The following is a 141,995-nucleotide window of genomic DNA, read 5'->3' on the forward strand; positions in this document are numbered from 1 at the left end:
AGGGCCTCGTGTCCCAGGCACAGGGAGAAGCCTTCCTGCAACTCAGAACTCTGGTTCCTTCCCCAATGCTGAACAAAACCAGAAAATCCTCCACACATCCAGGACAACAAGCATTCTCCTATTTTAGGCCCTGACAACTGGAGGCACATGGAAGGACTCAGGCCAGGGCATCTCAGTTGGTGAAACCAGCAGAGACACAATTCAGCAACTCTTCACCCTGACCTAGGAGCATGGAAAGAACAACGGCAAGTGCAAGCACTGGCCGTTCATCAACTTTCAAGGCCCTGACAAGCAAAACAGCTCACACTTACAGAGCTCTTCTGCAAACACCCTTCACCCTGCTGCCAGGCTCACAGGTCGCGGCGCAAAGCAAGAGGCAGGGAGCAAAAACAACGGCTAAGGCACGGCATGATTTGCGGGCACAGCCTCTCTCAGAGCCACTCCAAAATGCAGTTTTCACAACAAAAGACACCATTGGGAAGGGCACCTCGCGACCACACCAGCAGCCTGCTCACACTTTGCCCAGCACCTCCCAAATGCACCTCAAAGCAGCACCTGGGGCTGCGCTGGCAGCAGCAGCTCAGGGAAACACTTTAACAGGTATCCCAGAGCCACCACAGGGCCAAAGCTTCCTGCCCCCAAACCCCACCGAGCCGCCCCGGCCCAGCTGCTCGCGGCAGGCCGCCACGTCTGGCTGCAGGGCAGCTCCCCCCTCTGGCCCACGTCGCTCTGGCCCCTGCTCACGGCCCCACCAGCCCCTGCTGCAGCTCCTGCAGCAAAGCAGCCCCGGCAAAGCCAGCACCGCTGCCCTGCCCCGGCGGGAGGGCACCCGCCGCCATTTGAACGCGCCCGCAGCCCCCACCAAACGCTCTCGCCCGCTCGCTTCTCGCCTGCTTTGCTCCCGCTCCTCTTCCACCTCTTTCTTTGACGTCTTTTTTTTCCCCACATGTTGGACTGCAATTGGCTGGCAGAGCCATCAGTGAAATCGATGCCCGCCCTCCTCCTCCAGACAGCCAATAGGAGGGCTGCACTGGGGCGATGCCATGGCAACATTGGGCCCTCCTGCCCTGGCGGCCAGCTCCGCCCCCTCCCCCGCGGTCGGGCGCCATGTTGTGGGCGGTAGCGCGGGGTGCGGCGGGGCTTGGGGGCAGCGCGGTGCTGTGTGGGCGGGCAGTGTGGGGTCCCGGGGTGCGGCTGCTGCCCCGGCGGTGCTGGGCTGTGGGGCAGGGGCCCCGCGGGGCTGCTGGCTGCCCTGCGCCCTGGGGGCCATGCGGGGCGTGGGGGGGCAGCACTGGGGCCTGTGCTGGTGGCATGCGTGGTGCCGCTGTGGGGGCCCTGGGGCTGGCCGTGGCGCCGGAGCCCACAGGCAGCATCCTGCTGCCCCCAGGGCAGGGCAGGGCAGGGCAGGGCAGTGTCCTCTCGCCCCTCCTGCCCCGGGTCCCTGCCCACGGCAGCCCCAGGGCTTGGCTACGGAGCGGTGGTGTGGGGTCGTGAGGGGGCTGGTGGAGATGGCTGTGTTGGGCTCACCCCAGCACTGCCCACCACAGCTCAGAGAAAAAACCTTGGCATCAGCCAGGACCTGTTGAATGAGGATTGCACCTCCACCTGTTTCCACGCTGCTCTCTCCAATGTATGTTCTTTTGGGTGCGGTGATTTGAGCCTAGTTTGCAGGAGGACAGGGGCAGTGGCCATCTAAAGATGGCATCTCTGAGCCCAAAACATGCTGCGCCAAGTTGGAAGGATAAAGGGGGAAGGAAGAGAGATTTTCCCAAACACCCAGAGGACTTGGGGTTATTACAAGGTGATGGTTTCATTATGGTATATGGACATTTCCAGCAGGGTCTTGAGAGCCCCATGGAGCTGCAGGCCACCTCAGCGTCTGGGATGCAGGACCCCTTTCCTCTCAGAGCCAGACCCCAAAGAGGACCCACTCCCCGGAAAACCTGTCATGGATTCCCATGCTCCCCCTCCACCCTAAGAGGCGATGGAGCTGGCTGCACAGAAGCCTTGGGGCTCAGGACAGCCCCAACCCCAGGACCCAGGAGTCCTGGCTGCCACATTGTCCCCCGAGCCAGAGTGGACCCTCAGGCAGGGCTCTCACAGCAGCCCCCAGCCCCATCCAGGCACCCCCACAGCCCGGGATCCACAGCAGTTTTGGCAGTTAACAGTCTCTGTGTGACACCTCGGGAAGGATCTCCCAAAGCCCTTACCCTTGGTGGAGAGCCGCAGGAGTGTTGGGAACAAGGAACTGTGGTCCTGGCTGATGGTGTCCATCCAGCAGTCCTCCATCTCGCTTGCCCTCTTGCTCTCGTTTCACCTCTCCAGCCAGAGAAACAGGACGCTCTTCCCATCTCATTACCCAAAACTCCTTTCCAACATGCCCCTGCTCCTCCGTCTGTTGGTGAGGGCCCCCAACGTGGTCCCACTGCCTCCTGTCCCCTCTCCTTGCCATGGAGCCACTAGGAAGGGCAGCCGTGGGGAGGGTGTGAGCAGTGCCCAGGAGTGCCTGGGCCTCACAGGGAAGTGAGGGTCCCCACCCACGACACCGGGGAGACCTCCCTGTGATGTGGCACGTCCCATTGTGACCTCAGCTCATGTCATCTGGGGGCTCAGTAGGTCACTGCCATGGAGATGGCACAGGCAGGGAGAGAGCAGAGAGATTTCCCCTCATGTGCTGGAAAGCAGCCACCTGCCTTCACTGCAGTTATTTTCCATAATTTTCTGATAAATCCTTCAGGAATGTCTCCAGACAGTGTCAAAGACTGTGAAATATCTCAAACGGGGCACTGAAGATGTCACTTCTGCGCCCCCGCACTGACAGGTCACTACACTGGGCAGACCTGTGCAGGAATCTGGGGTTTGGGGGTTGGCGTTTTTACAGGATCCAAGGCATGTGGGATGAACCAGCACAAAGCATGGCCACAGGCTGAGAAATGCTTTGGTGAGCCTCAAAACTGGTTTCTGCTGTGGGCCCCTCTTTTTGTGGAAGCAGGATGCAGGACAATGTGGGACAGGACGTAGCTTTCCTCCTTTAGGCACCAAGGCAGGATCTCTGCTTTTAAAAGTGCTCGGCAAGGTTTCTCAGTCGGCAGTGCTTGAGCTAGAGATGCTATGCCAGAGAAGAGCAAACATAGCCTTAACACACATCATCCAGAGGCCCTTATCCAGGACCCTGGAGCCTGCCAGGCTCCAAAGCCATGGGCGAGGCCAGGTAGCAAATGTGGGGAAGTTTTCCCATTTCCCATGAAGTTTGCCCATCTTTCCTTCTGACTGAGGCTGAGGAAGCCATTTCTCATCCCTGGGCCTCATTTGGTCCTTGTGCTTTTCAGTGTCACCTTGGGGCTGTGCGAGAATTCTCCCCTGGGTACGCTCCTCAGCCCCCTGCCCTCCTCCTCCCCGCAGGCACCCTTGCTCTCCCGGGTCTGTACAGCCCTGACATCCCGGATCTCCCACATTTTATGACTCTGGGCTTCTCACGACATGCTCACACACTGCAGTGCTGCTGTCCAGGCTCCAGTGCAGAGTCTATGAGGCAGTGCGATGCCTCAGGACGTGCATTTTGACTCGCTCCGAAGTTTGTGAGATGACCAGCTCCCAGCTCTGCAGCTGCTGAAGTTTGAGGACATCCCTACAACCAGCCTTCCTGCTCTTGCTAATCTCTGCACAGTTTTGGGGCAAATCTTGCAGAAGGGAGACTCCATTTGCCTTGAATACTGTGAGAGATGTGGCTTTCCAAGTCACTGCAAAAGGAAGGACTCCTTTACTTCTTTGGGTTGCTTCCTGAGCCTGTGGCACCCCCTCTGTGATGCTGGGAGCCCCAGCTCTGCAGCCTGGTGTCTCTGCCCTTTCTCTCCCGTGTCTCCTGTTTGTCTACCCAAAGTCTTCTCTCCACACCAGGGGCATGGGAAGTGCTGCTTTAGAGAGCTCATTTGAAGCTGTGACATGTTGTGAAGCTGAAGGCCTGAAGGAGGCTAGTCTGGGACATGGCTGTGCCCACAGACCCCCTCCTGTTCCCAGCCTGAGGATCCAGGAAGGTCTCCAGGGAGAGCAGTGGGTTTGGGGGTGGGTGGGATGGGTTTCCCTCAACACCCCTGGGTCCTGCATGGGTTTCTCTGAGTGCTCAGGAAAATCCCTCTTCTCTAGTGCCTTGCATCAAGACTTTTCCAGACTTTTGTACAGAAACACAGCCTGGTCTGGGATCCCCAAGAGCAGCACGGCCCCCAGCAACGCCCGGGACCCCCAGGAGCTGTCTGGCTCTCTCTTCTGTTCCCACATTCCCCGATTAAATGGACACTTTGTAACCTCACCTTTACAACACACCATCTGGACACTGCAACATTGTGACTCCTCCCCTAGCTCATTCCCATAGGCAGCTGCTGATTTGTGACCTGCCTATTGGCTGGCAGGAGGAGGGGGGCGGGTCTGTATTTCACTGACGGCTCTGTCAGCCAATCGGAGTCCACCATGTGGAAGAAAAACAGACGTGAAAGAGAGAGGTGGAAGAGGAGAGGGAGCGAAGCAGGGGAGGCTTTGGGTGGAAAGCAGGACCGGGCTTGGGCAGCTTGTTTCTCACAAGACCGTGAGAAACGCTCTGCCCCCCCTGGCCAGTATAACTGCTCTGCCTGGCACTGAGGCACAGGAGGACTCAGGGTGGAGATCGGGCTCTGCAGATAAGAGCCCCAGGGGCAGAGTTAGGAAACAAGAAAAGACCTCGAATGCGAAAAAACAGCATCTTTAAGTACACCAGAAACCAGCAGGGGCTGGAAAATGCCCCAAGCTGTAGTAAAAGTTTCTGAGCATAAAGAAAAATCAATGAAAAAAAAAAAACCCTGTTCAAATGTGAATAATAGATGGATGTAACCGAGTAACCTTAAAAGAAATAGCTTCAGCAGTTACAGTTAAAACCAAACTATAACAACCTAATGGCCTTGGTAGGCTTTTCTTTTTGTCTGGGTTCTACAGAGTGACCCTCTGAAGAGCAACAACTTGAAAAGAAGCAGCCAGAAAGAGTGGTAGAATTGTGAGGCTAAGTAATGTGTTTTTTAAAAGTATCTAAATAATAGAATGAATCTAGGAGCCAGGAGAGAAGTAACATCAAAGGAAGATGGCAGACCTAAGAATGAGGGGATACACATACCAGGCTGATAACGAAACTCAACAGCTGTATTCTAGTGTTTGTAAAAATTGATGATCCTAAGGAAGGGGCTAACACCTTCCCTTGATGAAAGGAAAGGAAAGAAAGAGAAAAAGATGGTAAAATTAAGCATAAATGTAGCAGCTGTTGATCTGAAGTTAAAGTTGTCTGTTTCCTATAGAGAAGACAGGGAAATACGGAAAAAGAATAATAAAAAAAAGGTGACCAACTCTATTTGAAGCTCCTCTAAAGGGAACTATTCCAGCTTGGGGAACAAACTGATCTTTCGGTGCAGGAAAGAAATGCCTGCAATTAAAGGAAATAAGATTTCTGTGTTAAGATATGGAGCTGGAACAACACTCGGATTCACCGAATTTGGGTCAATAGGCCAGACCAATCATGTTGCTATTAGGATTAAGACTGTTATTTTTAACAGTTGTTTACGTGTTACTGCAAATGGGCATGCTTTGCTTTTGGCGTCTATTAATAGCAGTGCGCATTTCCCCAGTACACTGTGCTTACCCAAAAGCCGCCCACTGCACACCAAGGGGAATTAGCTGACTTCTGAAATAAATGCGTGTGTCTGACAGTGTCAAGGGGTGGAGTGACAGGCGCCACACAGGCAAGCGTGGGACTCTGGATGGTGCCACAGAGCCACAGAAGAGGGGTTTGCTCTGGGGTGCTCCCAGGAGTTAAGGAACCCCGGGTGCATCACGGCTGGAGCCACCACACTGTGGGGTTGCTGCAGCCTGGGGGCAACCGTCTAACGACCCCACGACTGACAATTCCAGACAGAGGAGAAGCGACACCACAGACTCACCCCATAAACATCTAGGTGCTGTGGAACCATTCCCCACAGAACGACCTGTTCATGGCTGCTGTTGCCAACTGAGCAGTGCTGTGGGCTGAGCACTAGGTTACCTGTTGATGTGCATGCTGTTATTGACTGAGGCCATACAGCCTTTGTGTAACCGTGGGCTGGCGTTGTTTTGACTCGCTATAGAAAAGAGTAAGCCACAGAAGTTGGTGTGGACTCTGACCAACCATCAGCTGGCCAGTGGATGTCAATGGCGTGGTGAGGAGAATCCAGGCAAAACCGTGCTGGAAGGGTGGCCAATAAAGGGCGAGTGCGGTCACTGTACCGTGCATCTATGATTTAACTGTAGAGTTCTAATATGTGTATATATTTTTTCAGTTCTGTTATATTTCTAGCTTTTTTTGTTATAACCTCTTATCTCTAATAAATTCTCATACTTGACAAATCATGATCTTTCGGAGTTCAGTGCAAATAAACCCGAATCTGAAAGAATCACAGACGCCCCTCTATTGGCATGTCACAGGTAACACTCACAAGGGGCATCAAATCTCTTGAACGGGATGGTTGGTTACTGTCCAGATGGTGGTGGCAGTCTCCTTTGCCGGGGTCCTTCCAACAGTGGCTTCCACTGGATCAGATGAGACTCCCCGAACTGTTCTTCTGGGGAATTTTTATAGTCCAGCTGGCTTGTGGTCCTGTGTGACCTCTCCAGCATATGCATGAGCCATTGCTACTGATTACCTCAAACTACATACCAAAGCATCTCCTAACTCTCCTAAGAATGCACAGAAGACTGTCCTACATGGCCACTTCTTCATTTGCAGGAGCAGTTTCTACTGTCGATTTTCAAGGGCCTTAAGTATTTACAGTTTAATCAGTTCTGCAGCAGGAGCTGCTGCAGAGATTCTGAAACAGCCAGATACTCCACCTGAGATGGTACTCACCACATTTAAGCACAGGAATTGGTCCAGGCACAGCAGGATCTGCCCCTGGAAATCTCTAGAACTGTCTGAAACACCCACTTGGAGAGGTTCTGCACCAGTCAGTCCAACACTTAATTTGGAAAGTGGTAGGAGTTCAGTCAGTCTCCTAGTTTCAAGTCCATCCCCTGTCTCAAACCTGCCCATCAGCTCACCTGTGTGGATTACTAGATGGGGGAGTTCCTGGGCCACCCAGGGGATTAATGACTTGAGTGCTCTGAGTGTGCACACAGGCACAGGCCTGATAGCCTGGTGCCTACCCACACCACAATTCTAACTGTAAGAGAAACCTGAATTTCATACCTGGAACTTGATTTCCAGAGCTTTTGCCACAAGTACTGGCTCTTAGCTAGCACTCTGGCCTACCTCTGCAAGCAAGTGAGGCAGGAGAGTTGTTTCCTGTGTCTAAAGACAGGTGGGATGAATCAACCTTTATTTCATGCCATTGGATATAAACAAAGAGAAAATGAGAATCCCTTGTGCAGTTCTGGTCTCCCACCTCAAGAAAGAAAAGTAGGACTAGGAAAAGGGAAGGGAAAGTTGATGAAGGCAGCAAGGCGAATTTCACCACACATGACATTAGTTACTCTTGTCCCACCTTCAACTGACTGGCTTCTGAAATGGATCCTCCCAACCATACCGTAGCGGGAAAATTCTTCCTCAAGGCCTTTTCAGTCACTCATGAAATGCAAATCCTCTTCTTCACACTGCCGTGGGTGATTTATCTGCTCATTGCCATGGGGCATATGGTCATGATAGCCATCATTTGACTCAACCACCAGTTCCGCCCCTAGCGTATCTCTTCCCCAGCAGCTTCTCCTTCCTAGATATTTGGTTCCTTTTGCCCCTAAAAGGTTTGTCAGCCTCATCTTGGAGATTAAGACCATCCCACAGCTGCTTGCCAGTTCCAGACCGTGCTTTCCATCTTCCTGGGCACCGCTGAGTTCAGCCTGCTTGTTGTGCTGTCTTTTGATTGCTGTGGGGCCATTTGCAATCCATCGCACTGTACCATCTTTATGAAGCCCTGGTTGGACTCCACACTCATCTTTATCCATTGGCTGATGGCATCTCTATCCTTGCTCAGCCCCACCATCTTATATACCAAGGTACCCTGTGTCCCCAGTAAAGAGACTCTTTCTTCTGTGGCCTCATCCCTTTGATGAGAGCAGCCTGCATGGGCACCAGCTACCTTCAAACATGACCTTTGCTCTCTCCTCTGTTGTGTTGCTGAGCTCCTTCACATTGACCCCTGTGTCTTATGCCTGCACTAGATGCACTATCCTGAGAATACCCTCTGGGAAAGCCATATGAAGCCTTCTTCACCAGCATAGCCGGTGACACTGCCATCGTCACTACTGCATATGGTAGCTCCATTTTTGGCTACGAGGGGCCTGAATACAGCAAATCCTTTGAACCAACCAAAGCCTGATGAAAGGGTTCAAGACGGTTACCTCCATGGTGAGCAGAGAAGCTGCTTTGCTGTAAGCTCTCAGCAGCTTTGCAGGTTCCTCTAAGAAAGTACATTGAGGAGAAGCATGATTTTAGCTGACATCCAGCAGACTAAGAAGACACAACATTTTGAGTGCTGGAACTTACCCAGCAAATGGGAAGCTGGGACTGTCACCTCTGATTCACTGAGGCTACAGTGATATTGCTGTAGGTGACTTGGCTTGAGCTTTTGCTCAAATAATTACAGCCAGTGGTTCAATTTCAGCATATCTTCCAGATGAACCTAGTCCAGAGATTCCCTTATGCCAGACTAGAAGCAGAGAGTAAGACAGAGCATCTGGGATCTAGGACTAACCTGAGCCCCAAGTTAAAATGCCAGTGCGAACATGGGGTATTGCCCACTACTGAGCTTCCCATTTTGCTCTCTGTGTAAGTCACCCATTACACTCTGAGACAGGGTCTGCGGGACAACAGAGTCTGTGCAGAACCTCTGGTTCACTCCTTGAAATCCATCATCTCCTTCTCCCCTCCACCCTTGTATTTTTGAGGCATCCTATTTGTGGAGTCTTCTGCTCCTTTCCTTTATATGTCTAAAACCAAATGCAAAGGTGGAGGGAAAAAAATGTCAGTATTTATTGCCTATGTTTTCCTTTGGCTTCCTTCTGTTAAATGTGTTTTTTGGTTTAAAAAAGAAATTAGCAGCTAAATAAATGAAGAGATTTGAGACTGAAATAGTGAGTTTATCAACTTCACTGGAGGTGCCTGTGAGCAGCTGGTGTCTGCACTTGTTTTCCCTTGGTCCCTATTTTGTTAATGGAGGCAAAGAGAGAGCTCTAGAGAGAGGCTGGGTCCTCCCAGACTATAACTGGCATGTGAAAGAAGTGTTACCAGTCTCTTCCAGACACTCTTCTCCCTCTCTGCACTGACAAGATGGGAGGAAGCTAACTTGCTCAAACTGAAGTGCCTGACTTTTAGACAGCTGAAACATCACCCTGCTTAGTATTTTCTTTGTTCCAGACCCTTCCTATTTCAAATAATCAAAAGGACGGCCTTTAAGTTCTTTAAGATGAGAAGATTCCCCCCCTCCCCTAAAGGGAAAGCAAGGCATTTAGGTCAGGGCATTTAATAACAATGGAATTTGGCAATGCTTTGGCAAGAACTCTATTTCAGTGCACAATGATATCAGATGAGACTGTCTGACACAGACATTTCCAATGACTGAATGGAACCCTCCTGAATTTCACTATTTAGAGTATTAAAGAAGGCAAGCTATACTTGTTCTCTATGTCTCCCCCTTTTCTGGAGAAAGAGAGAGGAAGAAGCTGTGGAAGAAAGCAGGGGATTACAGAAGAGATGCTCAGTACTGGCTTGTTTTGAAACCAGCAGCCTCACAGATGTTCCAAGTCAAAAAAGGCAAGCACCGAAAAGTAGAAGGAATAACTTTCCAAATACTTATCTAAATGGATGGACTGGCATCTGCAGATAATAGTAAGTACTTTTGCTGGGAGATTAGGTTGGCTTTTGAAGCACAGATGTGATGGATGTTTGCAATAGGTCTAAGTGAACAGGGAATTTCCCAGGCATGGCATGAACTAGTTCACAACCTCTTTACAATACTGTGCTTGTGAGAAAGAATCCTCTGTGAGCATTTGGAGAAGGTAGAAAGAAGACAGTAAAATCTCTGAGGACTGTAAATGTGAAGCGGAGAAATCAGGGTGCGATGAATGGCTGAGAGGAAAATTTCTGTCTGTGCTACCTAGGAAGCAAGCAAGGGAGCAAAGAAGGAAGGATCTACCCTCCCGTCGAGACTGTGAAATTCTCACGCTTGCTTCTTCGTGCTCCTGTCTCAGCAGCATGTACTGAAATTAGACATGGGACCAGGAAATGAAACTATAGTTGCTGAGTTCATCCTAGAGGGTTTCTCAGGGCTTGATCAAAGACTACAGCAATTTCTCTCCCTGCTCCTTCTACTCATATAGCTGACAACAGTGACAGGGAACACAATGATCATCTTCCTCATGTGTGTGGATCACCACCTGCAAACTCCCATGTACTTTTTCATCAGCAAGCTGGCATTCCTGGAAATCTGGTTCGCATCCTCCACAACCATCACATTGTTGGCGATTCTGAGCTCTGGAAGGAGACCAATCTCATTAAGCAGCTGCTTTGCCCAATCCTATTTCTATTTTGCCCTGGGTTTTATAGAGTTTGCTCTCCTTGTTGTCATGTCCTTTGATCGCTACGTTGCCATCTGCCAACCTTTGCATTATGCTGCTGTCATGAAGTGGCAGCTGCGCACCCACCTGGTTGCTGCTGCGTGGGTCCTAGGCTTCACACTCTTCAGCTACCGCCTGGTCTTGCTCTCAAAGCTGACTTTCTGTGGCCCCAACAAGATCCACCATTTTTTTTGCGATAACTCCCCCTTATTCACACTGTCCTGCTCTGATGCCAGCCTGCTTTGGAAAGTAGACACCATTTTCATATCGCTTGTAGTGCTGAGTTCCTTATGTCTAATCATAGTGTCCTACATGTGCATCTTCCACTGTATTCTGCACATGCCAGCAGCATCTGGGAGGAAGAAAGCTTTTGCTACATGTTCTTCCCATCTCACCAACTTAGCCATTGTCTATGGATGCTGCATTGTTCTCTATGCACGGCCCTCAGAAGGGGTTTCCTTGGAGAACAACAGAATTGTAGCTTTGCTGAACAATGTCCTGTACCCATTCTTAAACCCCTTCATCTACAGTCTCAGAAACGAGACTGTGAAGGTGGCCCTGAAGGAAGCCATTGGTCGTGCAAAGGCTCGGCTTTTTCCCAGTCATGATGCTTTTCATGACAGCAATTCTAATTATATATCATATATCATGTCACACATATATATATGTAGCTACTAAATACAGGTGCCTCGGGAGATTTATTTTCTCATTGGATTGTAGTGGTGAAAGGAAGCAATGTGAATTGTGTGTCTTGGTTACAGGGGTTTCTTATAAACAAAATCTAAAAAATATTGATAAAATGTTGAACACACACACACACACACACACACACACACACACACTTCTTAGGACTGGGGCATAGACTGCCAGTGCATGCTGACACAAGGAAGTTTTCATAAGTCATCTCAGGAAATTTAGCTGAAAACTCTGGGGACAATGTCCAAGGGTTGTTGAGAAAAGCTCAAAACACCTCTCCCTGAATAACAGAAGATGCTAAGCACGAAAATTAAGCTCAGACATTACAATGGGTTCAGATTCACTGGGTTCAAATCCATAAAACACTTCTCAGTTTCATTAGTGTGATGAAGACAGCCTCACTGATTTGCCAGTGATAGCATGCAGACAACAGCTTTTTTTATTCACTTTGTCTTGGGGGGGGGGGGGCCACTACCAATAAGCATAATTGGTGTGGACTCTCTTTTCTTCTAATATAGCAGTATCCCAGAAACTCTTTGCTCTTAATTAACCATCCAAGTAACCTCCCAATCCAGTGAAATGGGGGGGGAGGGGGGGCAGGGTTCTGAGCTCTCCCTGCCAAAAGGCTCGCTGCCTTGCGGATCTCTGCTGCAACCTGCACACCATGCACTGCCCTGGGCCCTGAAACAAGACATCCAGGGGCTGACTTCCAGGAGGAGGCGGCAGAGAGCAGTTTTGACATGGTGGGACTTTTTTCTCTGGCATAGTGAACAAGGAAATGGTCTTGCCGTGACAGAGCTCTCGGAGGTACTCTTTTGAGCAGCAATGCCACAGTCATTGCCTTTCAGAATGGGCACATAGGGAAAACTTCCAAAGACAAAGTATTTCTTCAGAAAAGAATTGGCCTCTTACAACAAGTTCTCCCAGATGCACATACAACAGTGAGTGATGTTTCAAGGGCTCAGAGCTTATTTTTTGTGCTGAAAACAAAGAAAATCACAACATTGCTTTTGGACCCTGAAAATCATCGCCTGCATGAATACCTGACTGGATAGAAGCCAAAAACATGCTGAGGTGATTTCCATAAGGCAAGGTAAGAGACCAGCAGCAGGCCCATTGGCTTGGTAGGTGATTATGAGGTCAGTTGTGTCTGATAGGCCACCGGGAAGCTGATGGCTGGGGACATTTTTATGAGATTAGTTGTTTCTCAGAAGCTCATAGGAGAGTAGGAGGCCCATGACCATAAAGATGAAAGTGAGGTCACTTCTGCCTCTACAGGTGATGGACGATGAGCAGACACATGAGTGGGAAAGTGGCTGTGAGGTGACTTCTATGGGTGAAGCTGATAGGCCAGCACTTGACTCCTGTCTGGGGTAAGAGGTTGCGAGGTCCTGCCTGCCTGAGTACCTGTTAGGCCACCAACAGGCACAGGGCTAGGATGTGGGTTTAGTGGTCACTCCTGTCTCTGGTGGGTGCGACTTGGTCTGTGCAGAGAGTGAGGAGTGGCATGGACAGCCCTGGGCTGCGAGTGGTTTTGGGCCACTGGGCTCTGTGTGAGACACAGAAATATATTTTTTAATGGTGCAGGCCTGATAATACCAGAGATATTTAGAAAACGTCAATAAAAAATGAAACAAGAAAGAAAGAAAGAAAATGATCTAAAATGAAGAAATGTTTTATTACACTTTCCAGCTTTTAAATTTTTTTTGTGTTCTTGTTGTCTGTCTTTGCTTTGTTGTCTTTTTTTAATATACCTTTTTTTTTTTTTTGAAAAGGAAAGCGATTTCCAGAATTGGGGTGGGATGCAGTCACAGGGTCACTGACGGCTGGTGCCATTGTAGGTGTACTGGTCCACTCTACCCACCCTCTATCTGCAGATTCAAGGGGCTCCGGTCTTCCGCAGGTCCCCTGTGAGAGCTCCCAGGCCTAGGGATATACCTCAGACATACCAGGACCTCTCCACGTGCCACTGGGTGCTTGTGGTTAGAACAGAGCTCTGCCTGAAAAGGTGAAGAACTGTTTTCAACTTGTAAAAAACATGAACACACTTTCATCAGCTAAAATGAATGACTAATTTTAATGTCCATTTTTCCCATGATAAAATAGTGGAAATCTCAGGCAGGGTATGAATCTCAGGAGAAGAAATATTGATCTGCCCCTCAATTTGTTACCACTGCTCTGTCTATTATGCTGTGGATGTAATCTCAGTAATTTCTCACATATTTTCACATGTCCTGATTAAATTGAGGCATCTAAAGGCATCTTTGCATTAGACTATCTGGACATATCTTACTCTTTATCCATCAGGTACCTCTCAACTCTCCAGCTGCTGCTCTGAGCTTCAGGGCATCTGAAGCCTGCCTCGTCGTTCAGGAGTCTAATTATCTCTTTAGCCAGCTCCTTAGTTCTGTTTCTATCTTTCCTTTCCTATCTATCTGTCAAAATCATTTCAAGGAGGGTTATTCCTTGTGGAAAGAGGACCACTTTCAAAAGCCAACCTAATCTCCCAGCAAAAGTACTTACTATTATCTGCAGATGCCAGTCCATCCATTTAGATAAGTATTTGGAAAGTTATTCCTTCTACTTTTCAGTGCTCGCCTTTTTTGAGTTGGAACTTCTGTGAGGCTGTTGCTTTCAAAACAAGCCAGTACTGAGCATCTCTTCTGTAATCCCCTGCTTTCTTCCACAGCTTCTTCCTCTCTCTTTCTCCAGAAAAGGCGGAGACATAGAGAACAAGTATAGCTTGCCTTCTTTAATACTCTAAATAGTGAAATTCAGGAGGGTTCCATTCAGTCATTGGAAATGTCTGTGTCAGACAGTCTCATCTGATATCATTGTGCACTGAAATAGAGTTCTTGCCAAAGCATTGCCAAATTCCATTGTTATTAAATGCCCTGACCTAAATGCCTTGCTTTCCCTTTAGGGGAGGGGGGGAATCTTCTCATCTTAAAGAACTTAAAGGCTGTCCTTTTGATTATTTGACATAGGAAGCATCTGGAACAAAATAATACTAAGCAGGGTGATGTTTCAGCTGTCTAAAAGTCAGGCACTTCAGTTTGAGCAAGTTAGCTTCCTCCCATCTTGTCAGTGCAGAGAGGGAGAAGAGTGTCTGGAAGAGACTGGTAACACTTCTTTCACACGCCAGTTATAGTCTGGGAGGACCCAGCCTCTCTCTAGAGCTCTCTCTTTGCCTCCATTAACAAAATAGGGACCAAGGGAAAACAAGTGCAGACACCAGCTGCGCACAGGCACCTCTAATGAAGCTGATGAAACTCACTACTTCTGCCTCAAACCTCTTAATTTATTTAGTAGCTAATTACTTTTTCAAACCAAAGAACACGTCTAACAGAAGGAAGTCAGGTCACAAATCAGCAGCTGCCTATGGGAATGAGCTAGGGGAGGAGTCACAATGTTGCAGTGTCCAGATGGTGTGTTGTAAAGGTGAGGTTACAAAGTGTCAATTTAATCGGGGAATGGGGGAACAGAAGAGAGAGCCAGACAGCTCCTGGGGGTCCCGGGCAATGCTGGGGGCCGTGCTGCTCTTGGGGATCCCAGACCAGGCTGTGTTTCTGTACAAAAGTCTGGAAGAGTCTTGATGCAAGCCCCTAGAGAAGAGGGATTTTCCTGAGCACTCAGAGAAACCCATGCAGGACCCAGGGGTGTTGAGGGAAACCCATCCCACCCACCCCCAAACCCACTGCTCTCCCTGGAGATCTTCCTGGATCCTCAGGCTGGGAACAGGAGGGGGTGTGGGGGCACAGCCATGTCCCAGACTAGCCTCCTTCAGGTCTTCAGCTTCACAACATGTCACAGCTTCAAATGAGCTCTCTAAAGCAGCACTTCCCATGCCCCTGGTGTGGAGAGAAGACTTTGGGTAGACAAACAGGAGACACGGGAGAGAAAGGGCAAAGACACCAGGCTGCAGAGCTGGGGCTCCCAGCATCACAGAGCGGGTGCCACAGGCTCAAGAAGTAACCCAAAGAAGTAAAGGAGTCCTTCCTTTTGCAGTGACTTGGAAAGCCACATCTCTCACAGTATTCAAGGCAAATGGAGTCTCCCTTCTGCAAGATTTGCCCCAAAACTGTGCAGAGATTAGGAAGAGCAGGAAGGCTGGTTGTAGGGATGTTCTCAAACTTCAGCAGCTGCAGAGCTGGGAGCTGGTCATCTCACAAACTTCGGAGCGAGTCAAAATGCACATCCTGAGGCATCACACTGCCTCATAGGCTCTGCACCGGAGCCTGGACAGCAGCACTGCAGTGTGTGAGCATGTCGTGAGAAGCCCAGAGTCATAAAATGTGGGAGATCCAGGATGTCGGGGCTGTACAGACCCGGGAGAGCAAGGGTGCCTGCGGGGAGGAGGAGGGCAGGGGGCTGAGGAGCGTACCCAGGGGAGAATTCTCGCACAGCCCCAAGGTGACACTGAAAAGCACAAGGACCAAATGAGGCCCAGGGATGAGAAATGGCTTCCTCAGCCTCAGTCAGAAGGAAAGATGGGCAAACTTCATGGGAAATGGGAAAACTTCCCCACATTTGCTACCTGGCCTCGCCCATGGCTTTGGAGCCTGGCAGGCTCCAGGGTCCTGGATAAGGGCCTCTGGATGATGTGTGTTAAGGCTATGTTTGCTCTTCTCTGGCATAGCATCTCTAGCTCAAGCACTGCCGACTGAGAAACCTTGCCGAGCACTTTTAAAAGCAGAGATCCTGCCTTGGTGCCTAAAGGAGGAAAGCTACGTCCTGTCCCACATTGTCCTGCATCCTGCTTCCACAAAAAGAGGGGCCCACAGCAGAAACCAGTTTTGAGGCTCACCAAAGCATTTCTCAGCCTGTGGCCATGCTTTGTGCTGGTTCATCCCACATGCCTTGGATCCTGTAAAAACGCCAGCCCCCAAACCCCAGATTCCTGCACAGGTCTGCCCAGTGTAGTGACCTGTCAGTGCGGGGGCGCAGAAGTGACATCTTCAGTGCCCCGTTTGAGATATTTCACAGTCTTTGACACTGTCTGGAGACATTCCTGAAGGATTTATCAGAAAATTATGGAAAATAACTGCAGTGAAGGCAGGTGGCTGCTTTCCAGCACATGAGGGGAAATCTCTCTGCTCTCTCCCTGCCTGTGCCATCTCCATGGCAGTGACCTACTGAGCCCCCAGATGACATGAGCTGAGGTCACAATGGGACGTGCCACATCACAGGGAGGTCTCCCCGGTGTCGTGGGTGGGGACCCTCACTTCCCTGTGAGGCCCAGGCACTCCTGGGCACTGCTCACACCCTCCCCACGGCTGCCCTTCCTAGTGGCTCCATGGCAAGGAGAGGGGACAGGAGGCAGTGGGACCACGTTGGGGGCCCTCACCAACAGACGGAGGAGCAGGGGCATGTTGGAAAGGAGTTTTGGGTAATGAGATGGGAAGAGCGTCCTGTTTCTCTGGCTGGAGAGGTGAAACGAGAGCAAGAGGGCAAGCGAGATGGAGGACTGCTGGATGGACACCATCAGCCAGGACCACAGTTCCTTGTTCCCAACACTCCTGCGGCTCTCCACCAAGGGTAAGGGCTTTGGGAGATCCTTCCCGAGGTGTCGCACAGAGACTGTTAACTGCCAAAACTGCTGTGGATCCCGGGCTGTGGGGGTGCCTGGATGGGGCTGGGGGCTGCTGTGAGAGCCCTGCCTGAGGGTCCACTCTGGCTCGGGGGACAATGTGGCAGCCAGGACTCCTGGGTCCTGGGGTTGGGGCTGTCCTGAGCCCCAAGGCTTCTGTGCAGCCAGCTCCATCGCCTCTTAGGGTGGAGGGGGAGCATGGGAATCCATGACAGGTTTTCCGGGGAGTGGGTCCTCTTTGGGGTCTGGCTCTGAGAGGAAAGGGGTCCTGCATCCCAGACGCTGAGGTGGCCTGCAGCTCCTTGGGGCTCTCAAGACCCTGCTGGAAATGTCCATATACCATAATGAAACCATCACCTTGTAATAACCCCAAGTCCACTGGGTGTTTGGGAAAATCTCTATTCCTTCCCCCTGGATCCTTCCAACTTGGCGCAGCATGTTTTGTGCTCAGAGATGCCATCTTTAGATGGCCACTGCCCCTGTCCTCCTGCAAACTAGGCTCAAAACACCGCACCCAAAAGAACATACATTGGAGAGAGCAGATTGGAAACAGGCAGAGGTGCAATCCCCATTCAACAGGTCCTGGCTGACGCCAAGGTTTTTTCTCTGAGCTGGGGTGGGCAGTGCTGGGGTGAGACCAACACAGCCATCTCCCCCAGCACCTTCACGACCCCACACCACCGCTCCCTAGCCGAGCCCTGGGGCTGCCGTGGGCAGGGGGCCAGGGCAGGAGGGGAGAGGACACTGCCCTGCCCTGCCCTGCCCTGCCCTGCCCTGGGGGCAGCAGGATGCTGCCTGTGGGCTCCGGCGCCACGGCCAGCCCCAGGGCCCCCACGCCGGCGCCAGGGCTGCCACCAGCACAGGCCCCAACGCTGACCCCCCCACGCCCCGCACGGCCCCCAGGGCGCAGGGCAGCCAGCAGCCCTGCGGGGCCCCTGCCGCACAGCCCAGCACCGCTGGGGCAGCGGCCGCACCCCGGGACCCCGCACTGCCCGACCACACGGCGCCGCGCTGCCCGCAGGCCCCGCCGCGCCCCGCGCTGCCGCCCACAACATGGCGCCCGACCGCGGGGGAGGGGGCGGAGCTGGCCGCCAGGGCAGGAGGGAACAGCGTTGCCATGGCATCGCCCCAGTGCAGCCCTTCTATTGGCTGTCAGGAGGAGAAGGGCGGGCATCGATTTCACTGATGGCTCTGTCAGCCAATTGCAGTCCAACATGTGAGGAAAAAAAAAAGACGTCAAAGAGGTGGAAGAGGAGCGGGAGCAAAGCAGGCGAGAAGCGAGCGGGCGAGAGCGTTTGGTGGGGGCTGCGGGCGCGTTCAAATGGCGGCGGGTGCCCTCCCGCCGGGGCGGGGCAGCGGTGCTGGCTTTGCCGGGGCTGCTTTGCTGCAGGAGCTGCAGCAGGGGCTGGTGGGGCCGTGAGCAGGGGCCAGAGCGACGTGGGCCAGAGGGGGGAGCTGCCCTGCAGCCAGACGTGGCGGCCTGCCGCGAGCAGCTGGGCCGGGGCGGCTCGGTGGGGTTTGGGGGCAGGAAGCTTTGGCCCTGTGGTGGCTCTGGGATCCCTGTTAAAGTGTTTCCCTGAGCTGCTGCTGCCAGCGCAGCCCCAGGTGCTGCTCGGAGCAGCGTTTGGGAGGTGCTGGGCAAAGTGTGAGCAGGCTGCTGGTGTGGTCGCGAGGTGCCCTTCCCAATGGTGTCTTTTGTTGTGAAAACTGCATTTTGGAGTGGCTCTGAGAGAGGCTGTGCCCGCATGTGATGCCGTGCCTTAGCCGTTGTTTTTGCTCCCTGCCTCTTGCTTTGCGCCGCGACCTGTGAGCCTGGCAGCAGGGTGAAGGGTGTTTGCAGAAGAGCTCTGTAAGTGTGAGCTGTTTTGCTTGTGTCATGCTGTCACACTATGAAGGTTCCACAGCAACGACTGAGACAGTAGCATAATAATAGTAAAAAAAAATGTTTATTTCCTCACACAAGTTCTTGGATTAGTAACATCCATTAAAATAATGCGATTACTAATTTAGAAAGGATAACACAAAACCATCAGTTACTAATTTAGAAAGGATAACCTGAAACCGTCGATTACTGCGTTATTAATTGGAAGGACTGCTTATCCCTACTTGAAAGCTTTCTTGTTCACTCTCCTAGTGAGAGGGCTCTCAACCTCGAGGAGTTACCTTAACCCAGCGTCCCGGGAAAAGGGGAGGGGGGGGAATACTCACAGTCCAGGCGGAGAGGATGGTCAGGTCACGTTCCCATCCCTGCTCAAACTCTCCTAGCTCCCAAGTCTCTTTTTATACGGCTGGGGCTCTGGGCAAACAACGCTTTTGCTGACTTTTAGCAAGTTTCACAATCCCAGGACTCTTTGTATGTCTGCTTGGGAGGACCCTGCTAGCGAGGCAAGACCACAATACCTCCGTATTGTTTCTTCGCTCCCCGGGGGTCCGTGCAGATTCCAGGTGTCAGACTTCTTCAGTCTTGTTAATGCTTCCATTCCGCAGCCTTGTGCATATCAGTCCTTGCGCATATCGGTTGGTAGACGACTTTAGTCCTGTTAAGTCCTCTGTTCAACAGCTTTGTGCACCTCAGCTCTTGTGCTATCAGTTCTTCTGCATATCAGTTGACAAACTTCAGTCCTGTTAACTCTTCACTCGCCCGTCAGCTTGTCAAGGGCCTTGAAAGTTGATGAACGGCCAGTGCTTGCACTTGCCGTTGTTCTTTCCATGCTCCTAGGTCAGGGTGAAGAGTTGCTGAATTGTGTCTCTGCTGGTTTCACCAACTGAGATGCCCTGGCCTGAGTCCTTCCACGTGCCTCCAGTTGTCAGGGCCTAAAATAGGAGAATGCTTGTTGTCCTGGATGTGTGGAGGATTTTCTGGTTTTGTTCAGCATTGGGGAAGGAACCAGAGTTCTGAGTTGCAGGAAGGCTTCTCCCTGTGCCTGGGACACGAGGCCCTGCTGTCTTCAGTTTCATGATCGCTGCTCCCATGCAATCCTCCCGTTAGAAAATGTTGCCAAGAATTACTTGCAGGCTGTTCTGCAGTTCTTAAATTTCATAGGCTAGGTGTTGATAATGCATAGCAGAAGCTAATCTTTTGGTGTAGTAACTGGTAGGCAATGGGTGTTTGAGAGCATTGTGAGTATTATGAGGCCATGATGTGAATCTGTGATGTGATGACACCTCTGTGTGAGCAGCTGACAGGTCAGGAGAAGACGCATGGCTTGGATGCTGGTGGTGAGGTCACTTCTGGGTTTGTTGCGTGTGCTCAGAGGAGGGATTGACCCCTGCAGAGCTCTACAGCAATACAGAAATGCAACTCATTAATCAAGCAGAAGTCGATGTTCCACATTATCTGACACAAATTTGATTCCACTCCATCATCATGAGTTAGTACTGCTACATTTAAAATGCAGATGATGTTCTGTGGTGAACATGGCCATGGAGTTGGCCTTTCCGCTTGTTGCTAAGTAGAAGCTTGCAGCGTCCTCCCGGTCAGCTAGGGAGTCCAGCTAGACTTTTGAGGCTGCTAAATGAATGTAGTGCTGGTGTGAGCAGTGGTGTGAGTAATCTCTTATTCCCCGGGGTGTGTGTGCTTTAGAAGTTGCCCCTGTCAAAAGAGCAGGGAGCTTGTGAGATTTTCCTGCAAGGTCTGCATGCTGTCTCTGTCTTTGAGGTGTCCAGCTGCTTTTATGACACATTTGGAACTGTAACACTTTAGGGGTCTCTGATTTTCTGTCCACGTATGCAGTCATTGGAGAATGGGTGCAAAGGCTGTTGGAGGAGACGGAAGGAATGTCACCCCCCAAAAAGTGTATGGGCCACATTTTGAAAGAGATTTCTTGTTCAGAGAAGTTGAGGCACAAGCGAGAGGGAAAAGCTGGCCTGATCAGCCACTGTGAGAGTACTTCTTCCCACCAGGAAGCAGAGAAGGTGGGAAGTGAGCAGGCCCCGGGCTGTGAGTGGCTGTTCAGAGGCAGAGCCTGTTGCAAGGCCTTGGAGGACTAGAAAGGAATGGAAGGTCTGGAGAGTTGGGCTTTGTGTGTTGTGGGGTGCTTGGGGTGCCCTGCGTGCTGCCATGTGTGGTGCTGTGGGCAGTGTGTCGCTGATGCAGAGGCGTGTGTTGGTTGCCAACCCTCTGTGAGGTGTGGAGGTAACGGCGTGTTACAGTGCGAGATGCCCTGTGGTGGAGCCGGGTGGTGGCGCCAGTGTTTTGGTGCTCAGCGTGGGAGGAGGTGTCTGGAGAGAGCAGTGCTCTGCTCCCAAGGCCCAGCGTGCCATCACGGTGTCCTTCTGGGAGACGTGGGTGAGGACTGTTGGTGACCGTGTTGCCTCCTTGGAGCATTGTGGTGCGAGGCAGGGCTGCTCCCAGTTTGGTGGTTTGTGTCAGCTGAGGTTCAGGCTTGCAGTTTCGGAAGGGTTTGATGCTTCCGTGAGTCTTTGGGATTTTACTGACTGCTGGCGAGAGTTCTCTTCTCCCTCCTTAAAGGCTTTCTGCTGAATCTGGACCCTCATTGCATCTTCCCATCTCAGATGCTAATCCATTCCAGTCCCTCAGCGAGATGGGTAGTTAATGAAAGCAGTCAGAGGCATTTCTGCACGTTGTGCCTACGCAGAGCCTTGCAGAGAGGGGAGATGCCCCCTCACAAGAAGTCAGGCCTGTGAGGGCGATGGGTGGCTCTGAGACACCTGTCCTTGTTGAGCGGTGGAGGCGGCATCTGCAAAGCCTCTGGTGCCTTTGGCAAGAGTCTCATAATAGCATATTCCTTGAGGCTGCAATGGGGGAGCCGTGTGGAGGTAGCAGGGCTCCAACGCCCTGCTCCAGGCAGGTGCCAGTAGAGGAGGTATCTTGGGGCCTTTTCCAGTGAAGTTTTGATTACCTCCAAGGATGGAGATCTGGGAACCTCTCTGGATCCCTGTGCCGCAGTTTGGCCACCGTCACGGAGAAAAAGGTTTCTTCTTAATGTCTCGGAAGCATTTCCCATTGTCCGATTTGTCCCTGTTGTCTCCCATGCTACTAGTGTGCACCTCCAAGAAAATCCGGCTCCATCTTCTCTGTGCCCTCCATAAGGTAGCTGTGCACAGCATGAAGATCCCCGTTGGCCTTCTCTTGTCTAGGCTGAACAAAGCCAGCTCTCGCAGCCTCTCCTTTTATGCCCCACGCTGCAGCCCCTGACCGTCTTGGTGTCCCTGTGCTGGACTCCCTGCAGTGTGTTAGCGCCTGTGCAGAACTGGAGAGCCCAAACAGGACCTGGTATACAGACATGGTGTCACCTGTGCCAAAAAGAGGGGTAGAACGTCTTGGTGGCCCTGCTGGCTGTGTTCTCACCAATAGAGCTCAGCACAGAGGGGAGACATTTGCCCCTGCCTGTTGCGACTCTGTAAGGCCAGCAGAACTGCCAGTAACACTCCGATTCTTTCTTTCTTTCTTTCTAGGTTGCTCCACTCATGGAGGTTCCCAGTGCAGTGCTAGAGCCGCTGAGGATGGAGGCAGGATGCCAGGCTGCATCCCTGTACCTGTGAACATCTTGGCCAGCGTCGTGAGCCCTCTGTGAAAGCAGCTGCAAGTGACTGAGAAGAGGCTATGTCTGGATGCAAAGGCTTCCATAAATGCGCCTGTCTTCCCTGGGTGACTTGGGGTGTGGGTTCAGCTCCTGGTACCTCTGCTGTGCTGCAAATTCCGCCTCCCACAAGTGCTGTTATTGCCAGCCCGCTCAACAAATGCTACGGTGCCCCCTCCTTTTCCTAGGAGGTTGTGGTGCCATATAGGACGAGTCCAAGACCCTTATAATAGATGCCAGCATGTCTTGAGTGCCTTTGTGTGAGTGCCCCAAAGCGTCCATAGCTTGACCTGTGGAAGTCTCAGAGCTCTTGGGCTCCCGGCTCTGCGAGGGGTGAAGATGTGCCCAGGGCCAGGTTGCCCGTGGCACGCAGCCCTCCGTGCTCTGTGAAGGCAGCTGTGGAGCGCGGACTGGTGCTGCAGAGGCTGCGCAGCCAGGAGAGCTGTCATTTCAGCAGCCGTCCAGTGTGGGGCTGTCTCATTGCTTGGGCCTCATTTCAAAGGCTCTGCACCCTTTTTCCCTTCCCTGTCCAAGCTCCTTGTCCAAGTAACTAAAGGAAAGGAAGGGAGGTTCCTTTGGGCTCAGGAGGCCTTCCGGACTCTCAAGTGTTTCTGTGTTGTATCTGTATCTTTTGTATTACTACAGAAAATCCCCATGCCCCCATCCATAGCAGGAGGTTCGTGAGGGGATGGGGGTGGAAAGCAGCAGCCTGCTGTGCCCAAAGAAAACAGGATGCTTCCCTCTGAAAAGAGCAGCGTCACCCGAGGAGGCAGCTCAGTCCCTGCCTAATCTTGTGCTGCTCTTTTGCACATGCCTCGTGAGCCTAGAGTGCCTTGGCCACCTTGTGATGTTACCACAAGAGCTTGCCTGTGTGTCTGGGTTGAGGAGCCAAGGGAAGGCAGCGAGCAGAGCAGTGGCTGGGGAGTGTGCAAGTGGCGAGTGTCCTGCATGCATCTGTTCTTGCTGGCACTTGGTTGTATGTAGCAGAAGAGGCAGCTGTGTGGGGCAGAGGCAGTGTGTTTGTAGAGTAGGTGGCAGAGCAGAGGTCTGGCGTCAGGTTGATGCCCGGTGCAGTGCCGAGTTGATCTGAGAGTGTCAGAAAGCCTTTGCAGTGCAGCTGCTCCCTCAGCTGATCTCTGTCCCTAGAAATGCACTAGAAATGGAAGTGGCATGCTGCTGCCATTGTGTAGGTGCTGCAGTGCGAAGGCTCCCAGCTCGGACTTGATGGTACTAAAGGAAAAGCGAGACCAATTGTTCCTTTTGTGATTTGTCGCCAGGGTGCCAGAGTGGAGCTGTCCCATGATCTGGAGAGAGTCTTGCCAGGAGATGAAAGCCATTTGCAGAAGACTGTTCTGTGTGGAGTGATCACAGCGTAATCAAGGGATGTGCGAGTGGCCCAGGTGAGCTTCTCCTCTGTGAAGGTTTGCACTTTTGAGATCCCTTGTGACTCAGTCAAAGAAAGGGCAGCAGCAGGCAGGTCGATGCCATTTGTGCTTGTGAGGTGAGTTGTGCCTCTGAAGCTGGTAGGCCAACAGCATGCATGTAGCGCTGGTGATGATGGTGAGGTCTCTTGTGTCTCAATGCCTCCTAAAGGGTGAGCAGGGCCATTGCTGCTGTTGGTGCTTTTGTGGTGAGTTGTGCATCAGTATGTGACTGGCGATCAGCATGGACATTGCTGCTGTTTGTGCTTGTTGAGGTCAATTGTGCCTCAGTTGGAAAGAGGCCAGGAGCAGCTATTTGGCTTCATGGCTGCCTGTGAGGTCACTTCAGCATGAGCACCTGACAGTCCAGCTTGATGGATATTGCTGTTGCTAGTGTTTGTGGAGTAATTTGGCCTCAGTGTCTGCCAGGCCACCAGCAGCCACATTGCTCCTTTTTTGTATTTGTGAGGTGAATTTTGCTTCACCACCTGATTAGACAGCATCAAGCACATTGCTATTTTTGTGCTTGTGAGGTCACATGTGCCTCAATGTCTGATAGGCCAGTGCTAGTGATGTGGCTGCAGTTTGTGGTTGTGATGTCACTTGTAGCTCAGTGCCTGATAGGCCAGTGCTGGTGATGTGGGTGCAGTTTGTGATTGTTATGTCACTTGTGGCTCAGTGCATGATAGGCCATGCTGGTCCTGTGGGTGGAGTTTGTGTTTGTGTTGTCACTTGTGGCTCAGTGCCTGATAGGCCAGTGCTGGTTTACGTGGCTGCAGTTTGTGGTTGTGATGTCACTTGTGGCTCAGTGCCTGATAGGCCAGTGCTGGTGATGTGGGTGCAGTTTGTGGTTGTGATGTGACTTGTGGCTCAGTTCCTGATAGGCCAGTGCTGGTGGTGTGGCTGCAGTTTGTGTTTGTGATGTCACTTGTGGCTCAGTGCCTGATAGGCCAGTGCTGGTGATGTGGATGCAGTTTGTGGTTGTGATGTCACTTGTGGCTCAGTGCTTGATAGGCCAGTGCTGGTTTACGTGGGTGCAGTTTGTGGCTGTGATGTCACTTGTGGCTGAGTGCCTGGTAGGCCAGTGCTGGTTTACGTGGCTGCAGTTTGTGTTTGTGATGTCACTTGTGGCTCAGTGCCTGATAGGCCAGTGCTGGTGATGTGGCTGCAGTTTGTGGTTGTGATGTCACTTATGGCTCAGTGCCTGATAGGCCAGTGCTGGTTTATGTGGCTGCAGTTTGTGTTTGTGATGTCACTTGTGGCTCAGTGCCTGATAGGCCAGTGCTCGTCACGTGGGTGCAGTTTATGGTTGTGATGTCCCTTGTGGCTCAGTGCCTGATAGGCCAGTGCTGGTGATGCGGGTAGAGTTTTTGTTTGTTATGTCACTTGTGGCTCAGTGCCTGATAGGCCAGTGCTGGTGATGTGTGTGCAGTTTGTGGTTGTGATGTCACTTGTGGCTCAGTGACTGATAGGGCAGTGCTGGTGATGTGAGTGCTGGTTGTGTTTGTGAGGTCAGATTTGGCTGAGTGCCTGATAGGCCAGTGCTGGTGATGTGGGTGCAGTTTGTGGTTGTGATGTCACTTGTGGCTCAGTGCCTGAAAGGCCAGTGCTGGTTTACGTGGGTGCAGTTTGTGGTTGTGAGGTCACTTGTGGCTCAGTGCCTGATAGGCCAGTGCTGGTGATGTGTGTTCAGTTTTTGTTTGTGATGTCACTTGTGGCTCAGGGCCTGATAGGCCAGTGCTGGTCACGTCGGTGCAGTTTGTGGTTGTGATGTCACTTGTGGCTCAGTGCCTGATAGGCCAGTGCTGGTGATGTGGGTGCAGTTTGTGGTTGTGATTTCAACTCTGGCTCAGTGCCTGATAGGGCATTGCTGGTGATGTGGGTGGAGTTTTTGTTTGTTATGTCACTTGTGGCTCAGTGCCTGATAGGCCATGCTGATGATGTGGGTGCAGTTTGTGGTTGTGATGTCACTTGTGGCTCAGTTCCTGATAGGTCAGTGCTGGTCACATGGCTGCAGTTTGTGTTTGTGAGGTCACTTGTGGCTCAGTGCCTGATAGGCCATGCTGCTCCTGTGGTGCAGTTTGTGTTTGTGATGTCACTTGTGGCTCATTTCCTGATAGGCCAGTGCTGGTCATGTGTGTGCAGTTTTTGTTTGTCATGTCACTTGTGGCTCAGTGCCTGATAGGCCATGCTGGTGATGTGGGTGCAGTTTGTGGTTGTGATGTCACTTGTGGCTCAGTGTCTGATAGGCCAGTGCTGGTCACAAGACTGCAGTTTGTGTTTTTGATGTCACTTGTGGCTCAGTGCCTGATAGGCCAGTGCTGGAGATGTGGCTGCAGTTTGTGTTTTTGATGTCACTTGTGGCTCAGTGCCTGATACGCCAGTGCTGGTGATGTGTGTTCAGTTTGTGTTTGTGATGTCACTTGTGGCTCAGTGCCTGATAGGCCAGTGCTGGTGGTGTAGGTGCAGTTTGTGGTTGTGATGTCACTTGTGGCTCAGTGCCTGATAGGCCAGTGCTGGTGATGTGTGTTCAGTTTTTGTTTGTGATGTCACTTGTGGCTCAGTGCCTGCTAGGCCAGTGCTGGTGGTGTGGCTGCAGTTTGTGTTTGTGATGTCACTTGTGGCTGAGTGCCTGATAGGCCAGTGCTGGTGATGTGGGTGCAGTTTGTGGTTGTGAGGTCACTTGTGGCTCAGTGCCTGATAGGCCCGTGCTGGTGATGTGTGTGCAGTTTGTGGTTGTGATGTCACTTGTGGTTCAGTGCCTGATGGGCCAGTGCTGGTCACATGGCTGCAGTTTGTTTGTGATGTGACTTGTGGCTCAGTGCCTGATAGGCCAGTGCTGGTGGTGTGGGTGCAGTTTGTGTTTGTGAGGTCACTTGTGTCTGAGTGCCTGATAGGGCAGTGCTGTTCATGTGGGTGCAGCTTGTCTTTGTCATGTCACTTGTGGGTCACTGCCTGATAGGGCAGTGCTGGTGATGTTGGTTCAATTTGTGGTTGTGATGTCAGTTGTGGCTCAGTGCCTGATAGGCCAGTGCTGGTCCTGTGGGTGCAGTTTGTGTTTGTGATGTCACTTGTGTCTGAGTGCCTGATAGGGCAGTGCTGGTGATGTGGATTCAGTTTGTGTTTTTGATGTCACTTGTGGCTCAGTGCCTTATAGGTCAGTGCTGGTGATGTGGGTGGAGTTTTTTTGTGATATCCCTTGTGGCTCAGTGCCTGATAGGCCAGTGCTGGTGATGTGTGTGCAGTTTTTGTTTGTGATGTCACTTGTGGCTGAGTGCCTGATAGGCCAGTGCTCTTGATGTGGGTGGAGTTTGTGTTTGTGATGTCCCTTGTGGGTCAGTGCCTGCTAGGCCAGTGCTGGTGGTGTAGGTGCAGTTTGTGGTTGTGATGTCACTTGTGGCTCAGTGCCTTATAGGCCAGTGCTGGTGATGTGGCTGCAGTTTGTGTTTGTGATGTCACTTGTGGCTCAGTGCCTGATAGGCCAGTGCTGGTGATGTGGGTGCAGTTTGTGTTTGTGATGTCACTTGTGGCTCAGTGCCTGATAGGCCAGTGCTGGTGATGTGGGTGCAGTTTGTGTTTGTGATGTCACTTGTGGCTCAGTGCCTGATAGGCCAGTGCTGGTGATGTGGGTGCAGTTTTTGTTTGTGATGTCACTTGTGGCTCAGTGCCTGATAGGCCATGCTGGTGATGTGGGTGCAGTTTGTGGTTGTGATGTCACTTGTGGCTCAGTGTCTGATAGGCCAGTGCTGGTCACAAGACTGCAGTTTGTGTTTGTGATGTCACTTGTGGCTCAGTGCATGATAGGCCATGCTGCTCCTGTGGTCCAGTTTGTGTTTGTGATATCACTTGTGGCTCAGTTCCTGATAGGCCAGTGCTGGTCATGTGTGTGCAGTTTTTGTTTGTCATGTCACTTGTGGCTCAGTGCCTGTTAGGCCATGCTGGTGATGTGGGTGCAGTTTGTGGTTGTGATGTCACTTGTGGCTGAGTGCCTGATAGGCCAGTGCTGGTGATGTGGCTGCAGTTTGTGTTTGTGATGTCACTTGTGGCTCAGTGCCTGATAGGCCAGTGCTGGTTATGTGGGTGCAGTTTGTGGTTGTGATGTCACTTGTGGCTCAGTTCCTGATAGGTCAGTGCTGGTCACATGGCTGCAGTTTGTGGTTGTGATGTCATTTGTGGCTCAGTGCCTGATAGGCCATGCTGCTCCTGTGGTGCAGTTTGTGTTTGTGATGTCACTTGTGGCTGAGTGCCTGCTAGGCCAGTGCTGGTGATGTGGCTGCAGTTTGTGTTTGTGATGTCACTTGTGGCTCAGTGCCTGATAGGCCAGTGCTGGTGATGTGGCTGCAGTTTGTGGTTGTGATTTCACTTGTGGCTGAGTGCCTGATAGGCCAGTGCTGGTGATGTGGGTGGAGTTTTTGTTTGTGATGTCACTTGTGGCTCAGTGCCTGATAGGCCAGTGCTGGTGATGTGGGTGGAGTTTGTGGTTGTGATGTCACTTGTGGCTCAGTGCCTGATAGGCCAGTGCTGGTGGTGTGGGTGCAGTTTGTGTTTTTGATGTCACTTGTGGCTCAGTGCCTGATAGGCCAGTGCTGGAGATGTGGCTGCAGTTTGTGTTTTTGATGTCACTTGTGGCTCAGTGCCTGATACGCCAGTGCTGGTGATGTGTGTTCAGTTTGTGTTTGTGATGTCACTTGTGGCTCAGTGCCTGATAGGCCAGTGCTGGTGGTGTAGGTGCAGTTTGTGGTTGTGATGTCACTTGTGGCTCAGTGCCTGATAGGCCAGTGCTGGTGATGTGTGTTCAGTTTTTGTTTGTGATGTCACTTGTGGCTCAGTGCCTGCTAGGCCAGTGCTGGTGGTGTGGCTGCAGTTTGTGTTTGTGATGTCACTTGTGGCTGAGTGCCTGATAGGCCAGTGCTGGTGATGTGGGTGCAGTTTGTGGTTGTGATGTCACTTGTGGTTCAGTGCCTGATGGGCCAGTGCTGGTCACATGGCTGCAGTTTGTTTGTGATGTGACTTGTGGCTCAGTGCCTGATAGGCCAGTGCTGGTGGTGTGGGTGCAGTTTGTGTTTGTGAGGTCACTTGTGTCTGAGTGCCTGATAGGGCAGTGCTGTTCATGTGGGTGCAGCTTGTCTTTGTGATGTCACTTGTGGGTCACTGCCTGATAGGGCAGTGCTGGTGATGTTGGTTCAATTTGTGGTTGTGATGTCAGTTGTGGCTCAGTGCCTGATAGGCCAGTGCTGGTCCTGTGGGTGCAGTTTGTGTTTGTGATGTCACTTGTGTCTGAGTGCCTGATAGGGCAGTGCTGGTGATGTGGATTCAGTTTGAGGTTGTGATGTCACTTGTGGCTCAGTGCCTTATAGGTCAGTGCTGGTGATGTGGGTGGAGTTTTTTTGTGATATCCCTTGTGGCTCAGTGCCTGATAGGCCAGTGCTGGTGATGTGTGTGCAGTTTTTGTTTGTGATGTCACTTGTGGCTGAGTGCCTGATAGGCCAGTGCTCTTGATGTGGGTGGAGTTTGTGTTTGTGATGTCCCTTGTGGGTCAGTGCCTGATAGGCCAGTGCTGGTGATGTGTGTTCAGTTTGTGTTTGTGATGTCACTTGTGGCTCAGTGCCTGCTAGGCCAGTGCTGGTGGTGTAGGTGCAGTTTGTGTTTGTGATGTCACTTGTGGCTCAGTGCCTGATAGGCCAGTGCTGGTGATGTGTGTGCAGTTTTTGTTTGTGATGTCACTTGTGGCTCAGTGCCTGCTAGGCCAGTGCTGGTGATGTGGCTGCAGTTTGTGTTTGTGATGTCACTTGTGGCTGAGTGCCTGATAGGCCAGTGCTGGTGATGTGGGTGCAGTTTGTGGTTGTGAGGTCACTTGTGGCTCAGTGCCTGATAGGCCAGTGCTGGTCCTGTGCCTGCAGTTTGTGGTTGTGATGTCACTTGTGGTTCAGTGCCTGATGGGCCAGTGCTGGTCACATGGCTGCAGTTTGTGTTTGTGATGTCACTTGTGGCTCAGTGCCTGATAGGCCAGTGCTGGTGGTGTGGCTGCAATTTGTCTTTGTGATGTCACTTGTGGCTCAGTGCCTGATAGGCCAGTGCTGGTGGTATGGGTGCAGTTTGTGATTGTGATGTCACTTGTGGCTCAGTGCCTTATAGGCCAGTGCTAGTGATGTGGCTGCAGTTTGTGTTTGTGATGTCACTTGTGTCTGAGTGGCTGATAGGCCAGTGCTGGTGATGTGACTGCACTTTGTGTTTGTGATGTCACTTGTGGCTCAGTGCCTGATAGGCCAGTGCTGGTCACATGGCTGCAGTTTGTGTTTGTGATGTCACTTGTGGCTCAGTGCCTGATGGGCCAGTGCTGGTGATGTGGGTGGAGTTTGTGGTTGTGATGTCACTTGTGGCTGAGTGTCTGTTAGGCCATTGCTGGTGGTGTGGGTGCATTTTGTGGTTGTGAGGTCAGTTGTGGCTCAGTACCTGACAGGCCAGTGCTGGTGCTGTGGGTTCAGTTTGTGTTTGTGATGTCACTTGTGGCTCAGTGCCTGATAGGCCAGTGCTGGTGATGTGGGTGGAGTTTGTGTTTGTGATGTCACTTGTGGCTGAGTGCCTGATAGGCCAGTGCTGGTCATGTGGGTGCAGTTTGTGTTTGTGATGTCACTTGTGGCTCAGTGCCTGCTAGGCCAGTGGTGGTGGTGTGGGTGCAGTTTGTGTTTGTGATGTCACTTGTGGCTCAGTGCCTGATAGGCCAGTGCTGGTCATGTGGGTGCAGTTTGTGGTTGTGAGGTCACTTGTGGCTCAGTGCCTGATAGGCCAGTGCTGGTCACGTGGCTGCAGTTTGTGTTTGTGATGTCACTTGTGGCTCAGTGCCTGATAGGCCAGTGCTGGTGATGTGTGTTCAGTTTGTGTTTGTGATGTCACTTGTGGCTCAGTGCCTGCTAGGCCAGTGCTGGTGGTGTAGGTGCAGTTTGTGGTTGTGATGTCACTTGTGGCTCAGTGCCTGATAGGCCAGTGCTGGTGATGTGTGTGCAGTTTTTGTTTGTGATGTCACTTGTGGCTCAGTGCCTGCTAGGCCAGTGCTGGTGGTGTGGCTGCAGTTTGTGTTTGTGATGTCACTTGTGGCTCAGTGCCTGATAGGCCAGTGCTGGTGATGTGGGTGCAGTTTGTGGTTGTGAGATCACTTGTGGCTCAGTGCCTGATAGGCCAGTGCTGGTCCTGTGCCTGCAGTTTGTGGTTGTGATGTCACTTGTGGTTCAGTGCCTGATAGGCCAGTGCTGGTGATGTGGCTGCAGTTTGTGTTTGTGATGTCACTTGTGGCTCAGTGCCTGATAGGCCATGCTCCTCCTGTAGTGCAGTTTGTGTTTGTGATGTCACTTGTGGCTCAGTGCCTGATAGGCCAGTGCTGGTTATGTGGGTGCAGTTTGTGGTTGTGATGTCACTTGTGGCTCAGTGCCTGATAGGCCAGTGCTGGTGATGTGGGTGCAGTTTGTGGTTGTGAGATCACTTGTGGCTCAGTGCCTGATAGGCCAGTGCTGGTCCTGTGCCTGCAGTTTGTGGTTGTGATGTCACTTGTGGCTCAGTGCCTGATAGGCCAGTGCTGGTGATGTGGCTGCAGTTTGTGTTTGTGATGTCACTTGTGGCTCAGTGCCTGATAGGCCATGCTCCTCCTGTAGTGCAGTTTGTGTTTGTGATGTCACTTGTGGCTCAGTGCCTGATAGGCCAGTGCTGGTTATGTGGGTGCAGTTTGTGGTTGTGATGTCACTTGTGGCTCAGTTCCTGATAGGTCAGTGCTGGTCACATGGCTGCAGTTTGTGTTTGTGATGTCACTTGTGGCTCAGTGCCTGATAGGCCACGCTGCTCCTGTGGTGCAGTTTGTGTTTGTGATGTCACTTGTGGCTCATTTCCTGATAGGCCAGTGCTGGTCATGTGTGTGCAGTTTTTGTTTGTCATGTCACTTGTGGCTCAGAGCCTGATAGGCCAGTGCTGGTCATGTGGGTGCAGTTTGTGTTTGTGATGTCACTTGTGGCTCAGTGCCTGATAGGCCAGTGCTGGTCATGTGGGTGCAGTTTGTGTTTTTGATGTCACTTGTGGCTCAGTGCCTGATAGGCCAGTGCTGGAGATGTGGCTGCAGTTTGTGTTTTTGATGTCACTTGTGTCTCAGTGCCTGATAGGCCAGTGCTGGTGATGTGTGTTCAGTTTGTGTTTGTGATGTCACTTGTGGCTCAGTGCCTGCTAGGCCAGTGCTGGTGGTGTGGGTGCAGTTTGTGGTTGTGATGTCACTTGTGGCTCAGTGCCTGATATGCCAGTGCTGGTCACGTGGCTGCAGTTTGTGTTTGTGATGTCACTTGTGGCTCAGTGCCTGATAGGCCAGTGCTGGTGATGTGGCTGCAGTTTGTGTTTGTGATGTCACTTGTGGCTCAGTGCCTGATAGGCCAGTGCTGGTGATGTGGCTGCAGTTTGTGGTTGTGATGTCACTTGTGGCTCAGTGCCTGATAGGCCAGTGCTGGTGGTGTGGGTGCAGTTTGTGTTTGTGATGTCACTTGTGGCTCAGTGCCTGATAGGCCAGTGCTGGAGATGTGGCTGCAGTTTGTGTTTTTGATGTCACTTGTGGCTGAGTGCCTGATAGGCCAGTGCTGGTGATGTGGGTGCAGTTTGTGGTTGTGAGGTCACTTGTGGCTCAGTGCCTGATAGGCCAGTGCTGGTCCTGTGCCTGCAGTTTGTGGTTGTGATGTCACTTGTGGTTCAGTGCCTGATGGGCCAGTGCTGGTCACATGGCTGCAGTTTGTTTGTGATGTGACTTGTGGCTCAGTGCCTGATAGGCCAGTGCTGGTGGTGTGGGTGCAGTTTGTGTTTGTGAGGTCACTTGTGTCTGAGTGCCTGATAGGGCAGTGCTGTTCATGTGGGTGCAGCTTGTCTTTGTGATGTCACTTGTGGCTCAGTGCCTGCTAGGCCAGTGCTGGTGATGTTGGTTCAATTTGTGGTTGTGATGTCAGTTGTGGCTCAGTGCCTGATAGGCCAGTGCTGGTCCTGTGGGTGCAGTTTGTGTTTGTGATGTCACTTGTGTCTGAGTGCCTGATAGGGCAGTGCTGGTGATGTGGATTCAGTTTGAGGTTGTGATGTCACTTGTGGCTCAGTGCCTTATAGGTCAGTGCTGGTGATGTGGGTGGAGTTTTTTTGTGATATCCCTTGTGGCTCAGTGCCTGATAGGCCAGTGCTGGTGATGTGTGTGCAGTTTTTGTTTGTGATGTCACTTGTGGCTGAGTGCCTGATAGGCCAGTGCTCTTGATGTGGGTGGAGTTTGTGTTTGTGAGGTCACTTGTGGCTCAGTGCCTGATAGGCCAGTGCTGGTGATGTGGGTGCAGTTTGTGTTTGTGATGTCACTTGTGGCTCCGTGCCTGATAGGCCAGTGCTTGTTTACGTGGCTGCAGTTTGTGTTTGTGATGTCACTTGTGGCTCAGTGCCTGATAGGCCAGTGCTGGTGATGTGTGTGCAGTTTTTGTTTGTGATGTCACTTGTGGCTCAGTGCCTGCTAGGCCAGTGCTGGTGATGTGGCTGCAGTTTGTGTTTGTGATGTCACTTGTGGCTGAGTGCCTGATAGGCCAGTGCTGGTGATGTGGGTGCAGTTTGTGGTTGTGAGGTCACTTGTGGCTCAGTGCCTGATAGGCCAGTGCTGGTCCTGTGCCTGCAGTTTGTGGTTGTGATGTCACTTGTGGTTCAGTGCCTGATGGGCCAGTGCTGTTCCTGTGGGTGCAGTTTGTGTTTGTGATGTCACTTGTGGCTCAGTGCCTGATAGGCCAGTGCTGGTGGTGTGGCTGCAATTTGTGTTTGTGATGTCACTTGTGGCTCAGTGCCTGATAGGCCAGTGCTGGTGGTATGGGTGCAGTTTGTGATTGTGATGTCACTTGTGGCTCAGTGCCTGATAGGCCAGTGCTAGTGATGTGGCTGCACTTTGTGTTTGTGATGTCACTTGTGTCTGAGTGGCTGATAGGCCAGTGCTGGTGATGTGACTGCAGTTTGTGTTTGTGATGTCACTTGTGGCTCAGTGCCTGATAGGCCAGTGCTGGTGATGTGGCTGTAGTTTGTGGTTTAAATATCACTTGTGGCTGAGTGCCTGATAGGCCAGTGCTGGTCCTGTGGGTGCAGTTTGTGTTTGTGATGTCTCTTGTGGCTCAGTGCCTGATGGGCCAGTGCTGGTGATGTAGGTGGAGTTTGTGGTTGTGATGTCACTTGTGGCTGAGTGTCTGATAGGCCATTGCTGGTGGTGTGGGTGCAGTTTGTGGTTGTGAGGTCAGTTGTGGCTCAGTACCTGACAGGCCAGTGCTGGTGCTGTGGGTTCAGTTTGTGTTTGTGATGTCACTTGTGGCTCAGTGCCTGATAGGCCAGTGCTGGTGATGTGGGTGCAGTTTGTGTTTGTGATGTCACTTGTGGCTCAGTGCCTGATAGGCCAGTGCTGGTCATGTGTGTGCAGTTTGTGTTTGTGATGTCACTTGTGGCTCAGTGCCTGCTAGGCCAGTGCTGGTGGTGTGGGTGCAGTTTGTGTTTGTGATGTCACTTGTGGCTCAGTGCCTGATAGGCCAGTGCTAGTGATGTGGGTGCAGTTTGTGGTTGTGATGTCACTTGTGGCTCAGTGCCTGATAGGCCAGTGCTGGTGATGTGGCTGCCTTTTGTGTTTGTGATGTCACTTGTGGCTGAGTGCCTGATAGGCCAGTGCTGGTGATGTGGGTGGAGTTTGTGGTTGTGATGTCACTTGTGGCTCAGTGCCTGATAGGCCAGTGCTGGTGGTGTGGGTGCAGTTTGTGTTTTTGATGTCACTTGTGGCTCAGTGCCTGATAGGCCAGTGCTGGAGATGTGGCTGCAGTTTGTGTTTTTGATGTCACTTGTGGCTCAGTGCCTGCTAGGCCAGTGCTGGTGGTGTGGGTGCAGTTTGTGTTTGTGATGTCACTTGTGGCTCAGTGCCTGATAGGCCAGTGCTAGTGATGTGGGTGCAGTTTGTGGTTGTGATGTCACTTGTGGCTCAGTGCCTGATAGGCCAGTGCTGGTGATGTGGCTGCCTTTTGTGTTTGTGATGTCACTTGTGGCTGAGTGCCTGATAGGCCAGTGCTGGTGATGTGGGTGGAGTTTGTGGTTGTGATGTCACTTGTGGCTCAGTGCCTGATAGGCCAGTGCTGGTGGTGTGGGTGCAGTTTGTGTTTTTGATGTCACTTGTGGCTCAGTGCCTGATAGGCCAGTGCTGGTGATGTGTGTTCAGTTTGTGTTTGTGATGTCACTTGTGGCTCAGTGCCTGCTAGGCCAGTGCTGGTGGTGTAGGTGCAGTTTGTGTTTGTGATGTCACTTGTGGCTCAGTGCCTGATAGGCCAGTGCTGGTGATGTGTGTGCAGTTTTTGTTTGTGATGTCACTTGTGGCTGAGTGCCTGCTAGGCCAGTGCTGGTGGTGTGGGTGCAGTTTGTGTTTGTGATGTCACTTGTGGCTCAGTGCCTGATAGGCCAGTGCTGGTGATGTGGGTGCAGTTTGTGGTTGTGAGATCACTTGTGGCTCAGTGCCTGATAGGCCAGTGCTGGTCCTGTGCCTGCAGTTTGTGGTTGTGATGTCACTTGTGGCTCAGTGCCTGATGGGCCAGTGCTGGTCACATGGCTGCAGTTTGTTTGTGATGTGACTTGTGGCTCAGTGCCTGATAGGCCAGTGCTGGTGGTGTGGGTGCAATTTGTGGTTGTGAGGTCACTTGTGGCTCAGTGCCTGATAGGCCAGTGCTGGTGATGTGGGTGGAGTTTGTGGTTGTGATGTCACTTGTGGCTCAGTGCCTGATAGGCCAGTGCTGTTCATGTGGGTGCAGCTTGTCTTTGTGATGTCACTTGTGGGTCACTGCCTGATAGGGCAGTGCTGGTGATGTTGGTTCAATTTGTGGTTGTGATATCAGTTGTGGCTCAGTGCCTGATAGGTCAGTGCTGGTCACATGTCTGCAGTTTGTGGTTGTGATGTCACTTGTGTCTGAGTGCCTGATAGGGCAGTGCTGGTGATGTGGATTCAGTTTGAGGTTGTGATGTCACTTGTGGCTCAGTGCCTTATAGGTCAGTGCTGGTGATGTGGGTGGAGTTTTTTTGTGATATCCCTTGTGGCTCAGTGCCTGACAGGCCAGTGCTGGTGATGTGTGTGCAGTTTTTGTTTGTGATGTCACTTGTGGCTGAGTGCCTGCTAGGCCAGTGCTGGTGGTGTAGGTGCAGTTTGTGGTTGTGATGTCACTTGTGGCTCAGTGCCTGATAGGCCAGTGCTGGTGATGTGTGTGCAGTTTTTGTTTGTGATGTCACTTGTGGCTCAGTGCCTGATAGGCCAGTGCTGGTGATGTGGGTGCAGTTTGTGTTTGTGATGTCACTTGTGGTTCAGTGCCTGATGGGCCAGTGCTGGTGATATGGGTGCAGTTTGTGTTTGTGATGTCACTTGTGGCTCAGTGCCTGATAGGCCCGTGCTGGTGATGTGGCTGCAGTTTGTGGTTCTGATGTCACTTGTGGCTCAGTGTTTGATATGCCAGTGCTTATCCTGTGGCTGCAGTTTGTGGTTGTGATGTCACTTGTGGCTCAGTGCCTGATAGGCCAGTGCTGGTGGTATGGGTGCAGTTTGTGGTTGTGATGTCACTTGTGGCTCAGTGCCTGATAGGCCAGTGCTAGTGATGTGGGTGCAGTTTGTGTTTGTGATGTCACTTGTGGCTCAGTGCCTGATAGGCCAGTGCTGGTTCTGTGCCTGCAGTTTGTGTTTGTGATGTCCCTTGTGGCTCAGTGCCTGATAGGCCATGCTGCTCCTGTGGTGCAGTTTTTGTTTGTGATGTCACTTGTGGCTGAGTGCCTGATAGGCCAGTGCTTGTTATGTGCGTGGAGTTTGTGTTTGTGATGTCACTTGTGGCTGAGTGCCTGATAGGCCACTGCTGGTGATGTGTGTGCAGTTTTTGTTTGTGATGTCACTTGTGGCTCAGTGCCTGCTAGGCCAGTGCTGGTCCTGTGGGTGGAGTTTGTGTTTGTGATGTCACTTGTGGCTCAGTGCCTGATAGGCCAGTGCTGGTGCTGTGGGTGCAGTTTGTGTTTGTGATGTCACTTGTGGCTCAGTGCCTGATAGGCCATTCTGGTCCTGTGGGTGGAGTTTGTGTTTGTGATGTCACTTGTGGCTGAGTGCCTGATAGGCCAGTGCTTGTCCTGTGGGTGCAGTTTTTGTTTGTGATGTCACTTGTGGCTCAGTGCCTGATAGGCCAGTGCTGGTCATGTGGGTGCAGTTTGTGTTTGTGATGTCACTTGTGGCTCAGTGCCTGATAGGCCAGTGCTGGTCCTGTGCCTGCAGTTTGTGGTTGTGATGTCACTTGTGGTTCAGTGCCTGATGGGCCAGTGCTGGTCCTGTGGGTGCAGTTTGTGTTTGTGATGTCACTTGTGGCTGAGTGCCTGATAGGCCAGTGCTGGTCATGTGGATAGAGTTTGTGGTTGTGATGTCACTTGTGGCTCAGTGCCTGATAGGCCAGTGCTGGTGATGTGGCTGCAGTTTGTGTTTGTGATGTCACTTGTGGCTCAGTGCCTGATAGGCCAGTGCTGGTCCTGTGGGTGCAGTTTGTGTTTGTGATGTCACTTGTGGCTGAGTGCCTGATAGGCCAGTGCTGGTGATGTGGGTGCAGTTTGTGGTTGTGATGTCACTTGTGGCTCAGTGCCTGATAGGCCAGTGCTGGTCACGTGGCTGCAGTTTGTCTTTGTGATGTCGCTTGTGACTCAGTGCCTTATAGGTCAGTGCTGGTCACATGTCTGCGGCTTGTGTTTGTGATATCACTTGTGGCTCAGTGCCTGATAGGCCATTGCTGGTGGTGTGGCTGCAGTTTGTGTTTGTGATGTCAGTTGTGGCTCAGTGCCTGATAGGCCAGTGCTGGTGGTGTGGCTGCAATTTGTGTTTGTGAGGTCACTTGTGGCTCAGTGCCTGATAGGCCAGTGCTGGTGGTATGGGTGCAGTTTGTGGTTGTGATGTCACTTGTGGCTCAGTGCCTGATAGGCCAGTGCTAGTGATGTGGCTGCAGTTTGTGTTTGTGATGTCACTTGTGTCTGAGTGGCTGATAGGCCAGTGCTGGTGATGTGGGTGGAGTTTGTGTTTGTGATGTCACTTGTGGCTGAGTGCCTGATAGGCCAGTGCTGGTGATGTGGGTACAGTTTGTGGTTGTGATGTCACTTGTGGCTCAGTGCCTGATAGGCCAGTGCTGGTCCTGTGGGTGGAGTTTGTGTTTGTGAGGTCACTTGTGGCTCAGTGCCTGATGGGCCAGTGCTGGTCACATGGCTGCAGTTTGTTTGTGATGTCACTTGTGGCTCAGTGCCTGATAGGCCATGCTGTTCATGTGGGTGCAGTCTGTGTTTGTGAGGTCACTTTTGGTTCAGTGCCTGATAGGCCAGTGCTGGTGATGTGGGTGCAGTTTGTGGTTGTGAGGTCACTTGTGGTTCAGTGCCTGATAGGCCAGTGCTGGTCATGTGTGTGCAGTTTTTGTTTGTCATGTCTCTTGTGGCTCTGTGGAGGAAAAAGGATGAGCAGGGAGGCACTGCGGGGCGGAACATGGGAAGGTCGTAACGGGCGGAGCACTGCTGCCAGAAAAGAAGGCGGGGCTTTACAGCTTTATAATAGAGTAGGACACGCTTCATTAAACGCCATTTTGCCACTCCTCATATTGGTGTCTGTGTGGTGATGGTCCGGGGTCTGGGGGAAGGCCCCGTGCCTCCTCGGTAAGAGCGAGAACGGTAACATGGCTCAGTGCCTGTTAGGCCATGCTGGTGGTGTGGGTGCAGTTTGTGGTTGTGATGTCACTTGTGGCTGAGTGCCTGATAGGCCAGTGCTGGTGATGTGGGTGGAGTTTGTGTTTGTGATGTCACTTGTGGCTCAGTGCCTGATAGGGCAGTGCTGGTCCTGTGGCTGTATTTTGTGGTTGTGATGTCACTTGTGTCTCAGTGCCTGACAGGCCAGTGCTGGTGATGTGGCTGCAGTTTGTGTTTGTGATGTCACTTGTGGCTCAGTGCCTGATAGGCCAGTGCTGGTGGTGTGGCTGCAATTTGTGTTTGTGATGTCACTTGTGGCTCAGTGCCTGATAGGCCAGTGCTGGTGATGTGGGTGCAGTTTGTGTTTGTGATGTCACTTGTGGTTCAGTGCCTGATGGGCCAGTGCTGGTCACATGGCTGCAGTTTTTGTTTGTGATATCACTTGTGGCTCAGTGCCTGCTAGGCCAGTGCTTTTCATGTGGGTGCAGTTTGTGGTTGTGATGTCACTTGTGGTTCAGTGCCTGATAGGCCAGTGCTGGTGATGTGGCTGCAGTTTGTGTTTGTGAGGTCACTTGTGGCTCAGTGCCTGATAGGCCATGCTGCTCCTGTGGTGCAGTTTGTGTTTGTGATGTCACTTGTGGCTCATTTCCTGATAGGCCAGTGCTGGTCATGTGTGTGCAGTTTTTGTTTGTCATGTCACTTGTGGCTCAGTGCCTGTTAGGCCATGCTGGTGATGTGGGTGCAGTTTGTGGTTGTGATGTCACTTGTGGCTGAGTGCCTGATAGGCCAGTGCTGGTGATGTGGCTGCAGTTTGTGTTTGTGATGTCACTTGTGGCTCAGTGCCTGATAGGCCATGCTCCTCCTGTAGTGCAGTTTGTGTTTGTGATGTCACTTGTGGCTCAGTGCCTGATAGGCCAGTGCTGGTTATGTGGGTGCAGTTTGTGGTTGTGATGTCACTTGTGGCTCAGTTCCTGATAGGTCAGTGCTGGTCACATGGCTGCAGTTTGTGGTTGTGATGTCATTTGTGGCTCAGTGCCTGATAGGCCATGCTGCTCCTGTGGTGCAGTTTGTGTTTGTGATGTCACTTGTGGCTCAGTGCCTGATAGGCCAGTGCTGGTGGTGTGGGTGCAGTTTGTGTTTTTGATGTCACTTGTGGCTCAGTGCCTGATAGGCCAGTGCTGGAGATGTGGCTGCAGTTTGTGTTTTTGATGTCACTTGTGGCTCAGTGCCTGATAGGCCAGTGCTGGTGATGTGGGTGCAGTTTGTGTTTGTGATGTCACTTGTGGCTCAGTGCCTGCTAGGCCAGTGCTGGTGATGTGTGTGCAGTTTTTGTTTGTGATGTCACTTGTGGCTCAGTGCCTGCTAGGCCAGTGCTGGTGGTGTGGCTGCAGTTTGTGTTTGTGATGTCACTTGTGGCTCAGTGCCTGATAGGCCAGTGCTGGTGATGTGGGTGCAGTTTGTGGTCGTGATGTCACTTGTGGCTCAGTGCCTGATAGGCCAGTGCTGGTCCTGTGCCTGCAGTTTGTGGTTGTGATGTCACTTGTGGTTCAGTGCCTGATGGGCCAGTGCTGGTCACATGGCTGCAGTTTGTTTGTGATGTGACTTGTGGCTCAGTGCCTGATAGGCCAGTGCTGGTGGTGTGGGTGCAGTTTGTGGTTGTGAGGTCACTTGTGGCTCAGTGTTTGATATGCCAGTGCTTATCCTGTGGCTGCAGTTTGTGGTTGTGATGTCACTTGTGGCTCAGTGCCTGATAGGCCAGTGCTGGTGGTATGGGTGCAGTTTGTGGTTGTGATGTCACTTGTGGCTCAGTGCCTGATAGGCCAGTGCTGGTCCTGTGGGTGGAGTTTGTGGTTGTGATGTCCCTTGTGGCTCAGTGCCTGATAGGCCATGCTGCTCCTGTGGTGCAGTTTTTGTTTGTGATGTCACTTGTGGCTGAGTGCCTGATAGGCCAGTGCTTGTTATGTGCGTGGAGTTTGTGTTTGTGATGTCACTTGTGGCTGATTGCCTGGTAGGCCACTGCTGGTGATGTGTGTGCAGTTTTTGTTTGTGATGTCACTTGTGGCTCAGTGCCTGATAGGCCAGTGCTGGTCATGTGGGTTCAGTTTGTGTTTGTGATGTCACTTGTGGCTCAGTGCCTGATAGGCCAGTGCTGGTCCTGTGCCTGCAGTTTGTGGTTGTGATGTCACTTGTGGCTGAGTGCCTGATAGGCCAGTGCTGGTGATGTGGCTGCAGTTTGTGTTTGTGATGTCACTTGTGGCTCAGTGCCTGATAGGCCAGTGCTGGTGATGTGGGTGCAGTTTGTGTTTGTGATGTCACTTGTGGCTCAGTGCCTGATAGGCCAGTGCTGGTGATGTGGGTGCAGTTTGAGGTTGTGATGTCACTTGTGGCTGAGTGCCTGATAGGCCAGTGCTGGTCACGTGGCTGCAGTTTGTCTTTGTGATGTCGCTTGTGACTCAGTGCCTTATAGGTCAGTGCTGGTCACATGTCTGCGGCTTGTGTTTGTGATATCACTTGTGGCTCAGTGCCTGATAGGCCATTGCTGGTGGTGTGGCTGCAGTTTGTGTTTGTGATGTCACTTGTGGCTCAGTGCCTGATAGGCCAGTGCTGGTGGTGTGGCTGCAATTTGTGTTTGTGATGTCACTTGTGGCTCAGTGCCTGATAGGCCAGTGCTGGTGATGTGGTTGGAGTTTGTGTTTGTGATGTCACTTGTGGCTCAGTGCCTGATAGGCCAGTGCTGGTGATGTGGGTGCAGTTTGTGTTTGTGATGTCACTTGTGGCTCAGTGCCTGCTAGGCCAGTGCTGGTGGTGTGGGTGCAGTTTGTGGTTGTGATGTCACTTGTGGCTCAGTGCCTGATGGGCCAGTGCTGGTCACATGGCTGCAGTTTGTTTGTGATGTCACTTGTGGCTCAGTGCCTGATAGGCCATGCTGTTCATGTGGGTGCAGTCTGTGATTGTGAGGTCACTTGTGGCTGAGTTCCTGATAGGCCAGTGTTGGTGGTGTGGGTGCAGTTTGTGTTTGTGATGTCACTTTTGGTTCAGTGCCTGATAGGCCAGTGCTGGTGATGTGGGTGCAGTTTGTGGTTGTGAGGTCACTTGTGGTTCAGTGCCTGATAGGCCAGTGCTGGTCATGTGTGTGCAGTTTTTGTTTGTCATGTCACTTGTGGCTCTGTGGAGGAAAAAGGATGAGCAGGGAGGCACTGCGGGGCGGAACATGGGAAGGTCGTAACGGGCGGAGCACTGCTGCCAGAAAAGAAGGCGGGGCTTTACAGCTTTATAATAGAGTAGGACACGCTTCATTAAACGCCATTTTGCCACTCCTCATATTGGTGTCTGTGTGGTGATGGTCCGGGGTCTGGGGGAAGGCCCCGTGCCTCCTCGGTAAGAGCGAGAACGGTAACATGGCTCAGTGCCTGTTAGGCCATGCTGGTGGTGTGGGTGCAGTTTGTGGTTGTGATGTCACTTGTGGCTGAGTGCCTGATAGGCCAGTGCTGGTGATGTGGGTGGAGTTTGTGTTTGTGATGTCACTTGTGGCTCAGTGCCTGATAGGGCAGTGCTGGTCCTGTGGCTGTATTTTGTGGTTGTGATGTCACTTGTGTCTCAGTGCCTGACAGGCCAGTGCTGGTGATGTGGCTGCAGTTTGTGTTTGTGATGTCACTTGTGGCTCAGTGCCTGATAGGCCAGTGCTGGTGGTGTGGCTGCAATTTGTGTTTGTGATGTCACTTGTGGCTCAGTGCCTGATAGGCCAGTGCTGGTGGTATGGGTGCAGTTTGTGTTTGTGATGTCACTTGTGGCTCAGTGCCTGATAGGCCAGTGCTAGTGATGTGGCTGCAGTTTGTGTTTGTGATGTTACTTGTGGCTCAGTGCCTGATAGGCCAGTGCTGGTCCTGTGGGTGCAGTTTGTGTTTGTGATGTCACTTGTGGCTCAGTGCCTGATAGACCAGTGCTGTTCATGTGGGTGCCGTCTGTGATTGTGATGTCACTTGTGGCTGAGTGCCTGATAGGCCAGTGCTGGTGATGTGGCTGCAGTTTGTGTTTGTGATGTCACTTGTGGCTCAGTGCCTGATAGGCCAGTGCTGGTGATGTGGGTGCAGTTTGTGGTTGTGATGTCACTTGTGGCTGAGTGCCTGATAGGCCAGTGCTGGTCATGTGGGTGCAGTTTGTGGTTGTGATGTCACTTGTGTCTCAGTGCCTGATAGGGCAGTGCTGGTGACATGGCTGCAGTTTGTGGTTGTGATGTCACTTGAGGCTCAGTGCCTGATTGGCCAGTGCTGGTTATGTGGGTGGAGTTTGTGTTTGTGATGTCACTTGTGGCTCAGTGCCTGATAGGCCAGTGCTGGTGATGTGGGTGCAGTTTGTGGTTGTGATGTCACTTGTGGCTAAGTGCCTGATAGGCCAGTGCTGGTGATGTGGGTGCAGTTTGTGTTTGTGATGTCACTTGTGGCTCAGTGCCTGATAGGCCAGTGCTGGTGATGTGGGTGCAGTTTGTGTTTGTGATGTCACTTGTGGCTCAGTGCCTGATAGGCCAGTGCTGGTCCTGTGCCTGCAGTTTGTCGTTGTGATGTCACTTGTGGCTCAGTGCCTGATAGGCCATGCTGATCCTGTAGTGCAGTTTGTGTTTGTGATGTCACTTGTGGCTCAGTGCCTGATAGGCCAATGCTGGTCACATGTCTGCAGTTTGTGTTTGTGTTGTCACTTGTGGCTGAGTGCCTGATAGGCCATGCTGGTCCTGTGGGTGGAGTTTGTGTTTGTGATGTCACTTGTGGCTCAGTGCCTGATAGGCCAGTGCTGGTCCTGTGGCTGGAGTTTCTGATTGTGAGGTCACTTGTGGCTCAGTGCCTGATAGGCCAGTGCTGGTGATGTGGGTGCAGTTTGTGGTTGAGACGTCACTTGTGGCTCAGTGCCTGATAGGCCAGTGCTGTTCGTGTGGGTGCAGCTTGTCTTTGTGATGTCACTTGTGGGTCACTGCCTGATAAGGCAGTGCTGGTGATGTGGATTCAGTTTGAGGTTGTGATGTCACTTGTGTCTCAGTGCCTGATAGGTCAGTGCTGGTCACATGTCTTCAGTTTGTGTTTGTGATGTCACTTGTGGCTCAGTGCCTGATAGGCCAGTGCTGGTCCTGTGGCTGCAGTTTGTGTTTGTGATGTCACTTGTGGCTCACTGCCTGATAGGCCAGTGCTGGTGATGCTGGTTCAATTTGTGGTTGTGATGTCAGTTGTGGCTCAGTGCCTGATAGGTCAGTGCTGGTGATGTGGGTGCAGTTTTTGTTTGTGATGTCACTTGTGGCTGAGTGCCTGATAGGCCAGTGCTGGTGATGTGGGTGGAGTTTGTGTTTGTGATGTCACTTGTGGGTCAGTGCCTGCTAGGCCAGTGCTGGTGGTATGGCTGCAGTTTGTGGTTGTGATGTCACTTGTGGCTGAGTGCCTGACAGGCCAGTGCTGTTCATGTGGGAGCAGTTTGTGTTTGTGATGTCACTTGTGGCTCAGTGCCTGATAGGCCAGTGCTGGTCCTGTGCCTGCAGTTTGTGGTTGTGATGTCCCTTGTGGCTCAGTGCCTGATAGGCCATGCTGATCCTGTAGTGCAGTTTGTGTTTGTGATGTCTCTTGTGGCTCAGTGCCTGATAGGCCAGTGCTGGTGATGTGGGTGCAGTTTGTGTTTGTGATGTCACTTGTGGCTCAGTGTCTGATTGGCCAGTGCTGGTGATGTGGTTGGAGTTTGTGTTTGTGATGTCACTTGTGGCTGAGTGCCTGATAGGCCAGTGCTGGTCATGTGGGTGCAGTTTGTGTTTGTGATGTCACTTGTGGCTCAGTGCCTGCTAGGCCAGTGCTGGTGATGTGGGTGCAGTTTGTGGTTGTGATGTCACTTGTGTCTCAGTGCCTGATAGGCCAGTGCTGGTCACGTGGCTGCAGTTTGTGTTTGTGATGTCACTTGTGGCTGAGTGCCTGATAGGCCAGTGCTGGTGATGTGGTTGGAGTTTGTGTTTGTGATGTCACTTGTGGCTCAGTGTCTGATAGGCCAGTGCTGGTGATGTGGTTGGAGTTTGTGTTTGTGATGTCAGTTGTGGCTCAGTGCCTGATATGCCAGTGCTGGTCATGTGGCTGCAGTTTGTGTTTGTGATGTCACTTGTGTCTGAGTGGCTGATAGGCCAGTGCTGGTCACGTGGGTGCAGTTTGTGTTTGTGATGTCACTTGTGGCTGAGTGCCTGATAGGCCAGTGCTTGTCCTGTGGGTGCAGTTTGTGTTTGTGATGTCACTTGTGGCTCAGTGCCTGATAGGCCATTGCTGGTGGTGTGGCTGCAGTTTGTGTTTGTGATGTCACTTGTGGCTCAGTGCCTGATAGGCCAGTGCTGGTGGTGTGGGTGCAGTTTGTGGTTGTGAGGTCACTTGTGGCTCAGTGCCTGATGGGCCAGTGCTGGTCCTGTGGGTGCAGTTTGTGTTTTTGATGTCTCTTGTTGCTCAGTGCCTGATAGGCCAGTGCTGGTGGTGTGGGTGCAGTTTGTGTTTTTGAGGTCACTTGTGGCTGAGTGCCTGATAGGCCAGTGCTGGTGATGTGGCTGTAGTTTGTGGTTGAAATATCACTTGTGGCTCAGTGCCTGATAGGCCAGTGCTGGTCCTGTGGGTGCAGTTTGTGTTTGTGATGTCACTTGTGGCTCAGTACCTGATGGGCCAGTGCTGGTCCTGTGGGTGCAGTTTGTGGTTGTGATGTCACTTGTGGCTGAGTGCCTGATAGGCCAGTGCTGGTGATATGGGTGCAGTTTGTGGTTGTGATGTCACTTGTGGCTCAGTGCCTGATAGGCCAGTGCTGGTGATGTGGGTGGAGTTTGTGGTTGTGATGTCACTTGTGGCTCAGTTCCTGATAGGCCAGTGCTGGTGATGTGGCTGCAGTTTGTGTTTGTGATGTCACTTGTGGCTGAGTGCCTGATAGGCCAGTGCTGGAGATGTGGGTGCAGTTTGTGGTTGTGATGTCACTTGTGGCTAAGTGCCTGATAGGCCAGTGCTGGTGATGTGGGTGCAGTTTGTGTTTGTGATGTCACTTGTGGCTCAGTGCCTGATAGGCCAGTGCTGGTGATGTGGGTGCAGTTTCTGTTTGTGATGTCACTTGTGGCTCAGTGCCTGATATGCCATTGCTGGTGGTGTGGCTGCAGTTTGTGTTTGTGATGTCACTTGTGGCTCAGTGCCTGATAGGCCAGTGCTGGTCCTGTGCCTGCAGTTTGTCGTTGTGATGTCACTTGTGGCTCAGTGCCTGATAGGCCATGCTGATCCTGTAGTGCAGTTTGTGTTTGTGATGTCACTTGTGGCTCAGTGCCTGATAGGCCAATGCTGGTCACATGTCTGCAGTTAGTGTTTGTGATGTCACTTGTGGCTGAGTGCCTGATAGGCCATGCTGGTCCTGTGGGTGGAGTTTGTGTTTGTGATGTCACTTGTGGCTCAGTGCCTGATAGGCCAGTGCTGGTGATGTGGGTGCAGTTTGTGGTTGAGACGTCACTTGTGGCTCAGTGCCTGATAGGCCAGTGCTGTTCATGTGGGTGCAGCTTGTCTTTGTGATGTCACTTGTGGGTCACTGCCTGATAAGGCAGTGCTGGTGATGTGGATTCAGTTTGAGGTTGTGATGTCACTTGTGTCTCAGTGCCTGATAGGCCAGTGCTGGTCCTGTGGCTGCAGTTTGTGTTTGTGATGTCACTTGTGGCTCAGTGCCTGATAGGCCAGTGCTGGTGATGCTGGTTCAATTTGTGGTTGTGATGTCAGTTGTGGCTCAGTGCCTGATAGGTCAGTGCTGGTGATGTGTGTGCAGTTTTTGTTTGTGATGTCACTTGTGGCTCAGTGCCTGATAGGCCAGTGCTGGTGATGTGGGTGGAGTTTGTGTTTGTGATGTCACTTGTGGCTCAGTGCCTGATAGGCCAGTGCTGGTGGTATGGCTGCAGTTTGTGTTTGTGATGTCACTTGTGGCTGAGTGCCTGATAGGCCAGTGCTGTTCATGTGGGAGCAGTTTGTGTTTGTGATGTCACTTGTGGCTCAGTGCCTGATAGGCCAGTGCTGGTCCTGTGGGTGCAGTTTGTGTTTGTGATGTCCCTTGTGGCTCAGTGCCTGATAGGCCATGCTGATCCTGTAGTGCAGTTTGTGTTTGTGATGTCTCTTGTGGCTCAGTGCCTGATAGGCCAGTGCTGGTCACATGTCTGCAGTTTGTGGTTCTGATGTCACTTGTGGCTCAGTGCCTGATAGGCCAGTGCTTGTCCTGTGGTGCAGTTTGTGTTTGTGATGTCACTTGTGGCTCAGTGCCTGATAGGCCAGTGCTGGTGATGTGGGTGCAGTTTGTGTTTGTGATGTCACTTGTGGCTCAGTGTCTGATAGGCCAGTGCTGGTGATGTGGTTGGAGTTTGTGTTTGTGATGTCACTTGTGGCTGAGTGCCTGATAGGCCAGTGCTGGTGATGTGGGTGCAGTTTGTGTTTGTGATGTCACTTGTGGCTCAGTGCCTGCTAGGCCAGTGCTGGTGATGTGGGTGCAGTTTGTGGTTGTGATGTCACTTGTGTCTCAGTGCCTGATAGGCCATTGCTGGTGGTGTGGCTGCAGTTTGTGTTTGTGATGTCACTTGTGGCTCAGTGCCTGATAGGCCAGTGCTGGTGATGTGGTTGGAGTTTGTGTTTGTGATGTCACTTGTGGCTGAGTGTCTGATAGGCCAGTGCTGGTGCTGTGGGTGCAGTTTGTGTTTGTGATGTCAGTTGTGGCTCAGTGCCTGATATGCCAGTGCTGGTCACGTGGCTGCAGTTTGTGTTTGTGATGTCACTTGTGTCTGAGTGGCTGATAGGCCAGTGCTGGTCACGTGGCTGCAGTTTGTGTTTGTGATGTCACTTGTGTCTGAGTGCCTGATAGGCCAGTGCTTGTCCTGTGGGTGCAGTTTGTGTTTGTGATGTCACTTGTGGCTCAGTGCCTGATAGGCCATTGCTGGTGGTGTGGCTGCAGTTTGTGTTTGTGATGTCACTTGTGGCTCAGTGCCTGATAGGCCAGTGCTGGTGGTGTGGGTGCAGTTTGTGGTTGTGAGGTCACTTGTGGCTCAGTGCCTGATGGGCCAGTGCTGGTCCTGTGGGTGCAGTTTGTGTTTTTGATGTCTCTTGTTGCTCAGTGCCTGATAGGCCAGTGCTGGTGGTGTGGGTGCAGTTTGTGTTTTTGAGGTCACTTGTGGCTGAGTGCCTGATAGGCCAGTGCTGGTGATGTGGCTGTGGTTTGTGGTTGAAATATCACTTGTGGCTCAGTGCCTGATAGGCCAGTGCTGGTCCTGTGGGTGCAGTTTGTGTTTGTGAGGTCACTTGTGGCTCAGTGCCTGATAGGCCAGTGCTGTTCATGTGGGAACAGTTTGTGTTTGTGATGTCACTTGTGGCTCAGTGCCTGATGGGCCAGTGCTGGTCCTGTGGGTGCAGTTTGTGTTTGTGATGTCACTTTTTGCTGAGTGCCTGATAGGCCAGTGCTAGTCATGTGTCTGCAGTTTGTGGTTGTGATGTCACTTGAGGCTCAGTGCCTGATAGGCCAGTGCTGGTGATGTGGGTGCAGTTTGTGGTTGTGATGTCACTTGTGGCTGAGTGCCTGAAAGGCCAGTGCTGGTGATGTGGGTGCAGTTTGTGTTTGTGATGTCACTTGTGGCTCAGTTCCTGATAGGCCAGTGCTGGTGATGTGGGTGCAGTTTGTGTTTCTGATATCTCTTGTGGCTCAGTGCCTGATAGGCCAGTGCTGGTGGTGTGGCTGCAGTTTGTGGTTGTGATGTCACTTGTGGCTCAGTGCCTGATAGGCCAGTGCTGGTGATGTGGCTGCAGTTTGTGTTTGTGATGTCACTTGTGGCTCAGTGCCTGATAGGCCAGTGTTTGTCCTGTGGGTGCACTTTGTGTTTGTGATGTCACTTGTGGCTCACTGCCTGATAGGCCATTGCTGGTGGTGTGGGTGCAGTTTGTGGTTGTGATGTCACTTGTGGCTCAGTGCCTGATAGGCCAGTGCTGTTCATGTGGGAACAGTTTGTGTTTGTGATGTCACTTGTGGCTCAGTGCCTGATGGGCCAGTGCTGGTCCTGTGGGTGCAGTTTGTGGTTGTGATGTCACTTGTGGCTGAGTGCCTGATAGGCCAGTGCTGGTGATATGGGTGCAGTTTGTGGTTGTGATGTCACTTGTGTCTGAGTGCCTGATAGGGCAGTGCTGGTGATGTGGGTGGAGTTTGTGTTTGTGATGTCACTTGTGGCTGAGTGCCTGAAAGGCCAGTGCTGGTGATGTGGGTGCAGTTTGTGGTTGTGATGTGACTTGTGGCTCAGTTCCTGATAGGCCAGTGCTGGTGATGTGGCTGCAGTTTGTGTTTGTGATGTCACTTGTGGCTCAGTGCCTGATAGGCCAGTGCTGGAGATGTGGGTGCAGTTTGTGGTTGTGATGTCACTTGTGGCTAAGTGCCTGATAGGCCAGTGCTGGTGATGTGGGTGGAGTTTGTGTTTGTGATGTCACTTGTGGCTGAGTGCCTGATAGGCCAGTGCTGGACCTGTGGCTGCAGTTTGTGGTTGTGATGTCACTTGTGGCTCAGTGCCTGATAGGCCATTGCTGGTCACATGTCTGCACTTTGTGGTTGTGATGTCAGTTGTGGCTGAGTGCCTGATAGGCCAGTGCTGGTGGTGTGGCAGCAGTTTGTGTTTGTGATGTAACTTGTGGCTCAGTGCCTGATAGGCCAGTGCTGGTGATGTGTGTGCAGTTTTTGTTTGTGATGTCACTTGTGGCTGAGTGCCTGATAGGCCAGTGCTGGTGTTGTGGGTGCAGTTTGTGTTTGTGAGTTCACTTGTGGCTCAGTGCCTGATAGGCCAGTGCTTTCCTGTGTGTGCACTTTGTGTTTGTGATGTCACTTGTGGCTCTATACCTGATGGGCCAGTGCTAGTCATGTGGCTGCAGTTTGTGTTTGCGCGGTCACTTGTGGCTCAGTGCCTGATAGGCCAGTGCTGGTGATGTGGGTGCAGTTTGTGGTTGTGATGTCACTTGAGGCTCAGTGCCTGATAGGCCAGTGCTGGTGATGTGGGTGCAGTTTGTGTTTGTGATGTCACTTGTGGCTGAGTGCCTGATAGGCCAGTGCTGGTCCTGTGGGTGGAGTTTGTGGTTGTGAGGTCACTTGTGGCTCAGTGCGTGATAGGCCAGTGCTTGTCCTGTGGGTGCAGTTTGTGGTTGTGAGGTCACTTGTGGCTGAGTGCCCGATAGGCCAGTGGTGGTGGTGTGGGTGCAGTTTGTGGTTGTGATGTCACTTGTGGCTCAGTGCCTGATAGGCCAGTGCTGGTCCTGTGGGTGCAGTTTGTGTTTGTGATGTCACTTGTGGCTCAGTGCCTGACAGGCCATTGCTGGTCCTGTGGGTGCAGTTTGTGTTTGTGATGTCACTTGTGGCTGAGTGCCTGATAGGCCTGTGCTGGTGATGTGGGTGGAGTTTGTGGTTGTGATGTCACTTGTGTCTGAGTGCGTTATGTGCTAGTGCTGGTCATGTGTGTGCAGTTTTTGTTTGTGATGTCACTTTTTGCTGAGTGCCTGATAGGCCAGAGCTTGTCCTGTGGCTGCAGATTATGGTTCTGATTTCAGCTGTGGCTGAGTACCTGATAGGCCCTTGCTGGTGATGTGGGAGCAGTTTGTGTTTTTGATGTCACTTGTGGCTCAGTGCCTGATAGGCCAGTGCTGGTGATGTGGCTGCAGTTTGTGGCTGTGATGTCACTTGTGGCTGAGTGCCTGATAGGCCAGTGCTGGTGGTGTGGGTGCATTTTTTGTTTGTGATGTTACTTGTGACTGAGTGCCTGATAGGCCAGTGCTTGTCCTGTGGGTGGAGTTTGTGGTTGTGATGTCACTTGAGGCTCAGTGCCTGAGAGGCCAGTGCTGGTGATGTGACTGCAGTTTGTGGTTGTGATGTCACTTGGGGCTCAGGGCCTGATAGGCCAGTGCTGGTGCTGTGGGTGCAGTTTGTGTTTGTGATGTCACTTTTTGCTGAGTGCCTCATAGGCCAGTGCTTGTCCTGTGTCTGCAGTTTGTGGTTGTGATGTCACTTGTGGCTGAGTGCCTGATAGGCCAGTGCTGGTCCTGTGGGTGGAGTTTGTGGTTGTGAGGTCACTTGTGGCTCAGTGCGTGATAGGCCAGTGCTGGTGATGTGGGTGCAGTTTGTGTTTGTGATGTCACTTGTGGCTGAGCGCCTGATAGGCCAGTGCTGGTGATGTGGGTGCAGTTTGTGACTGTGATGTCACTTGTGGCTCAGTGCCTGATAGGCCAGTGCTGGTCATGTGAGTGCAGTTTGTGGTTGTGAGGTCACTTTTGTCTCAGTGCCTGATAGGCCAGTGCTGGTCACATGTCTGCAGTTTGTGGTTGTGATGTCACTTGTGGCTCAGTGCGTGAGAGGCTAGTGCTGGTCCTGTGGTTGCAGTTTGTGTTTGTGATGTCACTTGTGGCTCAGTGCCTGATAGGCCAGTGCTGTTCCTGTGGGTGCAGTTTGTGGTTGTGATGTCACTTGTGGCTCAGTGCCTGATAGGCTTGTGCTGGTGATGTGGGTGGAGTTTGTGGTTGTGATGTCACTTGTGGCTGAGTGCGTTATGTGCTAGTGCTGGTCATGTGTATGCAGTTTTTGTTTGTGATGTCACTTTTTGCTGAGTGCCTGATAGGCCAGAGTTTGTCCTGTGGCTGCAGATTATGGTTCCGATTTCAGCTGTGGCTGAGTACCTGATAGGCCAGTGCTGGTGCTGTGTGAGCAGTTTGTGGTTGTGATTTCAGCTGTGGCTCAGTGCCTGATAGGCCAGTGCTGGTGGTGTGGGTGCATTTTTTGTTTGTGATGTCACTTGTGGCTGAGTGCCTGATAGGCCAGTGCTGGTCACATGTCTGCACTTTGTGGTTGTGATTTCAGCTGTAGCTCAGTGCCTGATAGGCCAGTGCTGGTCCTGTGGGTGCAGTTTTTGTTTGTGATGTTACTTTTTGCTGAGTGCCTGATAGGCCAGTGCTAGTCATGTGGCTGCAGTTTGTGTTTGTGATGTCACTTGTGGCTCAGTGCCTGATAGGCCAGTGCGGGTGATGTGGGTGTAGTTTGTGGTCGTGATGTCACTTGTGGCTCAGTGCCTGATAGGCCAGTGCTGGTCACGTGGCTGCAGTTTGTGTTTGCGCGATCACTTGTGGCTCAGTGCCTGATAGGCCAGTGCTGGTGATGTGGGTGCAGTTTGTGGTTGTGAGGTCACTTGTGGCTCAGTGCCTGATAGGCCAGTGCTGGTCCTGTGGGTGCAGTTTTTGTTTGTGATGTCACTTTTTGCTGAGTGCCTGATAGGCCAGTGCTTGTCCTGTGGGTGGAGTTTGTGGTTGTGATTTCAGCTGTGGCTGAGTGCCTGATAGGCCTGTGCTGGTTCACATGTCTGCAGTTTGTGTTTGTGATGTCACTTGTGGCTGAGTGCCTGATAGGCCAGTGCTGGTCCTGTGGGTGCAGTTTGTGGTTGTGATGTCACTTGTGGCTCAGTGCCTGATAGGCCAGTGCTAGTCATGTGGCTGCAGTTTGTGTTTGTGATGTCACTTGTGGCTCAGTGCCTGATAGGCCAGTGCTGGTGATGTGGGTGCAGTTTGTGTTTGTGATGTCACTTGTGGCTCAGTGCCTGATTGGCCAGTGCTGGTCCTGTGGGTGCAGTTTGTGGTTGTGATGTCACTTGTGGCTGAGTGCCTGATAGGCCAGTGCTGGTCACATGGCTGCAGTTTGTGGTTGTGATTTCAGCTGTGGCTCACTGCCTGATAGGCCAGTGCTTGTCCTGTGGGTGGAGTTTGTGGTTGTGATGTCACTTGTGGCTCAGTGCCTGATAGGCCAGTGCTGGTAATGTGGCTGCAGTTTGTGTTTGTGATGTCACTTGTGGCTCAGTGCCTGATAGGCCAGTGCTGTTTCTGTGGGTGCATTTTGTGGTTGTGATGTCACTTGTGGCTCAGTGCCTGATAGGCCTGTGCTGGTGATGTGGGTGGAGTTTGTGGTTGTGATGTCACTTGTGGCTGAGTGCGTGAGAGGCTAGTGCTGGTCCTGTGGTTGCAGTTTGTGTTTGTGATGTCACTTGTGGCTCAGTGCCTGATAGGCCAGTGCTGTTCCTGTGGGTGCAGTTTGTGGTTGTGATGTCACTTGTGGCTCAGTGCCTGATAGGCTTGTGCTGGTGATGTGGGTGGAGTTTGTGGTTGTGATGTCACTTGTGGCTGAGTGCGTTATGTGCTAGTGCTGGTCATGTGTATGCAGATTTTGTTTGTGATGTCACTTTTTGCTGAGTGCCTGATAGGCCAGAGTTTGTCCTGTGGCTGCAGATTATGGTTCTGATTTCAGCTGTGGCTGAGTACCTGATAGGCCAGTGCTGGTGCTGTGGGAGCAGTTTGTGGTTGTGATTTCAGCTGTGGCTCAGTGCCTGATAGGCCAGTGCTGGTGATGTGGCTGCAGTTTGTGGTTGTGATGTCACTTGTGGCTCAGTGCCTGATATGCTAGTGCTGGTCCTGTGGGTGCAGTTTGTGTTTGTGATGTTACTTTTTGCTGAGTGCCTCATAGGCCAGTGCTTGTCCTGTGTCTGCAGTTTGTGGTTGTGATGTCACTTGTGGCTCAGTGCCTGATAGGCCAGTGCTGGTGATGTGGGTGCAGTTTGTGTTTGTGCTGTCAGTTTTTGCTGAGTGCCTGATAGGCCAGTGCTTGTCCTGTGGGTGGAGTTCGTGTTTGTGATGTCACTTGTGGCTGAGTGCCTGATAGGCCACTGCTGGTGATGTGTGTGCAGTTTTTGTTTGTGATGTCACTTGTGGCTCAGTGCCTGCTAGGCCAGTGCTGGTCCTGTGTCTGCAGTTTGTGTTTGTGATGTCACTTGTGGCTGAGTGCCTGATAGGCCAGTGCTGGTCACGTGGCTGCAGTTTGTGGTTGTGATGTCACTTGTGGCTCAGTGCCTGATAGGCCAGTGCTAGTCATGTGGCTGCAGTTTGTGTTTGCGCGATCACTTGTGGCTCAGTGCCTGATAGGCCAGTGCTGGTGATGTGGGTGCAGTTTGTGGTTGTGAGGTCACTTGTGGCTCAGTGCCTGATAGGCCAGTGCTGGTCCTGTGGGTGCAGTTTTTGTTTGTGATGTCACTTTTTGCTGAGTGCCTCATAGGCCAGTGCTTGTCCTGTGTCTGCAGTTTGTGTTTGTGATGTCACTTGAGGCTCAGTGCCTGATAGGCCAGTGCTGGTGATGTGGGTGCAGTTTGTGTTTGTGCTGTCAGTTTTTGCTGAGTGCCTGATAGGCCAGTGCTTGTCCTGTGGGTGGAGTTTGTGGTTGTGATGTCACTTGTGGCTCAGTGCTTGACAGGCCAGTGCTGGTCCTGTGTCTGCAGTTTGTGGTTGTGATGTCACTTGTGGCTGAGTGCCTGATAGGCCAGTGCTGGTGATGTGGCTGCAGTTTGTGTTTGTGATGTCACTTGTGGCTCAGTGCCTGATAGGCCAGTGCTGGTCCTGTGTCTGCAGTTTGTGTTTGTGATGTCACTTGTGGCTCAGTGCCTGATAGGCCAGTGCTGGTGATGTGGCTGCAGTTTGTGGTTGTGATGTCACTTGTGGCTCAGTGCCTGACAGGCCATTGCTGGTCACATGGCTGCAGTTTGTGTTTGTGATGTCACTTGTGGCTGAGCGCCTGATAGGCCAGTGCTGGTGATGTGGGTGCAGTTTGTGACTGTGATGTCACTTGTGGCTCAGTGCCTGATAGGCCAGTGCTGGTCCTGTGGGTGCAGTTTTTGTTTGTGATTTTACTTTTTGCTGAGTGCCTGATAGGCCAGTGCTGGTCCTGTGTCTGCAGTTTGTGTTTGTGATGTCACTTGTGGCTCAGTGCCTGATAGGCCAGTGCTGGTGATGTGGCTGCAGTTTGTGTTTGTGATGTCACTTGTGGCTCAGTGCCTGATAGGGCAGTGCTGGTCCTGTGGGTGGAGTTCATGTTTGTGATGTCACTTGTGGCTGAGTGCCTGATAGGCCAGTGCTGGACCTGTGGCTGCAGTTTGTGGTTGTGATGTCACTTGTGGCTCAGTGCCTGTTAGGCCAGTGCTGGTGATGTGGGTGGAGTTTGTGTTTGTGATGTCACTTGTGGCTCAGTGCCTGATAGGCCAGTGCTGGTGATGTGGCTGCAGTTTGTGTTTGTGATGTCACTTGTGGCTGAGTGCCTGATAGGCCAGTGCTGGTCATGTGAGTGCAGTTTGTGGTTGTGAGGTCACTTGTGGCTCCTTACCTGATATGCCAGTGCTGGTCACATGTCTGCAGTTTGTGGTTGTGATGTCACTTGTGGCTCAGTGCCTGATAGGCCAGTACTGGTTACATGGGTGCAGTTTCTGTTTGCGAGGTCTCTTGTGGCTCAGTGCCTGATTGGCCAGTCCTGGTGCTGTGGGAGCAGTTTGTGGTTGTGATGTCACTTGTGGCTCAGTGCCTGATAGGCCAGTGCTGGTCACATGGCTGCAGTTTGTGGTTGTGATTTCAGCTGTGGCTCACTGCCTGATAGGCCAGTGCTGGTCCTGTGGGTGCAGTTTGTGGTTGTGAGGTCACTTGTGGCTGAGTGCCCGATAGGCCAGTGGTGGTGGTGTGGGTGCAGTTTGTGGTTGTGATGTCACTTGTGGCTCAGTGCCTGATAGGCCAGTGCTGGTCCTGTGGGTGCAGTTTGTGTTTGTGATGTCACTTGTGGCTCAGTGCCTGATAGGCCAGTGCTGGTCATGTGAGTGCAGTTTGTGGTTGTGAGGTCACTTGTGGCTCCTTACCTGATAGGCCAGTGCTGGTCACATGTCTGCACTTTGTGGTTGTGATGTCAGTTGTGGCTGAGTGCGTGAGAGGCTAGTGCTGGTCCTGTGGTTGCAGTTTGTGTTTGTGATGTCACTTGTGGCTCAGTGCCTGATAGGCCAGTGCTGTTCCTGTGGGTGCAGTTTGTGTTTGTGATGTCACTTGTGGCTCAGTGCCTGATAGGCCAGTGCTGGTCCTGTGGGTGCAGTTTGTGGTTGTGATGTCACTTGTGGCTCAGTGCCTGATAGGCCAGTGCTTGTCCTGTGGGTGCAGTTTGTGGTTGTGATGTCACTTGTGGCTGAGTGCCTGATAGGCCTGTGCTGGTGATGTGGGTGGAGTTTGTGGTTGTGATGTCACTTGTGTCTGAGTGCGTTATGTGCTAGTGCTGGTCATGTGTGTGCAGTTTTTGTTTGTGATGTCACTTTTTGCTGAGTGCCTGATAGGCCAGAGTTTGTCCTGTGGCTGCAGATTATGGTTCTGATTTCAGCTGTGGCTGAGTACCTGATAGGCCAGTGCTGGTGCTGTGGGAGCAGTTTGTGGTTGTGATTTCAGCTGTGGCTCAGTGCCTGATAGGCCAGTGCTGGTGGTGTGGGTGCATTTTTTGTTTGTGATGTCACTTGTGGCTGAGTGCCTGATAGGCCAGTGCTTGTCCTGTGGGTGGAGTTTGTGGTTGTGATGTCACTTGTGGCTGAGTGCGTTATGTGCTAGTGCTGGTCATGTGTATGCAGTTTTTGTTTGTGATGTCACTTTTTGCTGAGTGCCTGATAGGCCAGAGTTTGTCCTGTGGCTGCAGATTATGGTTCTGATTTCAGCTGTGGCTCAGTACCTGATAGGCCAGTGCTGGTGCTGTGGGAGCAGTTTGTGGTTGTGATTTCAGCTGTGGCTCAGTGCCTGATAGGCCAGTGCTGGTGGTGTGGGTGCATTTTTTGTTTGTGATGTCACTTGTGGCTGAGTGCCTGATAGGCCAGTGCTTGTCCTGTGGGTGGAGTTTGTGGTTGTGATGTCACTTGTGGCTGAGTGCGTTATGTGCTAGTGCTGGTCATGTGTATGCAGTTTTTGTTTGTGATGTCACTTTTTGCTGAGTGCCTGATAGGCCAGAGTTTGTCCTGTGGCTGCAGATTATGGTTCTGATTTCAGCTGTGGCTCAGTACCTGATAGGCCAGTGCTGGTGCTGTGGGAGCAGTTTGTGGTTGTGATTTCAGCTGTGGCTCAGTGCCTGATAGGCCAGTGCTGGTGGTGTGGGTGCATTTTTTGTTTGTGATGTCACTTGTGGCTGAGTGCCTGATAGGCCAGTGCTGGTCACATGTCTGCACTTTGTGGTTGTGATTTCAGCTGTAGCTCAGTGCCTGATAGGCCAGTGCTAGTCATGTGGCTGCAGTTTGTGTTTGTGATGTCACTTGTGGCTCAGTGCCTGATAGGCCAGTGCTGGTGATGTGGGTGTAGTTTGTGGTCGTGATGTCACTTGTGGCTCAGTGCCTGATAGGCCAGTGCTGTTCCTGTGGGTGCAGTTTGTGGTTGTGATGTCACTTGTGGCTCAGTGCCTGATATGCTAGTGCTGGTCATGTGGGTGCAGTTTGTGTTTGTGATGTCACTTTTTGCTGAGTGCCTCATAGGCCAGTGCTTGTCCTGTGTCTGCAGTTTGTGGTTGTGATGTCACTTGTGGCTCAGTGCCTGATAGGCCAGTGCTGGTGATGTGGGTGCAGTTTGTGTTTGTGCTGTCAGTTTTTGCTGAGTGCCTGATAGGCCAGTGCTTGTCCTGTGGGTGGAGTTCGTGTTTGTGATGTCACTTGTGGCTGAGTGCCTGATAGGCCAGTGCTGGTCCTGTGTCTGCAGTTTGTGTTTGTGATGTCACTTGTGGCTGAGTGCCTGATAGGCCAGTGCTGGTCCTGTGGCTGCAGTTTGTGGTTGTGATGTCACTTGTGGCTCAGTGCCTGATAGGGCAGTGCTGGTGATGTGGGTGTAGTTTGTGGTCGTGATGTCACTTGTGGCTGAGTGCCTGATAGGCCAGTGCTGGACCTGTGGCTGCAGTTTGTGGTTGTGATGTCACTTGTGGCTCAGTGCCTGATAGGCCAGTGCTGGTGATGTGGGTGCAGTTTGTGGTTGTGATGTCACTTGAGGCTCAGTGCCTGATAGGCCAGTGCTGGTCCTGTGGGTGGAGTTTGTGGTTGTGAGGTCACTTGTGGCTCAGTGCGTGATAGGCCAGTGCTGGTGATGTGGGTGCAGTTTGTGGTCGTGATGTCACTTGTGGCTCAGTGCCTGATAGGCCATTGCTGGTCACATGTCTGCACTTTGTGGTTGTGATTTCAGCTGTAGCTCAGTGCCTGATAGGCCAGTGCTGGTCCTGTGGGTGCAGTTTTTGTTTGTGATGTTACTTTTTGCTGAGTGCCTGATAAGCCAGTGCTAGTCATGTGGCTGCAGTTTGTGTTTGTGATGTCACTTGTGGCTCAGTGCCTGATAGGCCAGTGCTGGTGATGTGGGTGTAGTTTGTGGTCGTGATGTCACTTGTGGCTCAGTGCCTGATAGGCCAGTGCTGGTGATGTGGGTGCAGTTTGTGGTTGTGAGGTCACTTGTGGCTCAGTGCCTGATAGGCCAGTGCTGGTCCTGTGGGTGCAGTTTTTGTTTGTGATGTCACTTTTTGCTGAGTGCCTCATAGGCCAGTGCTTGTCCTGTGTCTGCAGTTTGTGTTTGTGATGTCACTTGAGGCTCAGTGCCTGATAGGCCAGTGCTGGTGATGTGGGTGCAGTTTGTGTTTGTGCTGTCAGTTTTTGCTGAGTGCCTGATAGGCCAGTGCTTGTCCTGTGGGTGGAGTTTGTGGTTGTGATGTCACTTGTGGCTCAGTGCTTGACAGGCCAGTGCTGGTCCTGTGTCTGCAGTTTGTGGTTGTGATGTCACTTGTGGCTGAGTGCCTGATAGGCCAGTGCTGGTGATGTGGCTGCAGTTTGTGTTTGTGATGTCACTTGTGGCTCAGTGCCTGATAGGCCAGTGCTGTTCCTGTGGGTGCAGTTTGTGACTGTGATGTCACTTGTGGCTCAGTGCGTGATAGGCCAGTGCTGGTTACATGGCTGCAGTTTGTGGTTGTGATGTCACTTGTGGCTCAGTGCCTGATAGGCCAGTGCTGGTCATGTGGGTGCAGTTTGTGGTTGTGATGTCACTTGTGGCTCAGTGCCTGACAGGCCATTGCTGGTCCTGTGGGTGCAGTTTGTGTTTGTGATGTCACTTGTGGCTGAGCGCCTGATAGGCCAGTGCTGGTGATGTGGGTGCAGTTTGTGACTGTGATGTCACTTGTGGCTCAGTGCCTGATAGGCCAGTGCTGGTGATGTGGGTGCAGTTTTTGTTTGTGATGTTACTTTTTGCTGAGTGCCTGATAGGCCAGTGCTGGTCCTGTGTCTGCAGTTTGTGTTTGTGATGTCACTTGTGGCTGAGTGCCTGATAGGCCAGTGCTGGTCCTGTGGCTGCAGTTTGTGGTTGTGATGTCACTTGTGGCTCAGTGCCTGATAGGGCAGTGCTGGTCCTGTGGGTGGAGTTCATGTTTGTGATGTCACTTGTGGCTGAGTGCCTGATAGGCCAGTGCTGGACCTGTGGCTGCAGTTTGTGGTTGTGATGTCACTTGTGGCTCAGTGCCTGATAGGCCAGTGCTGGTGATGTGGCTGCAGTTTGTGGTTGTGATGTCACTTGTGGCTCAGTGCCTGATAGGCCAGTGCTGGTCACATGTCTGCACTTTGTGGTTGTGATGTTACTTTTTGCTGAGTGCCTGATAGGCCAGTGCTAGTCATGTGGCTGCAGTTTGTGTTTGTGATGTCACTTGTGGCTCAGTGCCTGATAGGCCAGTGCTGGTGATGTGGGTGCAGTTTGTGGTTGTGATGTCACTTGTGGCTCAGTGCCTGATAGGCCAGTGCTGGTGATGTGGGTGGAGTTTGTGGTTGTGAGGTCACTTGTGGCTCAGTGCCTGATAGGCCAGTGCTGGTGGTGTGGGTGCATTTTTTGTTTGTGATGTCACTTGTGGCTGAGTGCCTGATAGGCCAGTGCTTGTCCTGTGGGTGGAGTTTGTGGTTGTGATGTCACTTGTGGCTGAGTGCGTTATGTGCCAATGCTGGTCATGTGTATGCAGTTTTTGTTTGTGATGTCACTTTTTGCTGAGTGCCTGATAGGCCAGAGTTTGTCCTGTGGCTGCAGATTATGGTTCTGATTTCAGCTGTGGCTCAGTACCTGATAGGCCAGTGCTGGTGCTGTGGGAGCAGTTTGTGGTTGTGATTTCAGTTGTGGCTCAGTGCCTGATAGGCCAGTGCTGGTGGTGTGGGTGCATTTTTTGTTTGTGATGTCACTTGTGGCTGAGTGCCTGATAGGCCAGTGCTGGTCACATGTCTGCACTTTGTGGTTGTGATTTCAGCTGTAGCTCAGTGCCTGATAGGCCAGTGCTGGTCCTGTGGGTGCAGTTTTTGTTTGTGATGTTACTTTTTGCTGAGTGCCTGATAGGCCAGTGCTAGTCATGTGGCTGCAGTTTGTGTTTGTGATGTCACTTGTGGCTCAGTGCCTGATAGGCCAGTGCTGGTGATGTGGGTGTAGTTTGTGGTCGTGATGTCACTTGTGGCTCAGTGCCTGATAGGCCAGTGCTGTTCCTGTGGGTGCAGTTTGTGGTTGTGATGTCACTTGTGGCTCAGTGCCTGATATGCTAGTGCTGGTCATGTGGGTGCAGTTTGTGTTTGTGATGTCACTTTTTGCTGAGTGCCTCATAGGCCAGTGCTTGTCCTGTGTCTGCAGTTTGTGGTTGTGATGTCACTTGTGGCTCAGTGCCTGATAGGCCAGTGCTGGTGATGTGGGTGCAGTTTGTGTTTGTGCTGTCAGTTTTTGCTGAGTGCCTGATAGGCCAGTGCTTGTCCTGTGGGTGGAGTTCGTGTTTGTGATGTCACTTGTGGCTGAGTGCCTGATAGGCCAGTGCTTGTCCTGTGGGTGGAGTTCGTGTTTGTGATGTCACTTGTGGCTGAGTGCCTGATAGGCCAGTGCTGGTCCTGTGTCTGCAGTTTGTGTTTGTGATGTCACTTGTGGCTGAGTGCCTGATAGGGCAGTGCTGGACCTGTGGCTGCAGTTTGTGGTTGTGATGTCACTTGTGGCTCAGTACCTGATAGGCCAGTGCTGGTCACATGTCTGCACTTTGTGGTTGTGATGTTACTTTTTGCTGAGTGCCTGATAGGCCAGTGCTAGTCATGTGGCTGCAGTTTGTGTTTGTGATGTCACTTGTGGCTCAGTGCCTGATAGGCCAGTGCTGTTCCTGTGGGTGCAGTTTGTGGTTGTGATGTCACTTGTGGCTGAGTGCCTGATAGGCCTGTGCTGGTGATGTGGGTGGAGTTTGTGGTTGTGATGTCACTTGTGGCTGAGTGCGTTATGTGCTAGTGCTGGTCATGTGTGTGCAGTTTTTGTTTGTGATGTCACTTTTTGCTGAGTGCCTGATAGGCCAGAGTTTGTCCTGTGGCTGCAGATTATGGTTCTGATTTCAGCTGTGGCTCAGTACCTGATAGGCCAGTGCTGGTGCTGTGGGAGCAGTTTGTGGTTGTGATTTCAGCTGTGGCTCAGTGCCTGATAGGCCAGTGCTGGTGGTGTGGGTGCATTTTTTGTTTGTGATGTCACTTGTGGCTGAGTGCCTGATAGGCCAGTGCTTGTCCTGTGGGTGGAGTTTGTGGTTGTGATGTCACTTGTGGCTGAGTGCGTTATGTGCTAGTGCTGGTCATGTGTATGCAGTTTTTGTTTGTGATGTCACTTTTTGCTGAGTGCCTGATAGGCCAGAGTTTGTCCTGTGGCTGCAGATTATGGTTCTGATTTCAGCTGTGGCTCAGTACCTGATAGGCCAGTGCTGTTCCTGTGGGTGCAGTTTGTGGTTGTGATGTCACTTGTGGCTCAGTGCCTGATATGCTAGTGCTGGTCATGTGGGTGCATTTTGTGTTTGTGATGTCACTTGTGGCTCAGTGCCTGATAGGCCAGTGCTGGTCCTGTGTCTGCAGTTTGTGTTTGTGATGTCACTTGTGGCTGAGTGCCTGATAGGCCAGTGCTGGTCCTGTGGGTGCAGTTTGTGTTTGTGATGTCACTTGTGGCTGAGTGCCTGATAGGCCAGTGCTGGTCCTGTTGGTGCAGTTTGTGGTTGTGATGTCACTTGTGGCTGAGTGCCTGATAGGCCAGTGCTGGTCATGTGTCTGCAGTTTGTGGTTGTGAGGTCACTTGTGGCTCCTTACCTGATAGGCCAGTGCTGGTCACATGTCTGCACTTTGTGGTTGTGATGTCAGTTGTGGCTCAGTGCCTGACAGGCCATTGCTGGTCACATGGCTGCAGTTTGTGTTTGTGATGTCACTTGTGGCTGAGTGCCTGATAGGCCAGTGCTGGTCCTGTGGGTGCAGTTTGTGGTTTTGATTTCAGCTGTGGCTCAGTGCCTGATAGGCCAGTGCTGGTGATGTGGGTGCAGTTTGTGTTTGTGCTGTCAGTTTTTGCTGAGTGCCTGATAGGCCAGTGCTTGTCCTGTGGGTGGAGTTTGTGGTTGTGATGTCACTTGTGGCTGAGTGCGTTATGTGCTAGTGCTGGTCATGTGTATGCAGTTTTTGTTTGTGATGTCACTTTTTGCTGAGTGCCTGATAGGCCAGAGTTTGTCCTGTGGCTGCAGATTATGGTTCTGATTTCAGCTGTGGCTCAGTACCTGATAGGCCAGTGCTGGTGCTGTGGGAGCAGTTTGTGGTTGTGATTTCAGTTGTGGCTCAGTGCCTGATAGGCCAGTGCTGGTGGTGTGGGTGCATTTTTTGTTTGTGATGTCACTTGTGGCTGAGTGCCTGATAGGCCAGTGCTGGTCACATGTCTGCACTTTGTGGTTGTGATTTCAGCTGTAGCTCAGTGCCTGATAGGCCAGTGCTGGTCCTGTGGGTGCAGTTTTTGTTTGTGATGTTACTTTTTGCTGAGTTCCTGATAGGCCAGTGCTAGTCATGTGGCTGCAGTTTGTGTTTGTGATGTCACTTGTGGCTCAGTGCCTGATAGGCCAGTGCTGGTGATGTGGGTGTAGTTTGTGGTCGTGATGTCACTTGTGGCTCAGTGCCTGATAGGCCAGTGCTTGTCCTGTGGGTGGAGTTTGTGTTTGTGATGTCACTTCTGGCTCAGTTACTGACAGGTCAGTGCTGGTCACGTGTGTGCAGTTTCTGTTTGCGAGGTCACTTGTGGCTCAGTGCCTGATAGGCCAGTGCTGGTGCTGTGGGAGCAGTTTGTGGTTGTGATGTCACTTGAGGCTCAGTGCCTGATAGGCCAGTGCTGGTCACATGTCTGCAGTTTGTGGTTGTGATTTCAGCTGTGGCTCACTGCCTGATAGGCCAGTGCTTGTCCTGTGGGTGGAATTTGTGGTTGTGATGTCACTTCTGGCTCAGTGCGTGATAGGCCAGTGCTGGTTACATGGGTGCAGTTTCTGTTTGCGAGGTCACTTGTGGCTCAGTGCCTGATTGGCCAGTCCTGGTGCTGTGGGAGCAGTTTGTGGTTGTGATGTCACTTGTGGCTCAGTGCCTGATAGGCCAGTGCTGGTCACATGGCTGCAGTTTGTGGTTGTGATTTCAGCTGTGGCTCACTGCCTGATAGGCCAGTGCTGGTCCTGTGGGTGCAGTTTGTGTTTGTGATGTCACTTGTGGCTGAGCGCCTGAGAGGCCAGTGCTGGTGATGTGGGTGGAGTTTGTGTTTGTGATGTCACTTGTGGCTGAGTGCCTGATAGGCCAGTGCTGGTCATGTGAGTGCAGTTTGTGGTTGTGAGGTCACTTGTGGCTCCTTACCTGATAGGCCAGTGCTGGTCACATGTCTGCACTTTGTGGTTGTGATGTCAGTTGTGGCTCAGTGCGTGAGAGGCTAGTGCTGGTCCTGTGGTTGCAGTTTGTGTTTGTGATGTCACTTGTGGCTCAGTGCCTGATAGGCCAGTGCTGTTCCTGTGGGTGCAGTTTGTGGTTGTGATGTCACTTGTGGCTCAGTGCCTGATAGGCCAGTGCTGTTCCTGTGGGTGCAGTTTGTGGTTGTGATGTCACTTGTGGCTGAGTGCGTTATGTGCTAGTGCTGGTCATGTGTGTGCAGTTTTTGTTTGTGATGTCACTTTTTGCTGAGTGCCTGATAGGCCAGAGTTTGTCCTGTGGCTGCAGATTATGGTTCTGATTTCAGCTGTGGCTGAGTACCTGATAGGCCAGTGCTGGTGCTGTGGGAGCAGTTTGTGGTTGTGATTTCAGCTGTGGCTCAGTGCCTGATAGGCCAGTGCTGGTGGTGTGGGTGCATTTTTTGTTTGTGATGTCACTTGTGGCTGAGTGCCTGATAGGCCAGTGCTGGTCCTGTGGGTGCAGTTTGTGGTTGTGATTTCAGCTGTGGCTCAGTGCCTGATAGGCCAGTGCTGGTGATGTAGGTGCAGTTTGTGTTTGTGCTGTCAGTTTTTACTGAGTGCCTGATAGGCCAGTGCTTGTCCTGTGGGTGGAGTTTGTGGTTGTGATGTCACTTGTGGCTGAGTGCGTTATGTGCTAGTGCTGGTCATGTGTATGCAGTTTTTGTTTGTGATGTCACTTTTTGCTGAGTGCCTGATAGGCCAGAGTTTGTCCTGTGGCTGCAGATTATGGTTCTGATTTCAGCTGTGGCTCAGTACCTGATAGGCCAGTGCTGTTCCTGTGGGTGCAGTTTGTGGTTGTGATGTCACTTGTGGCTCAGTGCCTGATATGCTAGTGCTGGTCATGTGGGTGCATTTTGTGTTTGTGATGTCACTTGTGGCTCAGTGCCTGATAGGCCAGTGCTGGTCCTGTGTCTGCAGTTTGTGTTTGTGATGTCACTTGTGGCTGAGTGCCTGATAGGCCGGTGCTGGTCCTGTGGGTGCAGTTTGTGTTTGTGATGTCACTTGTGGCTGAGTGCCTGATAGGCCAGTGCTGGTGATGTGGGTGCAGTTTGTGGTTGTGATGTCACTTGTGGCTCAGTGCCTGATAGGCCAGTGCTTGTCCTGTGGGTGGAGTTTGTGTTTGTGATGTCACTTCTGGCTCAGTTACTGACAGGTCAGTGCTGGTCACGTGGGTGCAGTTTCTGTTTGCGAGGTCACTTGTGGCTCAGTGCCTGATAGGCCAGTGCTGGTGCTGTGGGAGCAGTTTGTGGTTGTGATGTCACTTGAGGCTCAGTGCCTGATAGGCCAGTGCTGGTCACATGTCTGCAGTTTGTGGTTGTGATTTCAGCTGTGGCTCACTGCCTGATAGGCCAGTGCTTGTCCTGTGGGTGGAGTTTGTGGTTGTGATGTCACTTGTGGCTCAGTGCGTGATAGGCCAGTGCTGGTTACATGGGTGCAGTTTCTGTTTGCGAGGTCACTTGTGGCTCAGTGCCTGATTGGCCAGTCCTGGTGCTGTGGGAGCAGTTTGTGGTTGTGATGTCACTTGTGGCTCAGTGCCTGATAGGCCAGTGCTGGTCTACATGTCTGCAGTTTGTGTTTGTGAGGTCACTTGTGGCTCAGTGCCTGGTAGGCCAGTGCTGGTCCTGTGGGTGCAGTTTGTGTTTGTGATGTCACTTGTGGCTCAGTGCGTGATAGGCCAGTGCTTTTCATGTGTGTGCAGTTTTTTTTGTGATGTCACTTGTGGCTGAGTGCCTGATATGCCAGTCCTTTTCCTGTGGCTGCAGTTTAGGGTTGTGATGTCACTTGTGGCTCAGTGCCTGATAGGTCAGTGCTGGTCACGTGGGTGCAGTTTGTGGTTGTGTTGTCACTTTTGGCTGAGTGCCTGATAGGCCATGCTGGTCCTGTGGGTGGAATTTGTGGTTGTGAGGTCACTTGTGACTCAGTGCCTGATAGGCTAGTGCTGGTCCTGTGGGTGCAGTTTGTGTTTGTGATGGCACTTGTGACTCAGTGCCTGATAGGCCAGTGCTGGTGATGTGGGTTCAGTTTGTGGTTGTGATGTCAGCTGTGGCTCAGTGCCTGATAGGCCAGTGCTGGTGGTGTGGGTGCAGTTTGTGGTTGTGAGGTCACTTGTGGCTCAGTGCCCGATAGGCCAGTGCTGTTCATGTGGGTGCAGTTTGTGTTTGTGATGTCATTTTTGGCTCAGTGCCTGATAGGCCAGTGCTGGTCACATGGCTGCTGATTTTAACCTGTCAGGTTATTTCTGCCTTCAGCACCACATAATGCCATGGTAGGCGCATGGCTCCTCTTTGTCGTTGTGAGGTCATTGTGCCCCTGTACCTTATAGGGCAGCAGGAAGCACATGGTGTCGATGCAGACCTGATTTCAGTTCTGCCTTTGCGTCTGATAGGCCAGTAGCAGGTACAAGGCTTTACAGCTTAGTTGGAAATCCCTTTTTCTCACCACCTGGCTGAGAGCATAAGAAGGACCTTATTGCCAGCAATAATACTTAAAAACTTAGAAATATGACTCCTGCTCCTCATTACCAGTACCCGAGAGCAAAGAAAACAGAACAGATTATCTTATTTGTTTGGCACCCCAGATAGAACACAGCGAGGTTCTCATCTGGTGAGCACTGGCACTGGTCTTGCGTGCCTGCGTTTATTGGCCGTGGGCTCCCAGAGATCTACTTCAATGGGCACAGCAAATGCCCCGGGTGTGGGAGGACCCGGAAAAGGCAGCTCGACTGTTTTGTACAAGAGTAGAGGGACATCCCATTTGTTAGGGGGATGTTCAAGTATTGTTTCAACAGATATTTCAGCCAGGGGATAGAGAATGGATACTGAAAAAAGGATAGGGAATTGGCAGACTGAGATGATAACCGACAGCCTTGCCCACGAGGAGATCTGAATTGGGATTATAATAATACAAATGATTGGGCAGCGTGTCAAATGGCATGCCAAAATCTGGTTTTAGCTATACGAACTGCAGGGCAAATGGGTGTTATCTCAGAAAAGGTACTATCGTTAGCAAAAGTCTGAGGAACACTCGATTTTTGGAATATTTGCTTGTGGCAAATTAGGCTCTTATGCTATGGAGGGACGTCTGTGGAAAATGTTAATGAAAGGCTGGCAGTGAGCCTATTGGTCCAGCAAGCGGCACCAGCTATCCGTGAGTATTTCAGAAACCATGCTCCAGGGTGGCAGGGAGAGAATTTACAGAAGATTCACTGTATTACAGCAGCTGGACCTTTACTAGAAACATTTGAGAGCTGTGACAGTATGGGCACACATGTTACATGGTTGAGGGCTCATCTGTCACACAAGAGGAAGATCTCCATTTGGGTTGTCTGATGGTTGCCTCTCTGGTCATCTACCAGTAATGTCTAGTCAGTGCCCACATGTACCACCAGCATGTGCTAATGTGCTTGAGGCACCACGTACAGGCAATGGCTTGTGATGTTCCTGAGCAAGAAACCTGGTCTGAAGGAGCCTCTGGAAATGAGGCAGCAGGCTGTGAGCTGGGGAGCTCTTCAGACAGCTTGAAGGCTGGTCACCTCTTCCAAAATGACCTTTGAAATTATGATTCATGACCAGGCAAACAGGACGGTGCCTGCCCTCACCTTTCCTGCCTTGTGCTCCAGACTGACTTGGGCACAAGTCCATCCTGAGCTGAAAACTCAGCAGTCCCGGGGGTGCAGCAGTGCACCCAGGCTCATCCACCTTGCTGAAGGGCTCGGCTTCTTTTCTCAAGCACGCCCCACACAAACCGAGCTGCGAGGCTCCTTAGGAGTGACTTACATCTCAGTAGCTCTGAAGTCAGGCAGAGGTTAAGGTCCTTTTCTGTCTGTGTAGCTAGGTCTGTAATTTAAGCGGAGCAGAAATTATACCCTATTATTAAGTCATCGGTTTGTCTTGGTAGGTGTGTTCTGACACTTTGTCTCTAGGTACTATCTATCTGGTTGATACAGTTTTCATCAGTTTACATTTTACATCCTCTTTACATGTGTTCACATGTGTTTGTTTGCATAGATACAGAGTTATTAGTTACATAGCAGCCTATTCTACATGGCTCAATATTCTCATACAAACTTCCTTTTCACCAGCACACAGGCAGGCCAGAGGACAACACCAACTCTCATTTATGTTCCACATGTCCACGTAAGGTGGAGGCTTTTGGAGTCTCCTGGGAAGCTCCATTTACAACATTACTACAGAACAGTCCAGCATATGCACAAGTTTTGTTGCTTGCCAATTCAGATGGATGGATAGGTATTGTTTTGAGTTTCCTTTTCCAGTTTCAAGGGCACTTAAGTGAAGATGAAGCACCTGAATGCTGTGCTTTCCCAAGCAACTGGATACTGTTATCACGAGGGCACCCTACCTGAACCTATTAACATTTGCTTAGCCGGAAAACAATACTGAAAACTTTTTTCTGAAGTGTTTTCGGAGTCAAGATTCACTCGGACCCAGCCTTCCCCACATTCTCACACACACAGGCTTACTCGACAGATCTGGAAGTTTGCCTAGGGGAATCACTGCGGTGACTTTGAGATGGCTGTTTATATCCTGCGCCCAGTGTATGCAATGAGTGCAATGTAAAAGGCAATCAAGATGTGCTCACTAAAAGCATACCTTCCCACAGTCTGCCACTGCAAAGTAGAGTTGTTACATTGTTCAGCAGAGAAATCAGTTGAGCACTTCAACGCCTTAACTACAGTGTCAGCTCTTGCTTCATAAAGGCCAAAGCTTGAAAAATTACGAAGCTCAATCCCATCTTGTGTTTCAGCGACTTTAGGAAGACAACTACCTCCATTTCCATCAGCAGACTTCAGGAGGAGTACAGCCTTCACTTTCCAGGCTTCTGAGAGTTGGCCTTACAGGAAGGTGTTTAAAAGATGAAACAGGTTACTCTCCAGCTGATGATGTCTTCCTGAACACGGAAACACAAACCCTAACTGGATGCGTTTACCATCAAAGGCTTTGCAAGTGCTTAACTTGGATGCTGTTGGTAAATTCCTTCTAAAATTGAATACTGAAATTCCAGCACGTCAAGAGTTTCTGGCAGCAAAGCAGGTCCCTTTTCTCACAGAAGGCTCCAGTAGTTGAGGGCTAAGCCCCCAGGCCAGGGGTCACTGCTGGCCCTGGAAACAGTCCTCCATTTCCTCAGGATGGGGGGAGCCATGTCGCTCTCTGATGTCCAGGAGCCAAGGTGCAAAGGTTCCACCTTATCTTTCCAAAGAGGATGAGAAGAAAATGGATTTAGGATATAACAATTAATGTAGGCCTCCTCAAAGAGTTCAAAGCCTTCAGCCCAAGTAGCAGTACCTCAGACATTGACATCTTTGAGGCTCTGCCTGAAGCCTTTCTTGCCGTTCCTTCAAATGACATCATCAAATATCACGACTCATGCTGTCCTGCTATCTAAAGCCTTGCAGCTTCTCCACAAACTTTTGCTGCTTCCCCCCAGTCCATCTGCCTCCTCCCATTTCCACTTCATATCTTTAACAGTTCACTAAACTCAGTCTACTAGTCCATGGATCTGATCTATCTCCAGATAGACAAGCAGGACTTGATAGCAAAGCCTTTCATTCCTTCTTAAAAAGTTGCAAGTTATTGGATTTTTTTTGTCTCCCAGAATTGGTCGGCAATAGCTGAGGAGAAAGGGTAAAGGTGGGAGGAAGAAAAAGGTATTCTGCATTTCCAGATAATACTTAAATACCAACTAGCAAAGCTAACCTGCTGTTGTTTAGAAGAGAATGTCAATGAATAAAGCAGCAAAACACTTGAAGGTTTTGGTTTCCTTATTTGCAGTACTTTTAACCTTATTGAAAGAGAAGAATTTACAGTTCTATTTCATCATGCTGTGAATTGAGTTTTCCTGATGATAGAGAATATATACAGCTAACTCTTAAATCTTCGGATATTGTGCCCACAAAGGGAAACACCTGGTCTTTCAAGCAAAAGGTTACAATTGACTTCTAACAGATAACCCTCTCCTGCTTATACACTAATCAAGGTCACATGTACAGGAAACACTCAAAGATGACAAAGCACCTTTTTAAAGCAGGACACTTTTGGAGTATACTTTCCTTTGATCACACAAGTCACTAAGCCTTTAACTATGGCAAGGGATTCCCTCTACCTTGAATCTCCATATAGTTTGCATTTTAAAAATTCTTAAGAAATGGCTTTTTACTACTACTATAAAAGCTCAGTGTTGGCAGAAGTTTTTCAAGCACACAAATGTATTGATGCCTCAGTTTACCTAAAGATAAATTCAACAGAACCCATGTCCTAGGTTAAAGGAAGGCAAAGAAACCCCATCCTTGCCTCTATTTATACCTTTTCTGTTGGGGGGGGGTTCTTTCTGAATAGCCTACTGTAAAGCGCAGGGGCAGCAGAATTTTACATTAAACTATTTAGAGTTTACGCCTAACCTCTCCAAAGAAATCCAATTGCTCTTAAAGAATCAATTCTAAAAGTCCAATGGTAGAGAGCCCAGTTAAGAGCCACCAGTGCCAACAAATTACATATTATGCCAACGCATTAAGTATTGCCACCATTTAGACTCTGTACAAGAGCAGGGAGGAGAATGCTTCACAGGCAGGCAGTTGCTCCTCCTCTTCAATAGATTCCTGGGCAAAATGTTGCTCATCATCATCAGCGGAGGATGGGGAATCGCTGCTGTAGACTGCATGTTTCCATCTGCAAGCATTTCAAAGGCAAAAACAAAAACAAGATTAGGTCACACTAAGTTGAAAATCAAGTGCAGTCTACCCCAGAAGGTACTGTGAGATCTAGGAAGTTTCCAGCCCATTATATGTATTTGTCGTGCATCTGATTTCAAACTGCATTACATGTTCTTCCTTGGGAGAGCAAAATTCCATCTTTGTTGGGAAGTTTTTTTTTTTAAAAAAAAAAAAGGCACATGGTACTTATATGCAGCTTGACTTTGGCATATGATAGGCCAGAGCCTTGCAAAGTAACTGTAAAGCCTTGCAAAGCAGCTGTATTTGTGAATCTATTGCCCCGATTTCCCCTGAACTTCATATTCACAGCTGTTACCAAAAACAGCAGGACAAGTCAAGAAGGGAGCTCCTGAGAGAGCTTCAATTAATTACGATGCATACAGGATGATAATTATGATGCATACAAGTTTTGGCTTGAACCTTTTTATAGGTTTTTATTCCCCTTGTTCAAGTCTTGCACAGGCTGCGGAACGTGGGCGAGGTACTGCCTTCACGAGGTATTGCATAATTACCCCTCTTCCTCAAGGCATGATCAGCTCAACTACTGCAACATCCTCTTCTGTCCTGAAGTACAGCCTTGCCCCACTCAGATCCATTCAGAAAGTTGCTCTAAAGATCGTCTTCTGAACTTATTCCCTTCATCACAAAGCGCGTTCTCCTGAAACCCTTCAAGTGTCTTCTCTCACAGCAAACAGAGTTGCTAAGGCCTTTCATGAATTACCCTCCTTCCTACATTAGTTCCCACTGAGTGCCCAGAAAACAGCTCTGAATTCCGAGCTGGCCCTGACAGCACCTCTCACTGACTAACCCCTCAATACAAAAATGCAGAAGCATGTTCTCTTCTCAGCTGCCGCCTTCACGCTTGGGAGAAGGTTTTCATATGCACCTGGCAGTCTTCCTTGCCTCCTGAAAATTCTTGCTGGGCTGCTCAAAACCCATGAAAACTGTCAGGCTACTGCTGCAGTGAGAGCAGTGCTCATCATTCAGAGTAGGACTGTGCATTTCCTTGTATTCCCACCTCTTGACAGCCATCTCTTGCCTTTTCTCTTGTGCTCGGTTATAAGCATTTGGGAAAAGGACTGTTTTTGTTTGCTGACTCTCTGTCCGGAGCTTACCGGCAGGGCCCTGGAGTCCCTGACTATGGCTTGTAAGCGCTAAGGCTATACAGAAATGTGAATAGATTAAAAAAATATCCAATAGCTCAACTCATTTCAGCTGTTTCAGAGGAGGCTTTTGGCCAAAACACAGTAAAGAAAATTGAAAGCCAGAACTAACCTGCACTGCCATCTTGAGTGTCAGCGATTTCCTCATCAGTTCTCCTCGGGAGGACATATCCAAGTTTTCCTAATGAGAAGAAACAAGAAGGGTCAGTCACAAACACGCAGAAAATCTGACATATGCACACTTGGTGCCTACACAGTAACTTTATCAAAGCTCTGCATGGACACAAAAGATGAGCATGCAGTTCTACGATGCAGAAAGCAAGGAAGCATTGCTGGAATCCAACCATCTAGTTTTACCTATTTTCACAAGAGGCACCTTCTGGTTTAGGCCTATATCTGTCAGTCTAAGAGAGATGAGAAAATGGATGCATATTTTAAGACAAGAAGAAAACCTGTACTTTTAAATTCAGTTCATGGCCTACTTTGTCTCTCTGTTAACATGTTGATTCATGGCCCAGGACAAGTTTTTTTAAAAAAAAAAAACAAAAAACCCAGACATCCACAGAGATTCCTGAAGTATATGAATTTATCTTTGCTTTTTATCCTAGAGTTCACAGAATCACTGAATGGTGGAGGTTGGAAGGGACCTCTGGAGATCATCTAGTCCGACCCTCCTGCTCAGGAAGGGTCACTTAGCACATGTTGCCCAGGACTGTGTCCAGATGGCTTGAATATCTCCGAGGAAGGAGCCAACCACAGCAGGCATTGCCCACACCAAGGCACCTAGGACAGGAGCCTGGAAGGTCTTGAAGGTGGTGAGCTTCAAAGGGAGCTGAGCTGACAACACAAGGGGAAACAGATGACAACACGAATCAGGCAATCGGAACACCATGGCGTGCGTTCGACTGGCTGCAAGATGGCTGTTGGCATGCAAGCGTGCTTAAGGAAGGCAAAGTGTTAAGAGAAAAGCACGAGTCAGCTTTCAAGGACAATTAGATGTACGGGGCTGCCAGTTTATGGGGGACAGTGCAGACAGCTTCCTAACACTCACTGCTGAGCAGGAAGCCCGAACTCTGACAAACAGGCCTTTCAAATATCCTGTGAAAGTCCATGAGCACAGAAGCAAGGCAGCTGCTAGGGGTTTCATGTCGAGACTCCACACTGGACCAAATTAGGCCCCTAATTCCAGCACCTACTCAAAAATAATTACAAAACCCATATATCTGCACAATAACATCAGACACGTAAAAAGAAGTACTTGTGAACTATTCTTTAAATAACAAAGAGGGTTAAACAAAAAAAAAACTCTTTGGGGCAATAGTAAATGCGTACACATGACATTCTTACAAACTGCAGGATACAGAAGAAAATTGTTTGTCAGCAAACCAATTTAACCTGACCTCTCTGCAGGGCACAGTTCAGGACACCCTCACAAGTTACATACCTCCAATTTTCTAGAGAAGGTCCAGAAAAGAAACTACCTTGATAAAAACAGTGGAACGGGGCTTGTCCAGAAAAGATGTGATTTGCTTACTTGGTTTGGAAGCTCTGCCAGCATAAAACAAACAAACAAGAAAACAAACCAAAAAACCATACACACACACCAAAGAGTTACAAAGGGATTATTTAAGAGTCTTGTCTAAACTCTACCTTAATTTAAGTAAAGGGCTCCTAAGGGTGCACAAGGAATTTATCTTCCACCGTTACTGCAAATGGCAGGACACTACAAAGGTCACCCCTAGGAGAAGGGCGTTCAGACTACGCCTAAAAGAGCCACTGGCACACTGAAGGCTCTCATTCACTTTCAACATGCATTTTCCCTTTCACAAAAACCTTACAAAGCCACTTCAGACAGTAACTAGCCAGGAGAGTTGTTTCCCCCCCAACCCCCCCTTTTTTTTCTTACTTTCCAGAGAGAGCTTGTTGTATTCTACAGCTTCCGACAGAAGCTATATTAGCATAAATGCTCCAGCTGATTTAGACTTCCTCGACCAAAAGATCTTAGACTTTCGGCTGAAATGCTCTCGCTGCTGCCCATGGGGAGAGGCACAGAGCCAGAAAACAATGCCTGGAGTCCAGGGCACTCTGCTGACAGGGGCATCTCTCCTGCTGGCACTAGAAATACAGCATCCCGTCACATTCACTCCGCACAGATTATATGTGACCTCACAACCACAAATTGCAGGCACATGACCAGCACTGGCCTATCAGGCACTGAGCAACAAGTGACCTCACAAACACAAACTGCACCCACATGAAGAGCACTGGCCTATCAGGCACTCAGCCACAAGTGACATCACAAACAAAAACTCTATCCACATGACCAGCACTGGCCTATCAGGCACTGAGCCACAAGTGACATCACAACCACAAACTGCAGCCACATCACCAGCACTGGCCTAGCAGGCACTGAGCCACAAGTGACATCACAACCACAAACTGCACCCATGTGACCAGTACTGGCCTATCAGGCACTGAGCCACAAGTGACATCACAAACAAAAGCTCTATCCACATGACCAGCACTGGCCTATCAGGCACTGAGCCACAAGTGACATCACAACCACAAACTGCAGCCACATCACCAGCACTGGCCTATCAGGCACTGAGCCACAAGTGACATCACAACCTCAAACTGCACCCACATGACCAGCACTGGCCTATCAGGCACTGAGCCACAAGTGACATCACAAACAAAAACTCTATCCACATGACCAGCACTGGCCTATCAGGCACTGAGCCACAAGTGACAACACAAACACAAACTCCACCCACAGGACCAGCATGGCCTATCATGCACTGAGCCACAAGTGACATCACAACCACAAACTCCACCCACATGACCAGCACTGGCCTATCAGGCACTCAGCCAAATCTGACCTCACAAACACAACCAGCACTCACATCACCAGCACTGGCCTATCAGGCACTGAGCCACAAGTGACAACACAAACACAAACTCCACCCACAGGACCAGCATGGCCTATCATGCACTGAGCCACAAGTGACATCACAACCACAAACTCCACCCACATGACCAGCACTGGCCTATCAGGCACTGAGCCACAAGTGACATCACAACCACAAACTGCAACCACAGGAGAAGCACTGGCCTATCAGGCACTGAGCCACAAGTGACATCACAAACACAAACTGCACCCACAGGAACAGCACTGGCCTATCAGGCACTCAGCAAAAAGTAACATCACAACCACAAAGTGCAGACATGTGACCAGCACTGGCCTATCAGGCACTGAGCCACAAGTGACATCACAAACACAAACTGTACCCAGGTGACCAGCACTGGCCTATCAGGCACTCAGCCACAAGTGACATCACAACCACAAACTGCACCCACATCACCAGCACTGGCCTATCAGGCACTGAGCCACAAGTGACATCACAACCACAAACTGCACCCACATCACCAGCACTCGCCTATCAGGAACTGAGACACAACTCACATCACAAACAAAAACTGCAGACATGTGACCAGCACTGGCCTAACAGGCACTGAGCAATATGTGACATCACAAACACAAACTCCACCCACGTGACCAGCACTGGCCTATCAGGCACTGAGCCACAAGTGACATCACAAACACAAACTGCAGCCACATCACCAGCACTGGCCTATCAGGCACTGAGCCACAAGTGACATCACAAACACAAACTGCAGCCACATCACCAGCACTGGCCTATCAGGCACTGAGCCACAAGTGAACTCACAAACACAAACTGCACCCACATCACCAGCACTGGCCTATCAGGCACTCAGCCAAAACTGACATCACAAACACAAACTGCACCCACATCACCAGCACTGGCCTATCAGGCACTAGGACACAAGTGACATCACAAACACAAACTGCACCCACACCACCAGCACTGGCCTATCAGGCACTGAGCCACAAGAGGCATCACAACCACAAACTGCACCCACAGGACAAACACTGGCCTATCAGGCACTCAGCCACAAGTGTCCTCACAAGAACAAACTGCAGCCACATCACCAGCACTTATCTATCAGGCACTGAACCACAAGTGACATCACAACCACAAATTGCACCCACACCACCAGCACTGGCCTATCAGGCACTGAGCCACAAGTGACTTCACAAACACAACCAGCACCCACAGGACAAGCACTGGCCTATCAGGCACTCAGCCACAAGTGACATCACAAACACAAACTGCACCCACACCACCAGCACTGGCCTATCAGGCACTGAGCCACAAGTGACATCACAAACACAAACTGCACCCACAGGACCAGCACTGGCCTATCAGGCACTGATCCACAAGTGACATCACAACCACAAACTGCACCCACATCACCAGCACTGGCCTATCAGGCACTCAGCCACAGGTGACATCACAATAACAAACTGCACCCACATCACCAGCATTGCCCCATCAGGCACTGAGCCACAAGTGACATCACAAACACAAAGTCCACCCACAGGACCAGCACTGGCCAGTCAGGCACTCAGCCACAAGTGACATCACAACCACAAACTCCACCCACATCACCAGCACTGGCCTATCAGGCACTGAGCAATATGTGACATCACAAACACAAACTCCACCCACGTGACCAGCACTGGCCTATCAGGCACTCAGCCACAAGTTACATCACAAACACAAACTCCACCCACATCACCAGCAATGGCCTATCAGGCACTGAGCCACAAGTGACATCACAACCACAAACTCCACCCACAGGACAAGCACTGGCCTATCAGGCACTGAGCCACAACTAACATCACAACCACAAACTGCACCCACATCACCAGCACTGGCCTATCAGGCACTGAGCCACAAGTGACATCAGAAACACAAACTGCAGCCATGTGACCAACACTGGCCTATCAGGCACTGAGCCACAAGTGACATCACAAACACAAACTGCACCCACACCACCAGCACTGGCCTATCAGGCACTGAGCCACAAGTGACCTCACAAACACAAACTGCAGCCACATGACCAGCACTGGCCTATCAGGCACTTAGCCACAAGTGACATCACAAACACAAATTGCAGACACAGGACCAGCACTGGCCTATCAGGCACTCAGCAACAAGTGACATCACAAACACAACCAGCACCCACAGGACAAGCACTGGCCTATCAGGCACTCAGCCACAAGTGACATCACAAACACAAACTGCACCCACACCACCAGCACTGGCCTATCAGGCACTCAGCCACAAGTGACATCACAAACACGAACTGCAGCCACATCACCAGCACTGGCCTATCAGGCACTGAGCCACAAGTGACATCACAAACACAAACTGCACCCACATCACCAGCACTGGCCTATCAGGCACTGAGACACAAGTGACATCACAAACACAAACTGCAGCCACATCACCAGCACTGGCCTATCAGGCACTGAGCCACAAGTGACATCACAAACACAAACTGCAGCCACATCACCAGCACTGGCCTATCAGGCACTCAGCCACAAGTGACATCACAAACACAAACTCCACCCACACCACCAGCACTGGCCTATCAGGCACTGAGCCACAAGTGACATCACAAACACAAATTGCAGCCACATCACCAGCACTGGCCTATCAGGCACTGAGCCACAAGTGACATCAAAAAGACAAACTGCACCCACACCACCAGCACTGGCCTATCAGGCACTCAGCCACAAGTGACATCACAAACACAAACTGCACCCACATGACCAGCACTGGCCTATCAGGCACTGAGCCACAAGTGACATCACAAACACAAACTGCACCCACATCACCAGCACTGGCCTATCAGGCACTGAGCCACAAGTGACATCAGAACCACAAACTGCAGCCAGAGGACCAGCATGGCCTATCAAGCACTGAGCCACAAGAGACATCACAAACACAAACTGCACCCACATCACCAGCACTGGCCTATCAGGCACTCAGCCACAAGTGACCTCACAATCACAAATTGCAGCCACAGGACCAGCACTTGCCTATCAGGCACTCAGCCACAAGAGACATCACAACCACAAACTACAGCCATGTGACCAGCACTGGCCTATCAGGCACTGAGTCACAAGTGACATCACAAACACAAACTGCAGCCACATCACCAGCACTGGCCTATCAGGCACTCAGCCACAAGTGACATCACAAACACAAACTGCACCCACATCACCAGCATTGCCCCATCAGGCACTGAGACACAAGTGACATCACAACCACAAACTGCAGCCACAGGACAAGCACTGGCCTATCAGGCACTCAGCCACAAGTGACATCACAACCACAAACTCCACCCACATCACCAGCATGTCCTATCAGGCACTGAGCCACAAGTGACATCACAAACACAAACTGCACCCACAGGACCAGCACTGGCCTATCAGGCACTGAGCCACAAGTGACGTCACAACCACAAACTGCACCCACAGGACCAGCACTGGCCTATCAGGCACTGAGCCACAAATGGCATCACAAACACAAACCGCACTCACATCACCAGCACTGGCCTATCAGGCACTGAGCCACAAGTGACATCACAAACACAAACTGCACCCACATCACCAGCACTGGCCTATCAGGCACTGAGCCACAAGTGACATCACAAACACAAACTGCACCCACATCACCAGCACTGGCCTATCAGGCACTGAGCCACAAATGACATCACAAACACAAACTGCAGACATGTGACCAGCACTGGCCTATCAGGCACTGAGCCACAAGTGACATCACAAACACAAACTGCACCCACATCACCAGCACTGGCCTATCAGGCACTGAGCCACAAGTGACATCACAACCACAAACCGCAGCCACGTGACCAGCACTGGCCTATCAGCCACTGAGCCACAAGTTACCCCAGAACCACAGACTGCAGCCACATGACTACCACTGGCCTATCAGGCATTGAGGCGCATGTGACCTCACAAGCACAAAAATAGCAATGTGCTTGATGCTGTCTAATCAGGTAGTGAAGCAAAAGTCACCTCACAAATGCAGAAAAGGATCAGTGTGGCCGCTTGTGGCCTAGCAGATACTGAGGCCAAATGACTCCACAAACACAAGCAGCAGCAATATGCAGCAAGCTGGACTGTTGGCTGCTCAGGCTGAAGTGACCTCACAGGCAGCCATGAAGCCAAATAGCTGCTCCTGGCCTCTTTGCAGCTGAGGCACAATTGACCTCAACAAGCACAAACAGCAGCAACGTCCATGCTGATCGCCAGTCACATACTGATGCACAACTCACCACAAAAGCACCAACAGCAGCAATGGCCCTGCTCACCCTTTAGGAGGCATTGAGACACAAAAGACCTCACCATCATCACCAACGCTACATGCATGCTGTTGGCCTACCAGCTTCAGAGGCACAACTCACCTCACAAGCACAAATGGCATCGACCTGCCTGCTGCTGCCCTATCTTTGACTGAGTCACAAGGGATCTCAAAAGCGCTAACCTTCACAGAGGAGAAGCTCATCTGGGCCACTCGCACGTCCCTTGATTATGCTGTGATCATTCCGTACAGAACAGTCTTCTGCAAATGGCTTTCATCTCCTGGCAAGACTCTCTCCAGATCATGGGACAGCTCCACTCTGGCACCCTGGCGACAAATCACAAAAGGAACAATTGGTCTCGCTTTTCCTTTAGTACCATCAAGTGCGAGCTGGGAACCTTCGCACTGCAGCACCTACACAATGGCAGCAGGACGCCACTTCCATTTCCAGTGCATTTCTAGGGACAGAGATCAGCTGAGGGAGCAGCTCCATGGGAAAGGGCTTCTGACACTCTCAGATCAGCTCAGCACTGCACCAGGCATCAACCTGACGCCAGACCTCTGCTCTGCCACCTACTCTACAAACACACTGCCTCTGCCCCACACAGCTGCCTCTTCTGCTACATACAACCAAGTGCCAGCAAGAAGAGATGCATGCAGGACACTCGCCACTTGCACACTCCCCAGCCACTGCTCTGCTCGCTGCCTTCCCTTGGCTTCTCAATCCAGACACTCAGGCAAGCTCTTGCGGTAACACCACAAGGTGGCCAAGGCACTCTAGGCTCACAAGGCCTCTACAAATGAGCAGCACAAGATCAGGCACAGAGCTGCCTCCCTGGGTGATGCTGCCCTTTTCAGAGGGAAGGATCCTGCTTGCTTTGGGCACAGCAGGCTGCTGCTTTCCACCCCCATCCCCTCAGGAATCTCCTGCTATGGATGGGGGCATGGGGATTTTCTGTAGTAATACAAAAGATACAGATACAACACAGAAACACTTGAGAGTCCGGAAGGCCTCCTGAGCCCAAAGGAACCTCCCTTCCTTTCCTTTAGTTACTTGGACAAGGAGCTTGGACGGGGAAGGGAAAAAGGGTGCAGAGGCTTTGAAATGAGGCCCAAGCAATGAGACAGCCCCACACTCGATGGCTGCTGAAATGACAGCTCTCCTGGCTGCGCAGCCTCTGCAGCACCAGTCCGCGCTCCACAGCTGCCTTCACAGAGCACGGAGGGCTGCGTGCCACGGGCAACCTGGCCCTGGGCACATCTTCACCCCTCGCAGAGCCGGGAGCCCAAGAGCTCTGAGACTTCCTCAGGTCAACCTACGGACGCTTTGGGGCACTCACACAAAGGCACTCAGGACATGCTGGCATCTATTATAAGGGTCTTGGACTCGTCCTATATGGCACCACAACCTCCTAGGAAAAGGAGGGGGCACCGTAGCATTTGTTGAGCGGGCTGGCAATAACAGCACTTGTGGGAGGCGGAATTTGCAGCACAGCAGAGGTACCAGGAGCTGAACCCACAACCCAAGTCACCCAGGGAAGACAGGCGCATTTATGGAAGCCTTCGCATCCATACGTAGCCTCTTCTCAGTCACTTGCAGCTGCTTTCACAGAGGGCTCACGACGCTGGCCAAGATGTTGACAGGTACAGGGACACAGCCTGGCATCCTGCCTCCATCCTCAGCGCCTCTAGCACTGCACTGGGAACCTCCATGAGTGGAGCAACCTAGAAAGAAAGAAAGAATCGGAGTGTTACTGGCAGTTCTGCTGGCCTTACAGAGTCGCAACAGGCAGGGGCAAATGTCTCCCCTCTGTGCTGAGCTCTATTGGTGAGAGCACAGCCAGCAGGGCCACCAAGACGTTCTATCCCTCTTTTTGGCACAGGTGACACCATGTCTGTATACCAGGTCCTGTTTGGGCTCTCCAGTTCTGCACAGGCACTAACACACTGCAGGGAGTCCAGCACAGGGACACCAAGATGGTCAGGGGCTGCAGCGTGGGGCATAAAAGGAGAGGCTGCGAGAGCTGGCTTTGTTCAGCCTAGACAAGAGAAGGCCAACGGGGATCTTCATGCTGTGCACAGCTACCTTATGGAGGGCACAGAGAAGATGGAGCCGGATTTTCTTGGAGGTGCACACTAGTAGCATGGGAGACAACAGGGACAAATCGGACAATGGGAAATGCTTCCGAGACATTAAGAAGAAACCTTTTTCTCCGTGACGGTGGCCAAACTGCGGCACAGGGATCCAGAGAGGTTCCCAGATCTCCATCCTTGGAGGTAATCAAAACTTCACTGGAAAAGGCCCCAAGATACCTCCTCTACTGGCACCTGCCTGGAGCAGGGCGTTGGAGCCCTGCTACCTCCACACGGCTCCCCCATTGCAGCCTCAAGGAATATGCTATTATGAGACTCTTGCCAAAGGCACCAGAGGCTTTGCAGATGCCGCCTCCACTGCTCAACAAGGACAGGTGTCTCAGAGCCACCCATCGCCCTCACAGGCCTGACTTCTTGTGAGGGGGCATCTCCCCTCTCTGCAAGGCTCTGCGTAGGCACAACGTGCAGAAATGCTTCTGACTGCTTTCATTAACTACCCATCTCGCTGAAGGACTGGAATGGATTAGCGTCTGAGATGGGAAGATGCAATGAGGGTCCAGATTCAGCAGAAAGCCTTTAAGGAGGGAGAAGAGAACTCTCGCCAGCAGTCAGTAAAATCCCAAAGACTCACGGAAGCATCAAACCCTTCCGAAACTGCAAGCCTGAACCTCAGCTGACACAAACCACCAAACTGGGAGCAGCCCTGCCTCGCACCACGATGCTCCAAGGAGGCAACACGGTCACCAACAGTCCTCACCCATGTCTCCCAGAAGGACACTGTGATGGCACGCTGGGCCTTGGGAGCAGAGCACTGCTCTCTCCAGACACCTCCTCCCACGCTGAGCAGCAAAACACTGGCGCCACCACCCAGCTCCACCACAGGGCATCTCGCACTGTAACACGCCATTACCTCCACACCTCACAGAGGGTTGGCAACCAACACACGCCTCTGCATCAGCGACACACAGCCCACAGCACCACACATGGCAGCACGCAGGGCACCCCAAGCACCCCACAACACACAAAGCCCAACTCTCCAGACCTTCCATTCCTTTCTAGTCCTCCAAGGCCTTGCAACAGGCTCTGCCTCTGAACAGCCACTCACAGCCCGGGGCCTGCTCACTTCCCACCTCCAGGAAGCAGACAAGAAGTGCTCTCACAGGGACTGATCAGGCCAGCTCTTGCCTCTCACTTGTGCCTCAACTTCTCTGAACAAGAAATCTCTTTCAAAATGTGGCCCATACACTTTTTGGGGGGTGACATTCCTTCTGTCTCCTCCAACAGCCTTTGCACCCATTCTCCAATGACTGCATACGTGGACAGAAAATCAGAGACCCCTAAAGTGTTACAGTTCCAAATGTGTCATAAAAGCAGCTGGACACCTCAAAGACAGAGACAGCATGCAGACCTTGCAGGAAAATCTCACAAGCTCCCTGCTCTTTTGACAGGGGCAACTTCTAAAGCACACACACCCCGGGGAATAAGAGATTACTCACACCACTGCTCACACCAGCACTACATTCATTTAGCAGCCTCAAAAGTCTAGCTGGACTCCCTAGCTGACCGGGAGGATGCTGCAAGCTTCTACTTAGCAACAAGCGGAAAGGCCAACTCCATGGCCATGCTCACCACAGAACATCATCTGCATTTTAAATGTAGCAGTACTAACTCATGATGATGGAGTGGAATCAAATTTGTGTCAGATAATGTGGAACATCGACTTCTGCTTGATTAATGAGTTGCATTTCTGTATTGCTGTAGAGCTCTGCAGGGGTCAATCCCTCCTCTGAGCACACGCAACAAACCCAGAAGTGACCTCACCACCAGCATCCAAGCCATGCGTCTTCTCCTGACCTGTCAGCTGCTCACATAGAGGTGTCATCACATCACAGATTCACATCATGGCCTCATAATACTCACAATGCTCTCAAACACCCATTGCCTACCAGTTACTACACCAAAAGATTAGCTTCTGCTATGCATTATCAACACCTAGCCTATGAAATTTAAGAATTGCAGAACAGCCTGCAAGTAATTCTTGGCAACATTTTCTAACGGGAGGATTGCATGGGAGCAGCGATCATGAAACTGAAGACAGCAGGGCCTCGTGTCCCAGGCACAGGGAGAAGCCTTCCCGCAACTCAGAACTCTGGTTCCTTCCCCAGTGCTGAACAAAACCAGAAAATCCTCTACACATCCAGGACAACAAGCATTCTCCTATTTTAGGCCCTGACAACTGGAGACACGTGGAAGGACTCAGGCCAGGGCATCTCAGTTGGTGAAACCAGCAGAGACACAATTCAGCAACTCTTCACCCTGACCTAGGAGCATGGAAAGAACAATGGCAAGTGCAAGCACTGGCCGTTCATCAACTTTCAGGGCCCTGACAAGCAAAAGAGCTCACACTTACAGAGCTCTTCTGCAAACACCCTTCACCCTGCTGCCAGGCTCACAGGTCGCGGCACAAAGCAAGAGGCAGGGAGCAAAAACAACGGCTAAGGCACGGCATCACATGCGGGCACAGCCTCTCTCAGAGCCACTCCAAAATGCAGTTTTCACAACAAAAGACACCATTGGGAAGGGCACCTCGCGACCACACCAGCAGCCTGCTCACACTTTGCCCAGCACCTCCCAAACGCACCTCGAAGCAGCACCTGGGGCTGCGCTGGCAGCAGCAGCTCAGGGAAACGCTTTAACAGGGATCCCAGAGCCACCACAGGGCCAAAGCTTCCTGCCCCCAAACCCCACCGAGCCGCCCCGGCCCAGCTGCTCGCGGCAGGCCGCCACGTCTGGCTGCAGGGCAGCTCCCCCCTCTGGCCCACGTCGCTCTGGCCCCTGCTCACGGCCCCACCAGCCCCTGCTGCAGCTCCTGCAGCAAAGCAGCCCCGGCAAAGCCAGCACCGCTGCCCCGCCCCGGCGGGAGGGCACCCGCCGCCATTTGAACGCGCCCGCAGCCCCCACCAAACGCTCTCGCCCGCTCGCTTCTCGCCTGCTTTGCTCCCGCTCCTCTTCCACCTCTTTGACATCTTTTTTTTTTTCCCTACATGTTGGACTGCAATTGGCTGGCAGAGCCATCAGTGAAATCGATGCCCGCCCTTCTCCTCCGGACAGCCAATAGGAGGGCTGAACTGGGGCGATGCCATGGCAACGCTGGGCCCTCCTGCCCTGGCGGCCAGCTCCGCCCCCTCCCCCGCGGTCGGGCGCCATGTTGTGGGCGGCAGCGCAGGGCGCGGCGGGGCCTGCGGGCAGCGTGGCGCCGTGTGGGCGGGCAGTGTGGGGTCCCGGGGTGCGGCCACTGCCCCGGCGGTGCTGGGCTGTGGGGCAGGGGCCCCGCGGGGCTGCTGGCTGCCCTGCGCCCTGCGGGCCGTGCGGGGTGTGGGGGGGCAGCACTGGGGCCTGTGCTGGTGGCATCCGTGGTGCCGCTGTGGGGGCCCTGGGGCTGGCCGTGGCGCCGGAGCCCACAGGCAGCATCCTGCTGCCCCCAGGGCAGGGCAGTGCAGGGCAGTGTCCTCTCCCCCTCCTGCCCTGGCCCCCTGCCCACGGCAGCCCCAGGGCTCGGCTAGGGGCGGTGGTGTGGGGTCGTGAGGGTGCTGGGGGAGATGGCTGTGTTGGTCTCACCCCAGCACTGCCCTCCACAGCTCAGAGAAAAAACCTTGGCGTCAGCCAGGACCTGTTGAATGGGGATTGCACCTCTGCCTGTTTCCAATCTGCTCTCTCCAATGTATGTTCTTTTGGGTGCGGTGATTTGAGCCTAGTTTGCAGGAGGACAGGGGCAGTGGCCATCTAAAGATGGCATCTCTGAGCACAAAACATGCTGCGCCAAGTTGGAAGGATAAAGGGGGAAGGAAGAGAGATTTTCCCAAACACCCAGTGGACTTGGGGTTATTACAAGGTGATGGTTTCGTTATGGTATATGGACATTTCCAGCAGGGTCTTGAGAGCCCCATGGAGCTGCAGGCCACCTCAGCCTCTGGGATGCAGGACCCCTTTCCTCTCAGAGCCAGACCCCAAAGGGGGACCCACTCCCAGGAAAACCTGTCATGGATTCCCATGCCCCCCCCACCCTAAGAGGCGATGGAGCTGGCCGCACAGAAGCCTTGGGGCTCAGGACAGCCCCATCCCCAGGACCCAGGAGTCCTGGCTGTCACATTGTCCCCCAAGCCAGAGTGGACCCTCAGGCAGGGCTCTCGCAGCAGCCCCCAGCCCTGTCCAGGCACCCCCACAGCCCGGGATCCACAGCAGTTTTGGCAGTTAACAGTCTCTGTGCGACACCTCGGGAAGGATCTCCCAAAGCCCTTACCCTTGGTGGAGAGCCGCAGGAGCGCAGGGGCCAAGGAGCTGTGGTCCTGGCTGATGGTCCATCCAGCAGTCCTCCGTCTTGCTTGCCCTCTTGCTCTCGTTTCACCTCTCCAGCCAGAGAAACGGGACGCTCTTCCCATCTCATTACCCAAAACTCCTTTCCAACATGCCCCTGCTCCTCCGCCTGTTGGTGAGGGGCCCCAACGTGGTCCCACTGCCTCCTGTCCCCTCTCCTTGCCATGGAGCCACTAGGAAGGGCAGCCGTGGGGAGGGTGTGAGCAGTGCCCAGGAGTGCCTGGGCCTCACAGGGAAGTGAGGGTCCCCACCCACGACACCGGGGAGACCTCCCTGTGATGTGGCACGTCCCATTGTGACCTCAGCTCGTGTCATCTGGGGGCTCTGTAGGTCACTGCCATGGAGATGGCACAGGCAGGGAGAGAGCAGAGAGATTTCCCCTCATGTGCTGGAAAGCAGCCACCTGCCTTCACTGCAGTTATTTTCCATAATTTTCTGATAAATCCTTCAGGAATGTCTCCAGACAGTGTCAAAGACTGTGAAATATCTCAAACGGGGCACTGGAGAAGTCACTTCTGCGCCCCTGCACCGACAGGTCACTGCACTGGGCAGACCTGTGCAGGAATCTGGGGTTTGGGGGCTGGCGTTTTTACAGGATCCAAGGCATGTGGGATGAACCAGCACAAAGCACGGCCACAGGCTGAGAAATGCTTTGGTGAGCCTCAAAACTGGTTTCTGCTGTGGGCCCCTCTTTTTGTGGAAGCAGGATGCAGGACAATGTGGGACAGGACGTAGCTTTCCTCCTTTAGGCACCAAGGCAGGCTCTTTGCTTTTAGAAGTGCTTGGCAAGGTTTCTCAGTCGGCAGTGCTTGAGCTAGAGATGCTATGCCAGAGAAGAGCAAACATAGCCTTAACACACATCATCCAGAGGCCCTTATCCAGGACCCTGGAGCCTGCCAGGCTCCAAAGCCATGGGCGAGGCCAGGTAGCAAATGTGGGGACGTTTTCCCATTTCCCATGAAGTTTGCCCATCTTTCCTTCTGGCTGAGCCTGAGGAAGCCATTTCTCATCCCTGGGCCTCATTTGGTCCTTGGGCTTTTCAGTGTCACCTTGGGGCTGTGCGAGAATTCTCCCCTGGGTACGCTCCTCAGCCCCCTGCCCTCCTCCTCCCCGCAGGCACCCTTGCTCTCCCGGGTCTGTACAGCCCCGACATCCTGGATCTCCCACATTTTATGACTCTGGGCTTCTGAGGACACGCCCACACACTGCAGTGCTGCTGTCCAGGCTCCGGTGCAGAGTCTATGAGGCAGTGAAATGCCTCAGGACGTGCATTTTGACTCACTCCGAAATTTGTGAGATGACCAGCTCCCAGCTCTGCAGCTGCTGAAGTTTGAGAGCATCCCTACAACCAGCCTTCCTGCTCTTGCTAATCTCTGCACAGTTTTGGGGCAAATCTTGCAGAAGGGAGACTCCATCCCCCTTGAATACTGTGAGAGATGTGGCTTTCCAAGTCACTGCAAAAGGAAGGACTCCTTTACTTCTTTGGGTTGCTTCTTGAGCCTGTGGCACCCCCTCTGTGATGCTGGGAGCCCCAGCTCTGCAGCCTGCTGTCTTTGCCCTTTCTCTCCCCTGTCTCCTGTTTGTCTACCCAAAGTCTTCTCTCCACACCAGGGGCATGGGAAGTGCTGCTTTAGAGAGCTCATTTGAAGCTGTGACATGTTGTGAAGCTGAAGGCCTGAAGGAGGCTAGTCTGGGACATGGCTGTGCCCCCACACCCCCTCCTGTTCCCAGCCTGAGGATCCAGGAAGGTCTCCAGGGAGAGCAGTGGGTTTGGGGGTGGGTGGGATGGGTTTCCCTCAACATCCCTGGGTCCTGCATGGGTTTCTCTGAGTGCTCAGGAAAATCCCTCTTCTCTAGGGGCTTGCATCAAGACTTTTCCAGACTTTTGTACAGAAACACAGCCTGGTCCAAGATCCCCAAGAGCAGCACGGCCCCCAGCATCGCCCGGGACCCCCAGGAGCTGTCTGGCTCTCTCTTCTGTTCCCACATTCCCCGATTAAATTGACAGTTTGTAACCTCACCTTTACAACACACCACCTGGACACTGCAACACTGTGACTCCTCCCCTAGCTCATTCCCATAGGCAGCTGCTGATTGTGACCTGCCTATTGGCTGGCAGGAGGAGGGGGGCGGGTCTGGATTTCACTGACGGCTCTGTCAGCCAATTGGAGTCCACCATGTGGAAGAAAAACAGACGTGAAAGAGAGAGGTGGAAGAGGAGAGGGAGCGAAGCAGGGGAGGCTTTGGGTGGAAAGCAGGACCGGGCTTGGGCAGCTTGTTTCTCACAAGACCGTGAGAAACGCTCTGCCCCCCCTGGCCAGTATAACTGCTCTGCCTGGCACTGAGGCACAGGAGGACTCAGGGTGGAGATTGGGCTCTGCAGATAAGAGCCCCGGGGCAGAGTTAGGAAACAAGAAAAGACCTCGAATGCGAAAAAACAGCATCTTTAAGTACACCAGAAACCAGCAGGGGCTGGAAAATGCCCCAAGCTGTAGTAAAAGTTTCTGAGCATAAAGAAAAATCAATGAAAAAAAAAAAAACCCTGTTCAAATGTGAATAATAGATGGATGTAACCGAGTAACCTTAAAAGAAATAGCTTCAGCAGTTACAGTTAAAACCAAACTATAACAACCGAATTGCCTTGGTAGGGTTTACTTTTTGTTTGGGTTTTACAGAATGACCCTCTGAAGAGCAACAACTTGAAAAGAAGCAGCCAGAAAGAGTGGTAGAATTGTTAGGCTAAGTAATGTGTTTTTTAAAAGTATCTAAATAATAGAATGAATCTAGGAGCCAGGAGAGAAGTAACATCAAAGGAAGATGGCAGACCTAAGAATGAGGGGATACACATACCAGGCTGATAACGAAACTCAACAGCTGTATTCTAGTGTTTGTAAAAATTGATGATCCTAAGGAGGGGGCTAACACCTTCCCTTGATGAAAGGAAAGGAAAGAAAGAGAAAAAGATGGTAAAATTAAGCATAAATGTAACAGCTGTTGATCTGAAGTTAAAGTTGTCTGTTTCCTATAGAGAAGACAGGGAAATACGGAAAAAGAATAATAAAAAAAAGGTGACCAACTCTATTTGAAGCTCCTCTAAAGGGAACTATTCCAGCTTGGGGATCTTTCGGTGCAGGAAAGAAATGCCTGCAATTAAAGGAAATAAGATTTCTGTGTTAAGATATGGAGCTGGAACAACACTCGGATTCACCGAATTTGGGTCAATAGGCCAGACCAATCATGTTGCTATTAGGATTAAGACTGTTATTTTTAACAGTTGTTTACGTGTTACTGCAAATGGGCATGCTTTGCTATTGGCGTCTATTAATCGCAGTGCGCATTTCCCCAGTATACTGTGCTTACCCAAAAGCCGCCCACTGCACACCAAGGGGAATTAGCTGACTTCTGAAATAAATGTGTGTGTCTGACAGTGTCAAGGGGTGGAGTGACAGGCGCCACACAGGCAAGCGTGGGACTCTGGATGGTGCAGCCCACAGAAGAGGGGTTTGCTCTGGGGTGATCCCAGGAGTTAAGGAACCCCGGGTGCATCACGGCTGGAGCCACCACACTGTGGGGTTGCTGCAGCCTGGGGGCAACCGTCTAACGATCCCACGACTGACAATTCCAGACAGAGGAGAAGCGACACCACAGACTCACCCCATAAACATCTAGGTGCTGTGGAACCATTCCCCACAGAACGACCTGTTCATGGCTGCTGTTGCCAACTGAGCAGTGCTGTGGGCTGAGCACTAGGTTACCTGTTGATGTGCATGCTGTTATTGACTGAGGCCATACAGCCTTTGTGTAACTGTGGGCTGGCGTTGTTTTGACTCGCTATAGAAAAGAGTAAGCCACAGAAGTTGGTGTGGACTCTGACCAACCATCAGCTGGCCAGTGGATGTCAATGGCGTGGTGAGGAGAATCCAGGCAAAACCGTGCCGGAAGGGTGGCCAATAAAGGGCGAGTGCGGTCACTGTACCGTGCATCTATGATTTAACTGTAGAGTTCTAATATGTGTATATATTTTTTCAGTTCTGTTATATTTCTAGCTTTTTTTGTTATAACCTCTTATCTCTAATAAATTCTCATACTTGACAAATCATGATCTTTCGGAGTTCAGTGCAAATAAACACGAATCTGAAAGAATCACAGACGCCCCTCTATTGGCATGTCACAGGTAACACTCACAAGGGGCATCAAATCTCTTGAATGGGATGGTTGGTTACTGTCCAGATGGTGGTGGCAGTCTCCTTTGCCGGGGTCCTTCCAACAGTGGCTTCCACTGGATCAGATGAGACTCCCCGAACTGTTCTTCTGGGGAATTTTTATAGTCCAGCTGGCTTGTGGTCCTGTGTGACCTCTCCAGCATATGCATGAGCCATTGCTACTGATTACCTCAAACTACATACCAAAGCATCTCCTAACTCTCCTAAGAATGCACAGAAGACTGTCCTACATGGCCACTTCTTCATTTGCAGGAGCAGTTTCTACTGTCGATTTTCAAGGGTCTTAAATAATTACAATTTAATCAGTTCTGCAGCAGGAGCTGCTGCAGAGATTCTGAAACAGCCAGATACTCCACCTGAGATGGTACTCACCACATTTAAGCACAGGAATTGGTCCAGGCACAGCAGGATCTGCCCCTGGAAATCTCTAGAACTGTCTGAAACACCCACTTGGAGAGGTTCTGCACCAGTCAGTCCAACACTTAATTTGGAAAGTGGTAGGAGTTCAGTCAGTCTCCTAGTTTCAAGTCCATCCCCTGTCTCAAACCTGCCCATCAGCTCACCTGTGTGGATTACTAGATGGGGGAGTTCCTGGGCCACCCAGGGGATTAATGACTTGAGTGCTCTGAGTGTGCACACAGGCACAGGCCTGATAGCCTGGTGCCTACCCACACCACAATTCTAACTGTAAGAGAAACCTGAATTTCATACCTGGAACTTGATTTCCAGAGCTTTTGCCACAAGTACTGGCTCTTAGCTAGCACTCTGGCCTACCTCTGCAAGCAAGTGAGGCAGGAGAGTTGTTTCCTGTGTCTAAAGACAGGTGGGATGAATCAACCTTTATTTCATGGCATTGGATATAAACAAAGAGAAAATGAGAATCCCTTGTGCAGTTCTGGTCTCCCACCTCAAGAAAGAAAAGTAGGACTAGGAAAAGGGAAGGGAAAGTTGATGAAGGCAGCAAGGCGAATTTCACCACACATGACATTAGTTACTCTTGTCCCACCTTCAACTGACTGGCTTCTGAAATGGATCCTCCCAACCATACCATAGCGGGAAAATTCTTCCTCAAGGCCTTTTCAGTCACTCATGAAATGCAAATCCTCTTCTTCACACTGCCGTGGGTGATTTATCTGCTCATTGCCATGGGGCATATGGTCATGATAGCCATCATTTGACTCAACCACCAGTTCCGCCCCTAGAGTATCTCTTCCCCAGCAGCTTCTCCTTCCTAGATATTTGGTTCCTTTTGCCCCTAAAAGGTTTGTCAGCCTCATCTTGGAGATTAAGACCATCCCACAGCTGCTTGCCAGTTCCAGACCGTGCTTTCCATCTTCCTGGGCACCGCTGAGTTCAGCCTGCTTGTTGTGCTGTCTTTTGATTGCTGTGGGGCCATTTGCAACCCGTTGCACTGCACCATCTTTATGAAGCCCTGGTTGGGCTCCATGCTCATCTTTACCCATTGGGTGACGGCATCTCTGTCCTTGCTCAGCCCCACCATCTTATATACCAAGGTACCCTGTGTCCCCAGTAAAGAGACTCTTTCTTCTGTGGCCTCATCCCTTTGATGAGAGCAGCCTGCATGGGCACCAGCTACCTTCAAACATGAGCTTTGCTCTCTCCTCTGCTGTGTTGCTGAGCTCCTTCACATTGACCCCTGTGTCTTATGCCTGCACTAGATGCACTATCCTGAGAATACCCTCTGGGAAAGCCATATGAAGCCTTCTTCACCAGCATAGCCGGTGACACTGCCATCGTCACTACTGCATATGGTAGCTCCATTTTTGGCTACGAGGGGCCTGAATACAGCAAATCCTTTGAACCAACCAAAGCCTGATGAAAGGGTTCAAGACGGTTACCTCCATGGTGAGCAGAGAAGCTGCTTTGCTGTAAGCTCTCAGCAGCTTTGCAGGTTCCTCTAAGAAAGTACATTGAGGAGAAGCATGATTTTAGCTGACATCCAGCAGACTAAGAAGACACAACATTTTGAGTGCTGGAACTTACCCAGCAAATGGGAAGCTGGGACTGTCACCTCTGATTCACTGAGGCTACAGTGATATTGCTGTAGGTGACTTGGCTTGAGCTTTTGCTCAAATAATTACAGCCAGTGGTTCAATTTCAGCATATCTTCCAGATGAACCTAGTCCAGAGATTCCCTTATGCCAGACTAGAAGCAGAGAGTAAGACAGAGCATCTGGGATCTAGGACTAACCTGAGCCCCAAGTTAAAATGCCAGTGCGAACATGGGGTATTGCCCACTACTGAGCTTCCCATTTTGCTCTCTGTGTAAGTCACCCATTACACTCTGAGACAGGGTCTGCGGGACAACAGAGTCTGTGCAGAACCTCTGGTTCACTCCTTGAAATCCATCATCTCCTTCTCCCCTCCACCCTTGTATTTTTGAGGCATCCTATTTGTGGAGTCTTCTGCTCCTTTCCTTTATATGTCTAAAACCAAATGCAAAGGTGGAGGGAAAAATGTCAGTATTTATTGCCTATGTTCTCCTTGGACTTCCTTCTGTTAGACGTGTTCTTTGGTTTAAAAAAGAAATTAGCAGCTAAATAAATGAAGAGATTTGAGACTGAAATAGTGAGTTTATCAACTTCACTGGAGGTGCCTGTGAGCAGCTGGTGTCTGCACTTGTTTTCCCTTGGTCCCTATTTTGTTAATGGAGGCAAAGAGAGAGCTCTAGAGAGAGGCTGGGTCCTCCCAGACTATAACTGGCATGTGAAAGAAGTGTTACCAGTCTCTTCCAGACACTCTTCTCCCTCTCTGCACTGACAAGATGGGAGGAAGCTAACTTGCTCAAACTGAAGTGCCTGACTTTTAGACAGCTGAAACATCACCCTGCTTAGTATTTTCTTTGTTCCAGACCCTTCCTATTTCAAATAATCAAAAGGACAGCCTTTAAGTTCTTTAACATGAGAAGATTCCCCCCCTCCCCTAAAGGGAAAGCAAGGCATTTAGGTCAGGACGTTTAATAACAATGGAATTTGGCAATGCTTTGGCAAGAACTCTATTTCAGTGCACAATGATATCAGATGAGACTGTCTGACACAGACATTTCCAATGACTGAATGGAACCCTCCTGAATTTCACTATTTAGAGTATTAAAGAAGGCAAGCTATACTTGTTCTCTATGTCTCCCCCTTTTCTGGAGAAAGAGAGAGGAAGAAGCTGTGGAAGAAAGCAGGGGATTACAGAAGAGATGCTCAGTACTGGCTTGTTTTGAAACCAGCAGCCTCACAGATGTTCCAAGTCAAAAAAGGCAAGCACCGAAAAGTAGAAGGAATAACTTTCCAAATACTTATCTAAATGGATGGACTGGCATCTGCAGATAATAGTAAGTACTTTTGCTGGGAGATTAGGTTGGCTTTTGAAGCACAGATGTGATGGATGTTTGCAATAGGTCTAAGTGAACAGGGAATTTCCCAGGCATGGCATGAACTAGTTCACAACCTCTTTACAATACTGTGCTTGTGAGAAAGAATCCTTTGTGAGCATTTGGAGAAGGTAGAAAGAAGACAGTAAAATCTCTGAGGACTGTAAATGTGAAGCGGAGAAATCAGGGTGCGATGAATGGCTGAGAGGAAAATTTCTGTCTGTGCTACCTAGGAAGCAAGCAAGGGAGCAAAGAAGGAAGGATCTACCCTCCCGTCGAGACTGTGAAATTCTCACGCTTGCTTCTTCGTGCTCCTGTCTCAGCAGCATGTACTGAAATTAGACATGGGACCAGGAAATGAAACTATAGTTGCTGAGTTCATCCTAGAGGGTTTCTCAGGGCTTGATCAAAGACTACAGCGGTTTCTCTCCCTGCTCCTTCTACTCATATAGCTGACAACAGTGACAGGGAACACAATGATCATCTTCCTCATGTGTGTGGATCACCACCTGCAAACTCCCATGTACTTTTTCATCAGCAAGCTGGCATTCCTGGAAATCTGGTTCGCATCCTCCACAACCATCACATTGTTGGCGATTCTGAGCTCTGGAAGGAGACCAATCTCATTAAGCAGCTGCTTTGCCCAATCCTATTTCTATTTTGCCCTGGGTTTTATAGAGTTTGCTCTCCTTGTTGTCATGTCCTTTGATCGCTACGTTGCCACCTGGCAACCTTTGCACTATGCTGCTGTCATGAAGTGGCAGCTGCGCAACCCACCTGGTTGCTGCTGCGTGGGTCCTAGGCTTCACACTCTTCAGCTACCGCCTGGTCTTGCTCTCAAAGCTGATTTTCTGTGGCCCCAACAAGATCCACCATTTTTTTTGCGATAACTCCCCCTTATTCACACTGTCCTGCTCTGATGCCAGCCTGCTTTGGAAAGTAGACACCATTTTCATATCGCTTGTAGTGCTGAGTTCCTTATGTCTAATCATAGTGTCCTCCATGTGCATCTTCCACTGTATTCTGCACATGCCATCAGCATCTGGGAGGAAGAAAGCTTTTGCTACATGTTCTTCCCATCTCACCAACTTAGCCATTGTCTATGGATGCTGCATTGTTCTCTATGCACGGCCCTCAGAAGGGGTTTCCTTGGAGAACAACAGAATTGTAGCTTTGCTGAACACTGTCCTGTACCCATTCTTAAACCCCTTCATCTACAGTCTCAGAAACGAGACTGTGAAGGTGGCCCTGAAGGAAGCCATTGGTCGTGCAAAGGTTCGGCTTTTTCCCAGTCATGATGCTTTTCATGACAGCAATTCTAATCATAATTAGAATTATGTCATGTATTATATCACACACACATATGTATAGCTATTAAATATGAGTGCCTCAGGAGATTTATTTTCTCATTGGACTGTAGCAGTGAAAGGAAGGAACGTGAATTGTGTGCCTTGGTTGCAGGGGATTATTATAAACAAAATCTAAAAAATATTGATAAAATGTTGAACACACACACACACACACACACACACACTTCTTAGGAGTGGGACATAGACTGCCAGTGCATGCTGACACAAGGAAGTTTTCATAAGTCATCTCAGGAAATTTAGCTGAAAATTCCGGGGACAATGTCCAAGGGTTGTTGAGAAAAGCTCAGAACACTTTCCCTCCCTGAATAACAGAAGATGCTAAGCACGAAAATTAAGCTCAGACATTACAATGGGTTCAGATTCACTGGATTCAAATCCATAAAACACTTCTCAGTTTCATTAGTGTGATGAAGACAGCCTCACTGATTTGCCAGTGATAGCATGCAGACAACAGCTTTTTTTATTCACTTTGTCTTACGGGGGGGGGGGGCCACTACCAATAAGCATAATTGGTGCGGACTCTCTTTTCTTCTAATATAGCAGTATCCTAGAAACTCTTTGCTCTTAATTAACCATCCAAGTAACCTCCCAATCCAGTGAAATGGGGGGGAGGGGGGGGCAGGGTTCTGAGCTCTCCCTGCCAAAAGGCTCGCTGCCTTGTGGATCTCTGCTGCCACCTGCAAACCATGCACTGCCCTGGGCCCTGAAACAAGACATCCAGGGGCTGACTTCCAGGAGGAGGCGGCAGAGAGCAGTTTTGACATGGTGGGACTTTTTTCTCTGGCATAGTGAACAAGGAAATGGTCTTGCCGTGACAGAGCTCTCAGAGGTACTCTTTTGAGCAGCAGTGCCAGTGTCATTACCTTTCAGAATGGGCACATAAGGAAAACTTCCAAAGACAAAGTATTTCTTCAGAAAAGAATTGGCCTCTTACAGCAAGTTCTCCCAGATGCACATACAACAGTGAGTGATGCTTCAAGGGCTCAGAGCTTATTTTTTGTGCTGAAAACAAAGAAAATCACAACATTGCTTTTGGACCCTGAAAATCATCGCCTGCATGAATACCTGACTGGATAGAAGCCAAAAAAATGCTGAGGTGATGTCCATAAGGCAAGGTAAGAGACCAGCAGCAGGCCCATTGGCTTGGTAGGTGATTATGAGGTCAGTCGTGGCTGATAGGCCACCAGGAAGCTGATGGCTGGGGACATTTTTATGAGATTAGTTGTTTCTCAGAAGCTCATAGGAGAGTAGGAGGCCCATGATCATAAAGATGAAAGTGAGGTCACTTCTGCCTCTACAGGTGATGGACCAGGAGCAGACACATGAGTGGGAAAGTGGCTGTGAGGTGACTTCTATGGGTGAAGCTGATAGGCCAGCACTTGACTCCTGTCTGGGGTAAGAGGTTGCGAGGTCCTGCCTGCCTGAGTACCTGCTAGGCCACCAACAGGCACAGGGCTAGGATGTGGGTTTAGTGGTCACTCCTGTCTCTGGTGGGTGCGACTTGGTCTGTGCAGAGAGTGAGGAGTGGCACGGACAGCCCTGGGCTGCGAGTGGTTTTGGGCCACTGGGCTCTGTGCGAGACACAGAAATATATTTTTTAATGGTGCAGGCCTGATAATACCAAACGTCAATAAAAAATGAAACAAGAAAGAAAGAAAGAAAATGATCTAAAATGAAGAAATGTTTTGTAACACTTCCCAGCTTTTAAATTTTTTTGTGTTCTTGTTGTCTGTCTTTGCTTTGTTGTCTTTTTTAATATACTTTTTTTTTTTTTTTTGAAAAGGAAAGCGATTTCCAGAATTGGGGTGGGATGCAATCACAGGGTCACTGGTGGCTGGTGCCATTGTAGGTGCCCTGGTCCACTCTACCCACCCTCTATCTGCAGCTTCAAGGGGCTCCGGTCTTCCGCAGGTCCCCTGTGAGAGCTCCCAGGCCTAGGGATATACCTCAGACATACCAGGACCTCTCCACGTGCCACTGGGTGCTTGTGGTTAGAACAGAGCTCTGCCTGAAAAGGTGGAGAAGAATTTTCAACATTTAAAAAATATGAGCACACTTTCATCAGCTAAAATGACTAATTTTAATGTCCACTTTTCCCATGATAAAATAGTGGAAATGTTCAGGCAGGGTATGAATCTCAGGAGAAGAAATATTGATCTGCCCCTCAATTTGTTACCACTGCTCTGTTTATTATGCTGTGGATTTAACCTCAGTAATTCCTCACATATTTTCACATGTCCTGATTAAACTGATCATTTCTAAAGGCATCTTTGCATCAGACGAACTAGACATATCTTACGCTTTATCCATCAGATGCCTCTCAACTCTCCAGCTGCTGCTCTGAGCTTCAGGGCGTCTGAAGCCTGCCTCATCTTTAAGGAGTCTTACTTTCTCTTTAGCCAACTCCTTAGTTCTGTTTCTATCTTTCCTTTCCTATCTATCTGTCAAAATCATTTCAAGGAGGGTTATTCCTTGTGGAAAGTGGACCACACTGGAGGCAGCTTGCACTTAACATACAGTTGAGGAGCGTCTTTTACCTTTTATTAAACTGTATCCTATTTTATTTTTGCTTGTTTGCAGTTGAGAAAAATCCTCCTGTGTCTGCAGCTAGTTGTCTAAGGAAAGCAGGTGGGAATTGGTGCGTAGGAGCTGTAACATTCAGCTACAGACTCAAGTGGAAAAAAGTTAGATTTTAACAAGAGTCATATAAGTCCCCAGTGGCTAATGAGAGAAATGGCAGGGTTGGGGAGGTGAGGAGGAAAGTTGTCCATAAAGGTCTCATATGGAAAATACTGCTTTTCCTACGTGTCTGGACTTCATTAGGAGACCCTCTGGGTCAGTACAAATTGGAGAATGTGGCTATCACTTATTCTGTAACCTGAAAAAAAAAGGAAGCTTAAAAAGGAGAAATCCCTTCTTTTTCAGGTGCTCATGGAAATCTTGCTCTTGTAAATACACTCCTGAATCCCCTCCAATTAGGCACACAAGAACTGAAGAAAATTAGGGGGAGTGACATGCCTTGTGAGGGCTTTTGGCATTTTAATGGCCTCTCGAGTGTATTTGGTGCTGAGTCTATGAACCTGAGGGGGGACATTGTACTGCCTCCCAAGACTGAGGGGACATTGAACAAGCCTCTCAAGAAATTAAAAGCAGAAGTAAATTCCAAAGTTTCTTGGAGCGTTAATGGGTCCCACTGAGGGTTGTTACCAAGGAAGGCTCCCCAGGGGCTGATGAGAGCAGAAAGCTGGAGGCCCTGATTGCAGGTAGGCAAAGGCAATGTGTGGGTGGCTCTGATGCCAAGTAAGCCTTGATGTGTTTTATCAAGCAGAATGGCCAGGCACTGACACCCAGCCCCTGGGCAGGGTGATCTTTTCCCTCGCGCTTTGCTCAGGGCTCTTCCTGGGGGCAGTGTGAGGGTGGGGGTGTGCAATGCCGAGTGCAGGACAGTGATACAGCACCTCCTGAGTCCCCGGGGACGAGAAGGCAGCGAGGTCACAGTGCTTTAAGGAAACATCTTCTTGAGGGCCTCAGTGGCAGGGACAACAGCCATAGCCAAGAGGACAAAGAGCTCAGTTTTGTAGGCAGCCTTCAGCCTTGGCAGTGCCCATGGCTGTCTCCACTACAGGCTGTCCTATGCTGTCCCACACCTGTGTCTGTTTCCCTGCAGACTGTACACACCAACCTGCTTTGCCACCTTGTTCTCACCCATGGATGTCCCTACCTCTACTCATGTCTCTCTGTCCTCACTTGGTTTTCCTTGAATCACAAAGCCAGGGGCTGATCACAGACACCCTCTAGGTGACCTGTAGCACCACAGCACTACCCTTCAAGTGACATTTCCTTTTCCTAATGTTACATCTGAACCCCACAAGCTGCTGTTTGTGGCTTTTTTCTCTTCTCATGCTTTTTCCCACTACCAAGAAAAGCTCCATCATCTCTGAAATCACCCTTCAAGCAGTCACAAGCTACTACTCTCCTGCCCTTCACCTCCACTTCATCAGGCTAAAGAAGCGCAGGTCCCCCCAACCTCTCCCCATGGATGCGGTTATTCCTCCCTACTCACAGGACTTGACACTTCTCTTGTAAATCTTCATGAGGTGTCTGTTGGCCAAATTACCCAAGTTTCTCAAGGTCCTTCTAGACTGAAGTTCCTCTGTGTCAAAAAAAAAAAAACCCAAACCCCAAACCCACAAAACGGGAAAGGGTAAGCAGGTGTGGGCTGACTATATGGGAGGGGATAAGGATGTTAAAAGGCACAAACTTAGAAGCGGGAAAGGGGGGGAAAAAAGGGGGAAATTAAAAGTGAAGCAAAGGATTGATCAAGACCTTTGGGGGAGTCCTGCCAAGAAGCCCTGCATCTGAACAATTCTGAATGGAGGAGGAGAAGAAAGCTGACCTACTTCCACTGTTGGAAACTGTGTGGTTTCTGAAGCTCGTTCTTCCTGCCTGCCTATGTCCCTCTGAATGGCAGCCCTCAAGCATATGACTGGTCTCCCCCTTCCATTTTGGGGCAATCTACAAGCATGATGAGTGTTGCTTCCTCCGTGTCACTAATAAAGATGATAAACAGGACAGGTTCCTGGAGAGATCAGTGGTACTCCACTTATCTCTGGCTACCAGGGAGAGTGCTACCCATTCACCAGTGCCCTCTGAGCCTGACTAGCCAAGCAGCTTTTTACCTATCCGGTTGTCTATCTGCCTAGGCAGTAATGTTCTAACTTGCAAACAAGAATATTGTTGAAGACAGTGTCAAACACCTTGCTAAAGTCCAGAAAAAAGTCATTTACTCTTCTCCAGCCACAAATGCAGTTATTTAATCATAGAAGTCAATCATGTTGGTGAGGTACAATTTACCCCGGGTAAATCCATGCTGACTGCTCTCTATCACCTTCTTCTCCTTCATGTGCCCAGAAATGTGATGTGAGAGGATTCACTCCATGACACACTCCTCACCAAAGTGAGGCTAAACTACCTGCAGCTCCCCAGGTAGTCCTGTTGGCCTGTTTTGAAGATGCATGTAACATTTGCCTTTTTCCAGTCATTGGGACCTTGCCCAGTCTCCCCAGTCTTTCAATTATGATAGCAAGTGGCCTTGCTATGACAGCAGGCAGCTCTCACAGCATCCTCATATGCAGCCCATCCAACCCCATTAACTTGCATAGTTTGAGGTCTCACAAGTAATCCCTCACTAACCTCATCCCCCTGTTGGTTCTTCTTCTCCTCAGGAGTCCTGAGGTAAGGCACAACAGCCTGAGAGACCTTTTTTGTGAAAATGAAAGCTAACAAGGCCTTGGTTTCTTCAGATCTATCTGCATCTGCTGTTACTAGATTCCCTGCCCCATTCAGCAGTGAGCCCGCCTTTTCCTTTTTATTCTTACTGGAGCAGTAGCAGCTCATCCTCATGCTCCTGACATCCTCTGCAAGTGTCAGTCCTAGGGGAGCTTTGTCTTCCCGAACACCATGCCTACCTTGCCAGACAATATTTCTAAATTCCTCCTTTGCAGCCTCTCTCTCCTCCCCCTTCCCATATGCTACCTTATCGCCCTGGAGCTCAGGTGCGAGTTCCCTCTTTAGCCAAGCTGGTCCCCTGACATGGCTACTGGTTTTACTGTGCATCAGGATGGACCATTCTTGTGCTTGGTGGGTGCTGTCCTTAAAGCCCTGCCAGTTTTCCAGAGCTGCCTCTCATGGGCTCCCCCACCAGTCCCGAGGACAGGCCCAAGTCTGCTCCTCTGAAGCCCAGCGTCTGTACTCTGCTGCTGTCCTTCTTCGCTCCCTTCAGGATCTGGGACTCCACTTTTTCACGGTCACTGTAGGCGAGGCTGACACTGACTATCCCATGCCTGAGCAGTTCCTCCTTGTTTGCAATTTCCACATCCAGGAAAGCATCACCTTTATTGGCCCATCTGGCAGCTGTGCTAAGAAGTTTTCCCTGACGTCTTCCAAAAACCTCCTGGACTCCTTGCACTCTGCTGTTTGTCCTTCCAGTGAACGTCAGGGAGATTATGGTCTCCCCATAAGGACCAGAGCCCGTGAGCCACAGATTTCCTCAGGTTGCTTAAAGGAGATTGCGTCCACCTCCTCACCCAGATCACATGGTCTGTAGCTCCCATCACAATGTCATCCTTCTTCTCATGCTTACCCACAAGCTCTCATGCAGCTCCTTGTGCATCCCAGGGAAGAGCTCCATACATCTGAGCTGCCCCTTCACAGAAAGGGCATTCCCCCTCCTCATCTTCCCCAACAGTTTCTCCTGAAGAGCTTGTACTGTGCTATCACAGCCCTCCAGTCACGTGAGTGATCCCACCACATCTCAGTTATTCTGGCAATGCTGTAGTCCTGTGACAACTTGTGCATCTCCATCTGCTCTTGTCTGTGCCCCAGGCTGCATTCGCTTGCATATATTTGGGTTGCAGAGCCTCAGCTGTGGCACAGAGCACAGATTGCTCATGGTGAACCAGGTTACCAAGAGTCAAGGACACTGTATGTGCAATGGCCCACTTCAGTGCAGGGACATGCTGGCATAGATAGCAGGTGTCAATGTAATGGTGAAAGGAGGTTCCCACTAAGGGAGCAAACCCTGCAGTACCTGAGGCTGGAGGAAAACAGAGCTGGGCTGTGCAGAAATGGCAGGAAAGGGCTTTGCTGCCTGAGCTGGCTTTGCAGCACCACAGGGCCTGTGAAAGAGGTCAACCGATCTCCAGGAAGGACAAGGTGCCACTGAAGAAGTCCCTGGGCCTGAAGAGCCTGTGATCCAGCCATCCTGTGGACATCATTAGCACAGTCCCTGTTCATATCATTGGGATGAGAAGAGGTTCAGGGGTGGGAGAGCTTGAAGGGTTTGAGAGTGCAGAAACTACAGCGGAGGCCTTGGTGTGATGTGCCTCCCAATTATGCAGCTGCTTGAATGTAGATGGGATGGACTTTCCTAGAGGCAGTGGTGGAATTCAGTTATTTGGGCACAGGTAGAAAACCTGAGATGGCAGCACCAACAGAGAAGGGAGATCTTTCTCTGACAGCCCTCCTGAGACAGAAGCAGGTCTTCTTTGAGTCTGGCCTTGAACTGAATGTCCCTGACATCCAAGAGGAAGTTCTTGGGCACTTGAAATAGAATTGAATAGCATTGAATAGGCTTTCAATATGGCACATGTGAGTTCTGGCTGAAGACAAAAGGATCCCTCTGACATTTGGCTCTGCCTTTTCCAAACCAGTTGGTCTGTCCTTCCATCACAGAGCACTGACACTGAGACCCCTTGCCCTGAGGGTCGATCCCTGTTCAGGCCAAGGTCTCAGCCCACCTGACTCAGCCCCTCGCTGACTAGCTGCACATGGGACCCTGTCATGGGCACCAAGGGCCCATGGACCGCATCACAGAGACCTTGCCACTTCTTCAGAAGCAGATCCCATAATATACAGCCTAAATTAGGCCTCCAGTATTTCTCTGCCTTCTCCCTATACATACAACTCTACAGCTTTCTTTTTAACTCCCTAGCACTAGGAGAAGATGCTGAGATGGGACAGGAAGGACTAGGAGCGCGTCCTAGGAAAGGCAGCTATGCAAAAGAGAGAAGAGCAACATGAGCAAGCTCAAAGGCAGGTCCTGAGCGATTACTCTGGAGTGTGCTTGGCCCTAAAGCTTGGCCAGCCCCAGGGGATGGCACCTCCAGGGCAGAGCAAAGACGTGTTCCTGTGGGAGCTCCTGCTGACACTCTACCTGTTTTCCCTTTTATAGCAATGGAGCTGTCAGTAAAGGGGATGGAGTGCTTTCAAAATGTGAACATCCACCTACAAATGCAAAATAAAGAGCACTGGTGCCTGTTCCCAGTGAGAGTGACTGACCTGTGCCTGGTGATGGATTGAGCTGCAGGGCTTACACAGACCAGGGGCTGTACAGCCCCACTGGGAGAGTCAGGGTGCCCAGGAGCATCGAGGGCGTGCAGGACTGTACAGAGCCCCAGATGTCTCTGTGGGGTTGGCAGGGTCTGAGGGAGATCCTCACACTCTGAGAGTGGGAAGCTAGGCAGTACAGCCTACGGCAACTCAAATGATGCTGGAAACCATCGTGAACAAGGAAATCTCACTGTTGTGGGGGAGAGAGACCCACTTCCCGAGCGGGATCCCTCCTCGCCTGCACCTGCTCTCCAAAGTACATGAGGTCAGTCAGTCTCTCTATTGACCAGAAAAGGAGTTTTCAGCAGAAATTGCTCCCCCCAGGTTTTGCCATTGCCAGACAAGCTGGGTACCTCCGGCCTCATTTCTGAGCAGCAGAGAGCAGGAGATGTTCCTGGGGCGTGAATCATCCTGTGCTATATGTTACCATGTAAACCCAGGCAGAACACCACCTCCTCTTCACTGAAAGCAAGGGCAACGTGAGAGGCACTGCCTCAGACATCTCTGCATCGTGTATGAAACTCCTTGCATCTGTCGTTAATCCCTTCTGGCCTCTACTCACCATTCCACAAGAGTGCAGGTGTTATGGAAGTCCCATAACATATTTTCCAGCTCTGTACTGGAGCTACATGCCTACAGCTGGGCAAATGAGTCTTGCTACTGAATAACTCTATAGACCCAACTGACTGTATTCACCAACTGTCCAATGATTTCATTAAAGCAGGAACTGAAAGTACCTAACTCGCATGTAGACATCTGCGTTATCAAAAGCCATTTTTAGGTGTTTAAATACAGAACTGAACTTTCATCCCTAAGGATGGGTAATGTGAATCCCACACTTTGGGATCCAGTTACCTAATATGTCCCAGGAGAGCCTGCCTGGCCTCCAGTTGATGTTCAAAGAAAGCTTTGGTCTCCTGGAGGTCTTGAGTCATATGTCACAGCCCAATGTGGCTGTCTCTGATTTTCTAGGATGCCCTTCCCTACCTTTAGAGAAGTGGTTGGTCTCTTACCTATGTAAATTGTGATGTTCACTAAGAACAAGCCTTTAGAGTCACCAGGAGAAATCAACAGTGCCTATAGGAACCTGTTTTTCATCTACTGTAGGACAGATGAATCATCTCAAAAGGGATGCCTATGCCTTTTCAAAGACATATTAGAAGCCTACATAATGAGATCAAATGTAGCTATCTAAAACTGGCAGACATGATTTCAACCCGAGCACAGTTATCACATACAGCCTAGTCATCATCAGAACCAGTTCCCAAGTTCTTTTATGCTTTGTAGGGTGTTGGGCTCTACCCACAGAGCAAGTCGCTTGTGCCCTGTGTGGCTTTGGGCAAGATGGTGTCTCCCGCAGAACTGAAACTGAAGGCAAATTCTTACACTCTGGGCCCCTTTACAATGTATTCAGAAGCCAGTTGAGGCCCTGCTGAAGAGCCCTAAGTTGCCTGTTACGCAAACAGCTGAAGCTCTCAGCCTTTCAGTCACGGCACAGGGGCTCCAGACGCAATTGAATGGTACTGCCCTTGCAGTTGGCCTCCTGGTGCTGGTTAAAGTCTCAGCAGAGGTCCATGACAGTCTCTGGAGGGAACAGCAGGCACCCCAGAGATTACCAGCCCAGACAGTGGTGTTTAATCTACTGCATAAACATAGGCAATGCCCCTCCATCCCCAGGAAACATGGTAGTCACAAGGCAGTACTGCTCTCATGTCGAGAGTCGGTCAGCGTCTACCTCTTTGTTTCCTGTTTTCCAGGACCAAGTAATTTTGACATAGCCCTTCAGGGAGGATTAACCATACAGCAGAGCCCTGTGTTGAAGGCCATTCCAGCAAATCTGCTCTCCCTCTCTTTTCCACATTGCCCCTCTGAGGAATACCAGTGTTAACTGGCCACCAGTTGGACTTTGTATCACTGATCACAGTCCTTTGAATTTAGACGCTAGCTCAAATGCGGACATAGCAATCTAAATTTGGCTGTGGAAAAGTACATTTATGTCCTATCTACCAGCCTTCTGTGGGTGTCTCAGATACCTGAGGGTATCTCAGCGGGTACCTGACACCCATGTTTAGGTAAAGTAGTCTCACCTTTTGCCAACGTATGTGAATGACTGCCCTAAATTTAAAGGAGATGTTACTTACTCCAGGGGACATGCCTTTGTCTGTCCACAGGACAACAGGGGCTAACAGCTTCTCAAGCACTCACTTTAATGTGGCACCTTCATTAATAATAATCTGGATCTTGATGCTTCACATTCTCATTCACACTCACGCTCCTCAGAGAACAGAGAATGGCTTTCAAGAAACTCAATTCTAATTGTAGAGCCAGCTAATCCTGTCTGAGACCCAAGACCTCCTGCTGTATCTTTTTGTTCCTCAGGCTGTAAATGAAGGGGTGGACCATCGGAATCAGGCTGATATCACTATAGCACTGCTTAACCATTGGGGTGAAGTTGCAGGAGAAGCGATTGATTTCATTGTGACCACAAAAAGTCAATTGTGACTAAAAAGTGCTGTTATTGCGCTTGCAAATAATCCTCCCGTCCCAGATCCACCTGCTAGTGGGAGGCAGATCCTCCCATTCATCAGGGTTTCATAGTGCAATGCTCTGCATATGGCTGTATAGGGATCATGTGACATTAAAACTAAAAGTTTAACACACTGCTGTTGCCAGAAAACAAGAGCAAGAAATTTGCATGAAGCAGCCAATAATGGAAATAGATCTTTCCCAGTCAGAAAGCTCAACAATGTCCTGGATAAGATAGTGGAAATACTGCAGACACCCAGGAAAGACAGATTCCCTTGTGAGGGTGCTGAACAGCCACCACAAGAGGGTGATGAGGGTGTTTCCAACCACTGTTGTGATGTAGCTCACTAAATGTAGCATCACTGTTGTGACGTAGCCATCTAAAAAATAGACATCAAGGGCTCAGTCCAGTTGTTTACACAAAGGTTCCCAAAGCTCTCTGAAATGTGTGATGGGCTGCTGTTCAGATGGACACTGACAGTCTGGAGAAACAGGCTGACAGAAATCTCAGGAGACAATAGAACAGAACTAAAAACAGAATACACATATCAGAGCTCTGGAGCAGCCTGGAGAAGGGAAGGCTGAGGGGTGATCTTGTTGCGATCTGCGGCTGTCTCGTGGGAGGCCGCAGGGAGGAGAGAGCCAGACTGTTTTGGAGGTGCACAGAGACAGGAATGGGCAGAAGCTGGAGCAAGGGGAACTCCAGTTAGACAGTAGGAGTAATTTTTCACCGTGACAGTAGTCAAACACTGGAACAGGATGCCAGAGTACTTGTGGGATCTCTTGGCCAGGAGGTTTTTCTAAACGAGGCAGTCCTTCCTTTAGGCCACTCTGAACCTGTATGCTAAATATACTACATTGGGTTAACACAGAGAGGTCACTCAAAGAAATACTAAAAGGTAAATGCTGATGAATGGTGTTCACCTGCAAAGGTTCTGGATTCCTGTCGAAATAGATAAATATAAATCATCACTAACAAAACCATTTGGATGCCTGGCTAACACCACAGGAGCCAATCCAGTTCAATATGCCCTAGCTCTTAGAATTACCCAGTACCAATATATGAGAAGCTGGGAAATTAGTGAAGACTCTTGTGGGAAAGAAGGTGTTTTTTTGAAGTTGTTCAGAGAGTAGCCAGGAGAAGGTGGGGTTGGAAAGACAGTGCGCGAACACATACTGTGGAGAATCAAGCCTGCAAACAGTCTGTGCCTTCTTTTGCTTCTTTCCTTCTGTGTCCTTCTTTCCCCCACCCTGATGAACTGATGGTCATAACCTCACCCTACATCAAACATTTCTATCCGTTCCCACGGCTAAGAGCAGAGTTTTCTTCCCTGTGACCCCAAAGCATGGCCATAATACAAATGACTAACAGCATTAATAACAGTAGCGCTGTTTCCCAAGGAGAGACGGAAGCCACAAAAAACCCAATGGTTTGCAAAGAACCTGTGGCAGTGCTCAGCGTCTCTTCACTTGGCACATTTGTTGAAGGATGAGAGAGCCAAAAACTGATGTTTCACTTGTTCACACTGAATCCATCTCAGAAGACTGTAAGAATAAGTAGAATTGGTAAAGACAAAGAACACACTGGGCAAAAATCTGTACAATGATATTCATGTTTAAACAGAGAGAATTTCAAATCGGGGGGAGAACAGCAGAGGGCTTTTGGTGCCTGTGCCCTCCTTGTGGTCTTTGGGAAAGAGAGGAGTGCCTCAGCACTCCTAGAGAGTCGTGGCGGTCTGTGGCCAGTAAAAGAGTCAGAGAGTTTGGGCTGCTCTCGCCATTGGTGTCAGTCCTGGAAGAGGATGGGCTCTCTCTTCGAGCTCGAGGGGAGTGGGCTGTTGTGTCTGCTAAATCATCTGAGATATTGGAGGTACCTGGTTTTGGAGAAGATGCTAATTGCTGCCAGGGAGCTGTGGAATTAACTCTTCTGTGTAATACTAAGGTGGTAAACAGGGTCCCGAGGCTCTCAGGGGTAGCACTAGCTCTTTCAGAGTGGGCACAGGGCTTTGAAGGCTCCGTCCGATTTCCTGCAATGTCTGGGAAGAAGGAGAGTGGCTTTTGGCTACCAGGCTTTGGAGGAGGTATGGGCGGCCTTGCAGAGGTGTTGACTTGAGTGTTTGGTAAAACAGGTCGTTTTCTCTGGCTCTCATTTGCAATCCTTGGTTTTGTAGAAGATGATGTTTGCCCGAGAAATTGCACAGCGGCCAGCTGTGGTGAGTCCTCTGCCTTTTGTGTTAGCACCTGAGGGAATTTTGGAGGTGCTGTTTCTGTGGGTGCTGGCAGAGGAGTGGCATGCTGCCTAATGTGTTTCTTGGGCAATTCTGCTTTGCTGAGAATCATTTCTCGTTGAGGAGAAATCTTCTTGCCCATCCCTTCTGCTGTCAGCTTTCGAGCTTGAGAAGAACTCTTCAGATTTCCTTGCTTATACACCTCAGCCCAGTCAATCTGCGACGTTAACTGTATGCCACTGCCCTTCAGCTTTTTAAAGCCCAACACCATCTCAAGGAGCACCTTTGTTACCAGAACAGAGCTAAATCCAAGTTTCTCTGAAAGTGATCGTTCATTCTTATACTTGCGTAGTATGTGCCTGACCGCCTTTTCCACAAGAGGCTTGATAATCTGCTCTTCGTTTCGGAAACGCTTGCCTCCTCCGAGCTGATTCTTCTTCACCACCCTTTTAGCAAGCTGGCTCCTTGGGGGGAGATGAGGTCCCGCCTATCCATATGTCCAGTTGCCAAGAGAGAATCAGCATGAAAAATTTTTTTTATATATTTCGTTACAATTTGGAATGTGAAAGATAGCAAATATTTTCTAAACATGCAGACCCCTTTGCGGTGTCTTTTTTATTGGTAGTAGTGGCTTCTGATTAACTTTGGTCAAAACCAGAACCAGGCTAAACTCTGCTCTTGTTTGGGCCATGCCCACTGAAGCCAAGGGAGCAAGGTGGGAGTGGAAAAGAGCAAATGGCCTCTTATGCTGAAGATGTGACAGAGTTTTGGTGTGACAAACCAGCTGATGGGATGTGGGAGTCTAGACTAAATCCACACAGTTAAACAGTCGCTTTTTGAGAACCATCATTTTGGCTTGTCAAAGGGCTCCCTGCCCCAACTCTCTCATGACCAGCAGCTTTGGATATTGAGCGGACCTCAGCAGTGTGAGGCATCAGAGACATCTGTAACCAAAAGTAGCATCTTTGCCTTTCAATCTGTCACCAGTCATGGATGCTACAGCTCAGCTCAGCCTCAGCTATGACTTAATGTGTTTTCAGTCCACATGAGAGACACTGGAAGAAATGCAGCAGAGAAAAAATTGCCCTCTGAAGGATGGAAGTAGAAAAGGGATTAAAAGTCAGTCTCAGTGAGCACTGAAGTTATCATCCCCCAGTACAGGAAGGCTGTTCTTGCCTCACCTTGGGACTGTGTATGGTTGTTGGCTCAGGGGTTCATGTGAAGGCTTATGGAAGCGCTATGGCTATAAGAAACGTGACTCCTGCAGCTGCCTGAGCCCCGAGACAGCCTCACTGAAGTCCTCAGGCCTGTCTACCTGGACTGTCTTGCTGGAGACGATTTTTGTATCCCATTTCCCTGTAGAGCTCATCTTACATTGCTACCTGTGCCAGAAGTGAATCTGCCTTCAAGACAGACAGCACAAGACACGCACCACCTACTGTAAAAGCAAGAGCTGCAGTGACATCATGCACACGTGTCTCCACTGTGCCCATAAAGCACACTGGCTATCGTGCGACTACTCCAAAAGCAGCGTTTCAGGGACAACCCTAAGAATACCTGAATTTGAAGACTACATTGTTCTAGTGCAATGTAAAGGAGCAAGATGTGATTCTTAGGCAGACATTGTAGCTACAAATCATGCAGATATCATGCAGAGTTGGATGGGATACCAAGAAAAAACACCTGCAACATGCGACTGATCCCAGGATGTCATTTTGCTTGAGCTGGAAAAATAGAAAGTTACCTGGGAAAGTGGAGGGTTTTCTTCGATCCTCTCCAATTTCTTGGCTTTAAGTTTCTGCTTCCACAGTGGAGGTGGCTTGTTGTTTAGCCTAGGTGGAGGTTTCTCCAGGGGTGGTCTTGGAGCAATTTTAGCCAGTGGAGGTGGCACAGATGTAGGCTTGGGCTGAGGTTCCTCCGCAGATGGTTTTGGTTTGCTCTCCCCATGTCCCCAGGACTTGTCAGGGAGGTGGGATCCTTCTTCCATTACTGCACTGAATACTTGGACAACAATGTCCTTGGTGAGATCTTGGAGGGCTGAGAATAATGCTGTCTTTTCTTTGAAGAAATGAGGAGTGCCGGAGGGAAACTGGCCATGATGGTCCTGAGAAGCTTCGGGGGGCTTGCTTTTTTCAGGACAGCTGTGATTTCTTTTTCACGTTCTTTGCTAGCCCCTGGTGCAGATCTCATCTTGGTCCTGTGAGACAGAAATTCAGCTGCCTTTTCATGAACAGTCTGCAAGAAGAGGGAAGAGGATGAAAATCTTACCAGAGTAAGCCCGTGAAGCACAGAGACTCAGTGAGGGAAGGCTAAACTAGGCAAATCCCATCTCTAGTTTGAAGAGGGGCCAAAGCCCAGTCTGAGGTCCAAGCCTCAGTGAGTTTTAATGACAGGTCTAGTGGAATCCAAGTTTTTGACTGGGCAAGTTCAGATCTTGCCCCCAAGGTGGACACCAGGTCAGGCAGCCCAATGTCATGGTTTGGACACCATGGGATGCTGCTGAGCACACGCTCTGCCAACGCTTGCAGAGAGCTGGGCAGTGCTGTGAGCACAGCTGAGCTCATGACATAGGTGGCACTTGTGCCTCCCCAGGCTTGAGGGCAGGATCATGAGTGTCAGAGCCAGATTGCAGCTTTCATTCAGCCACACATTCAGGGCTGCCAGTTCTTGCAATTTGAGTGTGATTTTCCCAGGGGATTTGCTTCAAGCCCCACCCTCCAGAAATGAGCAGACTATGGATTCTAAGAGCTTCTGTTCTGGGATAGTTGTAGCTTTCATAGCTGTGGGAAAAAACCTTGACAGCTTCATCCAAGTCTACTCTGAATAGCTCAGAAGGTAGCAGAACATACAAAATCTCTCTGCCTCTGTCCTTATTTTAAAAACTTGTAGACTTTTACTGTCTGGCTTATGGGGGGCTTTAGATAACTAAACGCCATGACTCTAGTTTAGAGCAAAACAGCATGTACTTGCTCTTCTTCCAGGATCTTGTCCCATGCATTTGTCCCGCTTATACCACCAAGATTGTTCTCTGGCCATGTGCTGACGTGCATGAATCTGAAGCTTATACTCAAGGCTCTGTGGAATGAGGGTTTTTCTGTGGAGACGGAGCCTTTGCCAGATCCCCCTCAGGGCCTCCCTGTAGCCCAAAGAGGAGGAATGGCCCAGTACTATAAGCAGCCCGTAGGAGGCACGTGCCTTTAAGAAAAGTGCCTCCTGCTCACGCTGGCGTTCGGCTTTCAAGTGATGAAAGTCAAGAAGAGAAAGTCTCCACCGCCTTCCTTTCTCAATCCCTTACACCCCAAATTCACACTGTTGGGTGCAGAGAAGGGCATTACACAGAGCTGGTCGTGTATGCAAATAATGCAAACCCCACAGGAAGGGGCTAAGGCTGAGATTTTGCTGCATGTATCTCTATACAACGCTATACATTCAGTTTCCAATCAAATCAGATCACAGTCTTTGTGGCTTTGCACTCTGGGAAAAGGCCCAGGGCCCCACGATTTAGAAGAGAGAGACAGTTGGGTGAAAAGCCCTCACCGCTTCCTCCACCCGCTTCCTGTCCTTCCTGCATGCAATTTTGGCAGCAGACGGGTCCAGTATTCTCCACTCCAGGTCCTGCCCAGCTCTGGTCATGCATTGCTTCTCCCAGTGCCCTCCTAAGCTGGAGGTGGCAGGGTAGTGGCAGGAGTAGAAATGGCCCCTCTCGGTCCGACAGGAACACCTTTGACACTCAGTCTCTGGGCTGCAGCTGGGCTCTCCATATGCCGCCATGACATCCTCTGTTTTCTGGGTGGTTTCTTCTATGACTGTCTGGAGGCTGTTAAACACCTCCCTGTCAGCGAGGAAGTCCATGAAGCTGGCAAATTCCTCGGCAGCCGGGTGGGAGGGGGAAAAGCGAGCATGCTGCTCCTCTTCCGCTTCCTCCACGGTGTTCCTCTCTCGGATGCTCCCAGAAGAAACGTCTCTGCCACAGCATGACTCCTGTGGGTCTTGGCATCCACCACATGCCCTCAGTCTAAGCTGGACTCTCCAGTCGGTGCGCTTGTGGAAGGACATGTCTCACTGTGAAGGAGCAAAGCAGAGAGTCATTCAGGAGGAGACTGGAAAGGCTAGAGAAGCCGTCACTTGTCGATCACTGACTATAGCCCTCAGCATGGGATTGGTGTTATAGCTCCATTGTGAAGCCATTGCAGGGAGTAACCATGCTCTGGGGAAAGGCCTGCTATCCTAATGAGTGAAACGAAGACCCTTCCCATTCCCTTCTTGCCTTCCCCTTGCAGATTTCTACCTTGTAGATGTATGAATGCACTGCACTACATGGGATAAAAGAGTTGTTTGGTCCTCTTTTGCAGACATGGGAAATATGATCAGCCCCAGGTCACAGTGTGAGGTGCAGCCAACTCCAAGCTTTATTTGCTCGAGCTGTTGTTTGCTGCTGTACCACTTCTAGTAAATCAGTTTGTGATACTCTGTGTCTAAGACTCTGCTTCGGGAAACTTAGGGTCAAGTAACTTCTTTAACACCACAGTAGCTGTTTGCTTTGTCCTCACTCAGCATTATTCGGTTACCGCCACTTAGGCAGACTCACCACAAGTATTCTGTTTCAATTTCACATGGTTTTCTGCTTATATTTTCTGCTTCCAACCTCAACCATTCTGTGATTCTGTGATATCTCTCTTGCCAAATTGTCAATTGTCACGGATCCCAGGGAGTGATTCGCATAGTATATCGTGGAGCACCACCCCGAGGTCCCTCAGTTCATTCCCTTTTAACAGTGGGTCTAGCTTCATATTCAGGGGGATTTGAGGGGGACAAAGGATCATCTTCTCCTGGCTCGCTATCATCGGGATCACCCCACATGTCTCCATCCCAATCTTCAGGGCATACTATTAGTTTCCTAATCTGTACAATGTCAGGGGGGCAGGGAGCCCCCATAAGCATCAGCTCAACCTTTTCTCCCAACTTCTGTCTTTTCTCCTTTTCCTCCTATAACTCTTTCTGCAGCTGCTCAATTTTCAAAGACAGTAACAACTCAGCTGCCTTTCGCTCTTCTATTTCTTCCTTTAGGTCCTGCTCCTCTTTATTTTTATTCTTCCTTTCTTGATATGCAGCTTCTAAACAGGTACCTCGCATCTTGCAGTTAATTCCTTTCCCTTTTCCATCCTTTCTATGGCCCCTGGTCACTTTTAGGTATTCTTCAACAGCTTCCCAATTATGCCAATTGTCACGAGCCCATTCTTCTGAGAAGTTGGGACTCGGGTTCACTCCATGCCTCCCAAAATAATTGGTGATACTACTTGCCATCCTGCCGACTACACCAATTTGTTGCGGATGAGTGATGCACTTCACTCATAAGGGAGAAGCAGCAATATGTTTTATTGAGATAAGACAGTGATTTAACAAGGTTTGATGGCAAGGTACACTCGGTTATTTACTGCATGGAGGGTAAAACAATAACTACATATAAGGTTCAAACCAAATTGTCGAGGAGGCCCTCCCGTTGAGTCACGAGGTTCAGAGTGGACCCCCTTGCTTTCCAAACTCCTTCTCAGAGGAGTCTGGGTGTGACTGGATCCAATCTTAGTCCCAGATTTGGTCAACGGTTTATGTCTAAAGGATTATGTGCACAATCAATCAAAGATGCAACTTAGCAAAGTTTCAGTGCACTATTAGTCACTTAGGGAGGATCTGCTGCAGGTAAGGGATCTCCCAACCTCGAGGAGTGACCTTGAGAGGTGTCCCTGTTCAAGAGGAGATCCTGCCGTGCAGCCCGCTGCCACGCAGTAGAGCTCAACGGGCTCTGGGCTGCCTCCTATTTACGGGGTAAGATGATTGACTTGTAGTCATATTTGCATGCCAACTGTATTTGGGTTGGTGCATGCTCAATTAGCCCTTGGCTATCGTGCTGTTATCCGTCTCCCCAAATTTCGATTTGAACTGCGTGCAGCCATCACAACTGTTAGTGATGTTTATCGCCTGAGCGGGGTTATGCAGAGGTCTGGCTGGGGTAGGGGGGAGCACACTGTCACCGTTTCCTGCTTGGGTTTTTGAAGGGGAGGCAAGGAAAGACGGGATGGCTTTAGTTCTTCCTCTTCCCGTCTCTTGCCTGAGTCCAGAGCCATCCCAGCACCACTAATAGGCAGGAAGTGTTCCCTGGCAGCAGCTTGGCTGGAATTTGCAGCCAGCCTCTCTAATCCCTCGGTCACTCTCTCCAGGATTCTCCTGGCCACCACACCTTCAGTAGCCATGGCACTGACCTTGCCTCTGGCAGAAGATCTGCAGGATGTTTCCAGAGCAGGCAGCTTGGTTCGACTTGTAGATCCTGATGTTTTACCTGCGGAGGCCTCCAGGCCTCCATGTGCCTGCCTAGCTGCCTTGGTTGGCAGAGGTGGTAAGTCAGGCAGATGTGGTGTCTCTGCTCTTGCACAAGTCCTGCCAGGCAGTGTCTGCCTGTGTCCCAAAGGAGCCTTCCTTACAAGGCCGATGGAGGGATGCAGAGCTTGCACCGCAACGGGAACCTCCCTTGCAGTGTCCTCCACCATCTGCAATCAAAGCCCACGAGAAAGGCCAAGTTACTGCTGTCCTTTTCCCCCGCCCTCCATCCTTCCCAGGTGGAAGCTTCCTGTGGCTCCTGATGCCCTCGACAACAGAAGCACTCTCCCACGCAGGCGGCTGCTGCCCTGCTCCCAGAGGCTGGGTGGGGAGAAGGTTTGTCACTGTGGGGCAAGAGACAGGCAAAGGCAGCTCCCTTGGAGACCCTGCGGCATGTCCTTGCAGACTGCCGTGCAGAGCAGGCAGTCAGCCTGTCGGGGGGCAGAGACCTCCTGGTCTCTCCCAGCTCTTCCTGCCTGCTTCTCAGCAGCTATGGGGAATCAGGCAGGGGCTTTGCCACCACCACTGCTCAGCTCTGTACCTTTGCAATGCCGTGTTCAGAGGCCGGTGAAACCTGTGGGCTGGGGAGCGAAGGCGGCCTGTCCCTTCGGTGGGACGAAGCTGGCGTCCAGATGTGCTGCCTTGCTGAGTGCAGCTCCTGCTGGCCCACCTATGGGGAGAAGGAGGCACATGATGGGGGTGATTGCATTGGTACGAGGGCCCCTGAAGCACAGGGAACCTCAGCCCCGTGTTGAATGGAAGATCATGGCCGAGTATGGCCCGGCTGAGCTTGGCCCAGAGCTGCTCTCTGCCTCTCAGCGCAGAGCTCACGGGGTCTGTGTGGGCCCTGGAGCATCCAGGTTGGTGTGCTTTGTCTCCGAGAAAATCCCCAGGCTAGGAATAAATACCCCCTTGCTGGAGGAGCTCATGCCCCAGCTCCTCTTCCCCACCGTCCTTGTGCTCTCTGTGCGGGTCCCATCCCTGCTGCCTGCCTCTCCCTCCAGCCCCATCACTCACCTCTCTCCTGTGCTCCTGTGTGCCTGGAAGCCCATCCATGGGCTGGGAGCAGACGTTTGCCTGCCGCTCCTTGCCCATCTCCAGGATCCTCTTCCAGAGACCTGCCACTCTGGCACCAAGGGGAGCTGCTTCCTCCTGATCGAGCCGCTCTCCTCGGAGTGAGGACCTCAGGGCTCTGGCCCCAGCAAGGACACGGTCACCACAGGGACTGCCCCATCACAATGGCCTTGTGGGCACGACGCCACTCCCATCACAAAGCCCTGGTGGTCGCCGTGGGGACCTCCATCAAAAAGCCCTGGTGGTCGCCGTGGGGACCCCCATCACAATGCCTTGGTGGTGACCATGGGGACCCCCCATCAACAAAGCCCTGGTGGTCACCGTGGGGACTCCCATCACAATGCCTTGGTGGTGACCATGGGGTCCCCCCCATCACAATGCCTTGGTGGTCACTGTGGGGATCCCCATCTCAATGCCTTGGCGGTCACCGTGGGGACATCCATCACCACGTCATTGCCTCCAAGCCTCTTGTTCCAGCTCTGAGCCCGCCTGGGAGCTGGGATCTGCAGAGCAGGACAAATTTTCCTCTCCCCAGCTCAGCGCTCCTTGGGCCTTGCAGAGGCTGCCCTTCTTCAGACAATCCATTGCAGAAATCCACTACAAGGCCACCCCTGTTGGTCTGCCCCCTAATCCTCACCCATACACTCTCGAATGCCTCACTGTCCGTCCCTAGGCAGAGCTCCCTGCATTCCCACTGCTCTCTCGGCATTTCTCTTCCCCACATCACCCTGCACCTTTTCATTGCCATCCCGCGCCATTACATCCTCACTCTTCTTTGAGTCACCCTCTCCTCCCACTCACTCCCACTTTAAGGCTCTCTTCACCAGCTTGGCCACCTGGTTGACCATCAGCTTGGCAGATGGGAACAGTCTCCTTCCAAATGAAGCGTGACAACCTGCAGCTTCACTCCCTCACTGCGGGCTCAGCTTCAGCACCTCCTCCAGCTGCTGTAACCCCAGGCCAGCCCGCAAAGCAGGTGCTCCCCTCTCCTGTGATCCTCTTCCTACTCATGGGGTTTGTTTTCAGACAGAAATCCCTCTCATCACAAAACTGCAAGGACTGGCACGGGCTGAGAGCAGGACTGCAGGCGATGGACCATGTGCTGCTGCACCATAGTTTTACACCACCCCTCAGCTCGATGTGACATCAACCCCCAACCTGCTACCATAAAAAGAGGGAAAAAAAAGCTGAACTTGGGTGCTGAGGTTCAGAAGATGGGCTTGTTTCTCCCCACGCTCATTTACTACCCTCGAGCCCTCTGCCCTGTGGCTGCACTGAAGAGCCAGGCCGCAGCCTCTTGACTCTGCCCTTTCCCATCGTGCCCCTGGGACAGCCAGAATGAAATTAAGCCCTTGAGATTGAAGGGTGGGGGAATGGAGTTAATACCATTAAATAATTGCAATTAATATTTCTCTTCTGTTAATCTGTTAATTAATAATCTTTTCTGTTCTTCCCCTCAATTTCCTGATTTTCCCCATAACAGGAGAGCAGAAAATCCATATCTTTTAAAAGGGCTCCCTAGTTTTACATACCTGCCTTCTGCACCTTTTAAGCACCCTCTCTCCCTCCCGCCTCCCCCCACACACCCCCTAGTTCCTTTCCTTTGCTTCAGCAGCATGCTAAGAGCAAGAAAGCGTAAGTGGGGAGGGAGAGAACAAAAAAGAGATAACAAGAATGAACAGCAGAGGGAAGACAAAAGAACATTATGTATGGAAATGCTTGCAAGCCCTCTCAGACACACAGAAGAAATCATTTCCTTCCAAAACCTGTACACTGAAAATGACCTAAAAAGTGAACCAATTCTGCATCCTTGTGGAATTTAGCGCCTAGAGTTGCCAGGGACACACTGCTGTAATGATCACTTTTGAGATGACAAAGCCTTCCAAGAGGCAGCCTAGCCTGCAGCAGACCACTTCCAGGACCAGGGCAGAGCAAGGCAGGTGTCTTCACTGTGCTCCACTTCTTATCTTAGCCAGCCCTCACTTTTAATAACAGGTTTCCAATCAGGCTTTACAGGGTGTGAACTACAGGGACAGTAAAACAGCAGAAATTATCACTTGTGCACTTTCACATAGAAGCAACACACATGAGGGAAGGGATAGTCATGAAAAAACTGCTATCAGGGTACATGACAGCAATATGAATTATGGTGTCCAAAATGCAGAGTTAAAACATGACTCCTCAGGACATATTTCTTCTTCTTGCACCAGTGCATGCTCAGATCTGCACAGCTGCTGCTGCTGGCAGCATGTTGGGTGCATCACTGTGCCAGGGCCAAGGCCACCCCACAGGCACTGGCTGAAGTCCCCATCCCTCTTGCACTGACTCTCTCACGCTCCACGGTGAAGCGGCAGCATTGCATCACGGTGCTCTTGTGCCAGTGCTCTGCTGGCCAGCGGCCCAAGCGTCGAGGGTATCAGATGTACAAAGCGTCCGCAGAACAAAGCCGATATCCTTAACTGCACCTTTCCTGTCATACAGAGAGCATCGGCTGTCAATATGCTACCGAATTTGACTTACAAAAAAATCAGGGCGTCAATTTTAAGTGCAAATCCCTTCCTATCAAAATCCATTCTCGGTCAGCACATGCTGGTACTTCAGAAGGGAAAACCCAAGGTGACAAAAAATGCCTGTGTGCTCCAGTCCAGCTTTTAGCCAGAGGCACATTTCATGCTGATCCTTCAGTCACAACTCGCCAGCATCAGTCTCCCAGCAGACACAAAGCACAACCCAGCCTTCTCCCGGCAACATCCAGGGGTAACTACAAACAGGGTGAACATGGGCTGCGGAAGCTCCGGGGGAAGGAGCGGCCCCGGCAGGGCAGGCTCGTTCCCCATGCAGAGGGGCTGCGTGGGGCAGGGCTGCTCACAGCTCCCGCTCGCCCCCACGACACTTCCCCAGGGGCTTCTCAGCAGGAAGCTCCAGGCAGGGACGACACCAAAGGCAAGGAGCTTCCCCGAGCCTCTGCTTCCAGATCCCTGCTGCTGCAGTGGGGGGAAGGGAAAGGGGCCCGAGACTCTGAAGCCCACGGAGAGACCAGCAGGTCTGCGAGGAAGCTCAGAAAGCGCCTTCACACCACTCTGCCCACAGGCAGCACCAGCAGCACCTCTGCTGGCTCCACCACGCCTGCTGTCACCTCCAGCCTGGAGCCACCACAAGCCCAGATGCACCCGCGCCCTCCCCTCGGGGCCGGGACGGCGCTGACAGACGGCCACCGCAGCCAGCACTGAGCCGCGGGGCTGCCAGCACAAGGGCGCAAGAGCTGGGGGCTCCCGCGGGGCCGGAGGTGGCCCAGGCCGGGCCGGGCCTTCCCCAGCAGCTGCTCGCACACACCGGGCCGCGGAGGCTCCGGCTGCCCCCGCGCGCACAGCCGCTCGCTCTGCCCAGCCCGCAGCCCTCGGCCCTCGGCCCCAGCACGGCAGCTCCCGGCGCTGCGGCTTGAGGCTCCGGGCGGCCCCGCGCCGGGAGACGCTGCCCCGCGCGGCACCAGCCGCCTCTCGGCCCCTCCCTCCCCGCAGGGCCCGGGCAGTCCCGCCCCCGCCCCTCGCCACGCTCCTCTGCGCCAGTGCGCATGCTCCGCAGGAGGCGGCACCTCCGGCCCTGTGGGGGGCGGGGCCTGTGTGTCCATGGCCACCGGCCCTGGTGCCGCCGGCCCCGCCCCCACTGGGCCCCGCCGCGGCGCCGCTCTCGAGGCCGCGGAGAAGCAGCTGCAGCAGCGGCGGGTGTTGGCGGCTGCTGCGCAGGGAGCCCGGAGCGATGCTGCGGCCCGGCGTGTGCTCGTGTGTGCGGAGCCTGCGGCGGCTGCTGCCGGCTGGAGGGCAGGGAGCGAGGGGGAGCGGCGCCGGGCTGGCCCTGGGCTGCGGGAGTTGTGCTGCAGGGGAGCATTGGTGGGGAAATGCTGCTGCTGGGGCGCTGCTGCCACAGGGCCCCGCTCTGCCCTGGGGCCTGGGCGAGTCTCCGCAAGGGGACGCACGTGCATGTGATGGGAGCCCCGGGAGGCCGCGGCCTTTTTTTCAGCAGTGGGCGAACAACCCAGGGGCCATCACAGCCTTTGGCATTATCTGCCATGAGCGGGTGGCCCTGAAATTTTGTCTCCATCAGCAGCCCAAGAAAGGGGCTGGAGAGGGGATCCCAGAGTGTCCCTCTGCCAGGAGAGCATAGAGAAGCGCTGGAGGCCAGCCCAGAGGAGCCACCTGACCATAGAGATGGTAGGGAGGGTGCCCCCCCCTCCAGGTGACCATAGAGATGCAGCATGGTGTGTCACAGACTGTCCCTCGCCATGGAGACCATTGAGCCGGCACGGGCGGAGCCAACCCCAGAAAGTCCCCGAGACTCGTGACCCTCCTGAACTCCCGTTCTCACCGAGCTTTTCTTTCCACCCCTTCTTCATCCCACGCTACTTCCAGTGCTACCTCCAGGAGAGAAATGTGATTGGTTCCAGTTTCCTGCACATGTTACACATCACAGCAAATACAGCCCTTCCCTGTTTCTGGGGTTCGACCACAGGTGTGAAACACTGGTGCTGGCTGATGTTCAATATCTTTTCACGGTGCAAAAAGCATTCCCAGCTTTTACATTTGTGGTGCTTTTCCATGTAGCCTGGGCACCTCTCTCACAAAATACTGGACAAACCATTTAAAGACTAATAGCCAGGGCCTTGTGCTGCCCCAGATCTACACATCAGCTTGCAGTTAAGGCACCTTATTCTTGTGCCCGTGTTGTCTGCAGTCTCACAGCAGGCAGAAATGGCAATAATGCAGCTATGGAGATGTTTGTGCAAAGCCCAGCTTTTTTTTTTACCCTTGGACATGATGAAGATGTGTTTAGTAATGTGTATCAGATCCTTAGACAACAGAGTTTTGCTTAGCACAACTGTCCTGTTTATGGACCACCAACAAAACAGTGGCCATTGCCCCTGCTATTTAGACTGACTAAATAGTGCTACTTTCTGTGGATGGTTTAGAAATGGAGGGTAGATCATATGGCACTGCCTGTCCAACCCCAGACACTTTTATGATAAAGGCTGGCAGATGGAAAGTCTGATCAGAAAAAAAACAAAACAAAACTCCCTTTGACTCTAGGGGATCACTGACCCAAACACTTATAAGATCTTGGTATTTGTATTGCTTAAATCAATAGTGGGGAACTAGAACGATGTGTGCTAAAGCTGGTCCTTCATGCTGCAGCCCCAAAGCCTCTGTGCCCTTTGGGAACCACAAGGTGACAGAGAAGCGGGACCTCGACATCAAGACCAAGTGGCTGCAGCACCTCCAAGGCCTGCACTGTTAAAGGATGCTGGATCCAATGGATTTTTGAATAAAGGATTCCTCCTTCCTGGTCCACTGGAAGGGAAACTACTGCACTTCTCTGTTCCCTGGTCCTGCCAGCAGCGAGACAGGGCATGTACTTCCAAGAGGCATACATACACTCTGTACAGACATGGTCGACCACCAAAGAATCAACTCCGGCAGGGGCACAGTACCTTTGCAGGCACCACAGAGACGTGAGCAGCACTCATAAACATGAACGATACAAACAGCCTGGTCCTGTTCTTGCTCACCAGCTAATCAGACTCAAAGCTTGCAGGAGACCTCACACGCACCCTCGCACGGGGTGTCTCTGGTAGCTGGCTGCCTTGACGTCTGCAAGCCTTCCACACATGCGCTCATGCAGAACAGCAAGCACGCTCACCCAGAAAAGAGCTAGGAATAGGATTTAATACAATGATAGGCTACACTGCAGAGAGCAGGTACACAGCCTGGCCAGACAAGTGTCCTTGCCAGCAGCTTGCTTACACATGACTGGCCCCTTTTATTCCCTTTGCCTCCATTTTCCCATGCTGCTTCTTCCATGATGCAGCTCGATCCCTCCCTTTCTCCAGCTTTATCCCCTTTGAAATAAACAGCCCATCTCTAAGTATTTTTTTCTTCATTGGTGCCAGCTTTACTGCCTATGTACTCAAGTTTAATATTTCTGGTACGGTTAGCTAGGTAACCCCTGGCTCATGTGGTGCTTCTGATATCATTACCTCGGTACTGCTGGTGCTGCAAGAGTCTACTCCCCGAAGGATCCCCAATACGACAGTTATGTGTGACGCTTGGCCTTTTCTCATATAACTCTCCCTTAAGCACCGCTGAAATCCAGCCATCCATCACCGTGCTGTCTGGAACTTGGCAGGGTCTCATTCTGTTCCCTGCAGTGTCCAAAGATTTCTCATAGCCACTAGTTTCTCACGCCCTGTTCAGTTATCTCAACTCTGAGGCAGAGCCTAGTCGTCTGCCTGCATACCCTAACCCTGTGTTGCCGGTGGAGCTGTGGGTCTGGATGGGAAGACCCAGGGCCACCACATCCTTCACTGTGGTGCACAAGGACCCACCTGGAGCAGGAAGACCAAGGTGCCCAAGAGGGCCCAAGTGCTCTGCTGGGCTGAGCTTTGGTCACCCAACGTGCCATAGCTTCCCTAGGGTCCCACATGAGGAGATGGATTTTCCTATAAAGAGTTCACCCTTGTAGAATTCCCTTCAGAAATGGGACACACACACACAAACTTTAAAAGAGCTGTTAAGGGCAATTCTGCCCCTCAGAGGCCCTAATAAAATGAAATGCTGATTGGAAACAACTGCACAGGAGTAAAGCAATGGCAATGCCTTCCCTTCCTCTGTGCTTTGTTTTTCCCTGTGGAATGCAAAATAAAAGGAGAAAAGGGATCTCTGTGTGTTGATTATTTCTCTAAAATATGTTTCCTTTTATCAATTGTATATGCTTCTGCCCATCTCTTTGCCATATAAAGATACGGATAGAGACAGAAGTATAAAATAAGGGGGGATAGGGAGGAATATATAATTTCATTCATGGACAAGAAGAAAAAAGTGTGATAGAAGCATACATAGTTTATCTGAAAAACATCTTGATGATGAAATAATCCTTCAGGAAAGAAAACAAAGGTAGAAAATGCCTAATTCTCCAAGAAGAAATATGATGTTCTTTTTTTTCCTTCAGGAGAATGCATCCTAGAGTCATCAATGGAGATAGATAAAGCAGGGCTTTAAACAGTGGACATGCTGACAGTACCTTACGGAAATATGAATTTTTAAGAAATCTCCCTCCAGAGTGAATAATAAAACTATCATCTGCAGGCTATCATTGACAAATCAATGAGGCTGTTTTCATCACACTAATGAAACTGAGAAATGTATTATGGATTTGAATCCAATGAATTTGAACCCATTGTAGTGTCTGAGCTTAATTTTCATGTTTAGCATCTTCTGTTATTCAGGGAAAGTGTTCTGAGCTTTTCTCAACAACCCCTGGACATTGTCCCCGGAATTTTCAGCTAAATTTCCTGAGATGACTTATGAAAACTTCCTTGTGTCAGCATGCACTGGCAGTCTATGTCCCACTCCTAAGAAGTGTGTGTGTGTGTGTGTGTGTGTGTGTGTGTGTGTGTGTTCAACATTTTATCAATATTTTTTAGATTTTGTTTATAATAATCCCCTGCAACCAAGGCACACAATTCACGTTCCTTCCTTTCACTGCTACAATCCAATGAGAAAATAAATCTCCTGAGGCACTCATATTTAATAGCTATACATATGTGTGTGTGATATAATACATGACACATAATTAGAATTGCTGTCATGAAAAGCATCATGACTGGGAAAAAGCCGAACCTTTGCACGACCAATGGCTTCCTTCAGGGCCACCTTCACAGTCTCGTTTCTGAGACTGTAGATGAAGGGGTTTAAGAATGGGTACAGGACAGTGTTCAGCAAAGCTACAATTCTGTTGTTCTCCAAGGAAACCCCTTCTGAGGGCCGTGCATAGAGAACAATGCAGCATCCATAGACAATGGCTAAGTTGGTGAGATGGGAAGAACATGTAGCAAAAGCTTTCTTCCTCCCAGATGCTGATGGCATGTGCAGAATACAGTGGAAGATGCACATGGAGGACACTATGATTAGACATAAGGAACTCAGCACTACAAGCGATATGAAAATGGTGTCTACTTTCCAAAGCAGGCTGGCATCAGAGCAGGACAGTGTGAATAAGGGGGAGTTATCGCAAAAAAAATGGTGGATCTTGTTGGGGCCACAGAAAATCAGCTTTGAGAGCAAGACCAGGCGGTAGCTGAAGAGTGTGAAGCCTAGGACCCACGCAGCAGCAACCAGGTGGGTTGCGCAGCTGCCACTTCATGACAGCAGCATAGTGCAAAGGTTGCCAGGTGGCAACGTAGCGATCAAAGGACATGACAACAAGGAGAGCAAACTCTATAAAACCCAGGGCAAAATAGAAATAGGATTGGGCAAAGCAGCTGCTTAATGAGATTGGTCTCCTTCCAGAGCTCAGAATCGCCAACAATGTGATGGTTGTGGAGGATGCGAACCAGATTTCCAGGAATGCCAGCTTGCTGATGAAAAAGTACATGGGAGTTTGCAGGTGGTGATCCACACACATGAGGAAGATGATCATTGTGTTCCCTGTCACTGTTGTCAGCTATATGAGTAGAAGGAGCAGGGAGAGAAACCGCTGTAGTCTTTGATCAAGCCCTGAGAAACCCTCTAGGATGAACTCAGCAACTATAGTTTCATTTCCTGGTCCCATGTCTAATTTCAGTACATGCTGCTGAGACAGGAGCACGAAGAAGCAAGCGTGAGAATTTCACAGTCTCGACGGGAGGGTAGATCCTTCCTTCTTTGCTCCCTTGCTTGCTTCCTAGGTAGCACAGACAGAAATTTTCCTCTCAGCCATTCATCGCACCCTGATTTCTCCGCTTCACATTTACAGTCCTCAGAGATTTTACTGTCTTCTTTCTACCTTCTCCAAATGCTCACAAAGGATTCTTTCTCACAAGCACAGTATTGTAAAGAGGTTGTGAACTAGTTCATGCCATGCCTGGGAAATTCCCTGTTCACTTAGACCTATTGCAAACATCCATCACATCTGTGCTTCAAAAGCCAACCTAATCTCCCAGCAAAAGTACTTACTATTATCTGCAGATGCCAGTCCATCCATTTAGATAAGTATTTGGAAAGTTATTCCTTCTACTTTTCGGTGCTTGCCTTTTTTGACTTGGAACATCTGTGAGGCTGCTGGTTTCAAAACAAGCCAGTACTGAGCATCTCTTCTGTAATCCCCTGCTTTCTTCCACAGCTTCTTCCTCTCTCTTTCTCCAGAAAAGGGGGAGACATAGAGAACAAGTATAGCTTGCCTTCTTTAATACTCTAAATAGTGAAATTCAGGAGGGTTCCATTCAGTCATTGGAAATGTCTGTGTCAGACAGTCTCATCTGATATCATTGTGCACTGAAATAGAGTTCTTGCCAAAGCATTGCCAAATTCCATTGTTATTAAACGTCCTGACCTAAATGCCTTGCTTTCCCTTTAGGGGAGGGGGGGAATCTTCTCATGTTAAAGAACTTAAAGGCTGTCCTTTTGATTATTTGAAATAGGAAGGGTCTGGAACAAAGAAAATACTAAGCAGGGTGATGTTTCAGATGTCTAAAAGTCAGGCACTTCAGTTTGAGCAAGTTAGCTTCCTCCCATCTTGTCAGTGCAGAGAGGGAGAAGAGTGTCTGGAAGAGACTGGTAACACTTCTTTCACATGCCAGTTATAGTCTGGGAGGACCCAGCCTCTCTCTAGAGCTCTCTCTTTGCCTCCATTAACAAAATAGGGACCAAGGGAAAACAAGTGCAGACACCAGCTGCTCACAGGCACCTCCAGTGAAGTTGATAAACTCACTATTTCAGTCTCAAATCTCTTCATTTATTTAGCTGCTAATTTCTTTTTTAAACCAAAGAACACGTCTAACAGAAGGAAGTCCAAGGAGAACATAGGCAATAAATACTGACATTTTTCCCTCCACCTTTGCATTTGGTTTTAGACATATAAAGGAAAGGAGCAGAAGACTCCACAAATAGGATGCCTCAAAAATACAAGGGTGGAGGGGAGAAGGAGATGATGGATTTCAAGGAGTGAACCAGAGGTTCTGCACAGACTCTGTTGTCCCGCAGACCCTGTCTCAGAGTGTAATGGGTGACTTACACAGAGAGCAAAATGGGAAGCTCAGTAGTGGGCAATACCCCATGTTCGCACTGGCATTTTAACTTGGGGCTCAGGTTAGTCCTAGATCCCAGATGCTCTGTCTTACTCTCTGCTTCTAGTCTGGCATAAGGGAATCTCTGGACTAGGTTCATCTGGAAGATATGCTGAAATTGAACCACTGGCTGTAATTATTTGAGCAAAAGCTCAAGCCAAGTCACCTACAGCAATATCACTGTAGCCTCAGTGAATCAGAGGTGACAGTCCCAGCTTCCCATTTGCTGGGTAAGTTCCAGCACTCAAAATGTTGTGTCTTCTTAGTCTGCTGGATGTCAGCTAAAATCATGCTTCTCCTCAATGTACTTTCTTAGAGGAACCTGCAAAGCTGCTGAGAGCTTACAGCAAAGCAGCTTCTCTGCTCACCATGGAGGTAACCGTCTTGAACCCTTTCATCAGGCTTTGGTTGGTTCAAAGGATTTGCTGTATTCAGGCCCCTCGTAGCCAAAAATGGAGCTACCATATGCAGTAGTGACGATGGCAGTGTCACCGGCTATGCTGGTGAAGAAGGCTTCATATGGCTTTCCCAGAGGGTATTCTCAGGATAGTGCATCTAGTGCAGGCATAAGACACAGGGGTCAATGTGAAGGAGCTCAGCAACACAGCAGAGGAGAGAGCAAAGCTCATGTTTGAAGGTAGCTGGTGCCCATGCAGGCTGCTCTCATCAAAGGGATGAGGCCACAGAAGAAAGAGTCTCTTTACTGGGGACACAGGGTACCTTGGTATATAAGATGGTGGGGCTGAGCAAGGACAGAGATGCCGTCACCCAATGGGTAAAGATGAGCATGGAGCCCAACCAGGGCTTCATAAAGATGGTGCAGTGCAACGGGTTGCAAATGGCCCCACAGCAATCAAAAGACAGCACAACAAGCAGGCTGAACTCAGCGGTGCCCAGGAAGATGGAAAGCACGGTCTGGAACTGGCAAGCAGCTGTGGGATGGTCTTAATCTCCAAGATGAGGCTGACAAACCTTTTAGGGGCAAAAGGAACCAAATATCTAGGAAGGAGAAGCTGCTGGGGAAGAGATACTCTAGGGGCGGAACTGGTGGTTGAGTCAAATGATGGCTATCATGACCATATGCCCCATGGCAATGAGCAGATAAATCACCCACGGCAGTGTGAAGAAGAGGATTTGCATTTCATGAGTGACTGAAAAGGCCTTGAGGAAGAATTTTCCCGCTATGGTATGGTTGGGAGGATCCATTTCAGAAGCCAGTCAGTTGAAGGTGGGACAAGAGTAACTAATGTCATGTGTGGTGAAATTCGCCTTGCTGCCTTCATCAACTTTCCCTTCCCTTTTCCTAGTCCTACTTTTCTTTCTTGAGGTGGGAGACCAGAACTGCACAAGGGATTCTCATTTTCTCTTTGTTTATATCCAATGCCATGAAATAAAGGTTGATTCATCCCACCTGTCTTTAGACACAGGAAACAACTCTCCTGCCTCACTTGCTTGCAGAGGTAGGCCAGAGTGCTAGCTAAGAGCCAGTACTTGTGGCAAAAGCTCTGGAAATCAAGTTCCAGGTATGAAATTCAGGTTTCTCTTACAGTTAGAATTGTGGTGTGGGTAGGCACCAGGCTATCAGGCCTGTGCCTGTGTGCACACTCAGAGCACTCAAGTCATTAATCCCCTGGGTGGCCCAGGAACTCCCCCATCTAGTAATCCACACAGGTGAGCTGATGGGCAGGTTTGAGACAGGGGATGGACTTGAAACTAGGAGACTGACTGAACTCCTACCACTTTCCAAATTAAGTGTTGGACTGACTGGTGCAGAACCTCTCCAAGTGGGTGTTTCAGACAGTTCTAGAGATTTCCAGGGGCAGATCCTGCTGTGCCTGGACCAATTCCTGTGCTTAAATGTGGTGAGTACCATCTCAGGTGGAGTATCTGGCTGTTTCAGAATCTCTGCAGCAGCTCCTGCTGCAGAACTGATTAAATTGTAATTATTTAAGACCCTTGAAAATCGACAGTAGAAACTGCTCCTGCAAATGAAGAAGTGGCCATGTAGGACAGTCTTCTGTGCATTCTTAGGAGAGTTAGGAGATGCTTTGGTATGTAGTTTGAGGTAATCAGTAGCAATGGCTCATGCATATGCTGGAGAGGTCACACAGGACCACAAGCCAGCTGGACTATAAAAATTCCCCAGAAGAACAGTTCGGGGAGTCTCATCTGATCCAGTGGAAGCCACTGTTGGAAGGACCCCGGCAAAGGAGACTGCCACCACCATCTGGACAGTAACCAACCATCCCATTCAAGAGATTTGATGCCCCTTGTGAGTGTTACCTGTGACATGCCAATAGAGGGGCGTCTGTGATTCTTTCAGATTCGTGTTTATTTGCACTGAACTCCGAAAGATCATGATTTGTCAAGTATGAGAATTTATTAGAGATAAGAGGTTATAACAAAAAAAGCTAGAAATATAACAGAACTGAAAAAATATATACACATATTAGAACTCTACAGTTAAATCATAGATGCACGGTACAGTGACCGCACTCGCCCTTTATTGGCCACCCTTCCGGCACGGTTTTGCCTGGATTCTCCTCACCACGCCATTGACATCCACTGGCCAGCTGATGGTTGGTCAGAGTCCACACCAACTTCTGTGGCTTACTCTTTTCTATAGCGAGTCAAAACAACGCCAGCCCACAGTTACACAAAGGCTGTATGGCCTCAGTCAATAACAGCATGCACATCAACAGGTAACCTAGTGCTCAGCCCACAGCACTGCTCAGTTGGCAACAGCAGCCATGAACAGGTCGTTCTGTGGGGAATGGTTCCACAGCACCTAGATGTTTATGGGGTGAGTCTGTGGTGTCGCTTCTCCTCTGTCTGGAATTGTCAGTCGTGGGGTCGTTAGACGGTTGCCCCCAGGCTGCAGCAACCCCACAGTGTGGTGGCTCCAGCCGTGATGCACCCGGGGTTCCTTAACTCCTGGGAGCACCCCAGAGCAAACCCCTCTTCTGTGGGCTGCACCATCCAGAGTCCCACGCTTGCCTGTGTGGCGCCTGTCACTCCACCCCTTGACACTGTCAGACACACACATTTATTTCAGAAGTCAGCTAATTCCCCTTGGTGTGCAGTGGGCGGCTTTTGGGTAAGCACAGTATACTGGGGAAATGCGCACTGCTATTAATAGACGCCAAAAGCAAAGCATGCCCATTTGCAGTAACACGTAAACAACTGTTAAAAATAACAGTCTTAATCCTAATAGCAACATGATTGGTCTGGCCTATTGACCCAAATTCGGTGAATCCGAGTGTTGTTCCAGTTCAATATGTTAACACAGAAATCTTATTTCCTTTAATTGCAGGCATTTCTTTCCTGCACCGAAAGATCAGTTTGTTCCCCAAGCTGGAATAGTTCCCTTTAGAGGAGCTTCAAATAGAATTGGTCACCTTTTTTTTATTATTTTCCCATATTTCCCTGTCTTCTCTATAGTAAACAGACAACTTTAACTTCAGATCAACAGCTGTTACACTTATGCATAGATTTTACCATCTTTTTCTCTTTCTTTCCTTTCCTTTCATCAAGGGAAGGTGTTAGCCCCTTCCTTAGGATCATCAATTTTTACAAACACTAGAATACAGCTGTTGAGTTTCGTTATCAGCCTGGTATGTGTATCCCCTCATTTTTAGGTCTGCCATCTTCCTTTGATGTTACTTCTCTCCTGGCTCCTAGATTCATTCTATTATTTAGATACTTTTAAAAAACACATTACTTAGCCTAACAATTCTACCACTCTTTCTGGCTGCTTCTTTTCAAGTTGTTGCTCTTCAGAGGGTCATTCTGTAAAACCCAAACAAAAAGTAAACCCTACCAAGGCAATTCGGTTGTTATAGTTTGGTTTTAACTGTAACTGCCGAAGCTATTTCTTTTAAGGTTACTCGGTTACATCCATCTATTATTCACATTTGAACAGGGTTTTTTTTTTATTGATTTTTCTTTATGCTCAGAAACTTTTACTACAGCTTGGGGCATTTTCCAGCCCCTGCTGGTTTCTGCTGTACTTAAAGATGCTGTTTTTTCGCATTCGAGGTCTTTTCTTGTTTCCTAACTCTGCCCCTGGGGCTCTTATCTGCAGAGCCCAATCTCCACCCTGAGTCCTCCTGTGCCTCAGTGCCAGGCAGAGCAGTTATACTGGCCAGGGGGGGCAGAGCGTTTCTCACGGTCTTGTGAGAAACAAGCTGCCCAAGCCCGGTCCTGCTTTCCACCCAAAGCCTCCCCTGCTTCGCTCCCTCTCCTCTTCCACCTCTCTCTTTCACGTCTGTTTTTCTTCCACATGGTGGACTCCGATTGGCTGACAGAGCCTTCAGTGAAATACAGACCCGCCCCCCTCCTCCTGCCAGCCAATAGGCAGGTCACAAATCAGCAGCTGCCTATGGGAATGAGCTAGGGGAGGAGTCACAGTGTTGCAGTGTCCAGGTGGTGTGTTGTAAAGGTGAGGTTACAAAGTGTCCATTTAATCGGGGAATGGGGGAACAGAAGAGAGAGCCAGACAGCTCCTGGGGGTCCCGGGCGATGCTGGGGGCCGTGCTGCTCTTGGGGATCTTGGACCAGGCTGGGTTTCTGTACAAAAGTCTGGAAAAGCCTTGATGCAAGCCCCTAGAGAAGAGGGATTTTCCTGAGCACTCAGAGAAACCCATGCAGGACCCAGGGATGTTGAGGGAAACCCATCCCACCCACCCCCAAACCCACTGCTCTCCCTGGAGACCTTCCTGGATCCTCAGGCTGGGAACAGGAGGGGGTGTGGGGGCACAGCCATGTCCCAGACTAGCCTCCTTCAGGCCTTCAGCTTCACAACATGTCACAGCTTCAAATGAGCTCTCTAAAGCAGCACTTCCCCTGCCCCTGGTGTGGAGAGAAGACTTTGGGTAGACAAACAGGAGACAGGGGAGAGAAAGGGCAAAGACAGCAGGCTGCAGAGCTGGGGCTCCCAGCATCACAGAGGGGGTGCCACAGGCTCAGGAAGCAACCCAAAGAAGTAAAGGAGTCCTTCCTTTTGCAGTGACTTGGAAAGCCACATCTCTCACAGTATTCAAGGGGGATGGAGTCTCCCTTCTGCAAGATTTGCCCCAAAACTGTGCAGAGATTAGCAAGAGCAGGAAGGCTGGTTGTAGGGATGCTCTCAAACTTCAGCAGCTGCAGAGCTGGGAGCTGGTCATCTCACAAATTTCGGAGTGAGTCAAAATGCACGTCCTGAGGCATTTCACTGCCTCATAGACTCTGCACCGGAGCCTGGACAGCAGCACTGCAGTGTGTGGGCGTGTCCTCAGAAGCCCAGAGTCATAAAATGTGGGAGATCCAGGATGTCGGGGCTGTACAGACCCGGGAGAGCAAGGGTGCCTGCGGGGAGGAGGAGGGCAGGGGGCTGAGGAGCGTACCCAGGGGAGAATTCTCACACAGCCCCAAGGTGACACTGAAAAGCACAAGGACCAAATGAGGCCCAGGGATGAGAAATGGCTTCCTCAGGCTCAGCCAGAAGGAAAGATGGGCAAACTTCATGGGAAATGGGAAAACGTCCCCACATTTGCTACCTGGCCTCGCCCATGGCTTTGGAGCCTGGCAGGCTCCAGGGTCCTGGATAAGGGCCTCTGGATGATGTGTGTTAAGGCTATGTTTGCTCTTCTCTGGCATAGCATCTCTAGCTCAAGCACTGCCGACTGAGAAACCTTGCCGAGCACTTTTAGAAGCAGAGATCCTGCCTTGGTGCCTAAAGGAGGAAAGCTACGTCCTGTCCCACATTGTCCTGCATCCTGCTTCCACAAAAAGAGGGGCCCACAGCAGAAACCAGTTTTGAGGCTCACCAAAGCATTTCTCAGCCTGTGGCCATGCTTTGTGCTGGTTCATCCCACATGCTTTGGATCCTGTAAAAACGCCAACCCCCAAACCCCAGATTCCTGCACAGGTCTGCCCAGTGCAGTGACCTGTCGGTGCAGGGGCGCAGAAGTGACTTCTCCAGTGCCCCGTTTGAGATATTTCACAGTCTTTGACACTGTCTGGAGACATTCCTGAAGGATTTATCAGAAAATTATGGAAAATAACTGCAGTGAAGGCAGGTGGCTGCTTTCCAGCACATGAGGGGAAATCTCTCTGCTCTCTCCCTGGCTGTGCCATCTCCATGGCAGTGACCTACTGAGCCCCCAGATGACACGAGCTGAGGTCACAATGGGACGTGCCACATCACAGGGAGGTCTCCCCGGTGTCGTTGTGGGGACCCTCACTTCCCTGTGAGGCCCAGGCACTCCTGGGCACTGCTCACACCCTCCCCATGGCTGCCCTTCCTAGTGGCTCCATGGCAAGGAGAGGGGACAGGAGGCAGTGGGACCACGTTGGGGCCCCTCACCAACAGGCGGAGGAGCAGGGGCATGTTGGAAAGGAGTTTTGGGTAATGAGATGGGAAGAGCGTCCTGTTTCTCTGGCTGGAGAGGTGAAACGAGAGCAAGAGGGCAAGCGAGATGGAGGACTGCTGGATGGACACCATCAGCCAGGACCACAGCTCCTTGTCCCCTGTGCTCCTGCGGCTCTCCACCAAGGGTAAGGGCTTTGGGAGATCCTTCCCGAGGTGTCGCACAGAGACTGTTAACTGCCAAAACTGCTGTGGATCCCGGGCTGTGGGGGTGCCTGGACAGGGCTGGGGGCTGCTGCGAGAGCCCTGCCTGAGGGTCCCCTCTGGCTCGGGGGACAATGTGGCAGCCAGGACTCCTGGGTCCTGGGGATGGGGCTGTCCTGAGCCCCAAGGCTTCTGTGCGGCCAGCTCCATCGCCTCTTAGGGTGGGGGGGGCATGGGAATCCATGACAGGTTTTCCTGGGAGTGGGTCCCCCTTTGGGGTCTGGCTCTGAGAGGAAAGGGGTCCTGCATCCCAGAGGCTGAGGTGGCCTGCAGCTCCATGGGGCTCTCAAGACCCTGCTGGAAATGTCCATATACCATAACGAAACCATCACCTTGTAATAACCCCAAGTCCACTGGGTGTTTGGGAAAATCTCTCTTCCTTCCCCCTTTATCCTTCCAACTTGGCGCAGCATGTTTTGGGCTCAGAGATGCCATCTTTAGATGGCCACTGCCCCTGTCCTCCTGCAAACTAGGCTCAAATCACCGCACCCAAAAGAACATACATTGGAGAGAGCAGCCTGGAAACAGGTGGAGGTGCAATCCTCATTCAACAGGTCCTGGCTGACCCCAAGGTTTTTTCTCTGAGCTGTGGTGGGCAGTGCTGGGGTGAGCCCAACACAGCCATCTCCACCAGCCCCCTCACGACCCCACACCACCGCTCCCTAGCCAAGCCCTAGGGCTGCCATGGGCAGGGACCCGGGGCAGGAGGGGCGAGAGGACACTGCCCTGCCCTGCCCTGCCCTGGGGGCAGCAGGATGCTGCCTGTGGGCTCCGGCGCCACGGCCAGCCCCAGGGCCCCCACACCGGCACCACGCATGCCACCAGCACAGGCCCCAGTGCTGCCCCCCCACACCCCGCACGGCCCCCAGGGCGCAGGGCAGCCAGCAGCCCCGCGGGGCCCCCGCCGCACAGCCCAGCCCCGCCGGGGCAGCGGCCGCGCCCCGGGGCCCTGCACTGCCCGCCCACACGGCACCACGCTGCCCCCAGGCCCCGCCGCGCCCCGCGCTGCCGCCCACAACATGGCGCCCGACCGCGGGGGAGGGGGCGGAGCTGGCCGCCAGGGCAGGAGGGCCCAATGATGCCATGGCATCGCCCCAGTGCAGCCCTCCTATTGGCTGTCAGGAGGAGGAGGGCGGGCATCGATTTCACTGATGGCTCTGCCAGCCAATTGCAGTCCAACATGTGGGGAAAAAAAAGACGTCAAAGAAAGAGGCGGAAGAGGAGCGGGAGCAAAGCAGGCGAGAAGCGAGCGGGCGAGAGCGTTTGGTGGGGGCTGCGGGCGCGTTCAAATGGCGGCGGGTGCCCTCCCGCCGGGGCGGGGCAGCGGTGCTGGCGACGAGGCTGCTTTGCTGCAGGAGCTGCAGCAGGGGCTGGTGGGGCCGTGAGCAGGGGCCAGAGCGACGTGGGCCAGAGGGGGGAGCTGCCCTGCAGCCAGACGTGGCGGCCTGCCACGAGCAGCTGGGCCGGGGCGGCTCGGTGGGGTTTGGGGGCAGGAAGCTTTGGCCCTGTGGTGGCTCTGGGATCCCTGTTAAAGCGTTTCCCTGAGCTGCTGCTGCCAGCGCAGCCCCAGGTGCTGCTTTGAGGTGCGTTTGGGAGGTGCTGGGCAAAGTGTGAGCAGGCTGCTGGTGTCGTCGCGAGGTGCCCTTCCCAGTGGTGTCTTTTGTTGTGAAAACTGCATTTTGGAGTGGCTCTGAGAGAGGCTGTGCCCGCATGTGATGCCGTGCCTTAGCCGTTGTTTTTGCTCCCTGCCTCTTGCTTTGTGCCGCGACCTGTGAGCCTGGCAGCAGGGTGAAGGGTGTTTGCAGAAGAGCTCTGTAAGTGTGAGCTGTTTTGCTTGTCAGGGCCCTGAAAGTTGATGAACGGCCAGTGCTTGCACTTGCCGTTGTTCTTTCCATGCTCCTAGGTCAGGGTGAAGAGTTGCTGAATTGTGTCTCTGCTGGTTTCACCAACTGAGATGCCCTGGCCTGAGTCCTTCCACGTGTCTCCAGTTGTCAGGGCCTAAAATAGGAGAATGCTTGTTGTCCTGGATGTGTAGAGGATTTTCTGGTTTTGTTCAGCATTGGGGAAGGAACCAGAGTTCTGAGTTGCGGGAAGGCTTCTCCCTGTGCCTGGGACATGAAGCCCTGCTGTCTTCAGTTTCATGATCGCTGCTCCCATGCAATCCTCCCGTTAGAAAATGTTGCCAAGAATTACTTGCAGGCTGTTCTGCAATTCTTAAATTTCATAGGCTAGGTGTTGATAATGCATAGCAGAAGCTAATCTTTTGGTGTAGTAACTGGTAGGCAATGGGTGTTTCAGAGCATTGTGAGTATTATGAGGCCATGATGTGAATCTGTGATGTGATGACACCTCTATGTGAGCAGCTGACAGGTCAGGAGAAGATGCATGGCCTGGATGCTGGTGGTGAGGTCACTTCTGGGTTTGTTGCGTGTGCTCAGAGGAGGGATTGACCCCTGCAGAGCTCTACAGCAATACAGAAATGCAACTCATTAATCAAGCAGAAGTCGATATTCCACATCATCTGACACAAATTTGATTCCACTCCATCATCATGAGTTAGTACTGCTACATTTCAAATGCAGATGATGTTCTGTGGTGAGCATGGACATGGAGTTGGCCTTTCCACTTGTTGCTAAGTAGAAGCTTGCAGCGTCCTCCCGGTCAGCTAGGGAGTGCAGCTAGACTTTTGAGGCTGCTAAGTGAATGTAGTGCTGGTGTGAGCAGTGGTGTGAATAATCTCTTCTTGCCAGGGTGTGTGTGCTTTAGAAGTTGCCCCTGTCAAAAGAGCAGGGAGCCTGTGAGATTTTATTGCAAGGTCTGCATGCTGTGTCTGTCTTTGAGGTGTCCAGCTGCTTTGGTGACACGTTTAGAACTGTAACACTTTAGGGGTCTCTGATTTTCTGTCCATGTATGCAGTCACTGGAGAATGGGTGCAAAGGCAGTTGGAGGAGACAGAAGGAATGTCACCCCCCAAAAAGGGTATGGGCCACATTTTGAAAGAGATTTCTTGTTCAGAGAAGTTGAGACACAAGCAAGAGGGAAAAGCTGGCCTGATCAGCTGCTGTGAGAGCACTTCTTCTCTGCTTCCTGTTGGGAAGGTGGGAAGTGAGCAGGCCCCGGGCTGTTAGTGGCTGTTCAGAGGCAGAGCCTGTTGCAAGGCCTTGGAGGACTAGAAAGGAATGGAAGGTCTGGAGAGTTGGGCTTTGTGTGTTGTGGGGTGCTTGCGGTGCCCTGCGTGGTGCTGTGGGCTGTGTGTCGCTGATGCAGAGGCGTGTGTTGGTTGCCAACCCTCTGTGAGGTGTGGAGGTAACGGCGTGTTACAGTGCGAGATGCCCTGTGGTGGAGCCGGGTGGTGGCGCCAGTGTTTTGGTGCTCAGCGTGGGAGGAGGTGTCTGGAGAGAGCAGTGCTCTGCTCCCAAGGCCCAGCCTGCCATCACAGTGTCCTTCTGGGAGACGTGGGTGAGGACTGTTGGTGACCGTGTTGCCTCCTTGGAGCATCGTGGTGCGAGGCAGGGCTGCTCCCAGTTTGGTGGTTTGTGTCAGCTGAGGTTCAGGCTTGCAGTTTCGGAAGGGTTTGATGCTTCCGTGAGTCTTTGGGATTTTACTGACTGCTGGAGAGAGTTCTCTTCTCCCTCCTTAAAGGCTTTCTGCTGAATCTGGACCCTCATTGCATCTTCCCATCTCAGACGCTAATCCATTGCTATCCCTCAGCGAGATGGGTAGTTAATGAAAGCAGTCAGAGGCATTTCTGCACGTTGTGCCTACGCAGAGCCTTGCAGAGAGGGGAGATGCCCCCTCACAAGAAGTCAGGCCTGTGAGGGCGATGGGTGGCTCTGAGACACCTGTCCTTGTTGAGCGGTGGAGGCGGCATCTGCAAAGCCTCTGGTGCCTTTGGCAAGAGTCTCACAATAGCATATTCCTTGAGGCTGCAATGGGGGAGCCATGTGGAGGTAGCAGGGCTCCAACGCCCTGCTGCAGGCAGGTGCCAGTAGAGGAGGTATCTTGGGGCCTTTTCCAGTGAAGTTTTGATTACCTCCAAGGATGGAGATCTGGGAACCTCTCTGTATCCGTGTGCCGCAGTTTGGCCACCGTCACGGAGAAAAAGGTTTCTTCTTAATGTCTCAAGCATTTCCCATTGTCCGATTTGTCCCTGTTGCCTCCCATGCTACTAGTGTGCACCTCCAAGAAAATCCGGCTCCGTCTTCTCTGTGCCCTCCATAAGGTAGCTGTGCACAGCATGAAGATGCCCCTTGGCCTTCTCTTGTCTAGGCTGAACAAAGCCAGCTCTCGCAGCCTCTCCTTTTATGCGCCACGCTGCAGCCCCTGACCATCTTGGTGTCCCTGTGCTGGACTCCCTGCAGTGTGTTAGTGCCTGTGCAGAACTGGAGAGCCCAAACAGGACCTGGTATACAGACATGGTGTCACCTGTGCCAAAAAGAGGGGTAGAACGTCTTGGTGGCCCTGCTGGCTGTGTTCTCCCCAATAGAGCTCAGCACAGAGGGGAGACATTTGCCCCTGCCTGTTGCGACTCTGTAAGGCCAGCAGAACTGCCAGTAACACTCCGATTCTTTCTTTCTTTCTAGGTTGCTCCACTCATGGAGGTTCCCAGTGCAGTGCTAGAGCCGCTGAGGATGGAGGCAGGATGCCAGGCTGTGTCCCTGTACCTGTGAACATCTTGGCCAGCGTCGTGAGCCCTCTGTGAAAGCAGCTGCAAGTGACTGAGAAGAGGCTACGTGTGGATGCGAAGGCTTCCATAAATGCGCCTGTCTTCCCTGGGTGACTTGGGTTGTGGGTTCAGCTCCTGGTACCTCTGCTGTGCTGCAAATTCCGCCTCCCACAAGTGCTGTTATTGCCAGCCCGCTCAACAAATGCTACGGTGCCCCCTCCTTTTCCTAGGAGGTTGTGGTACCATACAGGACGAGTCCAAGACCCTTATAATAGATGCCAGCATGTCCTGAGTGCCTTTGTGTGAGTGCCCCAAAGCGTCCATAGCTTGATCTGTGGAAGTCTCAGAGCTCTTGGGCTCCCAGCTCTGCGAGGGGTGAAGATGTGCCCAGGGCCAGGTTGCCCATGGCACGCAGCCCTCCGTGCTCTGTGAAGCCAGCTGTGGAGCGCGGACTGGTGCTGCAGAGGCTGCGCAGCCAGGAGAGCTGTCATTTCAGCAGCCGTCCAGTGTGGGTCTGTCTCATTGCTTGGGCCTCATTTCAAAGGCTCTGCACCCTTTTTCCCTTCCCTGTCCAAGCTCCTTGTCCAAGTAACTAAAGGAAAGGAAGGGAGGTTCCTTTGGGCTCAGGAGGCCTTCCGGACTCTCAAGTGTTTCTGTGTTGTATCTGTAACTTTTGTATTACTACAGAAAATCCCCATGCCCCCATCCATAGCAGGAGATTCCTGAGGGGATGGGGGTGGAAAGCAGCAGCCTGCTGTGCCCAAAGAAAACAGGATGCTTCCCTCTGAAAAGAGCAGCATCACCCAAGGAGGCAGCTCAGTCCCTGCCTAATCTTGTGCTGCTCTTTTGCACATGCCTCGTGAGCCTAGAGTGCCTTGGCCACCTTGTGATGTTACCACAAGAGCTTGCCTGTGTGTCTGGGTTGAGGAGCCAAGGGAAGGCAGCGAGCAGAGCAGTGGCTGGGGAGTGTGCACGTGGCGAGTGTCCTGCAGGCATCTGTTCTTGCTGGCACTTGGTTGTATGTAGCAGAAGAGGCAGCTGTGTGGGGCAGAGGCAGTGTGTTTGTAGAGTAGGTGGCAGAGCAGAGGTCTGGTGTCAGGTTGATGCCTGGTGCAGTGCCAAGTTGATCTGAGAGTGTCAGAAAGCCTTTGCAGTGCAGCTGCTCCCTCAGCTGATCTCTGTCCCTAGAAATGCACTAGAAATGGAAGTGGCATGCTGCTGCCATTGTGTAGGTGCTGCAGTGCAAAGGCTCCCAGCTCGGACTTGATGGTACTAAAGGAAAAGCAAGACCAATTGTTCCTTTTGTGATTTGTTGCCAGGGTGCCAGAGTGGAGCTGTCCCATGATCTGGAGAGAGTCTTGTCAGGAGATGAAAGCCTTTTGCAGAAGACTGTTCTGTATGGAGTGATCACAGCGTAATCAAGGGACGTGCGATTGGCCCAGGTGAGCTTCTCCTCTGTGAAGGTTTGCACTTTTGAGATCCCTTGTGACTCAGTCAAAGATAGGGCAGCAGCAGGCAGGTCGATGCCATTTGTGCTTGTGAGGTGAGTTGTGCCTCTGAAGCTGGTAGGCCAACAGCATGCCCATAGCTTTGGTGATGCTTGTGTCTCAGTGCCTCATAAACGGGGAGCAGACCCTTTGCTGCTGTTGGTGCTTTTGTGGTGAGTTGTGCATCAGTATGTGACTGGCGATCAGCATGGACATTGCTGCTGTTTGTGCTTGTTGAGGTCAATTGTGCCTCAGCTGCAAAGAGGCCAGGAGCAGCTATTTGGCTTCATGGCTGCCTGTGAGGTCACTTCAGCCTGAGCACCCAACAGTCCAGCTTGCTGCATATTGCTGCTGCTTGTGTTTGTGGAGTCATTTGGCCTCAGTATCTGCTAGGCCACAAGCGGCCACATTGATCCTTTTCTGCATTTGTGAGGTGACTTTTGCTTCACCACCTGATTAGACAGCATCAAGCACATTGCTATTTTTGTGCTAGTGAGGTCTCATGTGCCTCAATGCCTGATAGGCCAGTGGTAGTCATGTGGCTGCAGTCTGTGGTTCTGGGGTAACTTGTGGCTCAGTGGCTGATAGGCCAGTGCTGGTCACGTGGCTGCGGTTTGTGGTTGTGATGTCACTTGTGGCTCAGTGCCTGATAGGCCAGTGCTGGTCATGTGGCTGCAGTTTGTGTTTGTGATGTCACTTGTGGTTCAGTGCCTGATAGGCCACTGCTGGTGATGTGGCTGCAGTTTGTGGTTGTGATGTCATTTGTGGCTGAGTGCCTGATAGGCCAGTGCTGGTCACATGTCTGCAGTTTGTATTTGTGATGTCACTTGTTGCTGAGTGCCTGATAGGCCAGTGCTGGTCCTGTGGGTGCAGTTTGTGTTTGTGATGTCACATATTGCTCAGTGCCTGATAGGCCAGTGCTGGTCACCTTGGTGCAGTTTCTGTTTGTGATGTCAGTTGTGGCTCAGTGCCTGATAGGCCAGTGCTGGTCACGTGGGTGCAGTTTGTGGTTGTCATGTCATTTGTGGCTCATTGCCTGATAGGCCAGTGCTGGTGATGTGGGTGCAGTTTGTTTTTTTGATGTCACTTGTGGCTCAGTGCCTGATAGGCCAGTGCTGGTGATGTGGGTGCAGTTTGTGGTTGTGATGTCACTTGTGGCTCAGTGCCTGATAGGCCAGTGCTGGTCACCTTGGTGCAGTTTGTGACTGTGAGGTCACTTGTGGCTGAGTGCCTGATAAGCCAGTGCTGGTCAGATGGCTGCAGTTTGTGTTTGTGATGTCACTTGTGGCTGAGTGCCTGATAGGCCAGTGCTGGTGATGTGGCTGCAGTTTGTGTTTGTGAGGTCACTTGTGGCTCAGTGCCTGATAGGCCAGTAATGGTCCTTTGGCTGCAGTTTGTGTTTGTGATGTCACTTGTGGCTGAGTGCCTGATAGGCCAGTGCTGGTGATGTAGGTGCATTTTGTGGTTTTGATGTCACTTGTGTCTCAGTGCCTGATAGGCCAGTGCTGGGGATGTGAGTGCAGTTTGTGTTTGTGATGTCACTTGTGGCTCAGTGCCTGAAAGGCCAGTGCTGGTCATGTGGGTGCAGTTTGTGACTGTGAGGTCACTTGTGGCTGAGTGCCTGCTAGGCCAGTGCTGGTGATGTGGCTGCAGTTTGTGTTTGTGATGTCACTTGTGGCTGAGTACCTGATAGGCCAGTGCTGGTGATGTGGCTGCAGTTTGTGTTTGTGAGGTCTTTTGTGGCTCAGTTCCTGCTAGGCCAGTGCTGGTGATGTGGGTGCAGTTTGTGTTTCTGATGTCACTTGTGGCTCAGTGCCTGAGAGGCCATGCTGCTCCTCTGGGTGGAGTTTGTGTTTGTGATGTCACTTGTGGCTCAGTGCCTGATAGGCCAGTGCTGGTCACATGGCTGCAGTTTGTGTTTGTGGTGTCACATGTTGCTCAGTGCCTGACAGGCCAGTGCTTGTACTGTGGGTGCAGTTTGTGACTGTGAGGTCACTTGTGGCTGAGTGCCTGCTAGGCCAGTGCTGGTGATGTGGTTGGAGTTTGTGTTTGTGAGGTCAACTGTGGCTCAGTGCCTGATAGGCCAGTGCTGGTCACGTGGGTGCAGTTTGTGGTTGTGATGTCACTTGTGGCTCAGTTCCTGATAGGCCGGTGCTGGTGATGTGGGTTCAGTTTGTGGTTGTGATGTCACTTGTGTCTCAGTGCCTGATAGGCCAGTGCTGGTCCTGTGGGTGCAGTTTGTGTTGGTTATGTCACCTGTGGCTGAGTGCCTGATAGGCCAGTGCTGGTGATGTGGGTGCAGTTTGTGGTTGTGATGTCACTTGTGGCTCAGTGCCTGAGAGGCCAGTGCTGGTGATGTGGGTGCAGTTTGTGGTTGTGATGTCACTTTTGGCTCAGTGCCTGATAGGCCAGTGCTGGTGATGTTAGTGCGGTTTGTGGTTGTGATGTCACTTGTTGCTGACTGCCTGATAGGCCAGTGCTGGTGATGTGGCTGCAGTTTGTGTTTGTGATGTCACTTGTGGCTCAGTGCCTGATAGGCCAGTGCTAGTGATGTGGCTGCAGTTTGTGTTTGTGATGTCACTTGTTGCTGAGTGCCTGATAGGCCAGTGCTGGTTCACATGGCTACAGTTTGTGGTTGTGATGTCACTTGTGGCTCAGTGCCTGCTAGGCCAGTGCTGGTCCTGTGGGTGCAGTTTGTGTTTGTGATGTCACTTGTGGCTCAGTGCCTGATAGGCCAGTGCTGGTCATGTGGGTGCAGTTTGTGGTTGTGATGTCACTTGTGGCTCAGTGCCTGATAAGCCAGTGCTGGTCACATGTCTGCAGTTTGTGGTTGTGATGTCACTTGTGGCTCAGTGCCTGATAGGCCAGTGCTGGTGATGTGGGTGCAGTTTGTGTTTTTGATGTCACTTGTGTCTCAGTGCCTGATAGGCCAGTGCTGGTGATGTGGGTGGAGTTTGTGGTTGTGATGTCACTTGTGGCTGAGTGCCTGATAGGCCAGTGCTGGTGATGTGTTTGCAGTTTGTGTTTGTGATGTCACTTGTTGCTGAGTGCCTGATAGGCCAGTGCTGGTTCACATGGCTACAGTTTGTGGTTGTGATGTCACTTGTGGCTCAGTGCCTGCTAGGCCAGTGCTGGTCCTGTGGGTGCAGTTTGTGTTTGTGATGTCACTTGTGGCTCAGTGCCTGATAGGCCAGTGCTGGTCATGTGGCTGCATTTTGTGGTTGTGATGTCACTTGTGGCTCAGTGCCTGATAAGCCAGTGCTGGTCACATGTCTGCAGTTTGTGGTTGTGATGTCACTTGTGGCTCAGTGCCTGATAGGCCAGTGCTGGTGATGTGGGTGCAGTTTGTGTTTTTGATGTCACTTGTGTCTCAGTGCCTGATAGGCCAGTGCTGGTGATGTGGGTGGAGTTTGTGGTTGTGATGTCACTTGTGGCTCAGTGCCTGATAGGCCAGTGCTGGTCATGTGGGTGCAGTTTGTGGTTGTGATGTCAGTTGTGGCTCAGTGCCTGATAGGCCAGTGCTGGTGATGTCAGTTCGGTTTGTGGTTTTGATGTCACTTGTGTCTCAGTGCCTGATACGCCAGTGCTGGTGATGTGGGTGCAGTTTGTGTTTGTGGTGTCACATGTTGCTCAGTGCCTGATAGGCCAGTGCTGGTCACATGGCTACAGTTTGTGGTTGTGATGTCATTTGTGGCTCAGTTCCTGATAGGCCAGTGCTGGTCACATGGCTGCAGTTTGTGTTTGTGATGTCACTTGTTGCTCAGTGCCTGATAGGCCGGTACTGGTGATGTGGCTGCAGTTTGTGGTTGTGATGTCACTTGTGGCTCAGTGCCTGATAGGCCAGTGCTGGTCCTGTGGGTGCAGTTTGTGTTTGTGAGGTCACTTGAGGCTGAGCGCCTGATAGGCCAGTGCTGGTCAGATGGCTGCATTTTGTGGTTGTGATGTCACTTGTGGCTCAGTGCCTGATAGGCCAGTGCTGGTCACCTTGGTGCAGTTTGTGTTTGTGATGTCACTTGTGTCTCAGTGCCTGATAGGCCAGTGCTGGTGATGTGGGTGGTGTTTGTGTTTGTGATGTCACTTGTGGCTGAGTGCCTGATAGGCCAGTGCTGGTGATGTGGGTGCAGTTTGTGTTTGTGATGTCACTTGTGGCTGAGTGCCTGATAGGCCAGTGCTGGTCACATGGCTGCAGTTTGTGTTTGTGATGTCACTTGTTGCTCAGTGCCTGATAGGCCAGTGCTGGTCCTGTGGGTGCAGTTTGTGACTGTGAGGTCACTTGTGGCTGAGTGCCTGATAGTCCAGTGCTGGTCAGATGGCTGCAGTTTGTGTTTGTGATGTCACTTGTGGCTCAGTGCCTGATAGGCCAGTGCTGGTGATGTGGGTGCAGTTTGTGTTTGTGATGTCACTTGTGGCTCAGTGCCTGATAGGCCAGTGCTGGTTGTTAGAGAATATTGAACTGAATCTGTCTAGAATTAATTGCTTAGCATAACTTGCTTAGTATTAGTAGCTAAATTTGCTGAAGCCTTAGGCCTCAGGCTGTGAACTTGCTGTGAACTTTTACTTGGATAAGTAAAAGGGGGCCCCAGAGCCGGTTCAAGCTGGAGGGATAAAGAAGTTACATGGACAGCAGGAGCAGCCAACCTTGAAGATAAGCAGCAGCCTGCCTAGAGACAATGAAGGGGCCCAGTGAAGAAGGGGAAGAACCGAGACCTAACTATTACTATTGGTCCAAACTATCGCTAGAGGGGTGGGGAATTTAGATTGTAAGGGTATAATTGCCCAGGGATTTCTTTGTTCGGGGTCCCTCTTCGGAGGCACCCAGCTCGAGCTGTAATTACCGCACGTATGTCATTAAATTTTATTTTTCTTCAATCTGACGCCGACCTTCTGCCTCAGCAGGAACCTAGGGTCAGACCCTGTTATGGAGGCCGGCGAGCTGATTTTCCATAACAGTTTGGCGACTCTGGTTGGACCCTAGGCGACCACTGTTGGGGCCTCTCGTCTCCAAACGATCATCTGGCACCATCGGGTGAGTTCACCTGGGCTCTTTGGCAACGGGAGGCACCAAGAGGGTGAGTCTTAAATTCCTGCCTAAATTCTAAATTCTGGTTTGGTAACAAAGTGCACTGTAAGGGGTACGCGGGCTGATCACCGTAAGGCGTACCAGGTTTTGGGGTGGGTTCGAGTCCCACGCCCAGGTTTTGGGGTGGGTTCGAGTCCCACGCCCAGGGTTTGGGGTGGGTTCAAGTCCCACGCCCAGGTTTGGAGTGGG

The sequence above is a fragment of the Apteryx mantelli genome, chromosome 20 (assembly GCF_036417845.1).
Source record: "Apteryx mantelli isolate bAptMan1 chromosome 20, bAptMan1.hap1, whole genome shotgun sequence".
Taxonomy (NCBI): Eukaryota; Metazoa; Chordata; class Aves; order Apterygiformes; family Apterygidae; genus Apteryx; species Apteryx mantelli.